The sequence below is a fragment of the Lutra lutra genome, chromosome 3 (assembly GCF_902655055.1).
Source record: "Lutra lutra chromosome 3, mLutLut1.2, whole genome shotgun sequence".
Lineage (NCBI taxonomy): Eukaryota > Metazoa > Chordata > Mammalia > Carnivora > Mustelidae > Lutra > Lutra lutra.
Window position 1 is genome coordinate 159,453,552 of NC_062280.1, and position 144,179 is coordinate 159,597,730.

Genomic DNA, 144,179 nt, shown 5'->3' on the forward strand with positions numbered 1-144,179 from the left:
TTATGTATCAGTTCCTCTGGTATAATGACACAATGGTAAATTTAAAAAATACATCATATCCATTTTATCATCCAATCATCAGTATTTGGAGAAGAACTAGTTCAAGAACATTTCTGCAGAGATAGAGGAACTAATAGTGATAAGCAAGTCAGGAACATTTGTGTTTTTCATAAAAACAAGAACAAAATTATATTTAAATCTAAATTGGAAAGAACTAATATATTTTGAATTTTGATTGTCCATAGTACATATTCAATTAAAAATGGGGTTAAAGAATAAATAAATTGATCAGTAGTTTTATTTTTATTTGAGAAAGAAACAAAAAAAAGTATGAATCACTCTGATTTATGTAAATGTGGAAATATCAACCAAACTAATTTAAAGTGGTTCTTTCAAAAATATAGATTCCAGGGGCACCTGGGTGGCTCAGTGGGTTAGGTCATGATGCCAGGGTCCTGGGATGGAGCCCCACATCAGGCTCTCTGCTCAGCAGGCAACCTGCTTCCCTTCCTCTCTCTCTGCCTGCCTCTCTGCCTACTTGTGATCTCTGTCAAATAAATAAATAAAATCTTTTAAAATGTATATATAGAGATTCCTTTAAACACTTTGAGTAAATATTTTGTTTGTGATTATAAACTCGAAATTGGATTATGCTCTTAAAATTTTGTTTAAAACAAGGGAGAGCACTGACGGGATAAACAAGGATACACACAAACACATGCACAGACACAGACACACACTAACCCCATCTTATTAAGTATGAAATCACATATTAAGTGTATTATAAGGAAAAAGCAAAATAATTAAAATCAGATGTATGTACCCACTTAATCCAAAGAGTTATTGATAGTATAATTACATATAAATTCCAAGATTTCTTCATGAAACTAGTAAGCACATTGAATGTGTGTTTTCTGTCTCCTTTATGTCATTTATCCTCATCACATACTGTAAGGTCACACAGTTACACATACTTTTATTATTTCCCCAATTCTTATAGATGCCAATTTACTCTCTTTGGGAGAAAACAAATGACTCTGAAGTATCATAATCATTTAATCAAAGTACTTTTCCTCAAAGGTATTGTGCTAAATTACGTTTAGCTTGTGCTTAATGTGCTGAGCCTGCACTTACTGAATAATCATCACGTAAGCATATGATAAACTTTATGATAGAGTAAGGAAATCATTTCCATTTGTCACCAGCTTTCCCCAAAAAGGAAGACAAAATATATACATGGACCCATGAAGGCATATTCACTGCAATCTCATTGCTTCATTAATTAGGGTTAGCAGCCACTGTTTTTAAGTTCGTTTTCTTATGGTTCACCATAATTCACTATTGTAAACTGGCTTAAATCTGAAAGAAAATTAATGTATTGCTACATAATTTGAGGATCCTTAATCTATTTAGTTTATAGCCTACTTTATTCTAGAAAAGATGTAAGGTTAATAATCAACGTCTTTCAATACAATGACCTAAATTTTTATATATATAAATATTAATAGTACATTTAGTGTTCTGAAATATCTTTTAAAATCTTGATTTAGACTATGCTGTCTTTTTGGAATTTTTTATGGTAATATGTGATGTTATAAATTAACCACATTGGTTGCACATTATATAACTTTTTAGTATTTATAGATATAAAAATTTTAATTTAATTTCCCTTTATTTGTTAGTTCTATGTCATATTTTGACCAACTCAATATCCTAATGAAGGAATCCAGGCAAGGATGAAGGGCAACTCGGTAGAGAAAATCTTCCAAAGAATATATAAGTGTTAGAATAATGATTCAAAAATGAAACTAAAATCAGGAAAATTTTCAAAAGTTAGTAGAATCTGACAGCTATATGCCAAATGGAAAGAGAGACACTATCTCTTTCAGACAGAAGCTTCAAAAAAAAAGTGGGGGTTCAGGTGGGAGGAATGTTCATTTGGCAAGAAAGATGAGGGGGATAAAGGCAGCATACTTTTTAGTTGTGCCCTGTGGGTCTGTCAAGTCCAGTGGCCTATATTTTATGTTCTGTTTCTCATTTTCTAACAACTTGAAGCTCAAAGGAGAGAAAGTCGAGGAGTTTAAGTTCAGGAAGAAAGATAGCAGAGCATTTAGGTTTCATTTTGGCTTTTTCACCTCTAATTTGCAATGCTCCGATACAGGGAAAGGGAGAATTGTGTATTTCACCGAGACCTTGGAATCCTGGTCTTAACAGGTTTATCGGTATAGGAAGGTTAAAATATGAAATGTATCACCATGATTTTATTTTTAAAAATTTTATATCAAACTATTTTATGTATTATAACCATGTAACTTCATTAAGTGTGTATGAACAAATAGATTTGCCAGTACATATCCTTTGTTGCGAATGGAAGTAGAAAAAACATTTCTGGGAGCTGTAAGACTTGATTAAAATTGATGGATGTTCCAGTCAATATTTAATTGCTTATCAAAGAAGGAATTTGGAGTACTCATCATAAATCTGTTACAGCCTATAAACTTTCACATGGAGTAACTGATCTTTCTTAATGCTTAGAATGGGTATAAATATATTTTTAAAGCGGCAATTAATAGTTATATATACATTAAAATATATTAATGTTTAAATTATATCATTTTTATTGAACATAGTGGGATATTATAGAGGACACAGCATGTTTTACGTAAGGAAAATCAAAACTTTATGTGTAGCAGCAGAATCTGAAGTTTAAGGTTTTGCAACTTCATTATGAGCAGACTGACACTACTTCAGAAAGGGAAAAAAAAGGTGAAAGTGATCTAATAGCAACACGAGGTACAATTTTATAGCAAAAATCATAGCTATCCAAGGAACGTTAATAACTCAGTGCCAATAAATACTTCAATAAATATTTGACATACTAATTTGAATCCATTACAAATGTTACTAAAAGAACTAAATTTGTACCCTCAGAAGAAAAAAAAAATTCTGTAAAAGAATTTGACACAGAGAAGGAGTTTGTACTCTGTTATGATAGCTGATTGAGTGTGTCCCTTAGTTTGATATTACCTTGAGTATAATGTAGTATGTCAGAAACTTTCTCATATTAAATTGTCAATATCAACTGAGAAATTCATTATTTAATCAATTTTTTTCCACAGAGGAACAAAGCATATAATCAAAAATGTGTACGCCCTTGATTTGTTTTCAGACAAGCAATAATCCCAACCACTCCTGCAAAATTCTGTTCACTGATTTTCTGTGACAATTTACATTTAAAATTGTAAACATTTAAATAATATGCAATTAATGGGGAAAATTTGTTTAAATAATTGCATGAGATTGGATTTTAAATGTGAATGTGTTACTGTTTTATATCCTTTCATGCATTTTATTCCTTCTCTTCGGAACACTCCATGCCACTATTCAAAAAGTAACTCCTTTTTCTCTTTTAGGACTGAACTATAATATTACTTTCTCAGAAGAACCTTCCTGAACCATTCAGTTTAAAACAATCCAACCCTGTTTAACACCTGGTTTACTAAGGCAGTTTTGTACCTTATGTGTTCTTAGTGGCTAGCTTATCATAGACACTCAATAAACATTTATTGAAGGATGAGTGATAAATCTGGATGTGGATATGAAGAAACTTTTTTTTCAGAAAGGCTATGCAGTAGGAGAAACCTTGATATCATATGAACTGCAAGCATTTCCTAAGTCAGGCAGTAGAGAATTTCTTATATAGGGAGGGGTAAATAAGGCAGTAAGTATTGGGGAGTTAGTTGAAAGGTGGCCTGGTAGCACAGTTGAATAGGAAATGTCTTTCCTTGAGATTACCAGATTCTCAGACTAGTTGCTCCATATTCAGATACTGGCACAGGCTGATGGTAGTTCAAAGTTCAGAGTCTTGGAATACAGAGGGAAAACTAAAATTGGTCAAGTCAAATAACAATTGGTCAGTTGGAACTAATAATTTATAAAGACACAGTGGAGTTTGGGAAGTCTGTATTTGACCTTGTTATAGGTAAATGATGGAGGCATTTGTAAATCATACCTGAGTTATATGGAAAAGGGTGATTCCTTGCCATAAGCCATTTCTTGGAATGTAAAATGTTGGGATGATTTCCTAACCATGGTTGCTTGCTTTCTTTCTTTCTATCTTTCTTTCTTTCTTTTAAGATTTTATTTATTTATTTGACAGAGAGAGACACACAGAGAGAGATGGAACAAAAGCAGCGGGAGTGGGAGAGGGAGAAGCAGAAGCAGGCTTCCCACCAAGCAGGGAGCCCAATGAGGGGCTGGATCCCAGGAGACTGGGATCATGACCTGAGCTGAAGGCAGACGCTGAACAACTGAGCCACCCAGACGCCCCCCACTGCTGCCTTCTAAGAGCACAGGCTTCATGTGAGATGTAATACCACCGGGGCACCTGGGTGGCTCAGTGAGTTAAAGCCTCTGCCTTCAACTCAGGTCGTGATCCTGGGATCCTGGGATTGAGCCCTGCATCGGGCTCTCTGCTCAGCGGGGATCCTGCCCCCCCGCCCCGCCTGCCTCTCTGCCTGCTTGTGATTTCCATCTGTCAAATAAATAAAATCTTGGAAGAAGAAAAAATAAGATATAACACCATCAAAAAGAATAATTGAATGCTTGTTTGTTATAGTATATTTAATGTGATATATATGACTATATAAAAATCTGCATATCTTACTATTTAGTTTAGTAATAAACTAAATACCATAATAAACTAATGCCATTAATTTTGGTATTGACATGGCTATTTATATGTATCTACTAAATATGAGCTGATCCGTGTTTCTTAATATGTCTAATTGTGTAAGACTAACTTATGTGTTTTTGAGTATTTATGATCCTTGGCTTATGACCACTATACACCTTGATGTTTATGACAAAAATACTGCCACCCATATGTTCGAATGCCCCTTTGTACAGCATTCTGATTCCTGCTGAGAATCACTGGGATGCAGATGTCATTGTGTTTATAAATCCCAAAGACTAATGCTACACTTTAATAATATTCTTTATTTTCACATGCATATGTGTTGTTAAGCTGCATTTGCTAAATATGTAAATACCAGAAAATACTTGCTGGATACCATATGATCCATAAATAATTCATCTAAGCCAGTAATGGGGCAAAAATTCTATTTATCTGCCAGTTATTAGCATTCTCTTGGCATGTTTGACCATAGGCAAGTCTTCTGAGAAGTTTTTGCAACTGGATTCCCTGCTTATCAATAAAGACAAATAAACAGATGATAATTTAGCTATGTCTGGACATTTTCAAAAGTGAATATAATATGTGCCCAAACTAGTTTACGGGAGATGTCATACTTTAAGGGATTCTACAAAAGAGTCAAAAACTCCGTTAAATCATTCTGGAGTTAGCCTTTTTCCTGAACCCATTTTCAGGCAAGTAAATTAACAGTTTATTTAAGCAAGTCTGAGTTAGTGATTTTCTTACTAGTAGTTGAAAGTGTCTTATGTGATATACAATATTAAATCTGAAATTCAATAAAATCCAAGAAATTATCTTTTCTACTATTTCTAAAAACTTTTAAACATGTTACAAGCCTCTTTCCTAAATTAAAAAATAAATATCTGTTAAGAATAATAATACAAGGACACCTGGCTGACTCAGTCAATTAAGCATCCAACCTTGGTTTCAGCTATGATTTCAGTGTCACGAGACTGAGCTCAGTGTCGGGCTCCACACTCAGCAGGGGTCTGCTTGAAATTCTCTCTCTCCTCCTCTCCCTCCATCACTTGCTCTCTCTTTCTAAAATAAATAAAGAAATCTTTTAAAAAAGAGAATAAGAATACAGATTTATAAATTTAAAAATAAAATTTGGTTTAGTAAAAAACATCCTTAATGAGGAAATTAAACATGTGTCTACTTGCTGATAGAGTTGATGAAAAGGTGCCTTTTGTAGCCGTGTTAGTAAATCAATCCCAGGTGCACATTGAATGAACATGGAAAAATTACAATGGAAAATGTTACATATAAACCATTTGTCGCTCCTTTGTGTTATGCCTAAATATGCTCTTACATAGCATGTATATGGAAAAATAAACAATCACGACTTCTTATTAAATATTTTCTCAAACTTGTGTATGAGGAAATATTAAGAGAATGGACCAAATAATATGCATTTGATGAGAGGGAGGAGGGGGGGATGATGAGAGGGAGGAGTGGGGATAAATGAAATAGGAGATGTAGTTACTGGCTGGCTGACAGTAATTGTATGTTGTTCAACTTTCTGATGAAAAAGTGAAACTTTGAAGGATGCTGGGGTGGCTCAGTCAGTTAAGCATCTGCCTTCAGCTGAGGTCATGATCCCTTCTTCTGGGATCAAGCCCTGCATGGCTCCCTGCACAGCTGGGAGCCTGGTTCTCCCTCTCCCTCTGTCTGCAGCTCCCCCTGCTTGTTCTCTCTATATATATCTCTGTCAAATCAATAAAATCTTAACTCTCTGTCAAATCAATAATATCTTTAAAAAAAAAAAGAAAAGAAAACATGAAACTTGTGTTCTGAAAAAGCTGGTGAGAACTAGAGAATTAGTTCCATGGGATCAGAGATACTGAGATGGATACACCAAATTATTCAATAGAGAAAATGTCCTGAAAACCTAATATGTTCCAAATATTCTGGGCCTATAATGATAAAAGAAAAAAAAATAGTTGTTACTTATTTTCTCATGGCATTTACATTCTGTGAAGGTAAAAAAAATCAATAAATGGCATGTTTTACATAGCAAATATTTCTACATGCTAATACAGGAGTAATGGTAGGTTAAGGATGATTATAAATAGAATGGTTAGGAGGAAAATATTATTTGAAAGATGATGGTTTTGTTGGAGTCTGAAAAATAAGCATAGCCTTGTCATGGAAATTTCTTGGGGATGCATGATGAAGGCTGAAGGAATCACAATTACATAGACCCTCAGGCTTAGACTGAGTTTCCCGTGGCAGCCCAAAACAACAAGGCCAATATGCCTAAGGCATTTTGAGCAGGTGAGTTTGTGGATCTAGATGGGAATGGAGATAAATATGGGAGTGTTACTGAAAAGCACTTTATAAAAGGAGTTTGGGTAACATTCAAATTGCAAAGGAAAAGCCACTAGAGAGTTATTAAAGGTAAAATGACATATTTTTAAAAGATCATGGTGCTTAACTGGGAATCATAAGAAAGACAATAGAAAAACTAAAGTAACCAGTTAAAAGATTATTGCTAAACAATAGCTAAAATCGGTTGGACTATAGAACAGAAAGGAAACAAATTCAAGATATATTTTGGAAGTGGATATCAAAACTGGATTTGGAGGAAGGGAATGGAAGTAACAAAAATGATTTTTTTTTCCCTCCTTGGGCAACTGGATGTGTGCAATTGTCACTTACTAAAATGGAAAACACACACACACATACACACACACACACACACACACACACACAAATCTGGGATACTAGAAGTATCATCATTACTCTTCATTTTGAGTTTATCGATTTCCACAAATATAGTATAGATGTATTTTCCTCTTTTCAGTAAAGTCTATGGTGAAGATAACTGATATAAAAGAAAAAAAAACTTTTACCACATTATAATCATAATCAACCCACTATTCCTACCATGAGGCAAAGTATCTCAATTATCCCTAACATCCATCTATTCTTTCTTCATCTTAGTAATAGAAGTCCCCAGATTATCTGGGCACATGGTTGCCTACCCAAAAGAGAGTTTATCATCCTCCTTTACAGACTTTACAAACTTCTGGTCATCACTTTGAAAATGAGTCTCATATCCTGGATAGCATTTTCCCCCATGCCTGCTGGTTAAGAGATGGCAACACTGCTACCTTGAACTCAGGGGAAAACAAAATGTTGGGGAAATCTGAGCATGTCATCTTGGTTCACTTGATGCACTTTGCTAATGTTCAGAAATCTTTCTTGTAGTTAATATTGTGAAAGAAAAGCAAACTCTGTTATTTAAATCACACATTTTTTGAGAATGTTAGTCTAGCTTGTACTCTTGTTCATTATTTCCTAGAAAATCATGCTTACGAAAAACATTTATGAAATTTTTAACAAGCACAGAGAGATGGACTATTGGGTAGTGTGTGTGTGTACGTGTGTGCATGAATCCAAGCACTGAAATACTGTGGGCCAAATAACTGAAGAATGGAGTAGAAAAATAATTTTATCTACCATTCCAAATGGGATAAATTGATACTAGTTGTCTATATTGCTGAACAGGAAGGAATGTGAAATAAAGTTCATGTTCTATAAGAACCATTGCCTTACCAAATGCTGCTTACAATAGAACTAGGATCGGAGACTGGTAAAATATATGTGGTGTTTTCAAATGTTTGAATTGGAAATAAATGTCATAGTAAATCAACTAGGAGATAAATGAGAACTTGGGAAAAAACTCAATTAGGTGTTGGCATTTCTCCTTATGCCGCAGAACTCACATAACTTTTTCAGAATTCTGTTGCCATATACTTAAGATGTATTATGCTTTCTAGTGACATTAGTAAAGATAGAAAGTTAGAATAACTTCATCCTGCAAGTCAGATATCCTGCCAGTATTTAAATCTTATATATAATTCTGAAAGTGGGCATTTTACTTGCTTTTGCACAGCAGACACATAGGAAGTGTGTTTGAATAAGCAAGTTAAAACGTGTATTCAGACTATATCCTTCCAAGAAAATGAATGAAGCAGATGCAATATGTCCTCCTTGTTTCACAAAAATAAATAGCAATCAACAAAACTTCCATCTCATATTTAAAAAGTTTAATCAAGGTCATAGTTTTCAACTTAATATCCAACACATATTATTCAATTAGTAAGAGATCAATGATTTATAAACACCCTGACAAAGATTAATGCAAAGAAGATCAATTTAGTTGAATAATGAGAAATGCAGCTTAAATACTTTATTTGTATTGTACTTCAGTTAAGCCTTAATATAATAAATGTACCATGGTCCTTTCTTGATGTGGAAATAAAAACTGACCACCAGGGGCACCTGGGTGTCTCAGTCGTTAAGCATCTGCCTTCGGCTCAGGTCATGATCCCGGGGTTCTGGGATCGAGCCCCGCATCGGGCTCCCGGCTTGGTGGGAAGCCTGCTTCTCCCTCTCTCACTCCCCCTGCTTGTGTTCCCTCTCTCGCTGTGTCTCTCTGTCAAATAAATAAATATTAAAAAAAAAAAAAAAACAAAAACTGACCACCAAAGATTTGGGTCTTCCTTCCTTAATGTAAAATTGTTTCTGAAAAGTGACTATTCAGTCAGTGTCTACATTTTCTAAGCCTTTGTCAGAAATGTTATAATTAATTACACAGGTAAATTAGTCAAGAGGAAGACAAAAAAGGAAGTAAACAATTTGAATCCTACAATACAAATTGTAGAATAGTAACATTTTAACTCATAGTTATAAATGATCATATGAACTTGTGCTTAGATTTTCTGATTCATTGTATATAATTTATAAAGAAAGAGGGATGAAAGGAGAGAAGGAGAGAGACAGAGGAAGAAGTAGAGAGAAAAGAAAGCAAGGAAAACTTCCCTTTGGAAATAGGAGAGTTGGGAATATTTTATCATCTGTAATTCCATTTTCTTCTTACTAGGAATTGGAATGATCAGGCTACATTGTTTCAGGTAAGAAATTTAGCTAGTTTGAGCTGATAGTTCTGTCTTGGGTGTTTAAGCTGTGGCTTTGAAATATCAAGGCTTATTTTAGAAGAAAAAGACTGGAATTGAGATCTTAATACTTTAACATTTCTTCTTACTCCACTCCCTAGACCACCAAACAATAACAACAACAACAACAACAACATCTTTTAAAATATTCTTCTTAATTTTCAAGTAAATCCTCAAACTTCCCCATATACCTTTGGTCAACTAGATCAAATGCAATCTATTACTTCATTTGTGCCCTGGCAGAGCAAACCCAGTGGCAGGTTTTTCTCCTTTGTGGGATGGGCAGAATCTTCAAGAACCAGTTTAGAGTACTCCAGTGAAGACCAACGATATAGCAGATTCTAGAGAAAATATGGGCCAAGAAATTTGTGAGTTCTACAGGAGGAGTGAACCTTGTAAGTTCTCATTCAACCTATACTACTTTTGGAAGAAAGGCAGTAATTAAAAATTAATAGAAAAAAAAAAAATTCCCTGAACTGCAGACCTTAGTTGGCAGACTAAGTATCCATAGAATTCCAGGTCAGAATCATAAGAAGAAAAGAAGTTGTCCATAAATATACTGGTAACACCAATTAAGGGGAAAATCTTACAAGCTTCCATGTAGAAAAAAACCAAAATGAAACATGGATCTGCAAGGGAAAATACACATACATACATATACACCCTCCAAAATAAAACCTTCTCTGATATTATGTTTTTCTTTTAGAGCATTAAAAGAAAAAAAAAAAGTATATGCACAGATTGCAAAGAAGTTGGCTGATTTTCTGAAATTAAGCTCTCTTTTGGAGGACAAACTTGAAAACATGAAAAACTTGGTATGAATCTCTAGTATAATAGGAACACTGGCTTCTGCTTTCAACATCATCTCATCTGATGACTTGTTTTAATTACCAGTAAAACCTAGCTTTGATCTTTCTTGACTTGGCCAATATTTCAGATTTCTGCCCTTACTTTGTAATCAGTATACAGATAGCAAACCTAATCTATTTTCTATATAAAAATTAGAATTTGAATAGCCCTATGTATAAACCTATTATTTTTTTTTCATTTCTCAAGCAATTTAATTCAGTATTAGGAGATGTTAGTTATAGATCTTATTATTAACACCACGGGTTTTTCATATTTATGCTTCTCTCAATTTGCAATCAATAAATGCAATTAAAAGTTTGCATTTTCTAGTATCTGAGATCTTAACCTCTTAAATGCAAGCATGTATATATATGCTTTTTCTTTTCTTTTTAGCATATTTACTCAATTTAAATTGAAAGCCACGATTGGAGTATAGAATTATATCTTCAGAGCTGATATAATTCATTTGTAATTGTGACCTTAAACCCTTTAAAGAATCACATAATTCAGTGAGAAGCCAAGGACGGACAGTTTTTAAACCAAAGGTATTTTAAAATATTTCATCTCGTCCATGAACGGTTTCTTGCCACTTACCCCACAATCTGCTGAGTGCTATTTTTCTTACTTTCATTTTCTGACAGTTTCTGTATATACCCAATGAAATTCAACAAGGTTGAGATAGGAAAAAAAATGTTATCATATTAGCTAGCAATTTTTCCAAGCAGAAAAAAAAAGACAGAATTGTGTTTTAAATGTCAACTAGTAATAAAACATGCTTGTTATACATATGTAAGACTCAAGAAACAGGACATCCTATGAGAGTTTTTAAAAAATCATTGCTAAACAAAAAATAAGTGAATTGAATAGATATAAAATAGCATTTTAAATATTACAAAGCTACCCTGTGCTCTGTATAGTTTTGAAATATGTGATTATATCATTACTCTTATGGCTATAACTTACTGCAGATAAAGCAATTATGATGGCATCTGTATATCTAGATAACTCTAAAGTGAAAGAGAAGCAATAGAAGTATTGGAGAAAAGAAAACAATTTTTGAAATAGCAATTTATTTTCTAGATGAAAAATATAAACTGCAACCCTATATTTGACATGAGTATATATCAAAATCTTTCCTCAAATGTGGACTGAAACCTGAGTTGTTACTTGCAGGCCTGATTATAGTGCAAGGAAAGCTCAATGAAACTTGTGACACTATACTTGTTATAGCTCTTTTCTCTAATATGTATTGATTTTAAAATATTGGTGAAGATTACAGCTTGTAAGTAAGAAACCATTGCTCCAAATATAGTATAAGTTTTTTTTTTTTTTTTTCTGAATGACTGTCAGCTTTAATTTGGTAAATTAATTTAACATGGTTAATGAAATTAGAAATAGCATTGATTCCTGATTATTGTTATACCTGACATATTAAAGATAGTTTAAAACATGGAGATAAATATTTTTATATGTGCTCAAAGAAAATGAACCTTGGCATATAAGTTTATTAAATCAAGTAAAATTTAAGAAACAAAACAGCTGAACATAGGGAAAGGAAAGGAAAAATAAAATAAGCTAAAAACAAGAGAGTGGCAAACCTAAGAGACTCTTTTTTTTTATAGTGAAATCAAGTACAGTTTTATTTAAGAATTGGAAAGAATATTCAGTATCTGTGAAAGAAAATCCAATTTAAAATATTTAAATAAACATTTATGAATGTAAAAAGAAGAGTAGAATAATTACTCCATTAAATTACTCTCCTAGCTACTGGACGACTTCCTCTAGAGCAAGCCCTTGGGACTCTTAACTATGGGGAACAGACTGAGGGTTGCTGGAGGGGAGGAGAGTTGGGGGATGGGGCATTAAGGAGGGCACTTGATGTAGTGAGCACTGGTGTTATATGCAACTGATGAATCACTAGACATTACCCTGAACCTAATAATATACTATATGTTTACCAACTTGAATTTAAATAAAAAGAAAAATCAAGGCAATTTGCATCACAAAGCATTGCACGTGCCTAGATCAATTCACAACATCGGGTCTCTATTTGTCAGTGTAATACTGTAATTGATAAAGGTGACTTTTCCTACTTTTTAGCTGCTTTATGCACAGAATATATTAAGAAGTCCAAAGAGGACATTAAATACAAAGAAGCATTCATTGTCAGTGTTGTAACGAAATGATTAAAGGAAAAATATTTTAGTAAGTAATGCACCTATTCTTTTTACAATCTTAAGTGATCTCTGTTGAATTGATATATTATATGTAGTTGACAAGTATGATATGAAAAAATTACTTTTTATATTACTGATAATTTTTTTTCTAAAAAATAAAGGAAAACATTTGTTTAAATGTAATGGATAAAGCACCAATCATTATGCATATGTGTCCCAAAACAGCAAATAAATTTACTGAGCTAAATATTCATTTATAGTTGAGAATTTAAAAAAATATGTGGTTTGAAGGAAAAAAGAATTAAAGACATCATGAGTAGACTGTGTAGATTTGGACATCTTGCTATAATTTTGCAGCTTCTTTTTTTTCTTGTTTTTAATCCATGCCCAAGACCAAATACTTAATCAATATATTAAATCATGTAAGTTAGCCAGCATTGTATGGTATGATATAGAACAGGTTAGCCCATCAAGAACACACTAGAATTTATATAACAATTAGAAAACATTCTGATGTTCAAAGTCATCAGACTGATATTGAAGAAATAGCAGTTCAAATGATAAATTAGTTATTCTGGAAATCAAGAAAAATATTTATAGATGAAGAAGACTAGCCTTGTTCCACATATAAGATATATAACATATATCGCTAATAAAGCGATTTTCCCCCATTTGTGACAACGAGCTTAACAAATATTTTGAGGTGGAAAGAAGCATTGAGTATGAAGTGGATTTATTCATCCATGTATTTATTTATCCAAATAATATTTACTAAGGACCAACAACTATTGGGAATAAAAGATGAATGTGATCTCCATCTGTCCTTAAGAAGAATATCCCATCTTTCATGTATCAAATGTTCACATGATACTGATTAATTGCATTATCCTTTTCATTTAAGTCTTAACTCAGTTTCAGAGTTCAGTGCCTTTTCTGACTCCCCTGAGATGAGTTTGTGGTCCTCCAAAATGATCAAAGAGCACAGTCTCTGCACACTCTTTGAATAATAATCATTGTTTTCTATTATTTTACTTAGTTCTACAGTTGGATTGAGTCAACACTTAACAGGCATGCCGTTAGTTTCCAGATTAGTATTCCACCATCTTAGTCCACTGTCAGTGCTTCTTAAATTTAGTAAGCATATAAATCATCTTGAGATCATATAAAAATGCAAATTCTGATAGAGTATTTCTGGGATGTGAACTGCAATTCTCCACTTCTATTATGTTGATACCACGGGTCTGTGGAACACAATTTTAGTAGCAAGGCAATAGGTGTTATTAAATTATTAATCACTGATTTATGAAGATAAGAGGTGAGGAATATTAATACCTAGTGAATAAATGGAAAAATGATTTAAAAGATATTAGATGGCCTGATAATGCCAAAGACCAATGACCACCAAGAACCAGCAGATGATCAGGGTGAGCCTGGGGGTGGATCTTAAGGAGGGCATGGATTGCATAGAGCACCGGGTGTGGAGCAGAAACAATGAATCTTGTAACACTGAAAAAATAAAATTAAATTTTAAAAAAATGACAAAAGTACAAAAAAAAAAAAAGAAAAAGAAAAAAATTAAGTTTATTTAGCTTGCTGCTTCAAAGGAAGATTCACACTAGAGGAACTATTTGGGAGATTTATAGGATTTGGGCAATTACTATGCAATTTTAAGGAGGAGTTAAAGAGGCAGATTATAAGATATGGATGGGATTCAATAAAAGTATAGCTCTATTTTTATAATTTGTGTAAATGTCCACACGGTGCATTATTTAGAAGGAAATCATAACAGATACAGCATAATCTTTCATCATTCACTCATTAAGCAAATATTTACTGAGATCTACTATATATAAAGATATGTCTAGACATGTTTTGAGCAAACCCAAAGAAATCCCTGCCCTTGTGGTTAAACAGTGGATGAAAACAAGGAAGTGAATATGTACTATGGTAGCAGGCAGTAATTAATTATATTAAAGAAAATTCAGCATGAAAACAAGAAAAAGTAAAGGAGTAGTCATTTTATAGAATAGGCTTTTCTTTATCAGGAATAGTAAGCAGCACCTGTATGATACAAGGAATTTTCTGCAAAAATCTGACATACAACTAACCGTTCCATGTTATACAAAGACCTTGGACTAGAAATAAATTTGATGTATTCTAATAACATCAAGAAAGTCAGTTTGAGTGGCATATTGTGAGCAAGTGGAGGGTATAAGTTGAAGACTTGCAGGGAATTTGTGGGACAGAAGTAAGAAGTTAGAATGTTATTATAGAAATAATGGGAATCCTTTGGATACATTTGAACAAAAAAATATCATGAATTGTTTTGTGTTAGAGACCGTTGTTTATTGTCTGACTGGAGACTCTGGGAAGAACAGAGTAAATTAAAGGGGGAGACCAGGAGTAGTCCAAATTATGTGTCAACAAACTACAGACAACTAGCCAAATCCAACCCACAGCTAATTTTTAAAAAGGCCATGAACAGAAAGTTGTTTTTATACTTCTAAATGTCTATTACAGAAGCACAGTCAATCCCCATTATTCACAGATTCTGTATTTGCAAATTTGTCTACTTGCCAAAACATATTTGTAACTCTGAATTAGTACTCAAGGCACGTGAACAGTCTTCGCACATGTGCACACATACAGAGCAACAGAAGATTTGAGTAAACTTGATAAACACATTCCCAGCTAAGTTGAAACAAGACCACAATCTACCTTCTTGAATCAGCTCTTCTTACATTGTCAACAAGTGTTTTTTTATATGTCTACTTAGTGCCACATTTTTCAGATTTTTGTGCATTTTTGTGTGTGTGTGTGTGTGTGATTTTACCATTTAAAATGGGCTCCAAAGTATTGCTAATGTGCTGTTTCACTTTCCAAAGTGCAGGAAGGCTATGACGCGTTAATGGAGAAAGCTCATGTTTCAGATTAGATCTGTTCAGGCATGAATTACAGTGTTGTTGGCTCTGAGTTTCATATTAATGAATCAACAGTATGTCTGATCAATGCAATCAATAAGGTGTTTTTAAATAGGAACACACAAAACAAGTAAGTATAGAATGATTGATAAAAATGTTATCAGGCTCACAGATGCCTAAACTTGTATTTCCCTTAGGAACATCGTTCAGTATTTGCTAACTTAGTGTTTGGAGAGACTGCATAGAACATAACTACTATAAATCACAAGAATTATCTGAACATACATAATAGTCTCAGTTGTGCCCCCTGAACAGCAAAGCCTAAAATATTTACTACTTCCCCCTTTATAAATAAGTTTGCCAAGTTCTTGGTATGGTGCAGCAGTAAAAAAAGATGCTGGCTTAAACTAGAGTGGTAGATGTGAAGATTGTGAGGAATTTTTATATGCATTATGTTTAAATTTAGAGTTAATAAAATATTGAAAAATTATATATGGTACACATGGATAAAAACCTAATAGATATTGGTATTACCAGCCACCTTTTCCTTTTTATTCCTGTTATCTAATTCATTAGATTTTGCTATGTTAATGGGTCTTAACAATAATTGTATTTCAGCCTAATTCTACCTACATCACTTATGCTGTGGCTAATTATTGGTTTTGAGGTCAGTTTATCAGCCATATAAATGTTCCCAATTATTATTGAAGAAACATAGTTTGCTGACTGCTTTACAGTTACAATAGTCATTTTGTCACAGGTAGAGGTTTAAAATTTGTACAATGTTCCTCTTGATTGCTGTTCTCTAACTGATCTTAGCTTGCTAGTACTCACTGTCTCTGGCAGGTAAAAAAAAAAAAAAAAATGTCCTTTGAAGATCAGTCAGTCACTTCTGCTTCAGAAGGAATCTATAGGCTGAGTCCAAGCACCAGATGATGGTGTGATGAATTAGAAGGTTAGTAGTGGTGATGATAGGCAGATAGAATAACATTTTTTTTTTATTTGACAGACAGAGATCACAGGTAGGCAGAGAGGTGGGCAGAGAGAGGAAGTGAAGCAGGCTCCCTGCTGAGCAGAGAGCCTGAGGCTGGGCTCCATCCCAGGACCCTGGGATCATGACCTGAGCCGAAGGCAGAGGCTTTAACCCACTGAGCCACCCAGGCGCCCCTAGAATAACATTTTTATGGGGCTTTATCATTGCATATGAGTTGCAGTAGGAGTAAAACATTAGAGATGACTTTTATTTTTCTGAAAGGAAAACCGAACATAAATGGAAATTGCTCTTCCCAAACTATGTAATCTTAAAGAAAGAAACTTATGTAAAGTTTTATACATATTTCTGTCTGATATAAGGTTAATATATTTGTCCAAGTTTAAGAGACTTGTTTAGGAACAAGATATTTAAAAGATATCAGAAATATATATATATATATATACATATATGTATATATATATATATATAAAACCATAGAGCTTTGGAACTATATAGGATCATCCAAAGAGTGTATGAGGAGAGAGAAGTTGGAGTCAAACACTATAAAACAATATTTAAGGACTATGCGAAAGAATATGTTTCCTACAAAGAGAATGGAGAAGCAGTCAGAATACAGAGGAAGAGATGATTTAGGATGCAGGTAGAAATTGATATATCTCTGAAAGATTTATGTGAATTAATAATACATATTTATTGTTGACTTTGGATAGGAACTTTTTTAATTGACAATTTTGTAAATAAAATAAACCCCAATATACTCACAAGTAAGTGGATGGTGAGAAGAGACATATTTGTTGCTTTGAGTCAACAGACTGGGAAGGAGGACTGGTTAAACACTACTGTCCTTATTCGTGTACCTAATAATGCAAGACCTACGTGGTACAGGTAGGCAGTTGACCCTACGTACTAATAGAGGCACGTGGAAGAAAGAATGGCAAATTAATTGTCCCAGAGAGAGACAAAACCATACTAAATATTAAACTATATTTAACCCAGTATGGAAGACATATTTGTCTCTGAAAGAGAAATAAGAGAGGATGATGGGTGTATGATTAACCATGGTAAAAATGTTTTAACATTCTTTAGTAAAGAATCTTACATTTGCCTTTGGCTACCCTACTACATCATCCAACCTTGATGCCTTATTTCCTCAGGGGTGTCCTGACCCATTCATATGTTTATAGAGCTGTCATTGTGTACTCACTCTAATGCCCAAGCAATGACCAGAGTGACCAGAGCGAGGAAAGCACAGCTGAAAAGATTTGTGGTCTCTCCCTTTGTGAATCAACTGAATCATTCAAAAGACTTGCTGCCTCCTTAGTTATCTAAGCCCCTCAAATGGAGAGTGATGATGGTAGGCACATCTGCCATGCTCCAATACAAGGTCTCAGAGAGTAATATCAGAAATAATACAGGCCAGACAGCTTTTGGTTTTCATCAATTGTAGCCACTAATTTTAGAATGCTGGTTTTTGTTTAAATCCACATGGTTCACAAAGTATAGGAAGAAGTGTATGACAGCCAAACTCATATCCTCTGTTTCCACAGTTCAATAGGGAACATCATTTGGGCAATTCTCAAAAGTGGCCTGATTTTTGTTGTTCCGCAACATTCACGCTCATCATTATTTTTAGCATATGTTGTTATCCTAGTCAGCAAACAGGATAATCAAACTGCTTTGCGTTGTTTGGTAAAAGATTCAGGACACCTTAGTGCTGCAAGTCTCAGAGACTGAGCAGGACAAATGCCTCCTGTGTTCTGTCATTGTCATTTTCTCTGCTCATTTTTTATCATGTCACATAATCTGACATCAATTCAGTCTTTCAAACCCTGACACACACGCCCAGGAGAAGGGTTTGATGAGACAGAGTGAGTGAATCTGAGACAAAGAAGTTGAGCTCAGATTGGGCTAGAAAGGAGGAAACGCGTTAGGGAAGCAACAACATTAAATTGATACTGAATGACAAATTTTTTTGTTATTCTAGATTAATGAGTAAACTTTCAAAAACTGCCTTTGTTCCTTGTAATATCTCTAGTTTTGTACTGAAATTTAGATCTATTATCCAGTAATTTCAATAATTACTTTCTAAGCATTTAGCAATTCATCAAAATGTTCTATGTGTTCCCTCCTAAATTCACTCATTATAAGTCTGATTTTGCTTAATTTATTCTCTAACATTTCATTAAAATAAATTAAATTACTATGTTCTCATTAAAATGAAATGAGAAATGTTATCATGAGATTTATAAAAGAACATTTGCTAATTTCTTCAACAGTTTTATTTATTAATATTTCCATGCCATTTTCCTTAATGCTATTATTTTTACTAAAAGTATGTATCTGTTTTTTTCATTACTTCATAATATCTTATATAGTTATAAAAATAGACTTACAATTACATTAAAAGTTTCACTTTTTTTCAATGTTTTTCATCAGAGACATTCAAATCTAAAAAATTCAAAATAGGCTCTTTGCTCAATAGAAAATAATAATACAATCTATCTTATATTTTATTGAAGAAACTCTCTCCTGGTTTAATTTGATCATATTAGATTCACATCCTAATTCATTCATTCTGAAATATTCGGAATAAGAAACATGTTCTGAAAACTAGAACTGAGGAAAAGTGTATCTCCTGTTAGGATTTTAAGGAGTCATAATCACTTCTAAGTATAAAAGAGTGGGGCGCCTCAGTGGCTCAGTGTATAAGCCTCTGCCTTTGGCTCAGGTCATGATCCCAGAGTCCTGGGATTGAGCCCTGCATCTGGCTCTCTGCTCAGCAGGGAGCCTGCTTCCTTCCCTCTCTCTGCCTGCCTCTCTGTCTACTTGTGATCTCCGTCAAATAAATAAATAAAATCTTTAAAAAAAAAGTATAAGAAAGTATTATGTGTGTATAGGTATGAGGTGACAAAACCTCAATGAAGTAAAAATGTTATATTTACAGACAGGAAGGGATTGAGAGGAGTTTTACCAATAAGGTAAAACTAGTATGATTTATGTTAGAAATTTCAGTTATAAGCAAAAAGAAAAAACATTCTATTTTACAGAAATACAACCATCTCAGACTAACCATCATTACCTTGTTTCATCTCTTATGTAAAAAGGAGAATTGGGGATGGATTTAGGGAATAGTAAGAGAAGATATACCATTGAAAACTGAATCAGAAATAAATGTAAACTTTTTTAGATAAGGAAGAATGATAACATATATAATTTCATTCTATACTTCCTCTTGGTTAATGAGGAAAATTTACTTATGAGAATTTTAGAGATAATAATTTTTTGACTAATTTTAATGTCCAGTGTATTCAGATAATTTTTGCATAGCATTTTTATGGAAAATATTTAAAAATAATCTGTGCAGGCTCTCTCATAAGTGATGTTACTTTTTAAAATACTGTCATGGTTGAGGGTATTCTTTGAATTCCATGAACTATACTCTTTAATATATTTTGATAAAAGGTCACTTGACAAGTTTTTAGAATATCTTTTTGAGTATTTCTGATTTTAATTTATCAATCTTACACTGGGATATTTACTTAATGTATTTGGATAGCTGATAGTTTTATCATAGATTACGTTATTGACAAACTTCATATTTTGCCAGTTGCTTTTCAATCGCAATATTCATTTGTCATGGGAATTGGTATAAATTTGTATACTGCTACACTGATTCATTGTCTCTGACTAATCTTAGCAAGTTTATTAGTCCTCATGCCATCTATTTCAGGGGAGAACAATGCTGTTTCAAGATCAATCATTTCCGGTTTAGAAATTACTTGTTTTGACTAAATGATTAGTCAATTCTAGATTCAAATTCAGTTGGTCTAACATTAAACTTCCAGTTAGGATGTTCTGTCACCTTTTCCTCTACTTTTACTTATGTTCATAGGCAGTCTAAACTTGAAGAATGTCTTCTTGATACATTATCTGGCTTTTTGCTGAGTTTATTTTTTATCTAAGTGTTGTCTATAATGTTTATTCTCAGTTTTCTGTAATTTTCTTTATTCTTTATTTTATTTATTCTACTTTATTGAAAGCCACCTTACCCAACTTCTTTTGTTATCTACTTTACTATATATAAAAATTGTTATGTATCAACAGATGACCATAAATATAAAATATATCAAATCACAGTAATATTAAATCTCTTTGTGGCTTACCATTGTACCAAAAAACAAAACAAAAACAACTACAAAAAAAACCAAAAAACCTTACTTTGGTCTGCAAAGTCATTTAATGAAATGTCCCTGCTTTTATCAAATATTCTACCTTTCTCCCTTTTTAGTTATACTGGTTTTCTTTAAAATCTGTAAACAGATCCCAATCCTTGCGTTTCCAGACATTATTTCTTTTCATATGTACTTTCACCTGAAGTTTAACAATACTCTCCCTTTAAACCTCAGATTAAATATCAATTCTTCAGAACAGTGTCCCTGACAGCTTATCTGTACTATGCATTTTCCCATTATTCTCTTCATATTCCCATTTCTTATTATGTTAAAATAAGTTATTACAACCAGTACTTATTTTACTCATGGTCCATGTATTTGTCACCTTCAAGATGTTTTCTAGAATGTATGCTGAGTGAGGAACTATTTATTAGTCTGTTTCCATTAACTCTAATGTATATAGCATTCATTAGGAATTAAATAATTATTTGTTGAATGAAAGAAAATAGTTTATAGTCCATGAACAGATTTACAAGAAAATCTCAGCAGCTGAAAATAAGGATACGAAGGGATTGGCAGCTATTAGAAAAGTTGTAAAGTTAGAAAAATGGTTAAGGATGGTATGGCACAATGTTCTTACACATTAAAATAATGTCCTATTTAATAAGAAATGAGATGATGTAGAGAATAAGTTAAAAATTTTAGGGTATTGAGGTTTGAGAGTGGTATATTTGCAAAAGACATTAGGAAGCACTGTGGTTATTTTCATTAAGCAATTTGTAGATGTGTTGTTTTTGTCTCTAGTGGATGGATGTAGAATAAACAATCATATGAAATAATCTTCCATCAATAATAAGAAAGTTAAGTAATAGATGTATTTATTCATTCTATCAAAATGTTCTCAGTACTTGTTATGAACCAAGTCTTCTGCTAGGTTTTAGAGAAACTGAAACAAAGTAAACAAAGATGTCCCCTATAGAAATTTCAAGTATATTAGGGGAAACTTTGTCCCAAAAGCATTTTACAGTTGTCTATGTCCATGTCCCCCAATAAATTAACTTAGAAAATTATGGTAGACACATTTGGTTGCCCACCCAGTAGTCATTTCTACCTGCTTCCTTAGTAACAGAACTCAAGATTGGTTCATGCTTGTTTCTCCAAGGGAATGCCATTTCTCCCATCCCACAGCTTATTCTTCTTTGATAGAAATAAATTTAATGGCATGTGTATGATGCAAACCTAGAAATTACACAGGAAGATGATGCTGCGGGAGCTCCAGAAAAGGAGTTTTAACTATAAAATAAAGAGAGGGACAGATAAGGAAAAAGAATCATTTTTTGCTGTCTTTGTTTGGGGCCATACAAAGTTGAAGCTGTGGCAGCCATTTTAAATTCAGAGAAAGAAATTTGATAAAAGTAAAGAGTCTGAGAATAGAACAGTGGACTGCTAAAAAGTTGCCTAATTTAAAAAGATTTTAATAAATATCTATTGTATTCATTACCCAAGCTACAGGTAATTTTTTTTTAAGATTTTATTTATTTATTTGACAGAGAGAGATCACAAGTAGGCAGAGAGGCAAGCAGAGAGAGAGGAGGAAGCAGGCTCCTTGCTGAGCAGAGAGCCCGATATGGGACTCGATCCCAGGACCCTGAGATCATGACCTGAGCAGAAGGCAGAGGCTTAACCTACTGAGCCACCCAGGCGACCCTAAGCTCTAGGTATTTAAGTGTTAGTTATTTGTAGACAAAATATCTTGACTCGTAGGTATATTGCTCAAGCATATTTTCTCCTCCAAAATGTTAATACCATTAGGTATTCTTCCAATTCTACCAGTTCTATCAATAACTCTGGGATTTAGAAACATTAAGATAGTAACTTGTTTTTCAGAGACATTTTCAATGCTTAGTTCAAGCACCAGTTGACCAACATAATGGGTAAATTATACCCTATGGAACCTTTGATTCAAAATAATTATAGTTTTCTGGGTCAAATGAGAGGTAATCATTACCTCTCATTTCCCCCAAATTTAATTGGAAATATGAACACTTAATGCTGTTAATTATAATGACTGGGTTAAAATTCTCCAGTTTATATTAACATCTTTTAGCCTAAAATTTGACCTTTTATTCATTTCTACTTTCTCTCATGGACTAAATATATGGAATTCATACAATTTTTAGAATGTTTAAATGTTTTAAGCCATGTTTTAAAAAATATGTTAACATGAATGCACATTTTCAGTTTTAAATTCAAAATGATAACGTGCAGCTCACTATAATCTACCCAGTGATATTATAAGTAGACTTGTGTATGATCAAGAGTAATTTTCAACTTGATATCACAAAAATGCTTTCATCTAAAAATTACCTGTACTGTAAGTCCCATTCTCTTTTTTTGTTCTGTGTACTTGTGAATAACCTACTTGCCCAGTCACCAGCTCCAAAAAAGTAAAAGCCAATCCAAATATGACTTACTCTCTCAATCACAAACCCCCTACCACTTGGTCAAGTTCAACAGGTCATCATTTCTCTCTCCCATCCTTTCTCCCTTTCTCCCCTGAGAAGTACATATTATTGTAATAGCTTCCTAAATTATCTCCCTACTTCCAATTTATTTTTTCTCAAGCCTAAATCCTAAATAATGCTGTGTGGTCCTTTGAAAATGTTAATTTGATCATCAATCTTTTTTGCTTAAAATATACTAATAATTTTAAGAATAAGTTTTGGATACATTAACTTGCAACTAATGTTTTCCACACTCTGGTCCTTAGCTACATTTTACCCCATTCCTCCACTGCACTCCAGTGATAGGTAACTGCTGAATCCCTAACCTTCAGCAGGATATATTTTATATTATCAAGAATTTGTACATTCTGTTCTCTTGCTCTGAATGATTTTCTATTCTATATATATAGCTGTCTCCTTCTGATACTTCATGCCTGAGTTCCAGAAAAATGTTTCTGTGAACTTTTCTCTGACCTCTCAATAGGGTAGCATATTTGTTTTATGTTACCATAACAACTTGTGTGCATAATTCCTTACATTATTCAACTTTTTTGCCTGCTGTCCAGCACACTACTCAGAATATAGAAGGCACAAAATAAATGCATGTTGAATACATAACAAAAGGGATGGATAGTTTACTTCTTGATTTATTCTTATCTTTTGTGTGTGTCATAGATGCTGCTATTTTAAAAAGCAATTTACAGCTACTGCTTTCATACACCTGTCGTTCAAATTTATTCATATGGGAAAATATTTGCCAATCTGTGTTGAAGGTAAATACAGAATAAAACAAATGATGCTGCAAGTATGAAAAAACACATTTTACAATCTTGACTACTATCAGACATACTACATAGCTTTCCTTTTCTGTTTTAAAAATTATTTCTATCTATGTACAATGTCAAAAAGTTTATTGTTTCTAAAAGCATAGTACATCTTCCTAAGCAACTTATTCTCTACTGTTCACATACTTAAAACCAGTTCCAAATGTGTAAAGGAAATGGTTGTGCTGAAACACTAGTTTTAAGAATATATTCATATTTCATATTTAGTATCAGAGACCAATAAGGTAAATTTTATTAACTAAGCTGTGATTATGTATCTCTGGTCTTAACTTAAGATAAATGAGGTAAAAAGGAAATAAATATTTTTCTCTTGTACTGTCAATTACTAGTCTTGATCTAAAATGTAAGTTATAAAGAGAAAGCTTACATTTTGATGGCTTGGATTTCTCCTCTAAATATTAATATGACACTTTACTCATTACATCAGATGAACAAATTAATCAAATAACCATAAAACTATCATAAGGAAAACATAATTTTAATATCTATGAGACTAATCTACATGATATTTTTATCAATTTAGTATATGTTCCATTTTCAATGTTAAAATGAATCACACAATTAATACATCTTTACACTGAAGGAATCTATATATACATTTTCTTATTAATAATCAGTGTCTTCATATTTCTTAACGGTAAGCATATATTCTCAAATTTGCATATGGTTGAAAATAAAGTTGATTAGAATCTGCATCAGAAAATGAAATTTCATACTTATAAGATAAATTTCATGAGCAAAAGTACTTAAGTCAGTATGCAATTTCAGCATGACAAGTGAAAATTGATAGAATTCAGGAGCAAAATATAATTTATGCATGACATGAAAAAAATAGAGAGGTCAAAGTAGAATACCAATTTACTTGAAACATAAGTAAAGAAAAAATGTAATATTGTGGAAGAAGATTATCATTTTGTAGTCATGAAAAAAAATGACCTTCATGACATTTCAAAGATTTGACACTAATCTTCTTGAATCATTCTTCATTAGTCAAAAATCATACAAATGTGCTGCATCTGGGTTTTACAAAAAAAAGCACTTGAGTATATGGACACCAAAAAGTTTAAAACAGTAGTCAAAAAATTGTAAAGAATGAGAAATACAAGTTAGCATAGAATAAAAAACAAACAAAATTAAAATATTCTGTGGTTCATTTATATTTCTAAATATGAGCATTCACCATAGCTACTGCCCATTTTAATGTAAGTGGAAGTAGAGAATTAAAGAGGGAAATATTTTGGACATCATTCAGATTGCTATTTTCATTTTTGCATTATAAAAATGTTATAAAAGGAGAAGAGAAGTCATAAAAGATCTGTTTCTGGTAATCAGGAGGGAAAATATAGACATTTCTTTTAGATGACCTTCCTATATTAAAAGAGAGGCTTATATCTTTCATTTACAACAAAAAACATACTAATTAATTTTCGGTTATGTGTTGACAATTCTCTTAGCCTATAGAAATAAATGAAAAGGCATGGCTTCTGATGTTAAGATGATTATAATTTGTTGAAATATTACAGTATAGACTAATAATTGGTTTAATGATTGTATGTCTAAAAGTATCATGAGAGGAGCATCTGGGTGGCTCCGTCAGTTGAGCCCCTGACTTTTTGTTTCCACTCAGGTTGTTATCTGAGGGTTGTGGGATCAAGCCCAAATAGAGCACGTAGCCTGCTTGTGATCCTCTCTTCCCCTCTTCCTGGTCCTTGGCTGAAACTCAGGCCATTAACTCCACCTGCTGGTGCTCTCTCATTCTCTCAAACAAATAAATAAAATCTTTAAAAAAAAATAAAAAAATAAAAGTATCATAAAAGAACAGAGGAAACCTCTAAATCTCATTGAACTCTTTAGAAAATGAGTTGAAGCTTCAGCTGACTTTAAAGAAGCACTGAAATTATCTACGAGAGAGGAGGTCATTATAGAGCAAGTGACTAATACATGCAAAATTAAGTTTGGGCATGTTTAAAGATTATGGCAGTTTATTATGATGACACTTAGAATGCAAATGGCTGGTAATAATAAGAAAAGAGGGTGTAAAACTTGAATTGGACCACATCTGGAATAGGCAATTACATAAGTCAGGAGAGTTTGGATTTTATCCAGTCATGTTCAGGAGCCATCAGGTTGTTTTAGATCATGATAATACATGGAAGTTTTTGCATTTCAGAAATATAATTTTGGGATACATGGAATGTATCCCAATTTTCCCAAGAAATATAACTGGGATATATGGAATGAAAAGGATTAAGGGGGCCAGAGCAATGAATAAGCCCACGGCAGCAAAATTGGTGAGGGAAGTAATTGATGGTTGAATCGAAAACACAGGGTCAAGGATGAAAAAAGAGGAGGGGTCTGGAGAAAATTAAGAAGTATGTTTTACCATTTTACTAGTGTTTTTAAAACATTTTCAGAAAGAAGACCAATTATATTACTAAATGATAAAAGTTACATTAAAAAACTATAATATAGAGATTATAAATTATATTACCTTTAGTGTATAGATTACATACTCTAATTGGAATAGGGACTGTGATTGAGAAGCATGGAAAACTGGGGTGACAATGTTAAACTTCCTGTGAGCTCTGAGCTTCTTTTTTTTTTTTTTTTTTAAATATTTATTTGACAGAGAGAGATCACAAGTAGGCAAAGAGGCAGGCAGAGAGACAGGGGGAAGCAGGCTCCCCGCTGAGCAGAGAGCCCGATGTGGGGTTCGATCCCAGGACTCCAGGATCATGACCCGAGCTGAAGGCAGAGGCCTTAACCCACTGAGCCACCCAGGTGCCCCAAGCTCTGAGCTTCTATTATATAATGACTGTTAAATTCACCAGCCCTTTTGTGTTCTGGAAATGGCTGCAAAGAACCACCATTTTGTCTGTCATTTATGTAAGACTAATGGATGCCCCCTGCCCTTCCCTTATTTACTTATGAAAGGCCAGACACAATCCCTTCAAATTTCCATTCTTTGCCCTATAAATTGTTGACTGAACTGTTTGTCCTCACTAAATTGTCCACTAATATGATTTGACCAAACTTTTCTTCTTCCAGGCCCCTGAACTTTGGCTCACCCTGAGTCTGAACAAGCAGCAAAGGTAGAACAACTCTTCTTTCATGACCGCTCCCTAGAATAGGCAGACACAGAGAAAGAGATCTCCTGATCTTTTGTCTGATCCCTGTTCTTGCCTTGCTTACCTCGTTTACTGCTCGCTATAAAAGAAGAATCCTTTCCTCCCTGTAGATAATTGTAGATCTCAAGGTCAGATTGCATAGCCTCACTCCCCTTTTTGCAATAATCCTTTCAAATAAAGTCTCTCTTTATCTGAGTCTGGATTTTATTTATTTATTTTTTGTACATAGGAAAAACAAAACATTCTTCTTTGGGACTTTATATCTATAAATTAACTTTATGTATAAGTTCTTCTCTATTAGGAATATCATTGTTGGGTGCCTGGGTGGCTCAGTTTGTTAAGTGACTATCTTTCGCTCAGGTCAACATCCTGGAGTCCTAGGATCAAGTCCCACATGGAATCTGCTTCTCCCTCTGATGTTACCCCCTCTCATGCTCTCTCATTCTCTCTCTCTTAAATACATAAATAAAAATATTTTTAAAAAAGGGAGTGTCATTGTTAACAACTTAACATTATGGGGAGAGGGAAAGGAAAGAAAAACTCATCTATAAATATGGTTTTAATTCATTGTACTATATTATTTTTTAAAGATATTATTTATTTATTTGAGAGAGAGAGCATGAGAAAGGGGAGGATCAGAGGGAGAAGCAGACTCCCCTTAGAGCAAGGAGCCTGACCGTAGACTTGATACCCAGACTCCAGGATCATGACCTGAGCTGAAAGCAGTCACTTAACTGACTGAGCCACCCAGGTGCCCCTAATTGTACTATATTAAATACAATTGAATATATAGTTGCTCATTTTAAATTCCAGTGTAAATATATATGGGAAAAGACCTAATTAGTTATTTTGTGGGCATTCCCAGTTGTTTCTGAGTAGTTCCCTGAATTAGATTCAGATTCAAAAGTGGAAACAGATTCATCAAGGTGATAACTCTCTTTTCTTCCCTGGGGCAAAATCCATTTAACCTGGCCCTACCTAACAAGGTGTGAATCTTCACTGAGGTGCAAATTCATTTCTGTATAGTAGAATGGCTACCAAGTCACCCCTGGGTAAGCAGCAACTGATCAAGAGTCAACTATTTGAATTCAGTTTTTAAAATACATAATTTAAAATTTTTCAGATTCAAAGAAATATTGCTGGCATAACCTGCAGGTTATGTTACCTATGGAAAACATACATTTTATCATGATTTCCCGGGAAAAAGTATGGCTATGCAATATGGAGGTACTTGAAGATTGTGGTCTGTCAGACTCATGCCCCTCAGTTACAATGAAATCCTCTAGAATATCACAGCTGAAGCAGCTTCACTGCTCCATTACAGAGTTTGCCCTTTAAATTGTTACCTTCCTAGGGATTACTTTCATGCGAACTGATTGCAAAGGAGTATTTCATTATTGAACAGTATATATATTTTGACACTTCAAATGGTTTTCACTGGCTTCTAAGGGGCCTATTGCCATAAAACCTGTCTTGTTTGGAGTGATAAGCATCTGTGAACTCTATGTCATTGTTTGCTATACTACTTTATTGCACATAATTGTCAACATATATGATGAAGTACTCTTGAAAGTACAGAGGTCCATCATGTTTCATTGTGCAGTACAAGAATGTGGCAGCTGTAATACAGATGTAGGGGCAGGTCACTAGTATCTTTTAAAATAGATTCATCAAGTGGATAATTATTAAAATTATTTACTATGATAGAATTCATAATAGTTTTTGTTTAAGAGCCCTGATGACTGAAAATACAAGGATTAAAACTGCTTATGTGACTCATATTCTGAATGACTCTGTATTCTAGAATATTTCTCATGGTTAAGTAAAAAGTATTTTTCTACTAAAACGAATTCCAGATTTTCACCTGAACTCATGTTAATGAAATGACTTTGAATTCAGCATCTATTAAAAGATTAGCTTAGAAAATTGTCTGAAAGTTCAATATAGATATTGTTCCTTTAAAATGAAGCCGGTAAGAAAAAAGAACTTCCAGTAGTTATATAGTCATGGGCTTTTTATCTTTTCATTGAACATGCAGTTAGTTTCCTTTAATAATTGTACCAAATCTCATCAGCAACATCATATAATTGGTGACATAATGATAATTAATCCTTTTAAAGTTATCTGTATTAGGAAATGTACTACACAGCTGCATGAGAAATAATTTCAGCAGAGAATATTCTCCAGTTTATGTGGGAAATAAAGCAGTTAAAAGCTAAAAACTTGATCTGCTTAAGGTGGATATTAAAAGATGAAATAGTGAAATAATAGCAGAAAGAATAGGAACCTAGGACTAACTCCAATTCACAGGATCTAACAGTTTTTTTCTGGCTTAAAGGGTTACAGATATCCATTTTTGGCACTTGGATCAGTGTTTATGAAAATCTTTCTCATAAAGATAGAACTTATAGTTACCTATTATGAGCTATATTTGATAAAAATGCTAATAACTATATAATAAAAGACATTAACAAAGGCATAAGATGTTATGGCAGTCTTGAAAGTGATAGTCTTAAATTCTCAAAGGATCACATTAGATAAAATATTAATATTTCTTGCATTTTGCAGATGAAGAATCAAGACTCAAATAGGTTAAACAAATTTTCCAAGATAATAAGCTAGTAAATATGGGAACTATTAATCTTAAAAGTAAAATTGTGAGTTATTTTACCAGCAAGGAGGGGTTTACTTGTTTACTTGGAGTATCACTAAATTGCATCCAAGATATCCAAGTTCCAGCAAAAACCATAGGCAAATCTGCAGAACAAATCTGTATAAAAAATAAATAAATAAATAAATAAATAAATAAATAAATAAATAAAATAAAATAAAATAAAAGTCCATTGGCGTAAACTGGGAGCTCCTAGTATAGTGGCTTCTTACTGGCTGAGTTCTGACTATCTCTCATTGACTAGGCTATTGCTAAGGAAGGAGGAAACCTGTTCTTTCTCCTGCTGGAGTGGTAAAGTCATATATATACAGAAGGCCCATCTCTTCCTGTTGGATATAGAGTTGCTAGTGAGTGGCTCGACAGTGAGAGATCTGCCTGTTGAAACTTCTGACTTCCATTTTAGTGATGGTTAATTTTCGCAGAACCAAGTTTGAACAGAGTTATGATGACTATTAATCTGAACTCCTAACAATTACACTGTGGCTTCTTTTGCTGGAGCTTAGAAATCTAATACCCAGGGAACCCCCATGTCACCTCTACTTCCACACATACCTCTGTTGTTCATGAAAACATGATGGAATTTGGAAGCGACCAAGCTGTCCTTTAGTAGGTGGCTGTGCATGGAGAAAACTTAAATATGTAATGCTAAATTAAAGAAGTCAATCTGAATAGGCTAAATATTGTATGATTCCAATCATAGTATCCTCTGGAAAAGGCAAAATGATAGACACAATGTAAAAGATTAGTGATTGTCAGAGGTTGAGTTCTGGGGCATGGATGAATAAGCAAAAATACAGGACTTTCAGGATAGTGAAGATATGCTATGCAGAACTATAATGTTGAACACATGCCATTATATAACTGTCAAAACACATAGACTGTATTACACTAAGAGTGAACTCTAAAGTAAATTATGGACTTTGGTGATAATGATATGTCAATATAAGTTCATCAGTTGTAACAAATGTACCACCCCAGAGGAATATTGATAATGGGAGATCTCTGTGTGTGTGGAAACAGGGAGTGTTTGGGAAATCTCTGTATTTTCCTCTGAATTTTGCTATGAATCTAAAACTGTTCTAAAAATAAGAGTCTTAAAAAGAAAATGATGGCCTTGGTAGCAAACATCATTTCTTGATTCCTCTTTCATTTGGCATGTATAAATACTCCATAACTCATATTATCAATTTTTTAATTAAATGAACCACCTGAAGGGATTCCTCCATTTCAATCAGTTTAAGAATCATCTGGACAGCCTGTTAAAATGCAGAGTATGATTAACTAGTTTTAGAATTGGGCTCATGAATATGCATATCAAAATGATAAAAGGTAATTGTGAAGCAGGTGATCTATGGCTGATACCATAAGAAACACGGCCACCATAATGATTTTTAAAAAATCATTAGAGATTTCCTATTTTCACAGCTGAAGTTTAACAGTCTTTAACTTAGAACTTTGCCTTTATAAAATATCAAAAGAGAAAGATAAAATTGACACTAGAATCTTTACTTCCTTTATAATGTTGAATTTTAAGACCCTGTATTTACTCTTCTAAGACATTACTGGGAGGGACAAAATAAAGCATTCAAAAGATTTCTTGTCTCGACCATTTTAAAATATGATAATACATTATTTACTTTTACTAACTGTCAATCTTTTACAGTAATTATACAGTGTTCTATGCTGAATGGTGATATTTCACATGGTAAGCCCTGCATGAGCTTAAGTCCTTCAAGGAAAACCTCTGTAAAACAATGTATAAGAAATAAAGCACTTAGAGACAGGTTTTGTTGCTGTTGTTGTTACTATATTACAACTCAGCCTTCCCTGACACTGAAGTATACACTTCTCTCATCTCTCCAAATGATTGTAAAGGACATTTATTATATTTTGACTATCAATCAATCAAATCCCCAGACCCTTGCTATACCACCCTTTATTCTATTTGAATGGAATGGTATTTTTAGGAGAAGAGCATTGCCTTGCACTATAGAAATGCTTAGGGATGATTAATGCTTTTCCTGCCCTGGCACAGCCTGGAAGATCGATGAATGTTTAAGTCTCAAACAATTAGGAACAGTTCTGGAAATTTTGGATTTTGAGTTATGGTGAATTAAGCTGTTTTATAGGTGACTGTTTGTAATAGCAGCTGCTTATGAAAAGCTTCAGAATCCTTTTTTCCCCCACCATATGTTTTAGATCTTGAGTTTTCTGAAGATTGTGTTGGCTCCCAAGAGCTTTCTTATAAACAATTGTTGTAATAATTATTATATGTACTTTTGTTGTTGTTGTTGTTGTTGTTAAATGCATCCAGAACAAGGTTTCTTGCACTCAAGAACTTTGACTGAGACTGCTTATTTTAAGAATTCTTTTTAATTGGGCACCTGGGTGGCTCAGTTGGTTAAACACCTGCCTTTAGCTCAGGTCATGATTCCAGGGTCCTGTGATAGAGCTCTACATGGGGCTCCCTGCTCAGAAAGGAATCTCCTTCTCCCCTTGCCCTTCACCTCTCTCATACTCTCTCTTACTCTCTCAAATAAATAAAGTCTATTTAAAAAAAAAACTCTTTTTATTTGAGACATACCTTAAGAATTAGTCTATTTTAACTATTCATTTTTACTTTGTCTTCTACAGGAAAAAAAAAAAGTTTTGCTATTCTTTTCAAATTTTGTGTTGCTATTTGGAAACTTAGTAAACTGAAATTGTCACTCCTTGGGAAAAGATGTGGCATTTGGAGTTATATAACATCACCTATTACTTTACAAGTCATACACTGTCATGTTTTTAAACACCTGCTTCAGGTATCTCCAAGCTTCTTTTGCATATTTTATCAAATATTTTTGTAGCCACTGTCTAATTTCCAAATATATCTCCCTTTTAGCTATTTTGTTCTTCTTTTTCTTAACGCTTCAGCTATTTGAAATTGAGAAAGAAAATATTTAATTCATACATAGAAGTCTAGTGTTGTTGGGGGTTTGATGTTGGATAGTTTTCAATGGCATTAGACCCATAAGTTGTCTTCAGTGTAAATAATTAAATATTTGGAATATGTTACAATATGGAGGCAATGATTGGAGAACTTTATTCTTGTTGTTGTTGTTTTGTGTGTCCTGTAAGTAAATCTTATTTAAAGTGGTTGGCTGTATTTTTTTTTTTAATTACATCTTTTTCTTTCCCCTGTTGCTCTTTCTTATTCTCTCTTTCTGTTTTTTCCTGACCTCTAAACAATGGCCATCTCTTGGGCTGTGCTTGCTCTAGTCTGTATCCAACACCACTGCCTGTCAGATATAGGCAAAGCCCATGGCTTTAAGTCTCCTCCTGAATTCCAGACTAGTATATCCAGCAGTCTACTTATCATTGTCACTTGAGTGTCAAATAGATAAATCAAACTTCTCTGTTTTTGTAAGCACCACATTACTTTCTTTCGACCTCCTACCAAATATATTTCCAGGTTTTTCTCACCATTTATTTATTTGTTTGAAACCAAAATTCTAGACTTTTAGTGCAGCCAGCCAGTCTTTTGTTCACAACTCTTAGTCTAATTCCTCATCTTGCCCTATTGAAGAATGTCTCACAATCTCAGGAGATATGCTGGCCGATGCACCATTATCTCTTGTTGAGATTACTCAAAAAGCCTTGTAAATTGGTCTCTTGTTTCTATTTCTATATAATTAAGAGAGCAGTTACCAGAAAATTGCAATAAAATTGTAAAAATAAAAATCTAATCAATTTCTTATCTGTTCAAAACCTCCCAAAGGTTTCTAACCAATTAAAATCTACATGAAATGGCTACCTGATTTGGCTTTTGCCTGTCTTATTCTTTCTGTATAGTTCCTCAGTTACTACTTCTTACTCCCAAAGGCCTTCCTGTTGCTCTACAGACACTAAAGACACTGAAGATATTCAGTTCATTCCTACCTGGAGTATTTGTATTCACCCTCTGTCGATATTGCATATCTTTTTCTATTCAAGTTGTTAGTTCAAATTCCACCACTCCAGAGAGATATTTTTTAACATTTCTATCAGTTAAGAATATGTTTGATTTCAAATTAAAACAGAAATATAACAACTCAATTATCAGAAAGGGCAAGGAGGAATTTTTTCACGTAAAGTGAATTCTTTTTTTTTTTTTAAGATTTTATTTATTTATTTGACACAGAGAGAGAGAGAGAGAGAGAGACAGCAAGAGAGGGAATACAAGAGGTGGGGAGGGGGAATGGGAGAGGAGGAAGCAGGCTCCCTGCTGAGCAGGGAGTTAGATACAATATGGGGCCTGACCCAGGATGCTTGGATCAGGACCTGAGCCAAAGGCAGATGCTTAACAACTGAGCCACCCAAGCACCCCAAGAGAATTCTGACAGTTCTTCTCCTCTGTTCTCATCATTTTGACTTTAATTATCATGATTGTCCACTTTATATGGAGAAAATACCTACTCTTTAAGAAATTTTTGAGTGAAATTTTCTATTTGTCAACGTTAAAAACTGGTTTGGAACTGGTGTACCACTGAGAAGTTTTGTGGGTATGATAAAGTTATTATAAAGTTTGATGCACAAATTATTTTGAAAAATAAAAATGAGGACTTTCCTACAAGATAGCTGAGGTAAGTGATATACTGTGGTACTACTTTATCCTAGAAATTGGTCCCATAGATTAAGCAATAGAGTGCTGGAAGATCCTGGAAATGACCTATATAGAGTTGAATTTTTTTGAAAGCTGTTTTGCCAATGTATATCAAAACTTGAACATGAGTTTGATCTCAAAACACCCTTCAGAAATATACAAGTAGGCAAATAAATGACTATAACTGTACATTACAGTATTTTCAAGAGAAATAAATTACAGGCTTTTTAAATGTCTGCCATCTGAGGAATCCTTAAATCATAATAAGACCAGGCTATGGGAAATATTCAGTGTTTATCAAGCACAAAATAGATATGTATATTCTAAAATAGGAAAAGTGTTCATGATATATTTTAAGTGAAAATATAATTATAGCATTCAATGTTGTGTCTTTTTTTTTTCTTTAATTTTTTAGAGAGGTAGGGGGAAGGGCAGAGGGAGAGGGAGAGAGAAAATCTTAAGCAGTCTCCACATGGGACTCAGTCTCACAATCTTGAGATCAGGACCTAAGCCAAAATAGTTAGATGCTTAACAGACTGAGCCACTCATGTGCCCCATCATTCAGTGTAGTGTCTTTTAATTAACTGTGTCTCCATTTATACTTTAGATGCATTGCAAAAGGTCCAAAAAATTAGTGCTAAATTGTCAACAGTGTTTATTTTGAGGTCCTGGGATGTAATATTAGTCAGGAGAGGGAAACCCTATTACTTTATGCATGTCAATAATTTTTATTTTTTTAAGAATGTATTATTTTAAAATAACTCAAATTAAAACAAAAGCTATTAATATTTTCTGCATCTTGTATTCCTGATGACTTTTTAAATCAAAACTCTATTATTCCCTGCATATTCTCAGATCACAATGTTTTGAACCTGGAGCTCAACCACAAGGAAAAGTTTGGAAGGAATTCAAACACCTGGAAGCTAAAGACCACCTTGCTTAAGAATGCTTGGATCAACCAAGAAATCAAAGAAGAACTTAAACAGATTATGGAAACCAATGAGAATGAAGACACTTCAGTCCAAAACCTATGGGATACAGCAAAGGTGGTCCTAAGGAGGAAACACATAGCCATCCAAGCCCCCCTCAAAAAAATTGAAAAATCCAGAATATACCAGCTGTCTTTATACCTTAAAGAACTGGAGAATCAACAACAAATTAAGTCAACTCCACACAAGAAGGGAAATAATCAAGATTAGGGCAGAGATCAATGAGATAGAAACTAGAGTTATAGTAGAATACATCAATGAGACTAGAAGCTGGTTTTTTGAAAGAGTCAATAAGATTGATAAACCATTGGCCAAACTAATCCAAAAGAAAAGAGAGAAGGCCCAAATTAATAAAATTATGAATGAAAAGGGAGAGATCAGAGATCACAACTAACACCAAGGAAATAGAAACAATCATCAGAAATTATTATCAACAGTTATATGCCAATAAGTTAAGCAACCTAGATGAAATGGATGCATTCCTGGAAAACTATAACCTTCGAAAACTGAACCAGGAAGAAATTGACAACCTGAATAGACCAATAACTAGTAATGAGATTGAAGCAGTGATCAAAAACCTCCCAAAAAACAAGAGCCCAGGACCTGACAGATTCCCTGGGGAATTCTACCAAACTTTTAAAGAAGAAATAATACATATCCTCCTGGAGCTGTTTCAAAAATTGAAGTAGAAGGAAAACTTCCAGACTCTTTTATGAAGCCAGCATTACCCTGATCCCCAAACCAGGCAAAGACCCCACCAAAAAGGATAATTTCAGACCAATATTGCTGATGAATATGGATGCTAAGATTCTCAACAAGATCCTAGCTAATAGGATGCAACAACACATTAAAAAGATTATCCACCATGACCAGGTGGGATTCATCCCTGGGTCGCAAGAATGGTTCAACATTCACAAATCGATCACTGTGATCAATCAATAAAATCAATAAAAGAAGAGAGAAGAACCACATGGTCCTCTCAATTGATGCAGAAAAAAAGCATTTGACAAAATCCAGCATCCTTTCCTGATTAAAACGCTTCAAAGTGTAGGGCTATAGGAACATTCCTCAATTTCATAAAATCTATCTATGAAAAACCCACAGTGAATATCATCCTCAATGAGAAAAAGCTGACAACCTTCCCTTTGAGATCAGGAACACGACAAGGATGCCTACTCTCACCACGCTTCTTCAACATAGTATTAGAAGTCCTAGCAACAGCAATCAGACCACAGAGAGAAATAAAAGGTATCCAAATTGGCAATGAAGAAGTCAAACTCACTCTCCTTGCAGATGACATGATACTTTATATGGAAAACCCAAAAGACTCCACCCCCAAACTACTAGAACTCATACAGCAATTCAGTAATGGGGCAGGATACAAAGTCAATGTACAGAAATCAGTTGCTTTCTTATACACTAACAATGAAAATACAGAAAGGGAAATGAAAGAATCCATCCCACTTACTATAGCATCAAGAACCATAAGATACCTGGGAATAAAACTAACCAAGGAGGTAAAGGACCTGTACTTGAGGAACTACAGAACACTCATGAAAGAAACTGAAGAAGACACAAAAAGATGGAAGACCATTTCATGCTCATGGATCAGAAGAATAAACATTGTTAAAATGTCTATAGTGCCTAGAGCAATCTATACTTTCAATGCCATTCTGATCAAAATTGCACCGGAATTTTTCAAAGAGCGGGAGCAAATAATGCTAAAATTTACATGCAATCAGAAGAGACCCCGAATTGCTGAGGAAATGTTAATAAGAAAAACAAAACTGGGGGCATCACATTGCCTGATTTCAAGCTTAACTACAAAATGTGATCACCAAGACAGCATGGTACTGGTGTAAAAACAGACACATAGACCAGTGGAACAGAGTAGAGAGTCCAGATATGGACCCTCAACTCTGTGGTCAAATAATCTTTGACAAAGCAGGAAAAAATATACAGTGGAAAAAAGAGTCTCTTCAATAAATGATGCTGGGAAAATCGGACAACTACATGTAGAAGAATGAAACTCGACCATTCTTTTACACCATACACAAATATAAACTCAAAATGGATAAAAGACATCAATGTGAGGCAGGAATCCATCAGAATCAAAGAGGAGAACACAGACAGTAACCTCTTCAATATCGGCCACAGCAACTTCTTTCAATATATGTCTCCAAAGCCACAGGAAACAAAAGTGAAAATGAATTTTTGGGACTTCATCAAGATCAAAATCTTCTCCACAGCAAAGGAAGCAGTCAACAAAACAAAGAGGCAACCCATGGAATGGGAGAAGATATTCGCAAATGACAATCCAGACAAAGGGCTGATATCCAGGATTTATAAAGAACTCCTCAAACTCACACAAAACAGATCATCATGTCAAAAAAATGGGCTGAAGACATGAACAGAAGCAATGAAGACATCCAGATGGCTAACAGACACATGAAAAAATGTTCACCATCCCTAGCCATCAGGGAGATTCAAATCAAAACCACACTGAGTCACCACCTTACACCAGTTAGAATGGCCAAAATTAATAAGACAAGAAACAACAAGTGTTGGAGAAGATATGGAGAAAGGAGAACCCTCTTACACTGTTGGTGGGAATGCAAGTTGGTGCAGCCACTTTGGAGAACAGTATGGAGATTCCTTACAAAATTAAAAATAGAGCTTCCCTATGACCCTGAAATTTCACTACTGGGTATTTACCCCAAAGACACAGAGGTAGTGAAAGAAGGGCCACCTGTATTCCAATGTTCACAGCAGCAATGGCCACAGTCATCCAACTGTGGAAAGAGCCAAGATGCTCTTCAATGGACAAATGGATAAAGAAGATGTGTTCCCTATATACTATGGAGTGTTATGCCTCCATCAGAAAGGATGAATACCCAACTTTTGTATCAACATGGACAGGACTGGAAGACATTATGCTGAGTGAAATAAGTCAAGCAGAGAGAGTCAATTATCATATGGTTTCACTTATTTGTGGAGCGCAAGAAATAACACAGAGGACATCGGGAGATGGAGAGGAGAAGGGAATTGGGGGAAACTGGAGGGGGAGATGAATGATGAGAGACTATGGACTCTGAAAAACAATCTATGGGTTTTGAAGGGGCGGTGGGTAGGAGGTTGGGTGAGCCTGGTGGTGGGTATTATGGAGGGCACGTATTGCATGGAACACTGGGTGTGGTACATAAACAATGAATTCTGGTACACTGAAAAGAAATTTAAAAAATTAAAAAAAAAACAACAACTGTATTTTTCTTCCTTCACATTATCCCTTTCAGCATCCAGGAAAATATTTAGCATATCATTGGGAATGTAAAGAATTCTAAGTAAATGTTCTTTGAACTCTCTAACAGTGATCACCTTGCAGCTTATGCATGTTTCATGACACTTTACAATGATACTATTTTATCACCATTTACCCTCTTTCCTTTTATAAAATAAAGGAGGGCAATGGAACTATTTGTTGTTGAAGAAGTCAACATTTGTAGTACTCAGTGTACATTTATTGTTTCTACACTTTTAAAAACTTCTCTCTATGGATTCAGATAAGTTGTTATTATGCCTCATATTATAGTGTATAAACCCTTGTATTTTAATGACTAACAAAAATTAGCATATCTATATTTAAATATGTATACATAAATAGATGGATAGGTAATTAATACTCATTAACTCTGCTTCCACAGCAATATGTAAAATCAATGTCCTTACTTTATAGCCATACTTCTTAAACTATCATGAAGAGTTTGAGTATAGAATCTATTTATACTTCATTTATTACAGAATTATTTATATAGTTAATTATTTATATAGTTAATAATATGCCTAAAATGTCATCTCCTACTCAACTCACAAAAAATAATTACCTTTTTCTTGTTGTGGTGTAGAAACTTTCATTTCAACATTGTATTGTGGATTTTTTTCTGTTTTTCATATCATAACAAGATCACAGCTGAAGATGTATTAACATAAAATAAACCTAAAGAAAAGATATATATATATATATATATATATATATATTTCTATATATATATAAAAGATATATATGTATATATATATATATACACACACACATACACACACACATAAAATCTTGGGATAATTACTAATGACTACTTAGTATGCAAATAGCTATTGTTACTTCAAAATTTATAGAATATAAGAATAATATACTTTGAAGAAAACATTCTCCTATGTTCAGAAAGTGCCATTATTTAAACCTCTGAAGTGAAGTTTCAGACAGAGAGAGAGAGATTATATGTTCCTTTTATTAGTTTAAGTTAGGTGGTGCTGTTATTATTATCAAACTCATATCTTAGCAATATAACATACTAGAGATTTATTTCTTAGCTAAGGCAATTGAGGTGAGCTATACACTGCTCATTCATCTCAAATCTATGCCATCTGGAACCCATGGTCTTCAGGTTTTCAGTCAGGGGAGAGGTATTGAGTAGACAAATAAACTATTAACTGCCTCTGACCAGAATATGGAACATATCATAATGGCTCAGAGTTCACTGATCATCATCAGTCACATGATCTCAGTCTTATTCCAAAACAGGCTACAATTATAAACACCTGGATATTTGGTTAGCTTTAACTGTGTTTGCCATATCATGGTATAAATGAGGAAACTGTGATAAAGAACATTAATGTCTAAATTATGAACAAAGGTTGCCAAATGGTTACATAAATTAGAAAACAAAACAAAACACAGACAGCCCCTGTGTTAATAGAAGTTATAATTCTGTGGGCCAGATGGACTATTAGTTAAATAAGTGCCATAAAGGTGAGGTGCAAGTCATCATAAGAGAAAAACAACTTTATAGAATCTTAGTTAGCCTTTCCATTGGTCTTCCAGTGTCCTGTCTTTCTAAGCTTCTGTCTGTGTTCTCTTTCCTTTTGTTAGAAAAACTCTCTCTCATCTTTCTAATGTAAATGATAGATCTTTAGGTTTTATTTATTTTGCAAGTATTTTAATTTCAACCTCATTTTTCATAAGCGCTGTGACTGGGTAGAGAATTCTTTTCCAAAAATTTTTCTTTTACATCTTTATGTAATTACTTTTATCATCTTCTAGTTTTCCTTGACTGTTGAAATGTTGGTTTTAAGTCTTACTGTTGTTCCTTTGAAAATAATGTTTCTTTCTTTTTTCCCTGGTTGCTTTCAGGCTTTTTGTTATCTTTGTTTTCAGCGGTTTTACTATAGGATGCATAGGTGCACCTGTTCCTTACCCCCTCTCTCCTCTTTATTTTTTTTTTTGTTCCTTTAAAAAAAAAAAAAAGCATACTGTATGGAGTAACAGAGTTCTTGAAATCTATGGGTGAACCTGGTGGTGGGTATTAAGGAGGGCATGTATTACATGGAGCACTGGGTGTTGTATGCAAACAATGAATCTTAGAGCACTACATCAAAAATTAATGATGTATTCTAAACACAATAAAAAAAAGAAATCTATGGATTGGTATCTTTTGTCATGGAATATTATAAACAGTTATTACTTGTAACATTACTTCTGCCTCATCTCTCATTTCTCCTTTGGAGATTCAAATTACATATAGGCTAGACTTTTGTGCTGGGTAATTTTTTTTTTAAATAATCTGTTCCCTATTTTCAGTTTTCTTTTCTTTTTTTTAGTCTCCATATTTTCTATTTAACCTTATCCTTGCTTATCATTCCTCTTTTTTCTATGCATAATCTGCGGTTAAATCTATCAGTTGGCTTATCAAATTCAGTTGTGTATTTATTCAGAATAATCTGTAAAAAGAATGAAATGGATGGTCTAAGACTAGTCTTGGATGGTCTAAGACTAGACCATCATTCTTTTTACAGATTATTCTGATTAAAATCTCAACCCTTTCATTTGTTATCTATCTTTTCTTGTTATTTCCTTGATCACATTCATCATATTTTTAAAAATCCTATTAATCAATTAAATGCTTGATTTTCATGTATTTGATCATGATTCTTCACATTCCTGCAGATTTTTTATTGTATTATAGGAAACTGAAAAAACTTAGAGGCCCTTGATTTCACAGTTTTTGTAGACAGTTTATTCTGTTTTTGCTTAAGTAGTTAAGGTGGCAGATAACCATCTTAATCCAATCAGAGTCTGGAATGATTAGTGTTTTGACACTTCTGATACCAGTTTGTACTTGTCTGAGGGCTTTTCTCTCCAAAAGTAGTAACTGAAGTGACAACTTTTGTGTGTTCTTCTAGGCATTTGAAAACCAAGTAGAATTTTTGAATCTTCTTCCCTAATGATCTCAGAATTTGGGAAATGTATCAGTGGCAGTGTTGGTTTCTCTAACACTTTTTCTCACCAAGAATTTGCCATTCTTGTTATCTGTTTATTTACCTACCTACTTACTTACCTACCTATCTAGTTACCCAACTATTTATCATCTATCATTAGCACTATGAGACCACCAAAACCTTATTTGGTTTATCTACACTATGGGGTTGCTCATCTGCCTGACTTTACCTAAGCCTTCACATTTTTGCCTCTTATTCAAAACCAACAAATAGCCAAAGGAAAACAAATAATACACTATTTGTCTTTCTCTGAATTATTTCACTTGGTATAGTGCCCTCAAGTTCTGTCCATGTTGTTGCAAATGGAAGGATATCATTCTTTCTCATGGCTGAATAATCTTCTATAAGTGAATGTATGTATGTGTGTGTGTGTGTCTGTCTATCTGTCTATATAGTCTATACCTATCACATCTTTTTTAGTCTATTCATACATTGGTGAGCACTTACGTGTTTTTGTATCTTGGCTATTGTAAATAATGTTGCAATAAACATAGGCATGCAGATATATTTTCAATATCCTGTTTTCATTTACTTCAGATATATGCCCAGAGGAGAGATTGCTGGATCATATGGCAGTTCTATTTTTATTTTTTGGAGGAACCCTCTACTGTTTTCTTTTTTTTTTTTTTTAAAGATTTTATCTATTTTATTTGACAGATAGAGATCACAAGCAGGCAGAGAGGCAGGCAGAGAGAGAGGGAAGAGGAAGCAGGCTCCCTGCCGAGCAGAGAGCCCGATGCGGGGCTCGATCCCAGGACCCTGGGACCATGATCTGAGCCGAAGGCAGAGGCCCCAACCCACTGAGCCACCCAGGCACCCCCCTCTACTGTTTTCTATAGTGGCTGTATCAATTTATGTTCTCACCAGCAGTGCATAAGTGTTTTGTTTTCTCTACATTCTTGCCAAAATTTCTCTTGTCTTCTTGATGTTAGCCATTCTAACAGGTGTGAAGTGATACCTCATTGTGCTTTTGATTTGTATTTCCCTGGTGATTAGTGGTGTTGAACATCTTTTCATGTACTTGGCCATTTGTATGTCTTTTTTTGAAAAATATCTATTTAGTTCCTTTGACCAATTTTTAATTAGATTTTTTGCTTGTTTGTCACTGGGTTGTATGAATTCTTTATATATTTTGGATATTAACCTCTTATCAGATGTATGGTTTGCAAATATTTTCTTCCATTGTGTAGGTTGCCTGCCTTTGTTCAATTTTTTTGACTCTTTCTTGTGCTATGCAGAAGCTTTTTAGTTTGATGTAGTCCCATTTGTTTATTTTTTGCCTTTGTTGGTTGTGCTTTTGGTGTCATACTCATTGGCCAAGGTCAATGCCATTGTGGTTTCTTTCATGTTTTCTTCTAGAAGTGTTATGATTTTAGACAGTTTTCCATGTTATTAACATTTCAACAACTTAATCAGTGAGGAACTGGTTAGCTAATTTGTAACCCATCTATTTGATAGAGGACTTATGTGACAGTTTCCACAAGTTATTAATAAGTCATGATATCATTTTCTAACTCTATACAATTAGATTCAATTTTTGAAAAGATTAAATGTATTGGCAGGTGCATGAAATTTTTGAAAGATTCTATATGCATATTCTTAAACCATAATGACTTTAAGAATGTGCCTGGGAACATATAGGCACATGAGAAAATCAAGGAATATGTTGTTATTGAAATGTCTATAAGTTATACAAGGCTTAGAGTTATAGTTTGTCAAAAATACTTTTCATCACAAAATGACCAGGAAGTTATTAATTTTTATATGTATATATCACATAAAATAACTGTTTGATTATGAAACAGTTTATTTAAAACTACTATTATCATTAATATGCATTTGTTGAATTATCATCCATAAGCTGAATAGCTCTCAAACATGTAAGAAGGATGGCATAGATACTTCAGTAAGTCCCAAAGTAGTTTGTTGAAAAATGTGAACAAAACAGTTTGCTTTTTGGCAAAAATGTTAGTCCACGTTCAAAGATAAGTATCAGTTTCAGTAAATTAATAGGATAAGGAATGAAGACTTTATTAAATGTTGCCACCAGATTTACATGAAACATTCATTTTAAATGCTACTTAATTTGTTGGAGAGGATGTGGAGAAAGGGGAACACTCTTACACTGTTAGTGGGAATGCAAGTTGGTGCAGCCACTTTGGAAAACAGTGTGGAGATTCCTTAAGAAATTAAAAATAGAACTTCCCTAGAACCCTGCAATTGCATTATTGGGTATTTACCCCAAAGATACTGTAGTGAAAAGAAGGGCTGTCTGTACCCCAATGTTCATAGCAGCAATGGCCACAGTCACCAAACTGTGGAAAAAGCTAGGATGCCCTTCAATGGACAAATGAATAAAGAAGATATGGTCCATATATGCAATGGAGTGTTATGCCTCCATTAGAAAGGATGAATACCCAACTTTCATATCAACATAGATGGGACTGGAAGAGATTATGCTAAATGAAATAAGTCAAGCACAGAGAGTCAAGTATCATATGGTTTCACTTACTTGTGGAGCATAAGGAATAACACAGAGGACATGGGGAGATGGAGAGGAGAAGGGAGTTGGAGGAAATCAGAGGGGGAGACAAACCATGGGAGACTGTGGACTCTGAGAAACAAACTGAGAGTTTTGGAGGAGAGGGCAGTGGGGGGTTGGGTGAGACCAGTGGTGGGTATTATGGAAGACACGTATTGCATGGAGCAATGAGTGTGGTGCATAAACAATGAATACTGGAATACTGCAAAGAAATAAAATAAAATAAAATGAAAAAAAAAATGCTACCCTAATTTCAAATATTTTAAAAAATCATTTACACTAAGTTTAGGGGTTAAGAAATTCAATCCTGATGGACTGCAACAACTATTTATGAAGTATTTTGGACCCTGCTTGCAGTGGCTCCCAGAGCAATTGTATCTCTTTCCAATATCATATTTACTAATGACTCATTGGTAGCTTAAAATCAATGAAGGTGAAGGGATATACACAACTAGGACATTCTGGAAATGAGGGCTCTCCCCTACGCTCCTTGAGAAGTTTGTTAAATATTTACCTTCTTACAACTGATTAAAACTGTGATCAAACATAGAATTTGGAGTCACACTATAGTTTGGGTATGAGTTTTGCTACTTACAACATGGTTGTCTTTGCTAGATCAAAGTCTCCATTTCCTTAACAGGAAAAGAGGAGTATAACATTAAATGCTTTGGCTAGTTCAAGAATTCAGTATGTAATATATGTAATATGCTTATGTTAGTCTGTGTTACACAGTCAGTTATGAATTAAATTTAACTATTTTACTCTTATATCTCTCTTTTCTCACAATTAGTTAGGCTCCCTTATTCTTTTTTTTTTCCTATTAGGCTAATGCATGGAAACCACATAGACCAACAATGTGGAGAAGTAGAGAGACTAGCATACTAATTATCTAATATTAATACTCATATTAACGCTGAAAATGTCTCCTTTTACATCACCAAAGGCATCTTACTTCTTTGCAGATGATCATTGCAAGGAGGGGAAAGGATACATCAATTCCTTTTGGTTCGTGTTAGCCCTGATAGTCATAAATTACAGTAATTTGGAATGAGCTGTTCCTATGTAATTTTTAACATGAGAAAAGATTATTCATGTAGAATTGCTTGTCCACTTTATTTACTGGTATCCTGGAGAGGGCTGGCATGATAGCTTTGGCAAAGAATTGGGAGTACTGAATCCAAGAAACATGACATTAGAAGAAATAGCGAGATTTAAAAAAAATTGAGTACCAAGTAAGGCATCATCATATTAGTCAGAAATGTATATTTAAATTACTATGTTAAATTGTTTTGTGATATAAATACATTCAATCATTTAGACCTCAAAATTATAACCGATTTTAGAAAAAAAAGATGCTTGGTTTATTCTTTGAATAACTTGTTTTAAGTTTTTAAATGTGATGGTCTTTTTTCCATCATTTCTTGGCCTTGAGAAGCTGGTTGTAATTAAAATAATATCTGATTACATTTTGATGATGTCAGAAAAGTATGTCTTTGAACTGATTTGTTTATATGTTCTATGTAAAAATTGGAATTTTCCTTTCAATACAAAAGTCCTTAATTTATACATAATATAAATTATGAAATACCTCTGTCCCCCTTATTTAACAAGATAGAAAATAAAATTACTAAACTCTGGCAATATTTTTATAGAAAAGAATTAATGCAGTTCATATTTTTTCCCTACACTTCCCTCTCCTTTATGTGCCACTACAGAGCCAGCAGCTGAGCCATACAAAGGAGATGTTTGATAGATAAAGTACACAGATGCTAAGGTCTGGAATACATTTTTTAGCATTAACATCTGTGTCTGTGTTAAGCTCTTGGCTGCATTCTTCATTTGATGCTTGGATGGGACTCTTAGGTCTGTTGATTTCCCTGCTAAATGTGCTCATATCTGGGTAGCAGGCTCTAATGACCTTGGAAGAAATCAACTATTGATAAACTAGTTGAAAATTGTTGATCCTGGGAACTTGATAGTTTTGTTCCCCTAAGTGATTTATGTCCCCAGGAACTTGACTCCATTTAATGAAAAGCATCTTAAATAAAAATCATCCACAATTTCCATGTAGAGATAGAAGTCTATAAAGCTCTCTTAAGTAAGAGTCTCAAATCAATTCTATGTGACTTTGGATGATGTTTTTTACATGGTTTCAAAAATAAGTTGCTATAAACCATTTTTTTTTTCAGTATTAGGAGATTAATTTTTAAACCCTTAATTGGTAATAAAATGCCAAGCGACTATGTTCTGGAGGGATTTATTTTCACTATTATTAGAAAATCATACATATAACTTTTGGAGCTACAGGAAGTATATCCCAAAATTTTCAACAAATCTCAAACATTGATTCAACTCACTTGATCATATTGTATCAAATCCAAGTGATTCTCATTACAGTAAAAACAAAACAAAACAAAACAAAACAAAAAAAAACACCTATGTTCAAATGCACTTATAAAAAGAGATACAGATATTTCTATCCATATTTTTATTAGAATGTCTAAGTTTAGTAAATATTGCAATGAAAAAAATATTTTTAATAAAATTAGAAACTTTCCAAGTTACATACAATAGTGCAATATGTATCAAAAAGTTTCAGCGCTAAATAAGGTGACAAATTGAGGGTCAGTATTAGAGTCACAGTTCAGGAGAAATAATTTATTCTTAAATATTTAAATGTTACCTGGTTTTGTATTTAAAACAAATAAAAACCTTACTTGATGTTTCTGTTCAGGCCCATATTTTCTTGTGTGCTGCATTTCTTTTGCATTTTCTATTTTCTTACTTTAAAATAGTGAATTTAGTTTTACTGATTTTATTAGGTTTTTGGAATAATGATCATAAAATAAAAACAATACAAAACATAAAACACACAGACACACACACACACACACACACACATGCTTGTGTGGAGCAATTTTTCAGTGAAGCTATCTGTTTTTGTTATATCCCAAAAGTATAACAGACTTGGAAAATTATTTTATGTATTTTAAAGATTGGTATTAACATGCACTTGGTTCTTCTGAACACACATCCTTACAGTAATTTCATTTGAAGTGGATGTAAAATGTTCCTGTTATTTTTCAAATCTAAACACACACACACAGTAATGTGTGTTTCATACACCTTAATCTAGTCTCCAAAGACTAATTATGCTTTAGGCTTTAGTGCTATTCAAATGGGGTTTTGTGTGCTTAGGTTGTTTGAAAATATTGTCTTCCAAAATGTAGAGGAATCATTTGGATGACATTGTAAGCTCCTGATGCCAAGCTGGGAAATTTTCTTCCAAAGACAGCATCTGGTTCTTTGGCAAATCTATTGGTGGTTTTTCTGCACCTCTAGGTCTGTTATATGGCTGGCTGCTTTTGAGGACTGTCTTCTACTTTACTGAAATGAAGGACTGTATAAATCACTGAAACATTCTGTGAGGTTGATTTAGGTACTAGCTTAGAAACTAAGGCTCCATATATGAGATAAGTGTAACATTGATGTCTGTATGCTGATATACTCCCAGGAACATCTGTTTCTGCAAATGCCTGAGACGGCCTACAAGTGCAAGATGAATAAGCATATTATGTGTTCAATAGAAAAATATATCTGAAAATCATTGATACTGTTTGAAAATTTATTCTTCACACATTCTAAAATCAATTAATTGAGAAGTACCAAACAGAAGGGAGTTGTTGAGAATTTGCTATTTCTATTCTATTTCTATTTGCTATTCTATTATCTAATTAATCTATTGATTGAAGGGAGTAGAAAACTTTCCTGTGATGTGAGGTAATACTAACACTTAAGCATATTTTTGCATTTTCCAAAAATACCATACGTGAATAATGATTCTTTAGAATACAAGAATTTATAATCAACTGAGCAGTTATTAGGCAAGATTATTTTTCTCTCTGGGTAATTGTAAGTAATATAATTCACTAATTTCTGACATAATGATAAATTAGAGGGTGTACAAAGTAAAAGTTCATTTATTACTATTCCTCCCTCTTTTTTTTTCTGTTTTGTTAGTTAACTCTTGCTGAGAAAAAAAAAAAGAAAACCCCTTGACTTTCCTTATTAATTCATATTATTTGAGTTTTATACTTATCATCAATTATTTTAATAAGTTCTGGGGATACACACTCAAATACCATGATGGCACCAAGTTAAAGGAACTTATATTTTGCAACACTGAGACAGAGCTTTGGAAATGAAAGAACTTCTAGAGAGGAAAGCTGCAAACAAGTTACATAACATGTAAGCAAAAAGATAAGAAGATACAATTTGATTGTTATAGGATCACAGATGATCAGCTTACACTCTTCCTTAATAAATCAGGGAAATTTTTTTGTGAGGAAGCTCTATTTGACCTGAGTCTAAATAACAAATCAGAGGTTTTTAAGAAAAATAAATAAATAAAAAAGAAGTATTGATAGAACATTCCAGGAAGTTGGAAAGGCAAGTAATAAAAAAATGAATAGTGAAAGCTTATGGTATTTTTAGAGAAGCTCAGTTTTCATATGTGTGAGTATGTGTGTGTGTGTGTGTGTGTGTCCCTCCCTGCATGGGAAGATTGGTAATTGCCAGTGAAAAAGAGGCTAAATTTGAACTTAACATAGAGAAAGTCATAAGCCAGAGCCTTACCATTGGGAAAGATAAAAAATATATATATATATAATTTAATATCAAATATCCTGTGGGAAACCAACTGGATATCTTACTCAGTTTCCTTGTTATCACTTGCTGCCTTGCCCAAACATAAGAATATATAGTTCTTACATGGACTGTTCTTTGAAAGGGGTTATTTTTCTTAAGGAACTAAGAAGCAATGCTAAAAGGTGCATTCTTAGTAACAATGTAATCTTGGCTAAGCCTTTGAAATTCTCTAGCTATTTTTTCCTTATTTAGGAAGTCAGAGTAATAATAGTAGTCCATGGGTATATTATGAGAGATATATTAATAGATATGCATAAGAACACTTTTAACATAGCACATGCCTAATAAGCATTATTTATTATACTATTTTTCTTGTCATCTGAAATCTATGTCTGAGTTCCTAATCCATTAAACAACAAATTTTGGATTACGTTTCTTCTATTTCCTTACATGATCCACTGGGTTGATCCAGCCTGTCATCCTGGATTTTCTTATCATGGATTTTTGTCTTGAATCAAGCTCAGGTTCACTTTGTACTGTACAGAGACTTATATCCTTATCTTCCTAATCCATTACCCAGGCATCTTCCAATTTACTCACAGCTTCCCACATTGGCCATTCCAGTGCTTTGATAGCTTAATAGCAAGAAACTATACTTTTCAAATTTAAGTCATTTATAAAATTAAATAGAGCCTTTAAAAAAATAATAAAATGAACATTAGTGAGAGAAATAATACGACTTTAGTAGCAACAACAATGGCAACAGTGAGTGAGAGAGAGAGGAAGGGAACGAGAGAGGGAGAGAGAGGGAAAGGGAAAGAAATAACCAGGAACTTAAAATGTGTTGTTTCTCTTTGGAGAACATCATAAAACTATAGAAAGGAAAGAAAGATATCTTAAATGAATAAGTATTTCAATTGTGGTCTTGACTAAAAAGGAAAATTCAATAATATGAAGATAAGAATTCACATATAAAATTAATCTAACCTTTGCAACTACATGGATTAGAGCAGGAGTCCATGTGCTAAGCAAAATAAGTCACTCAGAGAAAGATAAATACCATATGATTTTACTCACATGTGGAATTTAAGAAACAAAATAGATCAACATAGGGGAAAAAAAAAAGAGAGACCCAACATATAAAATGGACTCTTAATTGTAGAGAATAAAATAAGGGTTTCGGGAGAGAAGGTGGGTGGGTGATGGGCTAAATGGGTAATAGGTTATTAAGGAGGGTACTTGTGATGAGCACTCTGTTACATGTAAGTGATAAATCACTAATTCTATTCGTGAAACCAGTATTACACTATATTTTAACTAGAATTTAAATAAAAACTTAAAAATAATAATAAAATAAATGTAACCTTCAACAATATTCAACCAGGTTTTGTGTGAGTATATGATTTGACCAAAGGACTTTGTAGTTATTCTGGAAACATTTACAAGAAGCTTTTGAAAAATAAGAGCACTCCTCATTATATATATACACACACACATATATATGTATATATACATAATTAATATATAATATACAATATTATCTATATCTATATATCTATACATATACAGATTTATTTACTTCCAAATCCACATTTGCATTTGGAAGAGCTATTGCTTACTGTCCCCAGTTCTTTGCTGCTCCCTATATCCCTGTCCTTTATCAGTGTGGCATTGGGCTTAGCCATAAATTCCTTTGTTCTTAAAAGATGTAGGAAAGTAAAGATTCAAATAAGACAATTCTTATTAACTATAAAAAGTTATAGTTAATAAGGAATAAGTTGTGTTTTTATTTGAATTTTTATACATCTGAAATTACCAAGGGACCATGGCTGGTCTAGACTGCTAGTGGATGAGGGACATGGGGAGACAAACTAAGTAGCCAAATTTCTTCCAGCTAAAGTCAACCTAAACCAGTCAGTAGTGAGGCTCACTAATCATATAAGTCAGCACAGCTGAGATGATGAAAATCTACTCGGCAGATCTGCCAAGATTGATGACCAGCACATTCACAAGCTAAATAAGTGTGCTTTATATTGATCCACTCTTATCTGCCATACTCAGCATCATGTTAATATAGATATTTCTACCAGAGATTGGATGCTGTAACAATAAAACATAAAATTTATAAATATGGGGGGTGAGTATCAAAGGGCTGCAGATGAAGGGGATATTATTGTTCAGAGATGGAAAGCATTAAAGAAAATACTATGAAAGTTTGGAGAAAGAGCTAGAAAACTGGTATTTAATGATAGGAAATTAGTGACTCATGTTATGCACTAACAAAATTTTTGGTAAATTGATAGAAGGTAGACATGGACATAAGCAAAGGGATTTTCAGAAAGAATATACCTCCTTCGTGCAAATCTGCTTCCTGGGAACAATGACTCATGTCATTGGCTAAATTTATAATAGTAAATAAACATGCTATGATATTATGAAATATTAGAATAAATGTCAAAATGATTATTCATTTTTAGTAAATGATCATATATGTTTTGTGAAGAGAAAATAGAGATTATAAAATTCTTATGTTATAGTATTTCATTTTGGTGGATAAATACTATTTGATGAAGGAAGAGAATTATAGGCAGAGAAATAATCTTGGCATGCATTTCCACGAACTGACTGTCCTATTCATGCCCAACAGGTACTCATACCATTCCTTGCTCTCATGGACAGTCTTCTGGATTCTTCAGATTATAGACTATTCACATTAGATACTTGGATGTATTTTTAAGTTTGACTGAACTGGGTACCTCACAAAAGAACTAGGAAAAAACTGATAAGATTTATTTATTTTTATTGGATTTTTCTATCTTGCTTAATTTTATCTTATCCATAGATTTAGTTGAAGGAGTTAAGGCTCTGAAATTTAAATAACTGAGTTTAAATTGTAAATCTGCCCTTACAGTGTGAAATCTGGGTATATTAAACATTCAAGCTTTCTTCATAGATGAAATGGGCATTATAATGCCTATTATTTTAAGATGCTGCAAAGATTAATTCAGAAATATATAACCTTTTCTTTGGTATGTGTTAATATTCCTACAGATGTTAGCATGGATACATAGATAGGAAAAGGATAAATGGATCATAGACAGACATAAACATAGCTCCCTATAGAAAAAGAGTAAAAAAAAAAAAATGAAGTCACTACACATTAAGTAGCTGATCTCGCTTTTCTAATCTATTACCTGTGAATAATTTTCACTTCAGATAAGAAAAACCCATCACTAAGGGCTGGGTGGCTCAGTCTTTAAGTGTCTGACTCTTGATTTCTGCTCAGGTCATGATCTCAAGTTTGTGGGATCAAGTCCCACATTGGGCTCCATGGTCAGGTGAGAGTCTGCTTAAGATTCTCTCTCACTTCTTCTCCCTCTGCTCCTTTCACTGGCTGTGCTTTTCCACTTTCTAAAATAAGTAAATAAAACTTAAAAAAAAGAGAGAGAGAGAGAGAGAGAGAGAAATAGCCATCAGTTTTCCTTTAGTTTAAGCACCAGACTTATTATAGTTAATAAGGATTGTCTTAGCAGTAACTAATTTTGTGCTGAAGTTTCACAAAATCTTCATAATTCAGAAGATGAAAATTATGGATGAGATAAACAAAATGCAAGTATGCTAACACTATTCTAGTCATCATTTCCCACATGACTTGAAATAATATGGTTTGTCTTGATTGTGAGATCAATGCCTAGAGGTTTGTCTTGATTGTGAGATCAATGCAGAGAGATTTGTATGGATAATTATAGGTATCAATTCATTTGGATTAATAAATTTTATCTGGAAAGAAGCTTCAGTGAAAGAAGAACCTATCAGGTCTCATGACAATATTTGGCATTTGTTTAGGGGAAAAACAATGTTTAAATATGACAGGAAAAAGATGCATTAAATAGTATAACTTTATTTAGAAAATAATAAGTGTGATCTACTAATATGTATTTTCAAATGTCCTTCGTCATTACATGCCTTCTTTTTAAATGCTAATATGTATATAATCCTTTTAGTTTTTGTGTAGAGCAACTTCAAGGATTAAAGTGATCTATTGTCTTATTTCAGAAAATTATTGGATGAAATTATGAGTAAAATATATAATTTTATTTTTGCTTAGCAAAATGAGTGCATTAGTTTCTAAGGCATTTCATAAAAGTCTTTAATTTAATAAAATTACATCCCCTTGAGAAATATGAAAATATTGAACATAAGATTGTTTAAAACATCAAATTCAAGATGACATACTTTTGCAGTGTCTTCTAGTAGCATCTGTATTAGAGACCATTGTGTTATTAAATCTATTCAACCTATACTATTTTTAAACATATATGAGTTGACCATAGAGTCGAGAGTCTATTTCTGGGCTCTCTATTCTGTTCCATTGATCTATGTGTCTGTTTTTGTGCCAGTACCATGCTGTCTTGATGATGACAGCTTTGTAATAGAGCTTGAAGTCCGGAATTGTGATGCCACCAACTTTGGCTTTCTTTTTCAATATTGCTTTGGCTATTCAAGGTCTTTTCTGGTTCCATATAAATTTTAGGATTATTTGTTCCATTTCTTTGAAAAAAATGGATGGCACTTTGATAGGAATTGCATTAAATGTGTAGATTGCTTTAGGTAGCATAGACATTTTCACAATATTTATTCTTCCAATCCAGGAGCATGGAACATTTTTCCATTTCTTTGTGTCTTCCTCAATTTCTTTCATGAGTACTTTATAGTTTTCTGTGTATAGATTCTTAGTCTCTTTGGTTAGGTTTATTCCTAGGTATCTTATAGTTTTGGGTGCAATTGTAAATGGGATGGACTCCTTAATTTCTCTTTCTTCTGTCTTGTTGTTGGTGTAGAGAAATGCAACTGATTTCTGTGCATTGATTTTCTATCCTGACGCTTTACTGAATTCCTGTACAAGTTCTAGCAGTTTTGGAGTGGAGTCTTTTGGGTTTTCCACATATAGTATCATATTATCTGCAAAGAGTGATAGTTTGAATTCTTCTTTGCCAATTTGGATGCTTTAATTTCCTTTTGTTGTCTGATTGCTGAGGCTAGGACTTCTAGTACTATGTTGAATAGCAGTGGTGATAATGGACATCCCTGCCGTGTTCCTGACCTTAGCGGAAAAGCTTTCAGTTTTTCTCCATTGAGAATGATATTTGCGGTGGGTTTGTCATAGATGGCTTTGATAATATTGAGGTATGTGCCCTCTATCCCTACACTTTGAAGAGTTTTGATCAGGAAGGGATGCTGTACTTTGTCAAATGCTTTTTTAGCATCTATGGAGAGTATCATATGGTTCTTGTTGTTTCTTTTATTAATGTGTTGTATCACATTGATTGATTTGCGGATGTTGAACCAAAGTTGCAGCCCTGGAATAAATCCCACTTGGTCGTGGTGAATAATCCTTTTAATGTACTGTTGAATGCTATTGGCTAGTATTTTGGCGAGAATTTTTGCATCTGTGTTCATCAAGGATATTGGTCTGTAGTTCTCTTTTTTGATGGGATCCTTGTCTGGTTTTGGGATCAAGGTGATGCTGGCCTCATAAAATGAGTTTGGAAGTTTTCCTTCCATTTCTATTTTTTGGAACAGTTTCAGGAGAACAGGAATTAGTTCTTCTTTAAATGTTTGGTAGAATTCCCCCGGGAAGCCATCTGGCCCTGGGCTTTTGTTTGTTTGGAGATTTTTGATGACTGTTTCAATCTCCTTACTGGTTATGGGTCTGTTCAGACTTTCTATTACTTCCTGGTTCAGTTGTGGTAGTTTATTGTCTCTAAGAATGCATCCATTTCTTCCAGATTGTCAAATTTGTTGGCATAGAGTTGCTCATAGTATGTTCTTATAATTGTCTGTATTTCTTTGGTGTTCGTTGTGATCTCTCCTCTTTCATTCATGATTTTATTTATTTGGGTCCTTTCTCTTTTCTTTTTGATAAGTCTGGCCAGGGGTTTATCAAACTTATTAATTCTTTCAAAGAACCAGATCCTAGTTTCATTGATTTGTTCTATTGTTTTTTGGGTTTCTATTTCATTGATTTCTGCTCTGATCTTTATGATTTCTCTTCTCCTGCTGGGTTTAGGGTTTCTTTCTCGTTTTTTCTCCAGCTCCTTTAGGTGTAGGGTTAGGTTGTGTACCTGAGACCTTTCTTGTTTCTTGAGAAAGGCTTTACCGCTATATATTTTCCTCTCAGGACTGCCTTTGTTGTGTCCCACAGATTCTGAACCGTTGCATTTTCATTATCATTTGTTTCCATGAATTTTTTCAATTCTTCTTTAATTTCCTGGTTGACCCATTCATTCTTTAGAAGGATGCTGTTTAGTCTCCATGTATTTGGGTTCTTTCCAAATTTCCTCTTGTAATTGATTTCTAGCTTCAGAGTATTATGGTCTGAAAATATGCAGGGAATGATCCCAATCTTTTGATACTGGTTGAGACCTGATTTAGGACCAAGAATGTGATCTATTCTGGAGAATGTTCCATGTGCACTAGAGAAGAATGTGTATTCTGTTGCTTTGGGATGAAATGTTCTGAATATATCTGTGATGTCCATCTGGTCCAGTGTGTCATTTAAAGCCTTTATTTCCTTGTTGATCTTTTGCTTAGATGATCTGTCCATTTCAGTGAGGGGAGTGTTAAAGTCCCCTACTATTATTGTATTATTGTTGATGTGTTTCTTTGATTTTGTTATTAATTGGTTTATATAGTTGGCTGCTCCCATAGAGATATTAGGGGCATAGATATTTAAAATTGTTAGATCTTCTTGTTGGACAGTTCCTTTGAGTATGATATAGTGTCCTTCCTCATCTCTTATTATAGTCTTTGGCTTAAAATCTAATTGATGTGATATAAGGATTGCCACTCCTGCTTTCTTCTGATGTTCATTAGCATGGTAAATTCTTTTCCACCCCCTCACTTTAAATCTGGAGGTGTCTTCGGGTTTAAGATGAGTTTCTTGTAGGCAAAATATAGATGGGTTTTGTTTTTTTATCCATTCTGATACCCTGTGCCTTTTGATTGGGGCATTTAGCCCATTAACATTCAGGGTAACTATTGAGAGATATGAATTTAGTGCCATTGTATTGCCTGTAAGGTGACTGTTATTGTATATTTTCTCTGTTTCTTTCTGGTCTACTGCTTTTAGGGTCTCTCTTTGCTTAGAGGACCCCTTTCAATATTTCCTGTAGAGCTGGTTTGGTATTTGCAAATTCTTTCAGTTTTTGTTTGTCCTGGAAGCTTTTAATCTCTCCTTCTATTTTCATTGATAGCCTAGCTGGATATAGTATTCTTGGCTGCATGTTTTTCTCGTTTAGTACTCTGAATATATCATGCCAGCTCTTTCTGGCCTGCCAGGTCTCCCTGGATAAGTCTGCTGCCAATCTAATATTTTTACCATTGTATGTTACAGACTTCTTTTCCCTGGCTGCTTTCAGGATCTTCTCTTTGTCACTAAGACTTGTAAATTTTACTATTAGGTGACGGGGTGTGGACCTATTCTTATTGATTTTGAGGGGGGTTCTCTGAACCTCCTGGATTTTGATGCTTGTTCCCTTTGCCATATTGGGGAAATTCTCTCCAATAATTCTCTCCAATATACCTTCTGCTCCCCTCTCTGTTTCCTCTTCTTCTGGAATCCCAATTATTCTAATGTTGTTTCGTCTTATGGTGTCACTTATCTCTTGAATTCTGCCCTCGTGGTCCAGTAGCTGTTTGTCCCTCTTTTGCTCAGCTTCTTTATTCTCTGTCATTTGGTCTTCTATATCGCTAATTCTTTTTTCTGCTTCGTTTATCCTAGCAGTGAGAACCTCCATTTTTTATTGCACCTCATTAGTAGCTTTTTTGATTTCAACTTGGTTAGATTTTAGTTCTTTTATTTCTCCAGAAAGGGCTTTTATATCTCCCGAGAGGGTTTCTCTAATATCTTCCATGCCTTTTTTGAGCCCGGCTAGAACCTTGAGAATCGTCATTCTGAACTCTAGATCTGACATATTACTAATGTCTGTATTGATTAGGTTCCTAGCCTTTGGTACTGCCTCTTGTTCTTTTTTTTTGTGGTGAATTTTTCTGCCTTGTCATTTTGTCCAGATCAGAGTATATGAAGGAGCAAGTAAAATACTAAAAAGGTGGCAACAATCCCAGGAAAATATGCCTTAGCCAAATCAGAAGAGATCCCAAATCGTGAAGGGAGAGAAAGGGCATGAAAAGAGGTTCAGAAAAAAAAAAAAAAGAAAGAAAGAAACAATTAAAAAAAGAAAACCAATAAAGAAAAAATATAAAAAGGAAAAAAATATATATATATATATATTAGATAAACTAGTCAAAAAACGTTAAAAAAGAAAAGGGTAAAAGTTAAAAAAATTTAGCAGGAGAAAAAAAAATTGAAAAAAAATTAAATTAACTGCAAGGCTAAAGAATCATGGGGAGAAAGCCATGAGTTCTGTGCTTTGCTTTCTCCTCCTCTGGAATTCCGCTGCTCTCCTTGGTATTGAAACTGCACTCCTTGGTAGTTGAACTTGGTCCTGGCTGGGTTTCTTATTGATCTTCTGGGGGAGGGGCCTGTTGTAGTGATTTCAAGTGTCTTTGCCCCAGGCAGAGTTGCACCGCCCTTACCCGGCCAGGCTGAGTAATCCAATCGGGTTTGCTTTCTGGAGCTTTTGTTCCCTGAGCACTTTCAGTAGAGTTCCAGAGGGCAGGAATGAAGATGGTGGCCTCCCGATCTCCGGCCCGGAAGAGCTGAGAGCCCGGGGCCCCACTCCTCAGTGCACCCTCAGAGAACAGCGCCCAATTACTCCCATCACCCTGGCCTCCGGCCGCGCTCCGAGCTGACCGAGCCTGCAACCGTTTCAAGGTAACCCTAAGTTTAGAGCTCACTCCTCGGCTCTGTCTCTGTAGCTGGCTTCCCCATTCTAATACCTGTAAGCTCTGTGACACTCAGAAACCCCCAATCCTTCTGTGACCCTGTGGGACCTGAGGCCACGCTGACTCTGTGTGGGCTTCACCCCAGTTAAGCCTCTGGAGCGACGTCCCTCAGCGGGATAGACTTTTAAAAGTCCTGATTTTGTGCTCCGTTGCTCCGCCGCTTGCCGGGAGCCGGCCCCTCCCCCCGCGGTCTATCTTCCCGTCGCTTTGGATTCACTTCTCTACCAGTCCTACCTTTCAGAAAGTGGTTGATTTCTTGTTTCTAGAGTTGCTGTTCTTCTTCTCTTCGATCTCCCGTTGGATTTGTAGGTGTTTGCAATCTTTAGATAAGCTATCTAGCTGATCTCCCGCTACCTGAAGTAGTCTCAGCCTGCTACTTCTCCGCCATCTTGACTCCTCCCTCGCCATACTGGTTTTTAAAAGAAAAACTCAGCTCATCAAGAAAGAGATTTAAATGTGTAAAGGCATAAAACCTTAATGATTAGTTCATAAATCTCAAGAATTTTTCATGGTGAATAATGCTGGATTCATGGATATGGTGCTGCTCATGTCTTTGCAAGTGGGACATTGCAATAGAGACCCAAGCTTTCATTAAGACCATGCTCTCATATCTATGAATAAATACAAAATGACACTATTCTTTCCAGAAATGTAAGATAAAATCAGACCCTTTGTTTCATGGTTAAATGTGTAAGAAAATTACAGTCCTAGTTATCCTACTTTTTCCTAAGGAAGATTAACGAAGTTTCTAATGTTTCACTGAAAGATGTGTTAGATATTTAGTCAGCATATTTTAACCATTATTGATATGACTTATCTATACAAATAAAGCAGGTGATGACAATGAAGACAAAGCAGTTGGTGATAGAAATTGAGAAATTAAGAAAAGCATTAGTTTAATAGAAATAATATAATTTAAGAGGTAAAACATCCAGAGCTTAAACCCTATTCCAGAATTTGCTATCTAGATGAGTTTAAGCAATTTCTTTCACTATCTATGAGAATAACAAAATTTGACTGAGACAAATGTCAGTGGTTTGGGTGAAGATAAAGAAATCCCTAATTACAGTGCCAAATAATTACAATTAGAATTTAAAGAAAAGTAATGATAACCAGAAGACTGGTATAGTTCTGGATTACCTACTATGAAGATGCCAATAGAAGAGGATTAGCAACTATTTCTTAGAAAGCACACATGCCAAATGCCCTCGTAGTTCAAATCACAAGGTTTCTTAGAAAACCATAAATACCCCAAATGCCTATTAAAAACAAAAACTCACTGGACCACAGTCTATATTTTTGTTTTCTTGTATAAAGTTTTCCTTGTCTTTCACTCCTGTTAGGTTACAGTCAACCCATATATGATTAATCTCATTCACAGGCAAGTAAATCTCAGCTCTATTTTTTCCTACTCTAATATGTTTGTGTTAGTTGTTTCTGGAGCTTTCACTGGAGAAGTCTGCTCTCATGAGTCTCTCTCCATTAAAATTACAGACATGAAAAAAAATTACAGATATGGTATACTTCCTCCACACTACTTTCGTAAAATGTCTTCCTTTGGCCCTGCTATTGGGCCTATGCTTGTTCAATAAAGGACTCCTGTTTTCATGTTCTGAATCTGGTTATGTCATGTCTGCTTTTTATAAATCTAACATTTACTGTCCCATTGGAGTCAACAAAGATAGTAAGTTAGCTTTGATTATTTGACCATCTGGTATCTGTCAGGTAAAATAGAACAGAAAACAAATTTTCTTTACAGGGCCAATCAATTCAGTATGTGGTTTTATATATTTGTCACTTTTGATTGTCTTTTTGTCTTGAGAATTCTTGGAATTGAGTTACCAATTGCCAGGCTACTGGGTTACAGGACAATAGTTTAGTTGGACTGTTAGCCATTGTCAGAAATGGTGTTGGGAATTTGCCCATATAAATTTCAGAGACAATCAATTTTTTGACTTCTTTGATTTATTTGACTTTTGATGTTATTCTAAAGGAAAATAAATTAGCATATCCAATTCCACATTTATAATCATGGTCCTTTCATCTCTGGGTATAGCTCTTTTAATGCTTCTGAAAATAATAAATCATAAAAATTTGTCAAATTTTTGACACACTATAAGTGTTATATAATTCAGATGATTTTTTTGTTGAAGGGAAATTAATGGAATTTTCCAAAATTTAAAATTATTTTGTAAAACGGAACAAGAACTTTATTACTGTAACAAATGTGCACATGAAACTATATATCATATGGACATAAGCAACTATATATCATATGGACATAAGCAATAACACCAGGACCATAGGGGAAGGGAGGAAAATCTGAAGAGGGAGAAATCAGAGAGTGAAATGAACCATGAGCGACTATGGACACTGGGAAACAAACTGAGGATTTCAGAGGGGAGGGGCATGGGGAGATGGGGTAACAAGGTGATGGATATGAAGGAGGGCATGTATTGTGATGAGCATTGGGTGTTATATGCAACTAACGAATCACTAAGTCCTATATCAAAAACTAATAACATACTATACATTGGCTAACTGAACATAATAAAGAAAAGTAGCAAGGTGTTTGGCAAGGGAAGAAGTCAATTTTTTTTTTTATTCTTGGCAAATTTCCTGTTTGTAAAAGAAACTGAAAAAATGGATGGGAATGTTGTAAAGGGCAATTTTGTGTGCATAGAAGAAAGTTTAAGTCATGTTTTAGATTGAAATTTATAGTTTTTGCTTTTTTCCCCATTCTCTCCAATAGGTCTTATTCCACTACTGGGGATCGATGTGTGGGAGCATGCTTACTACCTTCAGTATAAAAATGTCAGACCGGATTACCTAAAAGCTATTTGGAATGTAATCAACTGGGAGAATGTAACGGAGAGATACATGACTTGCAAAAAGTAAAACATGATCATTACATTGAGCAAAATAAGCTTTTCACGACTATTTTTGTAGTAGTGCAGAGTACTGTAGTATGCCAATAAGCTGCTCTTTTGCAGCATTTCTTTTTTTTTTTTACATTTTTTTTAATTTATTTTCAGCATAACAGTATTCATTGTTTTTGTACCACACCCAGTGCTCCATGCAATCCGTGCCCTCTCTAATACCCACCACCTGGTTCCCCCAACCTCCCACCCCCCCAACCTCTTCAAACCCTTCAGATTGTTTTTCAGAGTCCATAGTCTCTCATTGTTCACCTCCCCTTCCAATTTCCCCCAAATGCCTTCTCCTAACTCCCCATGTCCTCCATGCTATTTGTTATGCTCCACAAATAAGTGAAACCATATGATAATTGACTCTCTCTGCTTGACTTATTTCACTCAGCATAATCTCTTCCAGTCCCATCCATGTTGCTACAAAAGTTGGGTATTCATCCTTTCTGATGGAGGCATAATACTCCATAGTGTATATGAACCACATCTTCCTTATCCATTCGTCCGTTGAAGGGCATCTTGGTTCTTTCCACAGTTTGGCAACCATGGCGATTGCTGCTATAAACATTGGGGTACAGATGGCCCTTCTTTTCACTACATCTGTATCTTTGAGGTAAATACCCAGTAGTGCAATTGCAGGGTCATAAGGAAGTTCTATTTTTAATTTCTTGAGGAATCTCCACACTGTTCTCCAAAGGGGCTGCACCAACTTGCATTCCCACCAACAGTGTAAAAGGATTTCCCTTTCTCCACATCCCCTCCAACACATGTTGTTTCCTGTCTTGCTAATTTTGGCCATTCTAACTGGTGTAAGGTGATATCTCAATGTGGTTTTAATTTGAATCTTCCTGAGGGCTAGTGATGATGAACATTTTTTCATGTGTCTGATAGCCATTTGTATGTCTTCATTGGAGAAGTGTCTGTTCATATCTTCTGCCCATTTTTTGATATGATTATCTGTTTTGTGTGTGTTGAGTTGAGGAGTTTTTTATAGATCCTGGATATCAATCTTTTGTCTGTACTGTCATTTGCAAATATCTTCTTCCATTCCGTGGGTTGCCTCTTTGTTTTCTTGACTGTTTTCTTTGCTGTGCAGAAGCTTTTGATTTTGATAAAGTTCCAAAAGTTTATTTTGGCTTTTGTTTCCTTTGCCTTTGGAGACATATCTTGAAAGAAGTTGCTGTGGCTGATATGGAAGAGATTACTGCCTATGTTCTCCTCTAGGATTCTGATGGATTCCTGTCTCACGTTGAGGTCTATTTAATAATAATTTATTTAATAATACTCTGGAAAAAAAAGAAACTATATATATATGTTCAAATGAGAATACAGGTGGAATAGAAGAGATTGTTTTTGACTTGACCCAAGTTTCTTTTTTTAATAAGTTTATTGAGAAATAATCAATATACCATACAATTCAGCCATTTATAATATAAAAGTTAACGTCTTCTAGTGTATTATTAGAGTTTGCATTTATTATCTTAATCAATTTTAGAACATTTTAATTTCCCCCAAAATGAACCTCAGATCTCTTAGCTCTTACTGTTCAGGTCCCCTCATCTTTCCAGTCATAAGTAATTACAATCTACTTTCTGTATATATGATCTGCTAATTCTGGACATTTCATTTAATGGAATTATAAAACATATGGACCTTTGTGATTGGCTTCTTTCATTTAGCATAATGTTTTCAAGGTTCATCCATGCTGTAGTTTTCCTTTTTTATTGCCAAATATTTTACTGTATGAATGTAACACATTTTATTAGTGCATTAATCAGTTGATGGGAATTTGAGTTGTTTCTATGTTTGGTTATTATAGAAAGGCTGCTATGCACATTAATCTACAAGTTTTTCATGGACATATGTTTTCATTTCTTCTGGGTAGATACCTAGGTGGAGATGTTGGGTCCTACAGCAACCCTTTTTTTAACCATTTGAGGAACTACCAGACTATTTTACAAAGTGTCTGCACTGTTTTCCATTTCTATCAGCAGCATTTGAAATTTCAATTTCTTTACCTCCTTGACAACTTTTGTTATTATTTGTCCTTTTGATTATAGCCATCTTAGTGTGTATAAAGTGGTGACTTTCTGTCAACTCATTGTAGACTGGAGACTCTTGACATCTCAAAAAACCAGAACAGTTCCAAATACAGGTCTTGTTTTGTTTTTGTCTTCTTCCTCCTTTTAGGAAAAGAGAAAAACAAAACAAAGCAAAAAGGGAAGTCTTATAGAGATATACTCAAATTGGCTTAGTCAATAAGAGAAGGAAAGTTTTGTTTAACAGCAACCTGGTGTTAGCAAACCTTTAACTTCAGCCATTGACTGTAACCACAACGAGATGAGATGAGTATTATAAAAAAAAATAGCATACAGTGTAAACACTGTAAAATCACACATAGGTCTTAACTTGTGTGAGAGTTTTATACATTTCTCTGCTTTGTGAACATAAAATATTTTCCAAACAAACAAAATAATAGTTTTATATCTCTCCATGTCCAGATAGGCATCCTAACTCTAAAATAATTCCTATTCTGAATGGGAAATAAAGCATATATACATGCATAAATATATATACTATATGAAATTATTATAGCAAGGTATAGTATTTCCAGAGTCAAAAAAGATTAACGCTTTGCTTTGAAAAATGCTAACACTTTTTAAGAAAAAAGCTTCAAACCATTGTTGAAGCTCTAATACACAAACACACACACACACACGTTAATGTATATGGCTGTGGATTAAATGGCCTTGGTTGCTAAGCTACCAGATAAGAAGCAGAAAAAAATATGAAGTCAGGCAAATAAATAGTAGGAGAAGCTGAGAAGACTTTTTTCTTTTTTTCCCTGCCCTGTCTCTCTCTTGGAACCACACAGTGGTGGGAAAATACAAACCCACAGAAAAATGATTATAACAACATAATAATGATGGAAAGATAATAGTAAGCAGTGAATGATGCAGTAATCATGAAGTATGTGCTACTTGTCATAGAAATTGTATGGTTACATTACAGCTTTATGTATACTTAGAGCTTTAAAGAGTGGTTATTTTAAACTATATCAAGAGCAGTGACTTTATATTTTCAGTGTTTACACTCAGAACTCCCTATACCATCACTGATAAATTAGTATAAATAAATGAGTAAAGAATTCATAGAAATTATATTGTGCCCATTATTTTAAAAAATGGATGGAAAAAACAAAGTTGCACCCCCTCTATACCCATACACACATCATGAAGCAAGGGTTCTATAGTCAAATTATTTTTACTGCATAAATTACCTGATTTGGTTTTCATGGATAATTGTTCCAGGATTTTTTTTTTCTTATGGCAGATTTGTTCTTGAAAAATTATGCCTGTTGTAGAAAATTTGGAAAGAATCCTAGAACACCCAATTATGCAAGACTTATAGCTCATATAAGGGACACCTACTGTTTTAAAGGGGAACATGGGATTTATAAATTTTCCACAAAGGAAGTTCTGTCTGAAAGATTTAATGGGACTGGGATTCAAACAAAAGGTATTTGTTCTGTTTTTTTGTTTTCTGACACCCATTTTGTCAACACCAATTAATTATTAAGTGCCACAGTGGTTTGGAATCCCAGCATAAACATTTTACTCACATCTTACGAATCCACCTGATGTGCAGCTTAGGTAGAAATGTGTGAAGCATTGGGCATTTTGCCGGATGTTTATCTATGCCTGTCAATTTTTAAAACTTGGAGAAGTTGCACAATTTTGTAAAATAGTTTTTCCCATATAGAAAATCTATTTCCTGTTTTTCAAGAGTAAGTTAATTTTAGAAGTTTCTGACATATTATAGCATATTCTTCCTAAGAATTGTTTATTTTGTTTTTATTTGCATAGAAGAATTATATTAAATGCACCAAAGGATGATATTCATCTTTGCTAAATAATATATCTATGTCCCAAAAGTAATACAATGTATAATTGGAAAGCCCTTGGCATTATTTTACAGTACATGGTCAGCATAATTGGCTGAATTAGATTAAAAGCTGTTGAATAGTTTAGAATCAAGTTACAATTAACCACAAATTTATACCTTGTTGAGACTATTTAATTGTGTATATAATGAACATACCAAAAGACTGAAATCATTTATTCCTTTAAAATTTGTTTTTTTAAAGGAAATTCTCAGATCTCTAAAAGCATAACATGTTTCCAGAAGTAGCTCACTACTTAATTGTCTTTTAAGATTACTTGCTGCTTTTGTTGTGTAGTAATATTTTTGGAATTGGTACTCTATACTAAGGGTAAGATTACTTATAGCATAAGAGCTATTTATTAAGCATGGGCATAATGTTATATATGTTTTATATGTTTTGTTCTCAGTTCTCCACTACCATGCAAAGCATCTTCTCTTTACAAACCTTATTCATTGAGGTTTGGAAAGATTAGGTAAAAAGACCAATAACACTGACTAGTAAGAGTAAGTTAGTGAACTATAATAGATTATTCCAAAGCTCATGTTTGTTCCACTAAAACATGTTGCTTCCAACTATTGTCACTATTTGTTTATAAAGGTGTCTGTTTCAGAAAAAGAGATTTTTGTATCATTTTACCATCAGAAAGTTGGATGTAAACATAATTTAAAATAGTTAAGTCTTTTGGGGGCAGTGACAGAGTGTGTTTTGGAGGCACCCCTGGAGCCAGAGCTGTCTTTTCTCCTCCTCTTTCACTCCCCTTGGCAAACAATAAAGGATGTTCATATTGGGAAACAACAACAACAACAACAACAACAACAAAACACACACACACACACAAAGCAATAAAAATATGGTATCCACAAGGAAGAACAAATAAGTTGTGATTTCAAGTAAAAACAGTAAGAGCAGTAGTATCCTGGGAAGAAGGAGAAAGAGAGAAGGAAAAAGTGGAGGAGGAGGAGGGGAGGACAAGGATGAGAACAAATAAGAAATGAAATAATGGAAAAGAAAAAAACACAAGTAAAAGACAGTTAAAATATAATAAAATCTGGTTTCTTGCAACCATAAATCCATATTTAACGATATTGCTTTAGATATAAAATGTGACAACACATAATGTTTTCAATGAAGATATCTGAACTTAAAACTCCCCAGTTGCTTTTCAGTCATTATTTCAAATTTACCAGAGTATTCCTTTTACTTTTTTTTTTCCTTTATAAATACTAATTCTTTTTCCTGAATACACTGCAATCCCCTAAACCTCAGAAGTCTTGGGACTAATGATTTTTCTACAATAGAAATATAAATATATCAAGGCCAATAGTTGAAAGATTGTCTTGTATCTCTTCTCTGCTGCATCCAGTTATTTTCCTTAATACAGATGGAAATAATCCTCTTATTTGAAATGTATTCTATTTGGTGATTCCACCATTGGACCTCTAAGAAAATTCCTATTACACTTGACCATTTAAGAATTTAAGAAATCATACTTCCTTGCTTGTTAGTTGATGACTGATCTTCCTTATTCTTTCTTTCCTTTTCTTGTTTTCCACACTCTTTCTTGTACTTTTTCTTTTCTCCTTTGGATGTTAAGTCTGCCATCCTGCATGATGTCTCCAATGAAGGTAAATATAGCACATCATTCCTGTTGGTCCTTTGACACTTATATGTTCATTTCATTTCTCTCATAGGCTTTCTGGTATCTCTGAAACATTCAAATTCATTTCCAATCCTAAATTTAAACATTGTATTCCAAACCCTTTATTGTTCCAGCTCTTATTATATAAATATTCTAATGTAACCTATCAAGTAATTACTGCAAATTGATAATCAAAAGAAATAAAATGTAGATGTAACTGTTACATAAACATGGATGTAGACATGTGCATCATTTAAATACAAGTTAGGGGAATTTGGAGTAATCGTGGATCAAGCCAGATATTTCTTTTTCACCTCAAATAGTTTTGCTGTCCAGGGTTAGTGAAATAGTTCTACTCTATGATGTCCTTGGTCTATAGAACAGAGAACAGAATAATGAAGAAGGAAACAATCAATCACTTAATCCTTGTCACGGTAAAGTTTATGTTAACTAGACATGAGGTGCTCAGACTAATCGTTTCTGGGTGTGTCTGTAATAATATTTCTGGATAAAATTAGACATTTGAAGCAGTAGATCAGTAAAGTTGATTTCCTTCCCACTGTGCAAGGACATCATTCAAACTTGAGCCCGAATAGAACAAATATGGAGAAATTAGGAATTCATGACTTTTCTCCCGCCTCATTGCTTGAACTGAACCATCTCATGTCATCTCTGCTGTCTTTGGACTGGGATCTACACCATCAACTCCTCTGGTTCTCAGCACTTCAGACTTGGAATAAATTACATCACTAATTCTTCATGGTCTCTAGCTCGTGGACAGTTAATCATGGGACTTCTCAGCCTCCATAATCATCCGGGCTAATTGCCTAATAAATCTCTTTCTCCTTTATACGTGCATATATAATACATATAATCTACATATGATCTATATAAGTATATATAATCTTTATACTCCACAGAAATGGGATAGATAGATCTATATAAATATATAAAGATTATATATACTTAGTAATCATATGTAACAGATACAGACAACAGAATTCCAGATCAAGTGGTTGAAGGAAAATCAGCAAAATTTATAGCATGCATGAGAATGTGTGACATTTTATCTGATAGCTTACAATCCACAGACTTCATGAGAGAAATATTAAAAGCTTTACTTTCTCAATAAGAAAAGGTAAACAGAGGCAGGACGTGTGATGAAAGAACAAATGATAACCAAATATGTTGTAAAACATTTCAACACTGGTGATAAAAATTACATGGATTACTTCAAAACATTTAAATAACATTGAGGCTAAAATTTTCCATAACTGAGTTTTCCATTGATGCCTTAACAAATTATACAAATTTAAGTCACTTAATTCATTACTTTATGGCTCTGTGGGTCAGACATTCTGTACATGTTACTCTGTAGTAGCAAAGTGCAGGTGGATCTGTGATCTTTTCTAGAGGTTTTAAGGGAAATTGTGTTTCCTGATCACTTGGGTTATTGCCACCATTTAATTCCCTAAGGCTGTAGGACCTACATCTCCATTTTTAAACTGGCTGTCTCTGAGGGTCATTTATTTCTAAGAGTAAGACCATTTTTTTTTTTTTTTTTTTTTTGCTTGTGCTCTCTTTCCTGGATCCTTAAAGCCACCAGTAGCTTGTTCTTTCCACATCGCATCACTCTGACCTGCTCCATTGTCCATCCCCCTCCAACTTACTCTTCCTTGTTTTTAAGATTTCAAGTGATTAGGGCCTCCTGGGTGGCTCAGTGTGTTAAGCCTCTGCCTCTGCTCAGGTCTTGGTCTCAGGGTCCTGGAATCAAGACCCGTGTTGGACTCTGCTCAGCAGGGAGTCTGCTTCCCCTTGTCTCTCTGGCTGACGCTCTGCCTACTTGTCATCTCTCTCTCTCTCTCTGTCAAATAAATAAGTAAAATCTTTAAAAAAAAAAAAGATTTCATGTGATTATATGGAATCCATTCAGATAATCTAAAGTAATCTCCCTGTTGTAAGGAGGTGATAAGCAACATTGATTCCAGCTGCAACTCCCAATTCCTCTTTGCCAATAATGTAACATATTGACATTTGAAAAAGCTTGACATATATGCAGATTTCCCATTTGCCTCTTTTCCACATACACAGTAGTAGAAAGTCCTGAATTCACAAAAAAAAAAAAAAAAAAGTCAAATTTCCTCAGACTTGTGGTATGCTGGCATTGACTTTGATCCAAGAAAGTCAACCATAAAATTTTTAGGAATCAGAGTCAGTTATTAAACATCGCCATTATTATGAAGTAAATTATAGGACTTAAAATTAAATGAATGTTAAAAAAAAGATAAATAATGAATATATCAATTCCTAATTATTTAACCATTTTCTATGCTCTTGAAGTTATTTGCAGGGTAGAAATATTATATAATGGCCTTCTAAGGAACTTTTGTCTTACTCTTTAATGTAAATGAAAATACCAAACAATGTTCATGTTGCGACTTTACTCATTCATAAATTGCAATCACACTTTAAGGATGCAAACATTTGGCAAAAATTAATCGAAGCCTTCTATGAGAGGCAGTTAACAGAATTTACAATATAAACTACTGCATTTTACTATCATATTGAAACTGTGGGCTGCCTATTGTTTATATAAGAAAATATGTAACATTTTAAAAATATATAGCATAGCTTTTTATTTTATTTTATTTATTTATTTATTTGTCAGAGAGAGAGAGAGAGGGAGAGAGAGCGAGTGAGTGAGAACAGGCAGACAGGGTGGCAGGCAGAGGCGGAGGGAGAAGCAGGCTCTCTGCCGAGCAAGGAGCCCGATGTGGGACTCGATCCCAAGACGCTAGGATCATGACCTAGCCGAAGGCAGCCGCTTAACCAACTGAGCCACCCGGGCATCCCATATAGCATAGCTTTTTGAATAGCCAGTTTTTAAAATTTCTCTAGCATGCTGATTCTGAGGCATTCAAATTGGTTTTATTATAATTCTCACAATAGAAAAAAAGAAAAGTTCTGATATAAAGAAATTTCCTTCTTGGAACATGTTGGACTAATTTGGTGAGTGTGTGCATATGTGTGTGTTAGCTATTATTTTTTTTCACATGTACATTACCATTGTATCATGTACTTTGAGTTTCTGGTAAATAGTATCCATTCATCCTGATTTTTTTTTTTTTTAAGATTTTATTTATTTATTTGACAGACAGAGATCACAAGCAGGCAGAGAGGCAGGCAGAGAGAGAGAGGAGGAAACAGGCTCCCTGCTGAGCAGAGAGCCCGATGCGGGGCTCGATTCCAGGACCCTGAGATCATGACCTGAGCCGAAGGCAGCGGCTTAACCCACTGAGCCACCCAGGCGTCCCTCATCCTGATTTTTTAAACAACAAAATTATTTAGCACAAGAAGCACATCTGCCAAATTGTATACTCCAGACATTTCTGTTGATCTTTTCAGATACTTAGTGATGCCCTCTTTTTAATGTAAAAGCAGAAACAGGCTGCCACCTGAAGCTTCCTTTGTCAAAAATGCATTAAGGTGACACACAGTGGAAGGTTTTCTTTCAATGTTTGTGTAAAGCTGGAGGATTAAAAATGAAGGTAATTTTGTGGCTGTTGTTGAAAAGCAATGATAAAGAGTTTTTCTAAAAATTATGTAACCAGATATGTATTTCAAATATGGTGTCATTTTGTAATAAAGGTATTTCAACTCTAACCTATTAGGAGAATACAGGGAATATATAATCACATGGGAGAATAACCCAGCTCTATGTAACTTTTATAACTATACATTAGGGTCTGTGTGGCTAAGTTAAGACATAGCTTCCCCTCAGATTTGACAGTCGTACTTTCAGGAGACTTTAAAACAGTAAATAAGCCATCCTTTTTGAGCTGAATGTAAAATGAGAGTTACATACATTTAAAGGATATGCTTTCATTGCTCTAAGTATCATATTTTTTTATTCAAAATTGTAATCATTCTGTAGTAGGCTTCTTCTGTCAAAACCATATTATGGTGCATTTTGATTCTTCAAAACTAAAAATGTCAGGGCTTGCTACTAAAAAAGTCCCAGAGATATAATGTATACCAAGGCAACTATAGTTAGTAACACTGTATTGCCTATTTGAAAGTGGCTAAGAGATTAAATCTTAAATAATTTTCATCACAAGGAAAAGAAATTCTGTAACTATATGTATGGTGACAAATGTTAACTAGACTGACTGTGGTGGTCATTTCAAAATATATTCAAATGTCCAACCATGTCATATACCTGAAAACTAATATAATGTTGTATGTCAGTTATTCATCAACAAAAAAATCTTTAAAAACAATCTGAAATTTGTCCTGCAGAGAAAAAGAATATATATAAAATATATTTTATAAATATATATTATATATTTTCTGAAGGAAAATCAGTGACCAAAATTACTTTACGTTCAATTTTCATGTTTTGTTATTTGTATGCTCTTTGCTATCTTGTAGATCTCTTACCCTTAAATCCTCAGAGGTTTTAAAAATGATCTTCCAGATCAGCTGTAAGACATCAACATGATAATTGAAACATTTCATTACTAATTACACCCTATTTTATTTTAGTCACCCACCATTGTTTTACTCAAACCCTTCACAGTAGGCACTCTTTATTTTTAGTTTCTTATGGTTAAACCTAGCTGGCTTTCCTCAACAATTTTCACTCTGAATCCTTAGGGTAGTCTGAAGTAGAGTCATTAAATCCTGTACTCCAAAATGTCTCTTCTCTTCCTTCTTAATTTATGGAGAAGTTTATCACCCTGTAGAATAATCATGTCGCTCTAGCTTCAAAACCTCTCTCTTCTACATTTTTTTTCCTCATTCTTTAGTCCATCAGGGAGTGGTGTTTTGTTTTTGTTTTTTTGTTGTTGTTGTTTTTTTTCTAATTGATGGCTTCTATTCCAGACTCCACTTAAGTGCAAGGACTTAACATGCCAGTGTTGTGGGAGTAAATGTCATAGAAAAGAGAGTATCAGCTTTGCTTGGTGAGAAGATGCTTCAAACGATGGTGGAAGTGTATCTTCCTGGCAGAAGGGCAAGAGGTATTCGGGAGAGAGGAGAAACAGATGGTGACCCTGAAAAAAAAGGACATGATGATGTCCCATCTTCATAAAATAAGCCCGAGTTGAGCATGAACATAGCATGGTGAGCAATAAATGTGGTAGGTCAACTCAAGTGATGCACACGGTAAATATGAACCAAGCTCTTGATTGCAGAAGTGTGGAAAGTACAGACCTTAACCGAAGTTACCTTTGTTAGTGAAGTTAGTCACAAATAACGGTGTGCTTTCAGTGCCTAAAAGGAGAGATGAGTCACAGCTCATTTCAATAAAGCAAAGCAATAAAAATTTAAAAAAAAAATTAAGGATTTGATATAAGGAGAAACAAGTAAAGTTTAAATTTATGATCATAAAATGTTGATATATATTGTTTTCAGCTCCTTAGTATGTAATACTGTAGCAAGGATGTTTCTGTAACATAAAATATACCCTGCAAGAATAAAATAAAAAATATATATACATATATGTGCATATATGTGTGTGTGTGTGTATATACATATATATATATATTTACCAAATTGTCATTTTGAGAAGCAATTTTTGATATAACTTTAGGTTGAATGCTTATACTTCAATGTACTATCAATTTTGCATCATGTCTGTTTTTCCCCAGTAAGAAAAATGAGTACTCAGTGTTCTTATGCTATTCTCAATTTTATTTCTTCTCTACCCATTTCAGTATTTTAGAGCAAATAACATTTTTTTCCTATTCATTATATTTCAGTCTTACAATGTTATTATTAGCCCCTACTTGGACTTCTGTCAACATCTGAAAGTATCTATTAATTGTGAAGGGAGAGAATTGTGACAGTATCAATTCATTGTGAAAGGAGAATATTAATGCTCCTGTTTCTACTCAGATGGCTTTCCCCAGTCCCACATCCCAAACTTTTCATCTATTAATTTAATTTTACATTTTGCACTACAATCTTATTCAGACATTTATTTAATACTAGCTACTGGTGGGTCCTGTATGTTGAAATAAAAATAAAAGTCTTCACAGTGGGGGTGCCTTGGGTGGCTCAATGGGTTAAGTGTCTTCGTTTGGCTAAGGTCATTATCTCAGGGTCCTGAGATGGAACCCGGTTTTGGGCTCACTTCTCTGCAGGGGAGCCCACCTCTCCCTCTCCCTTCCCTGAACTCCTCTTTCTCAAATAAATAAATGAAATCTTTAACAAACAGTTTTACAGTGTACCAGTTATGTAAAGACTTGTCAAGGCAGTGTAAATACCACATTTCCTGTGTTATTTGTGAGAATATAGCCAGAGTCGAAGTCTAATGAACTTTTCTCTATTCTCTATTAATAAGTAAAATCTGTGATATTTGAGTTGATTTCGTATTTTGATCACATAGATTATAAAACAACATATAGTTTTTCTGATGTATTGTCTGCCTTTTCTATTAGATTTTCTATTAGATTTCTATTAGATTTTTCTATTTTCTATTAGATTTTCTATTAGATAATGATTTGCCTACATAATACCTTCTCATGGATCATGTATGTTGCTTTATTCTCTTTATCCCAGAGAGCTTTATCCAAGAGAGAATGCTTACTTGTTACCTTTATTATACAATTTATAACACTACTGTCTGAAGTCCACTCATATAGCTTTTCAATTCTAACTCTTGTTTTTCTGCAACTATTTTTTTTCCGAAGTACATACCTAAGTTTACTCAGAAAAAGATTGGTTTCACTGTTTCTACTTCTTGCATACCTGAAATCGTCTTTAGTTTACCCTCAGATTTTGTCAGAGTTATGATGCCTAAATTCAAAATAATTTTATCTATGTACAATGAAGATTTTTCACTTGTTCTTTATATCACACAGCAATTTCCATCAATAGGCTGTGACAAATGGATTCCACTCCCTTTATGGATTCCCTAGCAGTGTGAGATTTTTCTTTTTTTTCTCCAAACTTATAATTCATCTGATGTTCTGAGGTTTCTGGGTTGGCATCTACATTTACCTTGATCAGAACAGAATATAGTTCGTTTCTTTCTAAAACTTTATTTTCCTCAGGTTTTTTTACTTCTGTGATATTTTGTTCCTACCCATACCTTCACTTTTTTTTTTCTTCTTCTTCTTGTTAGATCTTCTTTCTAGGACCTCTATTTGAATATTGGTCCTCCTCCCTTTCTTCTGCTTATATTGTGTATTCTTCCATATGCTTGCTTCAATCTTCTTAATTTAGGTTTATATTTTGCCCCTTCTTGTAGCCTTTATTTATCATTGTAGAGATCATAATTTTTATTGCTAATAAATGTTTCTTCTTCTCACCCACTTCTTCTCCTATTCCCTCTTCCTATTTCCTGTTTGTTTTTAAAGAATGACTTCCAAAATCTCTCTGCGTATGATATCTTAATCCTCTTTTTCTTGTACTTAATGGTCTTCTAATAAGTTGTTATTTCATCTTGATTTCTATCCTCCATGCTTTCAGTTTTTCTTGTATGGCTGGTGACTATTGATGTTTAAATTTAAATTTTAAAAAGATAATTATTTTAGGTTGATATTATTGACTTATTTTGTCCTTTCATGAAAATTGGATCTTCAGTAGATCTCCCCACTTTTACTTTGAAAATAATCTTTCATGTCTCACAATAAATGCTATTATTTTAGTTTCTTTAATATTAGTTATCTGCTACAATACAGGATCCACCAGTATCTCACTTTAAAATATAGGCCTCAAAAGCATTCTATTACTGCTTCTTTCATTTAGTAACAAGTTGAAAAATCCAGATTTTACTTCTCCTCTTTGTAGGTTGTTATTAAATATGTATCTTGCTTTGAACTTTGAATAGATTTCAATAGCCACCTCTAAGCTCCATGAAACAAGACCAAGACATGAGTGATCACATGAATTTTTATGAAAATTTTATGCAGTGAACTATGAGATAAAATTTATCATCACTGAGGCAAAGCAGATGACATAAAATGTAGGATATTGAAGTAGACAGATAGCAGAGTAAAATTTCTGTAAGCTGTCTAGAGGAGGAATGTATCATGAAAAGGTACCAAAAAGAGCTTGCCTGTGATTAGAATAATCTGTGGTACTATATACATTCTTCTGATACAAATAATTCCATGGAATATTTACTTTGTTATAGAGTTTAAATTTCTTTAAATACTATGTGAAGTATAATTTTTAGGTAATAAACAGTTGAAAATATTAAAAAATGAAGACTTACTGATGATTTCATCTTGCCCATAAAATTATGATATATTATTCTTTCAGTATTATACAGAGATGATGTCATTGCAAATAAGCAGGTGAAAATAATTATAGGAAAAACATGCCTGTTACTGAATCAGTGTAGCAGAGAGGTGTGTCATGTAATGTGTATTTTATTGTGGGTTTAACAAGAAAGCAGAGCATTTATTTGAGTAATAACTGATTTTTAACAATTAAAGATTTCCTGCAAGGGAATCTATCCAAGTAATCTATTATGAGATATTTTGTCATTAAATATTAAAATAAAATCATAAACATAAGACATTGTGAGGTCAACTAGTATTGGTTTTAAATTTATTTATAATAATTCAAAGCAAGATTTTTTTCTTCAAAATGCTCCAATGAAATTTTACTATGAATTTTATAAAACTCATAGTTAATTTCATTTACACATGGTAAATTACATTTTCCTTATTGGTTGTTGAAAGAGGAGATAGGGGGCCCCTCGGTGGCTTAGTTGTTAAGTGTCTGCCTTTGGTTCAGGTCATGATCCCAGGGTCCTGGGATCCAGCCTGGCATCAGGCTTCCTGGCATCAGGCTCCCTGCTCAGCAGGGAGTCTGCTTCTCCCTCTCCCATTCCCCCTAGTTATGTTCTCTCTCTGTAAAATAAATAAATAAAATCTTAAAAAAAAAAGAAACAGGAGATAGGACATAATATAATAATATATGTAATTTAAAATGATGTATATATTAATACATAATATGCATGTATATAAAATATAATAATATAATTAGAAAGGGTCTTAAAAGTCTTCTATGTCTGCTACTCAATAAAATTATGATACATGTGATGATACATAAGTATTAGGAGGCTTAGAACACTACAGAAAAAAATTGTTAGGATATCTATAGTTTTTATTGTCTTCTTGCTATTTTGCCAATAATATTTTATTGATATTAACTAGTAAATTGTGTGCTATAATTGGAATTGTAGGTATCATTTACTTTGGTTAATTTATAGATATGAATGAGACCATTGCTTTGTTTTGGGCAACATACTACTGATAGTAACCTGAAGATGTCATAGATGATCCATCCATTATTTCAGGAAATATTTATTGAGTACCCATTATATAGCCTGCACCTTATAAATTGTATTTGAAAATAAAGTGTGAATTACTAATGTGTCTGAATCATATTAGAGAAACATTAGAGATACCATCTGTGCTAAAATTATCTGAGCTTATTTATGACTTACTGGAGGAGAAAAAATTGAAGTAGATTCTCTGTTAAATGACATCCAGCATAAAATTACTAACAGTAATTAATATTCTATTACAAGTAATGTTGGAAGATATATTTGTAGTGATTTACATCCATATGACACAGCATAAAAAAATGCCGATGTGTCTTTCCACATTCAGTTTCTGATCTTCACTTTTTTATGGATTTTTATACTAAAACCCATTCATATGTTTTTAACCCCATCTGGAAACCCTAAACATTTTGACATTTAAACTTAAGTAAGATATTTGTCAAGCGATAATTTGATTAGGATAACATTTTTGCTGCTCTATTACCAGATAAAGTTCCAGGCATCTTTGAAAATATGCTTGGTTTTGCTGCTTCAGTGACGAAGTTCCACATACCAGTGATTCATTGTATCACTTTTGGGCAAACATTGTCATTAGAAACTTCTTTAAAATATCAAAATAAGTTTTTTTTTTCTTGTTCTTTAATATATGCTACCTTAATAAGATCCACGGAATTGATTCAACACATTTTCAAGTAGCTGTGTCAAGAGATTGAAGAAAAAATATGTAAAGTTTTTTTTTTAATATGTTGGACAAGTCATGAAGTAGGAGTGTGCCGAGATGAGGATGTTTGGTATACAACACTGCTTATACTGGGCTTTTTGAGCATTTTTTTTTTCCTACCAACGTATAAAAGGAATTTTCTAAAAATTTTTTTTTTTAATTTTTGCTTATTTAAGTTCAGTCTTGCTGCCAGTTTGAGAAAAGACTAGACTAGAGACAAGTGAGGAGTCAGATACTCTAACTAGGGAAATGAAATAATAATCTAGTCCAGAAAAGATGGAGGTTTGCATTAAGATGGAGGTCTTAATTTACAGGTAAATGGACTAATTTGAGCTATATTATGTGGGTAGGATCAATTTGTATTTAGTTTCTGGACTTAGTAACTTGTAAAAATTGGCACTACTCACAGAACTACAATACCTAGAAATGTGAGTACGTGTGTGTGTGTCTTATATCTGTGTGTGCTTGCATGTGTACACATGAGGGGTGGAAAATCCATTGTACCTTAATGAAGTTTTTATTCAAATAGATCTATGAGATATCCAAGAGGGTATGTCAGTAATGTAGTTGGAAATATGATTCTAAACTCAAAACAAGTATTTGAACTGGAGAGAAAAAATCACAATTTTCAAGGATAAGATGATATAAAAGCAATAAAAATAATAGTACCTCTTAGGGAGAGTGGTTAAAACAAAAAGAAGTTTGAGGTCTAACCCATGAAGAGGTCTAACATTTAGAGTAGTGTAGAAAAAGAGATAGAAAGAATATGAATTGCCATAAGAGATAAAAGAGAAACAGTAGAATATGATATTAAAGAACCAAGAGAAGACAACTAATTAAGATAACAAAAAAATTCCATCATGAATTTATTATAGGAGGGGCAGTGGTGGCCTAGGAAAGTGCAGGATCAGAAGCATGTTAGAAAAATAAGTAAATTTACAGTGTTCAGAGGGGTAAGAGTTGTGAAAGCAGAGGCAGTTTGTCTTTTCAATAGAAAGGAAAAGGAACTTTGTGGTACATGAAACTGAGGAGATAGCCAAGGGAGAGACATCCTCACAGAGAAGAGAGAAAATGGGAGTGTCTAAGGCAAAAATGAAGCATGCATTTTGAATGTTAAATAGAAACATTGCTGTAATTGTATTCTTGGTTACAAGAAGGATAGATCTCAATCTGATAAAATATCTTTGGGTCAATGTGACTATATAGATATACCATGTGTAAATTATGATTTTTTTTTTAAAAGTACGTGAAAAAAAAGATAGGGCACAAAGTTGTCATTTCAGAAAAAAAAAAAAAAGCTAATGAGCCATCTAGGAAATGTAACAGCAGAGTTATCGGTAGTTTGTTTTCTGTTTAACAACATGTGAAGCAGGTGTGTGCAGGTAGGCTCAACTGGCATTGAAAATTTTCTAGGCAAGACATTTAGAAAGTGCGGAGTGGTGGTGGGGAGGGGTTGGGGGGTGAAGCTGAGACGAAAGGAGAGTAGTGAAGAGAGGGACAGATAGACTGTAGAGAAGGGAAGAGTGGGAGATACATGAGTTTTGGACGTTTGAGAGTGAAATGTTACAAATAAACCATTCTATGTGTATGCCGGATAAGAAGGATAAAGACCTCCACTATGAATTCAACAATTTTAAGAACATTCCATTACAGTGTTTGCAAAGGTTATGTAGCAGTGGTACACAAAGTACATGACTGAAAGACTGGAATTGGGAGCATATTCTCATAGCAGAATGTGGAAAACAAGATGTTAGAGATTAAGTAGTTTTTGGCTAGCAGCAAAGACCAGATTGTTGAGATTAAAATCCTAATAAATATGGATGCTTTGACTCACCATAACTCCATCAGAGTAGAAAACAATTTTTATTTTATTTGTTTTTATTTTATTTTATTTGTCATAGAAAGAGAGAGAGAGAGAGAAAGCAGGGGGAGCAGTAGGCAGAGGGAGAAGCAGGGACTTGATCCCAGGCACAACTGAGCCATCCAGACATCCCACCATTTTTTTAATGAGTAATATGTGTGTGTGTGTGTGTGTGTGTGTGTGTGTGTACCACATCTTCTTTATTCATTCATCAGTTGATGAACATTTGGACTCTTTCCATAATCTGGCTATTGTTGATAGTGCTTCTATAAACATTGGGGTGTTTGTATCCCTTCAAATCAGCATTTTTGTATACTTTGGGTAAATGTTTAGTAGTTCAGTTACTGGGTTGGAAGGTCATTTTATTTTTAACTGTTTGAGGAAACTCCATACTGTTTTCCAGGGTGGCTGCACTAGTGTGCATTCCCACCAATCCCAACAACACTGCAAAAGGGCTCCTTTTTCTCTGCACCCCCTCTAACACCTACTGTTTCCTGAGCTGTTAATTTTAGCCATTCTGACAGGTATGAGGTGGTATCTCATTGTGATTTTGATTTATATTTCCTTGATGATGAGTGATGATAAGCATCTTTTTGTGTGTCTGTTAGCCATCTGGGTGCCTCTGAAAACATGTGTATTCATGTCTTCTGACCATTTCTTAACTGGATCATTCGTTTTCTGGGTGTTGAGTTTGGAAAGTTCTTTATATATTTTGGATATTAACCCTTTATCCTATATGTCATTTCCAAATATCTTCTCCCATTCCATTAATTGCCTTTTAGTTTTGTTGATTGTAGAGAAGCTTGTTATCTTGATGAGGCTCCAAAACTTCATTTTTGCTTTTGTGTCCTGAAATTTTTCGCATTTGAAATCAATAGGACTTTGATCTTAGTAGAAAGTTCCTGTATTCTGGGGCACCTGGGTGGCTCAGTGGGGGACCCTGCCTTCGGCTCGGGTCATGGTCCCAGGGTCCTGGGATCGAGCCCCGCATGGGGCTCTCTGCTCAGCAGGGAGCCTGCTTCCTCCTCTCTCTCTCTGCCTGCCTCTCTGCCTACTTGTGATCTCTGTCTGTAAAATGAATAAATAAAAAATCTAAAAAAAAAAAAAAGAAAGTTCCTGTATTCTATGCACAATTGGTGAAAAGAGCCTTTATCCTTTGTAACATATCGTTTTTATTATATTTCTTACAAATTTCTATCAAAATTTAAGTTATTGAAATAAGAATTTACCATGTCTCTAACTAAAAATATGTGTGTGTGGGGGGGAATCCAATCTCACTTAATAATCATACAGTTGCAAGCTGAGAGTCTCTTAAAACTGCTTAAAAAGGAAACTCAGTGCAATATAACAAAATTACCCACATGGACCAATCAAATTGAGTGATAATTACCAGGTGCTTTTTAAGAAAGAACGAGATGGGGAAGGGTGGGAGAAAAGAAAGAAAAAAATATAGAAGGAAGGCAAGGAGGAAAACAAAACTGAAAAAAAAAAAAACCCTCTTAATTTGTGCAGTGAATTATAAAGGATTTCAAGAGCTGACTTCATGTAAACACTTACAGTCACAATCCTCTGAATTCAGAAGTGACTACTGACCTTTGACCATGACTTGAGTTTTCTGAGTACTTGCTAAGGCATTTGGCCAGGGAATATGATGGGAATTCAGGACATCATCCAATCAAAAAGATACATGTCAACTACGTTCATTATACCACATCCTCAGAAATCTTACTGTTAGTTGTTCATTGTATATACCATGTTGGAAGCTTATTTCTCATTGTCCTGTTTTTCCCTCAAATCTGCTCAGAAAAGTCATGAAAATGACTACTGGGAAGATATTGATTTATGCCACCTTTGACATATCTATTTGTATCAAGAATTAAGTTTTCTTCTAGTTCATATTCAAAGTTTTCTATGTATTATTTAGAAATAATAATCTCTAAATTACTCACACAGATAAATAGTCAGTAGTCAAAAGCACACTTCACCACCCTTTCTTTTCCAATCACCACCCATCAAGGATAACCTTGTCAGTATCACAGTGATATGATGAGTATCATTACCTCTGACACTGTAGGTCATTTTTTGTCTTCTTTTTGGACTTGATTTAAATGTAATCATCAGTAGGTACTCATTTGCATCTGGCTTCTTCCACTCATATTATTACATGAAGTTTCAGTTTTTCCTTTCTCATTATTTGTTATTCCATTATGCACATATAACAAAATTTATTTTTTATTGTACTTGTTATGTACATTTTGGTAGTTTCTAGTTTGGGTTATTACACATCATACTACCATTAACATTCTTATTCTAATTATTATAAGAACATACGTGTGTAGTTCTTTTGTATCTTCAGCTGCCTTTCATTCCCTTAATGGTATATTTTATTGAATAACCAAAAATAATTCTTTAAAAATACAAATTAAATAGTAGTACCCTGCTTGAGCCCCTTCAAAGATTTCCTATTTCATTAAAATTTAGATTCAAGGGGCGCCTGTGTGGCTCAGTGGGTTAAGCCGCTGCCTTCGGCTCAGGTCATGATCCCAGGGTCCTGGGATCGAGTCCCGCATCAGGCTAGCTGCTCGGCAGGAAGCCTGCTTCCCTTCCTCTCTCTCTGCCTGCCTCTCTGCCTACTTGTGATCTCTCTCTGTCAAATAAATAAATAAAATCTTAAAAAAAAAAAAAACTTTAAAAAAAAATTTAGATTCAAATCCATACCAGGTTTTTATATCGTCTAGCTCCTGCGTTTTTCCAAAACCTCATGCCATTTTCTCTCACTCACTATGCTATAATCAGTCTAGTCTGTTGCTGCCTAGAATACAACTAGATTTTAACCTTGAGAGAATTAATTATCTTATAATCTCTTGCTGAAATTGTTTTTCTTTTATTCCACATATATCTGACTTTTTTAGGTAACCACCTTAGAAAGTCATTTCTTGACAGCTATAACCAGAGTAAGTCAACTCCTGTTGTTTTCTATTAGTACACTATTATGACCCTTCATAAATCTTGTAAAAAATTGTCTCATCATTTTTAGTGAATAAAAATAAATTATATCTGTGTCTTCTCTCCATGACTATTTTGTTTATTCCTCTATAGATAGTACATAGTAGAAGATATAATACATAAAATGGCCCAAATGTGCCTTTACAAAATTCATATATTAAAACTTTAATATGATGTTATTTGGAGGTGGGGACTTTGGGAGGTGATTAGGTCATAAGGGTGGAGCCCTGATGAATAGGATTAGTGCTCATAGAAGAAGAGGTCAGAGAGCTAGCTAGCTCTCCACCATGTGAAGATACACTGAGAGGTCTGTCACTTGGAAGAGGGCCCTTACCCAACCGTTATGGCACACTAACCTCAGACTTTCAGCCTCCAGCCTCCAGAGCTGTAAGAAATGTATTTCTGTGTTTATAAGCACCCAGTCTATGATACATTGTTATAGCAACTCAAATAGGGACAGTGTGTGTGTGTGTGTGTGTGTGTGTGTGTGTGTGTGTGTGTGTGCATATTTTTTCATAATAATAACTATTTATATTTTCCTTTTTATATTAGATCTACATTTCTGATTCTTCCTTCTAACACTTCTGGACCTCTCTGGATCCTAATAACAATGCACAGCCTCCTTGCTTTAATTCAGTTAAATCAAATCAGTGGTATTTTTGTAGTTCTGGATGTTTCTATAGTGGTTATACACACACACACACACACACACACACATATACACAAACATGACAAGAACCTTCAAACACAGTCAAGAGTCATATAGACAAGCTGTCAGATGATTACAGTGCAAATGCTATAGTGTGAATATGAATTAAGTGTTATATTAACAACTAACTCATTAGAGCAGATAAGTAGAAGAGTTAAAAAACTAGGCAAAAATAAATATTTTGGGATGAAAATTTAAAAATTGATTTTACCTACTGCTTTTCTGATATAGAAGTTTATAAAGTAATAAAACATAGAATTTGTCTAAACTTGTGTCCCCCTCAATTGTGCCCTTTCCTGATATGAAATGTCTCCTATAATATTTTACTTTTCATTGGTTCATGAAGCAGCTATTTACTGAGGTTATATTCTAGGCTCCAGAGAAGAAGAGACAGAAAGAGGGAAAGAGGGCAAGAAAAATTAACATTATAAAATTAGCATGCTAGATATAAAAAAGATAAAAAAGTACTGGGGATTTTTATCCCATATTTTTGCTTCTGTTTTATTTCTCCAGTTTTAAAATTCATCATTTTCATACAAAGTACAATCCAGAATCATCATTTATTTCTCATATTTATCTCCTCTATGGAAATCTAATCAAAATATGCCATATTTTTCTTTTTTTCTAAGTTGTTCTTTATTTAGTGGGAGAAGATTAGAAGCAGAAAAAGTTTACTATTTGGGCAATCATTATTTCAGATCCACAAAAATATTTTCCATGAAACTGCCTTTGATGAAGTAAATAATGATAATGCCACTATCTTTATATATTGGAAGTTGGTATATTTGTTCCTTTTAATATCAATTTTATACTCTAAATCCTAGAAGACAGACTTCGTATCTCTAATGTGCTCTAATCCATGCACTGTGCAGATGGGTACTTCCCTTTAGATTGAGAGATAGATATAGGAGTTGTCATCTTGGAGACTTTATAAATGAAAAAGGTTATTTTTCTACTCTGTAATAACTCAGGAACAACTGGAAAAATGTTCTTTAACTATAACAAAAGTCAACATGCAGGCTAAGTCTAAGCATAAAAATCTCATCCTAAATGAAATCTATAAAAAAAAAGTTTTGATTGACTGGAAACAGTGGCCTGTAATGAGAGATGTCTCAGAAACCTCACTTACATTTCCTACCACAAAGAATGAAATACACACCACATGTTTAGGTCACATTTCTGAAGAATATGATAGAGTTTGCAATATAATATTATTGACATTGATTTATTAATATTGATTTCTAAGCTGTGCAACATAGTTGAAGCTATTTTCTTTTGCTTTCTTTCTTAAGCAGATCAAAGTAAAAATAGTGAATTATGAATTGCGAGCTGTCTTGATTTTTTATAAAATTCAACAGATGACTTTTCAATGTCATATTTCATCAACTATAATTAATGGCTTTAAAGTGTGCATTCCAATAAAACTTATTTAGTCATCCTACATTTAAAATGGTTATATTTAGAAGAAATAAGGACTGAAATTGAAAATTGCATAAAATAATTTTGGTAAGGAATTTACATATAGCATAATTACAATAGTGTTTTACATCTTCATAGGGCCCCTACTGTAATTTTAAGCCAATCTAAAACATGTCATTTTTTCCCAATGAATTTTTTTTGTTTTTAATGAAAAGTAGAGTTTTTACATGTTGTCTGTTGTTTAACGTTTCAAGAGTGAAAGTAATATGAATATTGCTGCCTCTTCAAAAATCCTGCAAAGTATAAAGTATATAAAGTATAAATGTAAATATTTATATAATATATATTTTATATATTATTTTATTTATATAAATTGTATATTATTTATAAATAAATAATATACAATTATTTATAATATATATTATATAAATATTTACATAAATATAAAATATATAAAGTATAAAATATAATACCTACCAATCATTATGTAAATAAATTTATCCTTATATATAATATTGCTCTTAAAATGACTGGGAACAATAAAAATATAAATTTTGTGAATTTTTGAGTATCTGTTAGTAATGTAGTATATAAATTTAAAGAAAGTTATAAAATATTGCATCCCAATAATAATTTAATAATTATGATTATAGTTTTTTCATAGGGACAGTATTTATCCTAGCTAGAAATGTGTTGCTATTATTGTCCATTGTCTCCTTAAATCATTTTGGTAGTTTCCTTCTCTGGAATGCATGGACTAGAGCACATTGACTCCATCTAAGTTTTCATTTGTTTTTTCCATCAAGACCTATTTCCTGTGTTATCCTGCTGTATCCTGGTTGCCTAGTGTGCTACCCAATCTACCTTTACGGTTTGGACTTAAAGCTTTATTAGTCTTTAACTTCTCTTCCTCAAATTAAAAATATTTTCTCTTTCAAAGGACCATCTTGTTAAGGACTTAAATTCTTCTGGTGAAAAATCGCTAACCTCATTATCTATTCTCTCACGTTAATGCGGGTCAGTGCTATAGTCTGCTAGATTGTAAACTACTTAAGGGGGGTAACTTAATATATATTTATGTCACTAGTGTCTAGAGTAGTGAGTTCTTCATAGGCATCTCCCTCCAAATATGTAATATTATTAAAATAATATTTGATATCTTTCTAAGTATTTTAAATTTTGACAGTTTTGCCTAAAACTTTACTGTTTGCCTATCAATACAACAAAAATGTCAGCTTATACAAATTTGTCCCATGGAGTTTGAAGTCTCTACTATCCATGGTTTCCATTGCATCAACCAATACAGTTTTCATACAATTGCTATTTTCATCAGCAAATGTGAATATGGGTCAGTATATCTAAAAAAGCATAGTAAATATACCACTACATAACTAAAATTAGTTTTATATAAAGGTGATTGCAAGGAGCTAACATATAAATATGTCTGCAAATAAGACAAAATATTTTCTGTAAATATTCCTTGAAATAAATTGCTCTATATTATTTGAGATAACTATGTAGTTGACTAGATTGACTCTTTGAAAATCTATCACCAAGAAATTAATTGGATGTTGCATAGTTACTCATAGTTGTTCTACTTATGTCATTAAGTCAACCAAAGTTACTGGACCACAAAATGAACATTCTAATTATTTGGGCAGACTCATCTGAATGGAAATGATTATGCATTGATCAAATCAAGTTCTCTAGGGTTTAGTTGTTATGGAACTAAAATGCTTGAACTCACCACAGTTTTTGTTGATTTGTTAATTATCTGTCTACCTAGTTTCTGGCTAATACAGAATTCACAGACTGAAAATCACTGTAAGAAGCAATACTTGTCCATTTTAGTTTGTTTCATTCAACTTTACACTGAAAACTTGAAGATCCGAATATAGTATTACAGGCTGAAGAAAAAGCAGAAATTATAGCACCATATACAATGGTATTTTTTGAATATTCAAACTCAAAATAAGATGATTGATAATGTGTCTATTTTCAATGTGAATCATTTAAATAATCTGGTTTATTATATATTTCAATGAATAAAAAAATCACACATTGAATATGTGTGCATATGTGTGTTTATTTTCATTTGTAATGTCTTTTTTATTTATTGTTAGCAGTTATAAATTACATGAGTTTCCGGAGAGCTGAATGTATCAAACCTTATTTAAACCACTTGGAACTGGCTATTTTTCTAAGTAACTCTTTTGGACAAATTAAAGATAGACATCAAATACCTTTAACATGTATTTACATAAGAATATGTTATCTTGGGGCACCTGGGTGGCTCAGATGGTTAACCATCTGCCTTCGGCTCAAGTCATGATCCCAGGGTCCTGGGATCGAGCCCCACATCAGGCTCCCTGCTGGGTGGGAAACCTGCTTCTCCCTCTCCCACTCCCCCGCTTGTGTTCCTGCTCTTGCTGTCTCTCTCTGTCAAATAAATAAATAAAGTCTTTAAAAAATATGTTATCTTAATTTTTTAAAAGACTTAATTTATTTATTTGACAGAGAAAGATCACAAGTAAGCAGAGAGGTAGGTAGGGAGAGGGGGGAAGCCGGCTTCCCACTGAGCAGAGAGCCCCAAGCAGGGCTTGATCCCAGGACGCTGAGATCATGACCCCACCCGAAGGCAGAGACTTAACCCACTGAGCCATCCAGGCGCCCCTGTTGTCTTAATTTTAATGCCATTTATTATTTTTCAAAGTAGTAATACTATTAGCTCATTTTGAAAGATTTGCATATATAACTTTTTGAAATTTACTTATTCCTTATTATGACAATTAAAAAAGTTGGGCGCCTGGGTGGCTCAGTGGGTTAAGCCGCTGCCTTCGGCTCAGGTCATGATCTCAGGGTCCTGGGATCGAGGCCTGCATCGGGCTCTCTGCTCAGCAGGGAGCCTGCTTCCCTCTCTCTCTCTCTCTGCCTGCCTCTCCATCTACTTGTGATCTCTCTCTGTCAAATAAATAAATAAAATGTTTAAAAAAAAAAAAAAAGTCTACACAAGGGGCGCCTGGGTGGCTCAGTGGGTTAAAGCCTCTGCCTTCCGCTCAGGTCATGATCACAGGGTCCTGGGATCGAGCCTCACATTGGGCTTTCTACTTGGTGGGAAGTCTCCTTGCCCCCACTGCCGCCTGCCTCTCCACCTACTTGTGATCTCTCTCTCTCTGTCAAAAAAAAAAAAAAAAAAAAAATCTACACCATATTTAATATTTAGTTTTACCAGAAGTCGTCATTTATATTAAGGCTGGAATAGAACCATGTGGTTTACAGAATAATTTTGATAATTCCATTAACAAGCAAAACAAAGAATAGAAAAATTTTTAAATAAGCATAATTTGACACATATCTACAAAACTCCTAGACACACATGTTTTCCTTTAATTGCCTTATTTTATTTTTTCTAAATTAATTATATCCTGTCTCATTCAAGAAAGGATATAAGATAAATATCCAAATAATATTATATTGTAAAAAAAAAAGTACAAAATAAATTTAATGTTATAATTTCCCAGAGGAAAAAATTTCAGAAGGGAAAAATTTCTGTTGAGAAAAAAAAAGAAAAAAGCTCAGGACAAGTAAAAATATGAAGTTATATATGGAATGTTATTGTGGTTAAAAGAGTTGAACTTTATTCTTGGGATGGAGCTTTGTAGGTGCCAAACAAAAGAAAAACTCAATTAAAATTAATTTGAATTTCAAGATTCAAATTATAAATAAAATAAAAAGAAACAATTGTCAATTTTTTCAATATTCAGATAGAACATAATTGAGATATTTTATAAAGCATATATCCCTGATAAAATGATCTCTGTAATAAAGTTAAACAAAATGTAAGAAAATTTTCCAGGTTTTTGTTATTGTTGCTATTGTTGTCATTGTTTTTTTTTTAAAGATTTTATTTATTTATTTGACAGAGAGAGATCACAAGTAGGCAGAGAGACGGCAGAGAGAGAAGAGGAAGCAGGCTCCCTGCTGAGCAGAGAGCCTGATGTGAGGCTTGATCCCGAAAGCAGAGGCTTTAACCCTCTGAGCCACCCAGGCGCCCCTTGTTGTCATTGTTTAAGTAGTAAGAGCTTTCCAGTATTCCTGATTTAGCAAATGTTCCAAAAGTTTATGGGCTATATGAATGAATCCACAATTTTCATATAAAAATCCAGCAGCAAGTTGAACAATTTAGTAATATTAATTCCACCAAGAGCTATGGCATACAGTTCAGATATAGATTTTCTTTTTTTTTTTTTTTTAAGATTTTATCTGGGTTTTTTTTTTTTTTTTGTCAGAGAAAGAGAGAGAGAGAGCACGTGCACAAGCAGGAGGAAGAGAAAGGCATCAGGAAAAAGAGGCTTTTGCTGAGCAAGGTGCCTGATCTGGTACTCCATCCTAGGATCTTGGGATCATGACCTGAACCAAAGGCAGACACTTAACCAGCCCCCAAGTGTCCCCAGTTCCTGTATCTTAATGTTTAACTATAATGGGGGCACTTGGATGGCTCAATCATTAAGCATATGCCTTAAACTCAGGTCATGATCCCAGCGTCCTGGGATCCAGCCAGCATCCGGCTCCCTGATCAGTGGGGAGCCTACTTCTCCCGCTCCTACTCCCCTTGCTTGTGTTCCCTCTCTTGCTGTGTCTCTCTCTGTCAAATAAATAAAAATCTTAAAAAAAAATCTAACTATAAAATTTAAAATATCTAACTGATTTAACCATAATATTTATACCAGAGTGAGAAAAGGAAAGAACATAATTTAAGTGTATAATGAAGATAGTAAATTCCAGTTCTTTTCTTTTGGGAAATCTAAAGTTGGGGGAATCTTTAAAATAAGAAGTCTAAAGAAAATACCAATTATACCCCCAAAATATCAGAGATTGGATCTCTAAAATATTTTCAGTTCATTTCTTGATATCCTAAAAATCCTTCCAAAGGTCATATTTTCTAGGATATGAGTTTATTGTTTTAGGAAAAGTCTGGATAATTTGGCCAGAGATGAGAAAAAACCATAATGCAATATGGTTTCTAAATTTGTGAAATAATTAGTGTTGGTAAGAAGTAACTAGAAAAACCAAGTCAGTGAACTTAGCATGTTCACACATACTGCCTGGACAAAGAACAAAAGACTGACAGAAATGAAGCAAAAATTTTATATGTGACTTTGGACAACTTATTGTTGCTTTCTGTCCAGTTTTGTCAATCTCAGCTGCCAATATCCATAGTTTAGTAGAACATCAGGTCATATTTAAACTTTAGAAGTTGATTTCTCCGTGGGGCCAATTTTTATTGTTTTAAAAGTAGCTATTAAAAAAACAGACAATAATGCCATCCATCCTGGTCTTCATCAGTCAATGTTTAAAATATAAGTCCCCGAGTTTCATTATAATTTTTTTAAGGTAAGTGTCTATCCATATATTTACAGGTAGATTTACAATTGTTCTAACACCATTTACTGAAAAGGTAAACATTTCCTCATTTTGTTTTCTTCTTTGTCAAAGACCAATTAGCTCTATTTCTATGGGACTATTTCTATACTTTATTTTCTGTTTCATTGTTCTTTAGCCAATAGACAATGTCTTTATTACTGTAGTTTTATGTTGTCTTTAAGTTGGTTGGTTTCATTTCTCCAACTTTGTTTTTCAAAATTGTGTTGGCTCTTCTGGGTTTTTTGGCTTTCCAGTGAACTTGAGAATTTGTTGATACAACTTGCTGGCAATTTGATTGGGATTGCATTGAGAGTATATACCAAGTTGGTAAGCTCTGACATCTTAACAATATTGAGGTTTTCTACCTGTGGGTATAGAATATCTCTCCATTTATTTGTATATTCAATTTCTTTCATCACAATTCTGCAGTTTTTCTTAAGGAGATGTTGTACGTATTTTGTTAGATTTAAACTAAGTATCATTTGGGAGGTTACAAGTATCACTGGTGTTTGTTTTTAACTCAAATTCCAATTGTTCAGTGACAATATACAGGAAAGCAATCACCTTTTCTTTATTAACTTTTCACCTTAGAACCTTAGGTTATTAGTTGCAGAGAGTTCTGTTATTTTTTTTTTTTTAATTTTCTGAGGACTTTCTACATAAATCATCATGTTATCTATGAACAAAGATGCTTTTATTTCCTGCTTGCCAATTATATATTTTGTTTTCTTGTCTTACTGAATTAGTTATGGCTTGTGGTTTAAAATGACATTTTTCTCTCATTCCTGATCTTAGGTTAAGGCTTCTAGTATGTCACCATTGAGCATGATGTTAGCTGAAAGTTTTTGTAGATATTATCAAATTGAGAAAGTCCCTTTCTTTCTATTTTTCTGAAGCTTTTGTCATAAATGGAAATGAGATTTTGCTAAATGCTTTTATTACATGAAAAGATATGACCTTATGATTATTCTTCTTAGCTGATTTATGCAATTAGTAACATTTAATCTTGAAATGTTAAACCAGCCTTTTATACCTGAAATAAATCTCAATTGATCCTGCTGTATAATTCTTTCTGTGCATGGTTGGATTCAATTTGCTAATATTTTGTTAAGAATTTTTTCATCTGTGTTCAAAAAGAACATGTCTGTGGTTTTCCTTTCTTATAATATCTGCATCTAGTTTTAGGTAATGCTTGATGCTCATGAAACAAGTTAAATATTCCCCATTCCTCTATTTTTGGAAGAGATTATAGAATATCAGTATAATTTCTTCTGTAAATGTTTGGTAGAATTCACCAATGAAACCAACTGTGCCTAGGTGGTTTCTATTTTGGAATTTTATTATTATTATTATTTTTACTTTTACTTTTATTTTTTACTTTATTTTATTTTACTTTTATATATATATATGCCAATTCAAATTACTTATTTCTTCTTGTATGCATTTTGGTAGGCTGTATCTTTCAAAGAACTGATACATTTCATCTAAATTATCAGAGCTAGGTATACAGTGCTTTGTAATGTTCCATTATTTTCTATTTATGTCCATGAGGTCTGTGGTAATGGTCCCTCTTTCATTTCTGATATTATTAACTTATGTTTTCTCTTTTTCTTAGCCTGGTTAGAGGTTTAGATGAATATGATTATTCTTTTCAAGGAACAAACTTTTGGTGTGATTTTTCCTTACTGATTTCTTGATTCTAATTTCATTTACTTCTGCTCTAATTTTTTATTATATGTTTGTTCTGTTACTTGGATTTAAACTATTCTTTTTCCAGTTTCCAAAGGTGGATGCTTAAGTCATTGATGTTAGATCCTTCTTTTTTTTCTTTTCTTTTTTTTACAACCAATGAATTTATTTTATTTTATTTTTTAAAATTATGTTATGTTAGTACCTTCTTCTTTTCTATATGTGTATTCAGTGCTATAAAATTTCCACCAGTGTTTTTGCTCAAGTCACAAATTATTTTTAAGACACAAATTTTGATGTTGTATTTTCATTTTTATTTATTTATTTTTTTTTAATTTCTCTTGAGACTTCTTTGACCCATGTGTTATTTAGGAGTATGTGGTTTAATCTCCAAGTGTTTGAGTATTTTAAAGCTATCTTTTTGTTTATTGATTCCTAGCTTAATTCCATTTTGGTCTAAGAATATGCTTTGTACTGGGCGCCTGGGTGGCTCAGTGGGTTAAGCCGCTGCCTTCAGCTCAGGTCATGATCCCAGGTCCTGGGTTCGAGCCCCACATCGGGCTCTCTGCTCAGCAGGGAACCTGCTTCCTCCTCTCTCTCTGCCTGCCTCTCTGCCTACTTGTGATTTCTCTCTGTCAAATAAATAAATAAAAAATCTTAAAAAAAAAAAAAAGAATATGCTTTGTACTATTTCTATTCTTTTAAATTTATTAAGGTATGTTTTATGACCCAGAATGTGCTCTACTTTAGTAAGTGTTCGATTTAGCTTGAGAAATATCCATTCTGCTACTGTTGTAAGAAGTGTTCTGTAAATGTCAATTAGAACAAGTTGATTGATGGTTCTGTTAGTTCAACAATATGATTTTTTGCCTGCTAGATCTGTCAGTTTTAGACAGAAGGGTATTGAAATCTCCATTTTTAAAAGAGTATTTGTCAATTCCTCACTGAAATTCTTTCATTTTTTGCTACAAATATTTTGATGATCTGTTATTAGGCATATACATATTAAGGATTGTTATGTCTTTTATTTTTTTCACAATTTACTTCATCATCATTTAATACTCATTTTATCCCTGAGAATGTCCTTGTTCTGAAATCTATTTGTTTATAATTATTATGAGTGGCCCAGCTTTCATTCAATTTGTGTTTGCATAATCTATTTTCCTCCACTTCTTTACTGATAACTATGTATTTATATGTAAAGTGGGTTTTTTGTAAACAACATGATTGTAAAAACTTTTTTTTTTTGTCCCCTCTTACACACCTTGTCTTTTAGGGTTCATTTAGACAACATTGAAAATGATTATTGGTATCATTTGTTTAAAATATACCATATCTGTAATTGTTTTCTATTTATTGCCCTTGTCTTGTGTTATTTTTTTTCTTTGTTTATGTTTGCTCTTTTTTTTTTACTGTTTTTTCCTTGTTTTGTTTTTGTTTTATTGTTTATTTTATTTTTTCATTTTTTTTTTAAGTAGGCTCCACACCCAACACAGAGCCCAAAGTGGGGCTTGAAGTCAAAATGTGACATCAAGACACAAGCTGAGATCAAGAGTCAGACGCTTAACTGACTGAGCCACCGAGACACCACTGCCTTTTCTAGTTTTAATTGAGCATTTTATATGATTAGAACTTCTTTTAACATTTCTTAGCAGAACCATTGGCAGTTTATTCATTTTTTGTTCAAGAAAGTCTTTTTCTTTACTTTTAAAACATAGTGGAAAAATGTTTATAATGAAAGTTACCATGCTAACCATTTTTAAGTGTGTAATTCAGTATATTAAGTACATTCACACTGGTTTGCAACCATAAACACTATCCGTCTTTACAATGTTTTCATCATCTCAAACTGAAACTTTATACCCATTAAAAAATAAATCCCCATTACTTTACCCCCACTCCTAATATAGTGATAACTACTCTTCTACTTCCTGTCCTTATGAATTTGACTATTCTAAGTAATCATATCAGTGGAACCATGCAATATTTGTTCTTTTAGATCTGCCCTGTTTCACTTAGCATATTTACAAGGTTTATTCATGCTATAGAATGTATCTGAATTTTAATCCCTTTTAAGGTACTCTGTTGTATGTATAGAGTATATTTTGTTTACCCATTCATTTTTTATGAACATTTAGATTGTTCCACTTTTTGGATATTGTTCCACACTTTTGGATATTGTGAATAATGCTCCTATAAACATTGATAAACATTGATAAACAAATATGCATTCAATTCCTGCTTTCATTTCTTTTGGGTATATGCTCATAAGTGGAATTCTAGATCCCAAGTGGTAATTCTGTGTTGTTGTTGTTTTTTTTCACCATACTGTTTTCAACAGAAGCTGAACCATTTTATGTTCTGACCAGCAGTGCATGAGGTTTGCTATTTCCCCACATCCTTGCCAACACTTACAAATGATATGTATCTTTCCTATTATTATTTTTAAAATTATTTATTTTTACATAGTATTTTAAATGTTTTAAATACATTTTCTATTATCATTATTTTATTTGTGCATTTTAGTATTTTTTTAAAACAACCATTTTAATAGGTTTAACTTCAGATCCATTGTGGTTTTGATTTTTGTTTTCCAAATGACAAGTGATCTTGACCACCTTTTCATATTCTATTTGTATATCTTTTAAAATACGTGTCTATTCAAGTTATTTTCCCATTTTTTAATGGAATTGTTTGATTTTTGGTGACTTTTGAGTATAAGAATTCTGCCATGTATAATAAATGTGCAATAAATACCTTATCAGTTATGTGATTTTCCTGTACTTTCTCTTATTCTGTGGGTAGCATTTCATTTTCTTGATAGTGTTATTTGATCCACAGAAGTTTTTAATTATAAAATATAATTTAATTATGTTTTCTTTTCTTTTCTCTAATTTTTAGGTCATATCCAAGAAATCATTACCAAATCAAATGTCCTAAGAAATTTTTCCTATATTCTCATTTAAGAGTTTTAAAGTTTTACCTCTTAAGTCTTTAGGTCTTTGATCCATTTTTAGTTAATTTTTGTATGTGGTGAAAGTAAGGGTCCAACTTCATTTTTTCACTGTGGATATTCAGGGTTTCCCAACATCAATTTTTGAAAAGACTGTCTTTTCCCCATAAAATGGTCTTAGCACTCTTGTTGAAAATCACTTGATTACAAATGTTAGGATTTACTTCTGGGTAGTCTATTCTATTCTACTGTTTTATGTCTGTTTTTTTAATGCCAGTGCCACATTGTTTTGATTACTACAGTTTTGCAATAACTTTAAAATCAGAAAGTATGAGATCTTCTACTTGATCATCCTTCACAATTGTTTTTGCTGTTTGGGATCCTTTGAAATTCCATATAAACTGTAGGGTGGGTTTTTCTATTTTTGTAAAAGTGATCTAAGAATTGGTATTAGTTAAATGTTTGGTAGAACTCTTGAGTGAACCCATCTGCACCAGGGCTTTTCTTGATTAGAAGGCTTGTTTGGATTTTTGATTCAGCACCCTTAGTAATTATAAATCTCTTCAAATTTTCTATTTATGATTCTGTATTATGTGTTTCTAAGAATTTGTCCATTTCATCTATAATATCCAATTTGTTGGCATTTCACTGTTCATAGTTCTCTATTATAGTAGTTTCATTTCTGTGAATCAGTAGATATTGTTCCCACTTTGATTTCTGATTCTAGTAATTCAAATGCTTTTCCCCACCCCAAAGGGAAGCTAGCTAAATATTTAACAATTTTGTTGGTCTTTTCAGAAAACCAAATTTTATTGCATAGATTTTTATCTTCCTTCCAATAGCTTTGAGTTTAGTTTGATCTACGTTTTTCTAGTTTTAATAGTCAACTTAGAGGTATAACACAAATGACAGAGAACATTAAAAACATCTATTTACATGTAGGATAATTCACTTTGAAAAGTATAGTGATGGATAGTATGACATAAAAGGAGATATATATTTGGTCTTTGTCTCTGGTTTCTGATAGAAACCTTCTTTAAGAGATCTTGTAATTTCCTGAGTGATAGAGTATTTAAAACTTCTTTTATTCTAATACTTGTTCATTGACTCTGGTTTCTCACAGAGCTCCTAAAATTCTAATTTTGTGAATGATGAGTAGCAAGAACATCTTAAATGGAGCCCTTAAATCCCTTGAGGTTTCCTGGGCATACGAGTGTCTTTTGTTAAAATGGACAGATTCTTGGTGGTCTCCTGAATAGCTTCAGGATGGGGACCAATCATCAGAATGCTCAAGCTATGATTAGAAGGTTAGAACTTTCTTTCAGCCCACCTTCAACCTTCAGACAGGAGAAACCTAGAGATTAAATTAATTTGATCATGTCTATGTGAGGAAGGCTCCATAAAAATCCCTAAACATGGAGGTTTGGAGAGCTTCCAGGTTGGTGAACACTTCAAGGTACTGGGAGATGCCATGTGCAGAGAAGGCATGGAAGCTCTGCAACCAGCCCCATATCTTGCCCTCTGTATCTCTTTCATTTGGCCATCCCCGAGTTGTATCCTTTATCCAATAAATGTAAGTAAAGTGCTTTCCTGAATTCTGTGAGCCACTCTAAAAAACAAAACAAAACAAAAAAAAAACAAACAAAATGAGGAGGGGCCTGTGGAGATTATAGCTGCCTGGTAAGAAGCATGGGAGGCTAGACTTGTAATTGGTGTATGAAGGTAGGGGTAATCTTGTGGGACTGAGTCCTTATCCTGTGGGATCTAATGCTAACTCCAGGTGGATAGTGCCAGTATTGAATTGAATTGTTGGACCCCACTTGATAGCTGCAGAGAAATGGAAAATTACTTGTTCTTGAAAACCCACACATTTGGAGTCAGAAGTATTACAAGTAGAAAACTAGCTTTCCTTAGATGGAATTTACTGTATGATAAAAATGTTACAAATGTCATTTAGTTATCATCAGTAAGAAATGTACTTGTTAGGGCAGCTGGGTGTCTCAGTATGCTAAGCATCTGACTTGATTTTGGCTCAGATCATGATATCAGTGTTGTGAGATTGAGCCTGCATCTGGCTCTGTGCTGAGTGTGGAGCCTGCTTTAAAGTCTCTCTCTCCCTCTGCCCCTTTACCCTGTTCGTGTGCACTTATTTTCTCTCTTTCTCAAAAATAAAAACAATAAATAAATAAAAATAAATTAAATTAAATTAAAAAGAAATGTACTTGTTTAAAAAAAAATCCTGCAGTGTCTAATGTTGGCATTGTCCAGGAAAATTAATGGCTTTATTTATAATTATTATATATTTTAAGTGATAAAACTTGTTCACAGAAGCATTTTGACTTATATTACAATTTTACATCCTCGCATTTATATTAAAAATTCACACACAGGGGCGCCTGGGTGGCTCAGTGGGTTAAGCCTCTGCCTTTGGCTCAGGTCATGGTCTCAGAGTCCTGGGATCGAGCCCCATGTGGGGCTCTCTGCTCAGCAGGGAGCCTGCTTCCCCCGTCTCTCTGCCTGCCTCTCTGCCTACTTGTGATCTCTCTCTGTCAAATAAATAAATAAAACCTTTGAAAAAAATAAATAAATAAATAAAAATTCACACACAAGTGAGAATAGAAAAATTGCTATTATCTCATTTCTATCCCCTACTTTGTCACCTGGAATCATATATTTTGGTACTTTTTAATGGGCCTTTTAATTTTTTCTTTGAAACCAGTTATGATGTAATAGATAAAAGGAACTGAGGTAAATAAGCCCTTTATATGAGGTTTTATGTTTATCTGGCTGGGAGTTAGGCTGTATTTACAGTGTGCTGTGACCTTATGTGTGAAGGGCTGGAATTTCTTTTGGTGTTCTGTCCCTGTTTTCATCTCTACCATTGTTTTGAGGTTTTCTAGAGACTCCTTCTTAAATAGGGTTTGAGTCTTAACTATTCTTTTAGCTGCAGTGGATTTATGAGAGCTTGTTTGATGAGCTGGTAAGGTATGGGGGGGGAGCAAATGTTCTAAAATTGCATGCTTATGTCATAGTGTTTTAGTGAACCTGTCTCTGAGCTATAACCTTTGTGAATGCTTTTCAGCTTTTCCCTACCTTAGGATAGACAAGAAGGCTAGAGGTATGGTTTTTCCCTTCCCCTAGATCAGTTAGTTTTTTGGAAAATCCCTAGTTTGTTAGGCTAAAATAAGAGTTTCTTTCAAATGCAGTCTTTATTTAAAGAGACCATAATGTTCTAGATATATTTCAAAACCATTACTTTGCTTCTCCCCTTATTGAAAGTAGCTGAGAACCCTGAGAACTTGGTGGAACTCCCAGTGGTAAAATAACATGGAAGTGTGGGCACTCCTGTCCTCAATATTAGACTCCCAGTGTTTTTATATCTCATGCTACTCCACACTGAGCCTCTCAGTGTTCGTCATTTTTGTTCCTACCAGGCCTGTCCCCAACAAGTAACGCCTGTTCCTGGGCTGATAAAGCTATCTAAATGTCTCTGCTAGAAACCTGATAGACTCAGTTGGCAGAAGATCCAGCTTTTGATCTCAGGGTCATTGGGTGTGGAGCCTACTTAAAATAAATAATTTCTTTTAAAAAATTCTCTCTTTGAATTATCTCTTCTTTTTTTTTCCCCTAAGTTTCTCTTCCAGTAGCAATACAAAACTGTTTTATTAACTGTAATTATTAGTACATTTTATATAATCAAGGGAATTCACTTTTAATTATTCTTCCTTTCAAAAAACCTTAACTAACTCTCTGGGTGTATTTTCTCTTTCAAATAAACTATGGAACGTGTCAAATTACATTAAAAATACTGCTGGGATGCTAACTGAAATTGCATTAAATTTATAAATTAAGCTATAATATTACAAAAAAATAGATTAAGACTCCTCACACAATAACACTGTATGCATACATATATATTTCACATATATCTTTTTTCTTCAATAATGTACTATATTTTCTTTTAATCAAGTTGCCTTTTTGTTTGAAACTTTATTAAAAGTATTTTCAAAATATATTTTTTGTTATTGTGAATGGAACCTTTTTCATTATTTTTAATAGCTTATGGTGTTGTGCAGAAAAAAATATGTATTGATTTTCATTTGATGACATAGTATCTGGTTCCCTTGTGGAACTCCCATGTTATAACTAATCACTTTCCAGTTGGTTGCCTTAGATCTTCTAGTTAGAAAATTTGAACTTCTGGGGGTGCCTGGGTGGCTCAGTGGGTTAAGCCTCTGCCTTCGGCTCAGGTCATGATCCCAGGGTCCTGGAATGGAGCCCCACGTTGAGCTTTCTGCTCAGCGGGGAGCCTGCTTCCCCCTTTCTCTCTGCCTGCCTCTCTGCCTCCTTGCGATCTATCTCTCAGTCAAATAAATAATTTTTTAAAAAATTTTAAAAAAATATATGGAATACTATACTGGAAGTGAAAATAGAATGGTTGTACAGGTGCAGAATGATTGTTAAGTATATTGGTTGTTTACCTTGGTGATTGTGTGGCTGACTGAGAGTTGCAGCTTGCTGTCACTGCCCAACATCATGAGAGATATTATTATACCACATCATACTGCATCTCACTAGCTCAGGAAAAGATCAAAATTCAAAATTCAAGGTACAGTTTCTATTGAATGCATGTCATTTTCATGCGATTAAGAAGTTAAGATCATAAATTAAACTATCATAATTTGGGGACCATCTCTAGTCTGAAATTGAAATTTTGTTTCTAAAAATGTGGATAAGGCTTTATTCTGGAAAATAAGTGGTTTTCAATTATTTTTTATATTAGAAAAATAACTTATAAATGTGGAAATTGAACAGGGAATATAAAGTAATGAAAGCAAGGGGAATGTTTGTAGAACTATAGCACCAGGCTTAGAAATATCAAGAAAAAATTAGAAAGAATAACCTAGAACAGTCAGCCATGATCACAAATTTAGATGTTTCTAGGAGGTATGATGGACCTTACTATTCTTCTTTTTTTTTGAGATTTTATTTATTCATTGAGAGAGAGTGAGAAAGAGAGAGAGAGAGCAGGAGCAGGGGAGAAGTAGGCTCCCCACTGAGCAGGGAGCCCAACATGGGGTTCTCTCCCAAGATCCTGGGATCATGACTAGACCTGAAGGCAGACTCTCAAAACCACTGAACCACCCAGATGCTCTAAGCCTTTCTATTCTGCCTCTTGCTATAATGAGAAGCTAAAAGACTATTTATATTCTTTTTTTTTTAAGACTTTATTTATTTATTTGACAGACAGAAATCACAAGTAGGCAGAGAGGCAGGCAGAGAGAGAGGAGGAAGCAGGCTTCCTGCTTCGCAGAGAGCCCGATGTGGGACTCAATCCCAGGACCCTGAGATCATGACCTGAGCTGAAGGCAGAGGCTTAACCCACTAAGCCACCCAGGTGCCCCTAAAAGACTACTTATACTCTTAATTTTCCTTTTGCTCAGAAGTTTTTCATAAACTCATTGCATTTTTTTTAACTTACTACTTTTTAATATGCCAACTTCTACCATGCTGGTTTCTTATTTAGATCTCTATAATCCCCTCCTATGAGAATTTTCTGCTTTCCCTTTTGCCTCCAATTCTCTAACCATCAATCACAATGATCCTTTCAAAAAGAAAATGAAGTTGTCTATTTTCCTGCTCAGAACCCACCAATAGCTAACCCATGATAATAAAATAATATCTCAAATGCACATTGTTGTTTACAGAAATTTGTATCCTATTTAAAAATACAATTCCTCCCATCCTCTATACCATTAATTCATTTTACTTTTTCTTAAAAACATTCATCATTGCCTGACAATACATTAAGTGTGGTCTTTTTTCACTAAATTAAAAGCTTCAGAGCTTCAGAAGGACTTGGCTCAATCTGTAAAATCAACATCCTAGCCCCAGCTTTTGGACTGGCACCTGCAATATGAAAATGTCAGTAATTAAAGGTTGAATGAATAAATGGATAAACCGTTGCGTCTTGTATCCATAGCAAAACAAGGACTGAACCTGTGAGATTCTCTTGTAAATTTTAACCTGATAAAGCTAATCAGTGTAGGAAATATTAAGGAATGAGATCCTAATGTGAAAGTAGAAATAAGTAATGAATGATTCAGGGATAGATGGAGAAAATGGACAGAAGAGAAAAGTAAATACAGACTCTGCCTGATTAGAGTGCATACTAATTTAGAGAAACAGAGAATACAGAGACTATATAGGGAAAGTGATGGGGCTTTTGTTGTTGTATTTTTTGGTCTTTATTGTTTTTAATTGTTTTAATCAAGGCCATTTTATTTCTAAAAATTTTTTAAGTGATTTATTTATTTATTTATTTAATGAGAGAGAGAGAGAATGTGGGCAGGGGGAGGGGGAGACGGATGGCCTGGGAGAGAGAATCTTCAAGCAAACTCCCTGCTGAGCATGGAGCTTTACATGGGGCTCAATCCTAGGACTCTGAGATCCTGACCTGAGCTGAAATCGAGAGTCAACCACTAACCGACTGAGACACTCAGGTGTCCCAAAGCCATTTTAAATGGATCTCAGAGGATACATTATATCTACACATTGACTCTTAAATTCCATATAGCTCCATGAATATCATATAAACTGTGATTCCCAGTTATTGGTGATCTTAGTCCAGTTGCAGAAGTGAAAAGTGAAATAGCAAATAATTTTGTAGTTATAAAAATGCCAAATTGTAACATGAAGAAATAATTAAAAAATATTTAAAATAACCAAAAACATGTAAGTAATTTTATGCTTAGTAGATTAAGCTTGGTCATGTCCATTTTCAGATTACTTTCTTTACTTAATGACTCATTTATTTAGGTAGCTAAGCTAAGTAAATACTTTGTGCAAAGAATTCTGATTAAAATCCTTAAATCATTTCTGGTCCAACACACTTGATAACTAGTTTTGCAATTTAGTGTCTGTCTTGGTTATGTTCCCAGCAGGTTATTAACAATTAATTAGCAATACTTCTCAAATGCTATCTGTGTTAGGCTACTAATTGCATAGCAGGAAAATAGAATTTCCCTTTGTAAACAAATTGCAATCATGATCATTTGCTTTAGATAAGGCAATACAAATTTCCTTATATTTTTGTTGTTACTTAGATTTACAGCCAGAAGGCATAAGTTGTATTTATGAGTGTTGGATGAAGCTGTTTATAAGCTCTACAGCAGATATTAAAATAATTTAGTTTTGGACAGCACTGCCTCATTTTTACGCCTGTTTTCATCCTATTCCTTAGAGAAAGGACCGTGTGTGTGTGTGTGTGTGTGTGTGTGTGTGTTTAAACTGATAACTCACAAGAGATTCTTGGCGGAATTTGTTTAGATTAGCAATGATAACTTCAGCATAAAGCATAATTTTCACATTTTCTATTGAATATCTTAAGGGTCTCTTTTTAAAAATCAATTTGCTCATGTTTAAAAGATTCTAACTTAAAATTGTAGTCAATAATTATATATATTTGAGTATTTAGAGTCTTCAAGAATTTCTTTGGTACTTGCTGTGCTTGACTCATTATATTCCTAGCTATGGCCATGTCTTACTATGCTTTTTCATACTACTTATATTCATAGAACGGTTCAATTGGCATTAATCTTTGGTGTTTTTTAGTCCAACCACCTAATTTTATAGTTGAGAAAGCTTAGGATCAGGAGAAGATAATTTGAATTTTGAAAGGTCACTATAGCAGATACAATAGATTGACTTGCTCACATATATATTCTAATCTCTTTCTAGTGTGCCTTCCTGTAGTGCAGAGGCTGCAAAGCTGGAAAAAAAAAAAAAAAAAGTATCACCTTTACTTGAGAAATGTATATGCTAATATTCATCCAGGCGAGACTCTTACATTCAGATCTGAGGAAGTACAGGATGACTTATGCACAAATCACATGCTATAATAGTTGAGTAGCAGGTATGGCAAGTGCTACACCACTTGTAATGAAAATCATAGTGGTAGGTAGTTGGACCTACATTATAGATGTGAACATTTCATTCTGGAGTGAGAAGTTGAGGCAGAAGTGGCAGATGCCTTTCTGGGTCAAGTCTTTGGTATTGATCAGAGTGATTTCTGGACACCTCCCCCCACTACTATCTGTTTATGCAGAACCTTCAATAACTTTGAAACAGAAAATTGTTCTGCATTAAATTTTGTTCTGCTTAAACTAGTTAGGATAGTTTGTTATCTGAAATAGAATTCTGACTAATATAGTAATGTGGAAAATAACATGGAGAATAGCTTCTATAATTACATGTTTTGGAATAGAGCCAAGAACTCCTAAAGTATCCATGATCACTAAAGAGTGGGAGGGATGGGGAATGTAAATTCATAGAGGAATAAAAAAAGAGTTCAGTTAGACACCTGAGCAGAAATAATTAGTATATATGTTGTCATGTAGGGAAAGCTAACTGTTTCTCATTTCTTCCTTATCAGGAAGACAAAGCTGATAAATAGACAAAATAGACACATGGAGCCTACATGTTGTATTGAGACATGGTCTATAGTTAAAATTAAGGCTGCCTGGGTGGCTAAGTCAGTTAAGCATCTGCCTTCAGCTCAGATTATGATCCCAGGGTCATGGGATGGAGGCCTGCATCAGGCTCCCCACTAAATGGGAAGCCTATTTCTCCTCCCTCTGCCTTTCTCTCCCCCTGCTTATGTTCTCTCTCTCTCTCTCTGTCAAACAAATAAATAGAATCTTAAAAAAATAATTAAATAAATAAAGTTAAAAATAATAAAATGAATGCCATAAGTGATACATATTAAGGAAAGTTTGAATTTCAAACTTCATATTATAGTCATTCTTTTGCATACATCATTAACACGATTGGGATAGATAATTTTAGTCATAAACTTATTGTGTCAGTTAAATGATATAAACCTCAAGAAGCTCTTAGATTTGAGCCAATACATAGGATACATTAAATAAATAGGAATTAAATTACTATAGATTTAATCTAATTCCCTCAGATGTGTCTTAAGAAATGTTTATTTGTAATTAGCTGCTGACAAAAGTATTGCTTTTGAGTGGATTTCGTCTTTATTTTTTGAGATTATTAAAAAAATTTGAGACTGCCTTTTGCTTTTATAATAATTGGTGGCATTGCTTGTTTTATGATTTAGTATGAATGATTTAGAGTATAATTCTTAGTATTCAGTTTAAAATACCATTTTAAAAATAAGGAACAGGTCTTGAAACAATCATCTTGTGAGGTATTTTCTATATTAGCAGAAACTGTTTTTTTCTGTTATCAAAAGTAAAGATCAGGGAAGGTATCAGCATCATTTTTATAGATATAGATAGATATAAATATGAGTGTGCCTATTAGATATATAGAAGCAGATTTTTTTATGTTCATCTTTATTTGAGCATAATATATAACAAAAATGAAAATCTTTCAAAATATATGTTAAAATGCTAACAAATTGAGTTAAATTATTAGTTTTAACTGAAATTAAGTATTTTTACAAAATTACAGAAAAACCTTCAAAAGTTACCCTACATAGTAAATGTTTATAGCTTACTTAGAAATATTATTAATTAAGTTGTTCAACATATATTTTTCTATCCAAATTGTGGTGATCTAATCTCCCAAAATTTTCATTCAAATATTGAATTTTGTTCATAAAAATCCTTAATTTGGTATAAATTAAACTCTGTGTGCAGTTATAGATTATTATGTGCTAAATATTTATGCAAATTCAAGTTATATTATATACACCCAAATGTATATTTTTTGCACTATTTATCTTACCAGTAAGTTCTAAGTTTAGTTATTTAGGAAAACAATATAAATAAGTTCATTAAAAAACATTTCAATTACCAGTTTTCAGTAAAATCTTTATGATCTACCACTATCAACTTTAAATTATGGCATACTAAAGCCATATCACCAGTAGCTTTTTAAAGATAATTTTTGAGAATAATTTCCAAATTAACATTACTTTATTAATTACTTTAAAGTTTTACTGAACAATTTCTAGCTTCTCATAAAGAGCAAATACTTAGTAATTGCACCTTTAAAAAGACACTGAAAAGACATACAAAAAGTTTATCTAACCAAAAGTGTTAAAATAATGAGGTTAAAAAAATTAAGATCATCATTTACCATTACTTCAAGCCCTCAAATTTAGACTTTGTCTTTTAATAACGCAAAGTCCTGCACTTTTTTGCCTAGTAAAGAGAAGACAAAATTATAATGTAAAGAGATAAATTTAAAAAAATCATCTTTGAAGATATTTAAGAGAATTCCTGCATACACTCCCTGTGAATATATGTTTGTATATATGTGCTGTTAGAAAATTTACTCTGGGGGCGCCTGGGTGGCTCAGTGGATTAAGCCTCTGCCTTCAGCTCGGGTCATGGTCTCAGTGTCTCGGGATCGAGCCCCGCGTCGGGCTCTCTGCTTGGCGGTGAGCCTGCTTCCTCCTCTCTCTGCCTGCCTCTCTGCCTACTTGTGATCTCTCTCTCTCTCTGTCAAATAAATAAATAAAAATCTTTAAAAAAAAAATTTACTCTGATTTTTCTGAAAAGATCAAAGCAAGTATAATAAAGAGCATGAAATTTAAAATTTAATAAGTAATTAAAATGTAGAAACTTTAATCTATGTTTGCTTTAGGAGGTTAGAAAACTAAGCTATTATATTATTATAATAATTGAATATGCATATGTATACACACACACTCCAACAAGAGTTTAGTCAAAACAAAAACAAAAAAAAGTGAATGTGTCACAATCTCTTATGGTATGTATTATTTTATGCTTTTTATAATCTTTTAAATTATCTTGCCAATAATTTAAAAGGTATGTTATTATCTGCATAATGTCCTTTGTCTACTCACAACAGTATTGTAAGTTACCAGTCTCAGACGTTACCAGTTTAGTATTTTATAAGTTGGTTTTCTTTGTTGTTGTTGTTTTAATTTATTCTTTTCTATGTCTTTATTACCTTGTGTTGAGTAAACATTGAGTAAATAGTGAATAATAATATTTTGGTCTTTTTTAAAAAAATAAATGTGTAGAATCTCATTGGTTTTTTAATTTACTTTTCTCTGATTATAAATAATGTGAAGAATATTTCTTTTGCTATTTATCTATATATTTTTCATGAAGTTTAAATCATTTTTGAACTCTTAACTAACTGTTTACTTCTCTATTATTGAGTTGTAAGAGTTCTTTAAACAATTGGAATATAAATCATTTCTTTTTTTTTAAGATTTTTATTTATTTATTTGACAGAGAGAAACATCACAAGTAGGCAGAGAGGCAGGCAGAGAGAGGGGGAAGAAGGCTCGCTGCCAAGCAGAGAGCCCCATGTTGGGGCTCAGTTCCAGGATCCTGAGATCATGATCTGAGCCGTAGGCAGAGGCTTAACCCACTGAGCCACCCAGGTGCCCCTCTAAATCATTTCTCATATAGATGTATTATAAACCTGTCTCCCCAAGGCTTTACCTATGTTATTTTCATAATAGTGATTCTTTTATGAAAAAATATTTACTGATTAGTTGATTGATTGATTGGATTCTGTGCTGTTGGTGATAAATCACTGGGAAATAGTCTTCAGTAATTTCTATCTCTCTCAATCAACCACAGCTAAGCTCCTTGCATCTTCTCATCCCTCCCAACTACAATGGTTCAAGATAATAATAGGTATAGTATCTAACTATAGTATCTAACTATCACCATAATAAGTTTACATTTAAATATACTACACATATTTACATTAAATAACTGTAGAATAAGTTAATCTTCAATCAAAAAATATAATTCATACTGAATTCATATGAAATTCTCATAAAATTCCAACTTTCAAAACAAATCAAGATTTTATACTTTAATCTAAATATCATCATGAGTATTTAATTTTTTCAGAATGGAAATTGAGATGGTTTTAAAAATTATGGTATATTTGTACAACATCCAAGAACATATGAGGAAAATAATTAAATGTTTGATAGTAGGTCTTCAATTTTTTTAAAAGCAGAAACACAAAATTGTGTGAAAAGTACAATCTCATCAAGTCTTAAAACATATCTCAGAGGTGAGCTAAATTGACCTAGCCATGGTATGACACCAAGAAATAATAAAACAAACAAACAAAAAAAATCAGAGACAAATATTTTGAGTAAAATGTATTTTGTTGCTGGTGTCATTTTCAGACCATGAGGTATATCTTATTTTCTTTACTCTTATGGCTGTTGTTGGATGTTGGGTTTGGACCCTTTCAGATTGGCATAGTAATTATGCTTTGGAAAACTCTGAATAAATCAGGGATGAACTAAACAAATTATAACTTACTCTCAACAAGGAGCACTGTTGTCACTTGGACAACTACTTAAATTTGCAAGAAAATCCTCAGAGCAGTAGACAAGTGTCATCTATTGAACTGCCTAGGAACAGTTTTCATCATATGACAGTGCTCATGCATTGCAGGAGCAGAATGAGTGCAGTAGACTACCAAAATAAGTTATTTCTCTTCTTGTATTTTGTATGTAGTCTTCTCTCACTGATTGCAAAAGTACTGACATTCTTACCCAAATCAGAAAAAGCAGAAAGAGAAATTTTATGGCTTTGAAAGTAGGTCAAGATTATTTAGTTAGTAGTTCCCCCTAAGCACCTGGCAGAAGCAAATACAAATCCTCCTTTGAGATAGATCACAACATAATGGGCATCAAATGATTCCTACCAGCAATTGTCCAAACATATTTGGAGAAATATCTAAGGTAACTCTTTATACAAGGAAGTGAAATATCATGACAGAATAAACAGAGAAAACAAACAAAAAAACACAGAAAACTACAGTATTCTAAGTTTTGGAAAAAAATAAGACAACATTGCAAATGTAAATGATTTAAATATATCAGCTGAATGTGAATATTGTTAGAGTATATAAAAATGTAAGATGAAACTATATGCTGTCTATGAAAACAATTTTTTTAAATATCTAGGCACAGAGTTTTAAAATTAGGAAGGATGAGGGCACCTGGGTGGCTCAGTGGGTTAAACCTCTTCCTTCAGCTCAGGTCATGATCTCAGGTTCCTGGGATCAAGTCCCTCATCAGGCTCTCTGCTCAGCAGGGAACCTGCTTCCCCCTCTCTCCCTGCCTGCCTCTCTGCCTACTTATGATATCTCTCTGTGACAAATACATAAATAAAATATTTTAAAATTAAAATAAATAAATAAATGAATAAATAAAAAATAAAATTAGGAAGGATGAGAAAAGATATGCTAAGCAAACACTAATCAAAAGGACACTTGGGATGCCATGTTGGTAATAAGCAAATTATATATTAGGGAAAAGAACATTATTCTTGATGAGGAAAGGAAGAGATGAAGAAATATATTTTATAATGGACAGATATGAACTTATGAAGAGGATATCAAGAGGACATATCACTGCTAAAAGTGAATACATTTTAACAATCAAAATGCATGAAGAAAAAGGTGATGTAAACAGAAATAAAATTGATTAAATTAAAATCATGATTAAATATTTAAATATATTTTCCTTAGTACTTGTTAGAATATATGGACAGAAAATCAGTAAGGATATGGAAGTTTTAAATAACACTATATAATTTTGACCCAAGTAACTTTTTTTTAAAAGATTTTATTTATTTATTTATTTATTTATTTATTTATTTATTTATTTGATAGAGATTACAAGTAGGCAGAGAGGCAGACAGAGAGAGAGGAAGGGAAGCAGGCTCCCCAGTGAGAAGGGAGCTCGATGAGGGGCTCAATCCCAGGACCCTGAGATCATGACCTGAGCTGAAGGCAGAGACTTTGACCCACTGAGCCACCCAGACACCCCAATCCAGACAGCCCGACATTTATAGAACATTCCTTTTCAAGAAATTAAGATCCATATTCTTTCTCTCATGCATAGAATGTAGAATATTTGTCATGCCAGACTATATTCTGGAACAAATCTAAATAAATTTAAGGGAACTGAAATTACACAATGTATTTTTTCTTACCAAATAGGGAACTAAATTAGAAGTCATTAACTGAAAGATATTTGAAAATTCCCCAATATTTCAAAATAAATAACTTCTGGGTCAATGGATAAAGCAAAATGGATATGAGAAAACATATTAAAATAAAATGAGTAAACATACAACATGTCAAAATGTATAGTTCACAGCTAAAGGGAAATTTATAGTAGCAATGCTTATATCACAAATGGAGTAAAGTTTTGAATCAACAAGTATGGAATTCAAAGAGAAAGGCAAAGGTAGAGAGAACTTTATAGATTCTGTATTTATAGAAAATGCTTATTGGTAATTCAACTTACTTAATGTAAGCAAATATAATTAAAATAAATTTATTTTTTAAAGATTTTATTTATTTATTTGACAGAGAGAGAGATCACAAGTAGGCAGAGAGACAGTCAGAGAGAGAGGGGGGAAGCAGGTTCCCTGCCCAGCAGAGAGCCGGATGTTGGGCTTTGATCCCAGGACCCTGAGATCATGACCTGAGCCGAAGGCAGAGGCTTAACCCGGTGGGCCACCCAGGTGCCCCATAATTAAAATAAGTTTAGAAGAACATATACATAGATGACAGGAAATTAAAAAGGATATATCTTGTAGTTTTTTTTTCTTTACTAAATTTATAAGCATTGTTTTTTTTTTTTCATTATATTCAGTTGGCTAACATATAGTATATCATAGATTTTTGTTGTAGTGTTCAATCATTCATTAGTTGCATATAATACCCAGTGCTCATCCCAACGTGTGCTCTTCTTAATATCCATTACCCGGTTACCCCATCCCCCAATCCCTTCCCTTCTGTAACCCACAGTTTGTTTCCTGGAAGTCAGAGTCTCTCATGGTTTGTTTCCCTCTCTAATTTCTTTGCATTCAGTTTTCCCTCCCTTTCCCTATAATCCTCTGCTTTATTCCTTATGTTTCACATATGAGTGAAACCATATGATAATTACTTTCTCTCTTGTCTTATTTCACTTAGCATAATCCCCTCCAATCCCATCCGTGCTGATGCAAATGGTGGGCATTCATCCTTTCTGCTGGCTAAGTAATATTCCATTGTATATATGTACTGCACCTTCTTTATCCATTCATCTATTGAAAGGCGTCTCTGCTCCTTTCATAGTTTGGACATATTGTGGACATTGTGCTATGAACATTGGGGTGCATGTGCCCCTTCTTTTTACTACATCTGTATCTTTGGGGTAAATACCTAGTAGCACAATTGCTGGGTCATAGGGTAGCCCCATTTTTAACATCTTGAGGAAATCCACACTGTTTTCCAGTGGCTTTACCAGCCTTGCATTCTCACCAAGAATGCAAAAGGGTTCCCCTTCTTCCACATCCTCTCCAACACTTGTTTCCTATCTTGTTAATTTTGACTCTTCTGTCTGGTCTTAATGTAGTATCTCATTGTGGTTTTGATTTGCATTTCCCTGATTGCTAGTGATGTGGAACATTTTTTCATGTCTGTTAGCAAAAGGATATATCTTGTTATTGAAAACAAAATGATATTTCAGTTTTACACAAATAATGGATCTCATTTTTTCCTAATAGACTATTGGTTGTGTGTAACATAGGAAGAGAAAACTATGTATGCTGCATGTATTAACTACTTTGAAATCAGTGTAAACTTTATGTTCCCCAAAACAGGAAATTATATGTATAATAATTGCAGTATTTACCTCTGAGCACTCAGCCCATTTATGACAAACAATGTAAGTAATTTCCAGATTTTCTTCTACTCATCCCAGTAATTTCTGAGCCACTTTCTTTTTAAATTTTTATAAGTCACCCTCATTCTGAGGGTGAGTTGTTCTTATTCCAAGTCCTACTTGCACACATTTGTTGTTGATATAATGACTGTTCAGAATGAGCATGAAAGGAGCAGTTGGCTTCTCTGTCTCATCTGCTTCATGGGATAGACAAACCCCCAGCTAGGACTCCCTGCTCTGAGGATCAGTGATTGAATTCAAATGCAGCTCTCTGGAGTTTAGGATCCATCATATATCTGTTTTCACCCATCTAGGGTTCTGTCTATAGAACATTATTTTGTTTGTTTGTTTTAATTTTCTGTTTTGGTTTTGTATTATAAAAACAAGGAAGTTGGGTAGGAAGGAAATGGAAGCATGATCAGAATTGCCACAAAATAAAATTCCTATTTCACAGATTAGAAAAATGAGCAAGAAGAGATTTAGTGCCTTAATCAATAAAGACAAACTTTGCAAGGTGATTTCCTCAATCAACCCAAAATACATAAGATACTAAATTTTAATCATCACCTAGAATCTTATTTCAATTTTTTTTTGAAACTTTGTACCTTTTCTCTCAAGGTAAGTAAATTACAGATATTTTAATGCAAATTTTTAAATACTACAATGCAGAAATATGTAAGGAAAATATCCCATTCTTGTTTGTATTTTTAGAAAGATTCCCCAATATTAAATATGTAATATTCTGTTTGCTCTTGAACTATCTTCTTCATTTTGTTGGTAAGATTTGAAAACACAACAGATTGGGCTCTCAGCTAGTATTTGTGAATGCCTCAGTACCCTATGTGACATTTAGTAATCTTTATATCACTCAGGAATCAGAAGAAACTCAGGGGTGACCTTTAGTTTTCAAAATAGTGTATATTACTTCTGTTGCTCTATGAGTGATGACATTGATTAATGATAAGCACAAAAAGGAGAAGAGAAAAACCAAGAAACATTCCCATGTTGAGAACATGATGCAAGACCTTTTGATTCAAGTACATGAGGTGTATTTTCTTTGAGTTATTTTTCTTACAACGGGAGTTGATATTTTAGCCATGAATCAGAGGAAAAGAGCCCTCCAAAACTTATCTTCAGTCATAGTTAGAAGCATCATTGAGAGAAAGTGTGCCAGAACAAAAGAACCTAATTTACATGTTTTTTTCACATTTTGTCAGCCACCCTTCAAAATGTGTTTAGGAGCTAAAAATGAGACAACTCTACAGAGCAGACATAGAGTAGCATGTCAAATAATAACAAAATATCCAACACACATTAATATAGAGTCATTGAATCTGAGAACAATTTGTAAAATGGCGTAAAGACAAAACACATCTTAAGCTGGAAATAAAGACAGAAATGGAATGCCTAAAACTCCAAAAGAGCAGTTTGACCTTGACCTATTATAAAAAAAAAATAATAAGTTTTCATTTTATAAAAGGCCAAAAGTCAAAATTAATTAAATTGTAGCACAGTGTACTCAGATTAAATGTATCCAAAGAAATACAGTGAAATTTCATATCATGAAAACATTGCTGGAAAGATAGATAGAATATTCTATAGCAGACAAAGCATATTTTATTATACTTATCACACTTATTTAAATTAAATAGATCATAGACTTTTATTTATTCTTACAATGTTTTGATAAATCATGACCAGTTTTTTCATTAACATTAGTTTTTATTAATTTTTAGTACACAAAGAATATGTGGCTTCATTATCTATTATTTTCCCCATTGTGTTACATCCTTTAAGATTTTCTTCTTGCTGTATTACATTCTTGGTTTTTCCTTTTAAAGAGACTGTGTAGCTGATAAAATTTCTGAGTCTTTCTATGTCTTAGAATTTCTGAATTTAGTTCTTTATAGACGTGTCAGTCAAATATTTTTCTTTAAAGCCCTTTTCTCAGTTTTCTGAAATTGTCAGTGCCAGAAAACATCTAGTGTCAATCTGATTATTCCTTCTTTGTGGGAAATTTGACATTTTTTAGTCTTTTAGATCTGCTCTTTAAACAAAATATTGAAGTATTTACTATTGTGTATTTAGGTATAGTCTTTAAAACAATAGTGCTTGGCAATTATGTCAGGCTTTTATTTTAAGAATGCTTTTAAAATCTTTGCTATGGGAAATATTGGACTATTTTTCCTTCAAATTTTGTGTCTCTTCTTGTTTCTTTATTAGGTCTTTGTGTTTTGCTCACTTTTTTTTTTTTCCTATACTATGTCTTACATGGTTTTATAATTTATGAAGCTATTCCCAACATGGTTTTTTTTTTAAGATTTTATTTACATGAGAGAGAGACAGAGATAGTGAGAGAGAGCATGAGCAGGGAGAAGAGGGAGAAGCAGGCTCACAACTGAGCAGAGAGTCTGACATGGAGCTTGATCCCAGCACCCTGAGATCATGATCTGAGCTGAAGGTAGACTCAACTGACTGAGCCACACAGGAGTCCCATATTCTCAACATCTTTTAAATCTTCTTTTAAATTTTAGCTGCATTCTGGAGGAATTGTTAGTTCAATTTCCACTTATTAACTTACTGTTCAGTTGTTTGCATGATTTTGTTCAGTCCAAATATTATTGATTTCAGTAACTGTATGTATTTCTTTAATCTGCAGATTCTCAGGGTATGTCCTTTACATAACCATCTTGTGTGGATCTTTCCTATTCCTAATACATATTGGCATCACTGCTGTGTATCTTAATGTAAATTCTCAAAATCTCCATGTCCACCTGGAGGCAGACTCTAGGGTTGCTATTAATTATCCGAGGAGACAAGACTTTGAAGCACCTGCTGCTTCCATAATCATCCTGCTTTTTGTTGATGTTGTTCCTTTGGTTCCTAACTTCCACCAACTGTAGGTTCAGAGAATTAGTCTTTAACCTATTTTGTTAAGTCTCTGGAGGTGTGGCTACCTTCTCAGATTTAGAGAATCCTCAGGACCTCCAGAGGTAAAAGAATTGCATATCTTACTTTTTAGAATTACATAATTTTTACGACTTTAATTTTTGATAAGATGTTTATACTGTTTTCTATTAAATTTGATGTGAGGACAGAAAGAAGGTAGGATGTGTGTAGGCCACACACTTGAAAATGAGCATTTAGTTGGCTAATAGAAACATGAAAAGATGCTCAACATCATTCATAATCAGGGAAATACAAATCAAAACTACAATGAGATATCACCTCACACTGAGGAGAATGGCCAAAATTAACAAGGGAAACAACAGGTGTTGGTGAGGATGTGGAGAAAGGGGAACTCTCATATTCTCTCAGTCTGAATGCAAACTGGTGCCGTCAATCTGGAAAACAGTATGATGGTTCCTCAGAAGGTTAAAAATAAAACCACCCTATGATCCAGCAATTGCACTACTCAGAATTTACCCAAAGGATACCAAAATACTGATTTGAAGGGATACATGTGGAGTGCATGTGATGTGATGAGCCCTGGGTGTTATACAAAAATAATGAATTACTAGACTCTGCATCTGAAACTAATGATGTACTGTATGTTAGCTAATTTAATTTAAGTTTTTAAAAATCAAGTGGTACATGTACCCCAATGTTTATAGTAGCATTATTAGCAATAACCAAATTATGGAAAGAGCCCAAATGTCCATCAACTAATGAATTGATAAAGATGATGTGGGATATATATATATACATATAAAATTTACTCAGCCATCAAAAATAATGAAGTCTTGCCATTTGCAAAGATGTGGATGGAGCTAGAGAGTATTATACTACATGAAATAAATCAGTCACTCAGAGAAAAACAAATCCTATCTGATGTCACTCACATGCACAGTTTAAGAAACAAAACAGATAAACACAGGGGAACAAAAAAAAAAGAGAGAGAGAGAGAGAGAGGCAAACCAGATACAGACTATTAACTATAGAGAATAAACAGGGTTGCTAGCTGGGAGGTAGGCCAGGAAATGGAGAAAATGGGTAATGGTTATTAAGGAACGCACTTGTTGTGATTAGCAAGTGTTGTATGTAGGTGTTGAATCACTAAATTCTACACCTGAAACTAAAATTGCACTGTGTGTTAACTAATTTAAATAAAAATTGAAAAGAAAAAAGAAAAAAAGAAAAGAAAATCAGCATTTGGCAAAAATTCCTTTCATTATAGATTTCATCCTTTTTTTTTTTTTTTTACTCACCATACACTTCTCTTTTTACAACAAAATTATACCTTATATTAGAAAGTAAATACACTGACATAATTACAAAAGACATTCTCATATATTTATGTGGGTGTTTTAAATCTTTGTGTCTTGGTTTCCTCTCTCATTTCACTTGAAAACAATGCTCCAGGAAATGAATAAAAAATATTATGTATCAGGATGTAATTTTTGGTTGTAACAAGGAAAAGTAAAGAGAAAAATAAATAAATTACTGCAAATGTCAGTACTGGTTTTAGTAAATGAATAGTGAAACCTAAAAATGTCATTTAATAGAATCATCAACATATAATGCAGCTATTTATTCTTTCAAAGGCTTACTTAAATGTAGTATTAAAAACCTTCAGAATGGAATTGTGTTGCTTATGAAACTGAAGTCTGTCGAAGACTGCAGTCTCAGGCTGTAATGGAATATATGATGAATAAAAACCATTTCTTTTGGATGAAATTTTGAACAACTCCAAAATAGGATAATTTTTGAAAACATGTAAAATGCATTTTTTAATTAAGTATTTGTGTTGAAGTGACCATGTGTAATGTATGAAACTTACCTTTAATTGCTCAAAATATTTTGCAACATAATAGTAACAAATTCAATATATTTATTTCTAAACTCAAAAATGCTGTGTTATTTTCCATTACATTGCCCCATTTTCTTAAAAAGCTTTTTTTCTAAAATGTTTTATATGAAGGATATGGCCAAATAATTTCTTTGGAGTTATTTGTCTTTAGATTTTCATTAGACTGATTATAGGGCTTTAATGTCAACTTTTCTACATGACCTTAAAATTTTCATTAAACCTATGCAGCAGTCAGATTTTCAAAGTAAAATTAAGAATAAATTTTAGGCTATGTTGAAGACAGAGTTACTCAAACTGGTGTGCTCATTTGGACACATAACTCAAAAATGGGAGAACAAGCATCTAACCGAAACACTAGCATATAGATACACTGTACTTAAAGAAATGACTATATTAGAGGTGTCTGGGTAGCTCCATCCAGCTCCATGCTCAGTGGGGAGTCTGCTTGGGATTGTCTCCTGCTCCTCCACTGCTTGCATGCTCTCTCTCAAATAAATAAATAAATAAATAAATAAATAAATAAATAAATAATAAAATCTTTATAAAAAGAAGTAAATATATTTTTGAGAAGTAGAATTGAGAAATGTTTTAGTTTTATTACTGAATTGCATTTTTAATTTATACACCAAATTGTGAAACATTTGGAAGTTAAAAAAAAATGTTTAAACTAAGACAAAAATAGCATACCTAGTGAGAAATTATATTTCTGCAGTTGTCTCCCAATATAATTTCTATTAATTATTTTCACACTTAAGATTATGCTTACAATGAATATATGACCTGTTTACATTTGCTAAATTATGTGTATGCTACAATATAATTCTGAAAATTATTACACATATGTACATACACATATATTCCTAAGTCATTTAACACAACAGAAAGTAATTTTAATATAAATAGTAAATTATGTGGATATAATATGGTATGCTTAATCATTTAAAAATATTTAAATAGATAGCTGATCAACAATTTGTTTCTCTTCCAGTATAATTGTTTAAAGTTATAAATTTACCTATAAGCATATATGAAAAGTGTTTTATTCTATCACACAATTTAATGACTGGCTAATGACCTTGAATCTGTGCCATTATTTATTGTTTTGTTAGGGCGAGGTGAATGAAGCTACTTTAAATTGTTGGTATTAAAACTCCCTTGGTTCTTCTGTGGTAGGCTGTTGCAGAAGCCTCTATTCAGTTCATTAAGGTTTCTGGTTGCTGGTTTCCACACCACTCCTAGAATTCGGTGTTGCACTGTTTCAGCAATCCTTTTCTGATTAGTAGTAACCCTTCGTATTGTTTTGCCTCTTTGTCTCTGCTACTTGTTATATTTCTTATTTATTAGAACTGTATTGTTTGAGAAATTAGTATTTCCATTTAATGGATAATGTAAGATACTTTTGGTCATGTAACTCCATTTATCCTCTCCTGTCCTTACCCTATTTTTTCATTATAGTTCTGTCACTTAAATCTAATGTGTCTACTTATAGTTTTATTTGTTTATTTTTTAATTTAATTTTATTTTTCAGTGTTCCAAGATTCATTGTTTATGGACCACATCCAGTGTTCCATGCAATAGGCGCCCCCTTTTTTTTTAAGATCTTATTTATTTGACAAACAGAGATCACAAGTAGGCAGAGAGAGAGAGGAGGAAGCAGGCTCTCCGTGGAACAGAGAGCCCAATGTGGGGCTCGATCCTAGGACCTTGGGATCATGAGCTGAAGGCAGAGGCTTTAACCCACTGAGCCACCCAGGCACCCAATAGGTGCCCTTCCTAATACCCACCACCAGGCTTACCCATACTCCCACCCTCCTCTCTTCCAAAACTCTCATTTTGTTTCTTAAGAGTCCACAGTCTCTGGTGGTTTGTCACCACCTCCAATTTCCCCCAATTCACTTTCCCTTTCCTTCTCCTAATGTCTTCCATGTTATTCCTTATGCTCCACAAGTAAGTGAAACCATATGATACTTGACTTTCTCTGCTTGAGTTACTTCACTCAGCATAATTTCCTCCAGTCCCATCCATGTTGATGCAAAAGTTGGGTATTCATCCTTTCTGATGGAGGCATAATATTCCATTGTGTAAATGGACAATATCCTCTTTATCCATTCATCTGTTGAAGGGCATCTTGGCTCTTTCCATAGTTGGGTTATTGTGGCCATTGCTGCTATGAACATTGGGGTACAGATGGCCCTTCTTTTCACTGCATCTGTATCTTTGGGGTAAATACCCAGTAGTGCAATTGCAGGCTCATAGAGTAGCTCTATTTTTAATTTTTAAAGGAATCTCCACACTGTTTTCCGAAGTGGCTACACCAACTTGCATTTCCACCAACAGTGTAAGAGGGTTCCCCTTTCTCCACAATCTCTCTAACACTTGTTGTTTCTTATCTGGTTAATTTTTGCCATTCTAACTGGTGTAAGGACTAGTATCTCAATGTGGTTTTGATTTGAATTTCCCTGATGGCTAATGATGATGATCATTTTTTTCATGTGTCTGTTAGCCATTTGTATGTCTTCTTTGGAGAAGTGTCTGTTCATGTCTTCTCCCCATTTTTTGAAGTGATTATCTGTTTTGTGTGTGTTGAGTTTGAGGAGTTCTTTATAGATCTTGGATATCAGCCCTTTGTAGTGTCATTTGTGAACATCTTCTCCCATTCCGTGGGTTGCCTCTTTGTTTTGTTGACTGTTTCCTTGGCTGTGCAGAAGCTTTTGATCTTGATGAACTCCCAAAAGTTCATTTTCACTTGTGTTTCCTGTCCCTTTGGAGACGTCTTTTTTTTTTTTTTTAAGATTTTTTTTTTTTTAATTTATTTGTCAGAGAGAGAGGGAGAGAGAGCGAGCACAGGCAGACAGAATGGCAGGCAGAGGCAGAGGGAGAAGCAGGCTCCCCGCCAAGCAAGGAGCCCGATGTGGGACTCGATCCCAGGACGCTGGGATCATGACCTGAGCCGACGGCAGCTGCTTAACCAACTGAGCCACCCAGGCGTCCCTGGAGACATGTCTTGAAAGAAGTTGTTGTAGCCAATGTCAAAGATGTTATCTTTAAATCACTATTAATTTCAACATCAGAGAAACTTGTGTGTGTTTTATTTTTTTTTTTCTACTTTATGGGTCACATTTTCACTGCTTCATTACATGTCTCATAATTTATATTCACAGTGGCCATTGCCACTGTTGTGTTGTATAGATCTGGATTTTTATCTTCCTTAATGAAATGTTGGATTTCATTAAGGCAGAGAGGTAAGTTACTAGCAGATGACCTGGATCTTGTGTGGGCTAATAATAGAGGTTTAGTGTAGTTGCCATTATGTCAAGGGAAGGACCTGCACCTTGGTCTCTAGTACTTACCTACTATGGTAGGACCTCTCTAGGGTTTCCATGAAAAGTTCAAGTTGTTTACCAAATTCTTCTGAATTGACAAATCTTGACTCTGTCTCCAGAGCAACTAGCTGCTGAAATTTCAACTCAGGTCTTTCAATCTTTCACCTACTGCTTTCCCTTAGGATGCTATTGTCTTTCCCTAAGTTGCCCAAATGATGAACCAGTGAAAGATTGGAGAGTTTAATTTTAGATGTAGGGGCTTGCTTCCTATCATGAGTCCTTTCTACCAATTTCAAGCTGTTCTGTAATCTTAAACCCTGACCTGTGATATTTCTACTCAGACTAACTTCTACTTAGCAAATGCTCTGTGTCTTAAGTAAACTAGATAGTGCCCATATGGAAAAGTCTATTAAATGAAAATATCACTCAGTGGGTTTTCCTTTTCTCTAGGGTCATATATACTCTAGTTTTAGTCTGAATTCCACACTTTTGGAGTGTCTTTTAAAAAAGTTAATTGTCGGGGCACCGGGGTGGCTCAGTGGGTTAAAGCCTCTGCCTTCAGCTCAGGTCATGATTCCAGGGTCCTGGGATCGAGACCCACATTGGGCTCTCTGCTCAGCGGGGAACCTGCTTCCCTTCCTCTCTTTCTGCCTGCCTCTCTGCCTACTTTTGATCCCTGTCTGTCAAAAAAAAAAAAAAATCTTAAAAAAAAAGTTAATTGTCATTGGCAAGAGGATTTGTCTGATAAAATCTACTCAGCAGTTAATAGAAACAGGAAGACTCTGCTAAGTATATGCATTTTAATTGTACATATATTTCTCTTGATGTCCAGAAAATTTCTAAGACTACTTGTCCATCAGCAGTTTAGGGCTATTCTTCCTAAATCCCTAAAAACAAAAAACATAGAGTTTCTTAAGTTTTGACAGTCATATATAAAGCATAAAGTAAGATGTGTTTGCAACTTTAATTCATATTTTTTGTCTACTAATCTATCTAAATATTTCTTCATCTGTATGCCTGATATTTTATTTTATTTGATATTTGATATTTGATACTGTGCTTTTACTTATTCAGATCACTTTTCTATTTTCTAATGAATTACTTGTGATTTCCTTGTTAATCTGTGAGATCTCTTTTTACTACTACTATACTATGATTTTTACCATCAGAATTTGCATGGGCGCCTGGGTGGCTCAGTGGGTTAAGCCGCTGCCTTCGGCTCAGGTCATGATCTCAGGGTCCTGGGATCAAGTCCTGCATCGGGCTCTCTGCTCAGCGGGGAGCCTGCTTCCCTCTCTCTCTGCCTGCCTCTCCATCTACTTGTGATCTCTCTCTGTCAAATAAATAAATAAAATCTTTAAAAAATAATAATAATAATTTGCTGCACAGTTTTTTGTATTCAAAACAATGTTTATTTAATTTTAGTATTAAAAATTGTGTTTAATTTTAGTATTAATAAATATTACAGAAAGAACATACATAATGTCATTTAATAAGGAAAATATATACATTAAGTAAATAGCTAATAATTCCACGTTGCTTGCACTGTGCTAGATGGACATTGTGCTAAAAATTTTAAATGTATTTATATATTTTTATCCCCTAGCAACCCTAAGAAAAATACTATTGTTATTCCCATAATAATTAAAAAAAAAAATAAGGCACACTGTTAGTGTTTGTGCCCAAGGACACAACTACAAGTAAGTGGTTAATGTTGCTGACCTCAGGGTTCGTTGGTTCTCAGTGATAATAGAAATTGACAAGAGGTCAAGAAATGATTCAGGCAGTGGTTTACTGGGGGCTTATGCTCCAGCATAAGGAAGGCAGCCCCAGAAGAAAATGTCCCATCTGGCTTTTGGAACAAAGGCCAAGGAAAGTTTTAAAGGGGCTGAGTAAGGAAAGGGGTAATATGAAAAACTGTAGGGGCAAGGAGATAGAGGAAGTTGGGTGGGCAGGCACAGTGGACAGATATGTACATGCACACCATGTGTCTCATTAATATATTAAATCCCCACCCTTGGATGTGATCTTTAATATTAGAATGAGGGAAAGAGTAGGTGAATGATCAGTTCTGGAGTCCCCTTGGCACAGGATGGTTTATTCCAGCTTCTTCTGAGGAATACTTCTTTCCGATAAAATACTTTCTGATAATTCTACTTCCACATTCCTGTGAGATATACTGCTCAAAAACATAGACTTTCCTTTTAAGGTGATAAGCATAAAGCATCAGCTTTGTGGTTAGGGTTGGGATTTGGTTCTGAACACAGTCTCTTTTCTATCTCAGCAATGTCAAATTCTGTATGTGAGCAAACTTGCTCCAGATCCTGTGTTCTTAGGCACTACATACTACTACTTCATATATGTGTGTGTGTGTGTGTGTATTGAGAGAGAGATGCTTAATTGAGAAACTTTTTAACTATTTCCTGAAACAAATTACTGTTTCTCTTGAAAAAGCCATGTTTAGTTTAAGGTTAAGCCTAATTATCTATTATCTTCATTATTATAAATAATTATATCAAAATAAAGCTGTTTAATTTGCTGTTTTTCTGACATTTGGAACACAATATTTGATTTTTGAAAGAAAATATAATATGAAAAAGTTCCTCTTTATCCATTAATCATTTTAAGGTTTAAATTTTGTAGAAACAATGACAGTTTTAATTAATTAACTTCCTTATTTTCCAGATTTATTGATGTGATTTTTTAATTTAAATTCAATTAGCCAATTTATAGTACATTATTAGTTTCATATGTAGTGTTCAGTAATTCATCAGTTGTGTATAACACTCAGTACTCATCACATCATGTGCCTTCCTTCATGCCCATCACCCAATTACCCCTTCCCACCACTCTACTCCCCTCCAACAACCCTCAGTGTGTTTCCTACATTTAAGAATCTCTCATGGTTTTTCTCCTTCTCTCATGATTTCCCATTTTGTTTTCCCTCCCTTCCTCTCCAGTCCTCTGCTCTGTATCTTATATTTAATGTATGAGTGAAGCCATATGATAATTACCTTTCACTGATTTACTTATTTCACTCAGCATAATACTCTCCAGTTCCATCCATGGTGATATAAATGGTAAGTACTCATCCTTTCTGATGGCTGGGTAATATTTTGTTGTATATGTATCCCTTATCTTCTTTATCCATCCATCTGTCAGTGGTCATCTCAGCTTTTTCCAGTTTGTCTATTGTGACATTGATGCTATGAACACTGGAGGGCATGTACCCTTTTGTATCACTACATTTGTATCTTTGGGGTAAATACCTTTAGTATGATTGGTGGGTTGTAGGGTAGCTCTATTTTTAACTTCCTGGGTAACATTCATATTGTTTTCCAGACTGGCTGTAGCAGCTTGCATTCCCAACAACAGTTTAGGAGGGTTTCCCTTTCTCCACATCCTTGCCAAATTTTGTTGTTTCTGTCTTCTTAATTTTAGCCATTCTAAGTGGTGTGATCTGTATCTCATTGTGGTTTTGATTTGTATTTCCTTGATGGACAGGTGATGTGGAGCATTTTTTTTTCCCATGGGTCTAATGGCCATTTGTATGGCCTCTTTGGAGAAATGTCTATTCATGTCTTCTTTTCTTAACTGGATCATTTTTTTGGGTGTTGAGTTTGATAACTTCTTTATAGACTTGAATACCAGCCCTTTATCTGATATGTTATTTGCAAATACCTTCTCCCATTCTGTACACTGCCTTTTAGTTTTGTTGACCATTTCCTTTGCTGTGCAGAAGTTTTTATCTTGATGAAGTCCCAGTAGTTCATGTTTGCTTTTGTTTCCCTTGCCTTTGGAGATGTGTCTAGCAAGAAGCTGCTGTAACCAAGGTTGAAGAGGTTTCTGCTTATGTTCTTCTCTAAGATTTTGATAGATTCCTATCTCACATTTAGGTCCATTATCCATTTTGAGTTTATCTTTGTGTATGGTGTAAGAAAATGGTCCAGTTTCATTCTTCTGCATATGGCTGTCCAATTTTCCCAACACCATTTATTAAAGAGATTACCCTTTTTCTGTTGGATATTCTTTCCTGTTTTGTTGAAGATTAGTTGACTATAGAGTTGAGGGTCCATTTCTGGGTTTTCTATTCTGTTCCATTGAACCATGTGTCTGTTTTTGTACCAGTACCATACTGTCTTGATGATTGCAGTTTTATAATATTGCTTGAAGTCTGGCATTGTGATGCCCCAGGCTTGGTTTTCTTTTTCAACATTATCCTGGCAATTCAGGGTCTTTTCTGGTTCCATACAAATTTTAGGATTATATGTTCCAGCTCTGTGAAAAATGTTGATGGTAATTTGATAAGGATTGCATTGAATGTGTTGATTGCTCTGGGTAGCATAGACATTGTAATAATATTTATTCTTCCAATCCAGGAGCATGGAATTTTTTTTCAATTTCTTTGTGTCTTCCTCAATTCCTTTGTGTCTTCTTCATTACTTTGTTACATGTTCTACAGTTTTTATAGTACAAATCCTTTACCTCTTTGGTTAAGTTTATTCTTAGGTATCTCATAGTTTTAGTACAATTGTAAATGGGATAAACTTAATTTCTCTTTCTTCTGTCTCATTGTTAGTGTATAGTAATGTAACTAATTTCTGTGCATTGATTTTATATCCTGCCACATTGTTGAATTTCTGTATGAGTTCTAATAATTTTGGCATGGAATCTTTTGAGTTTTTCATATAAAGTATCATATCATCTGCAAAGATTGAGAGTTTGACTTCTTCTTTGCCAATTTAAATGCCTTTTATTTCTTTTTGTTGTCTGATTTCTGAGGCTAGGACTTCTAGTACTATGTTGAACAACATTGGTGAGAGTGGGCAACCTGACCTTAGGGGAAAAGCTCTCATTAACAATGATATTCACTGTGGGAGTTTCGTAGATAGCTTTTATGATATTGAGGTATTTTTCCTCTATCCCTATACTGTGGAGAGTTTTAATCAAGAAAAGATACTATACTTTGTCAAATGCTTTTTCTGCATTAATTGGGAGAATCATATGGTTCATGTCCTTTCTTTTATTAATGTGAAGTATCAGGTTGATTGTTTTGCAGATGTTGAACGACCCTTGTAGCTGAGGAATAAATCTCATTTGGTCGTGGTGAATAAATTCTTTTAATATATTGTTGTTTCCTCACCAAGTAACTTGGTGAGAATTTTGGCATCCACTTTTATCAGGGATATTGGTCTGTAATTCTCCTTTTTGATCTTTTTGTTGGGGTCTTTTTCTGGTTGGGGATCAAGGTAATGTTGGCCTCATAGAATGAGTTTGGAAGTTTTCCTTCCATTTCTATTTTTTTAAAAAAAGGGTCAGAAGACCAGGTATTAGTTCTTCCTTAAATGTTTAGTAGAATTCCCCTAGGAAGTCATTTGGCCCTGGACTCTTGCTTGTTGGGAGATTTTTGATTACTTCTTCAATTTCCTTGCTAAGTAAGGGTTTGTTCAGGTTTTCTATCTCTTCCTGTTTCAGTTTTGGTAGTTTATATGTCTTTACAAATGCATCCATTTTTTTCAGATTGCTTAATTTGTTGGCTTATAGTTGTTAATAATATGTTCTTATTTTTTGTATTTCTTTGTGTTGGTCATGATCTCTTTTTCATTCATAGTTTTATTAACTTGGGTCTTTCCTCTTTCTTTTTGATAAGTCTGGCTCCCTAGGGGTTTATCAATCTTACTGATTCTTTCAAAGAACCAGCTCCTAGTTTCATTGCTTTGTTCTACTGTTCTGGTTTCTATTTCACTAGTGTCTGCTTTAATCTTTATTATTTTTATTATCCTTCTTGGTTTAGGCTATATTTGCTATTCTTTCTCCAGCTCCTTTACATGGAAATTGAGCTTGTGTATTTGAGACATCTCTAATATTTTGAGAAAGGCTTGTATTGCTATTACTTCTCTCTTAAGACTGCCTTTGCTGTATCCCAAAGGTTTTAAACAGTTGTGTTTTCATTTTCATTCATTTCCATCAATTCTTAAAATTCTTCTTTAGTGTCCTGGTTGACCCATTCATTCTTTAGTAGAACACTCTTTAGCTTCCAATTGCTTGACTTCCTTCGAAATTTCCTCCTGTGATTGAGGTCAAGTTTCAAAGTATTGAGGACTGAAAGTAAGTGGAGAATAATCCCAATCTTTTGGTATTGGTTGAGACCGGATTTTGGACCCAATATGTGATCTATTCTGGAGAATGTTCTGCGTGCATTTGAGAAGAATGTATATTTCTGTTGCTCTAAGATGGAATGCTCTGTATATATCTGTGAAGTCCATCTGGTCCAGTGGGTCATTCAAAGCCCTTATTTCCTTACTGATCTTCTGCTTAGATGGTCTGTCCATTGCTGTGAGTGGGGTGTTGAAGTCCTTTACTATTATTGTATTATTATCAATGTCTTTCTTTAATTTGGTTTTTAATTGGTTGATATAATTGGCTGCTTCTATGTTGGGGGCATAAGTATTTATAATTGTTAGATCTTCTTGATGGATAGACCCTTTAAGCATGATATAGTGTTCCTCTTCATCCCTTATTACAGTTTTTGGTTTAAAATCGAATTTGTCTGATATGAAGCTTGCTACCTCAGCTTTATTTTTATGTCCAGTAGCATAATAAATGGTTATGAACCTCCTCACTTTAAATCTAGATGTGTCTTTAGGTCTAAAACGAGTCTTACAGATAGCATACGGATGGGTCCTGTATTTTGTTATTGTTGTTGTTGTTATTGTTTTTTAACAATAACAACAAAATTTTTAACAAAATCTGATACCCTGTGGCTTTTTTTTTTTAAAGATTTTATTGATTTATTTGTCAGATAGAGAGCGAGTCAGATAGAGAGCATGCATGCACAAGCAGGCAGAGGCAGAGAGAGAATCAGGCTCCCCACTGAGCAAGGACCCCTATGTGGGACTTGATCCCAGGACCCTGGGATCATGACCTGAGCCAAAGGCAGCAGCCTAATGGACCGAGCCACCCAGACATCCCTACCCTGTGGCTTTTGATTGAAGCATTCAATCCATTTACCAGTCAGATAAAATATTCAAAGATATGAATTTAGTGTCATTGTGTTAGCTGTAAGGTCCCTGTTTCTGTAGATTGTCTCCATTTCTTTTTGGTTTATGTTATTTTTGGACTCTCTCTTTGCTTATGGGATCCCCTTTAATATTTATTGCAGGACTGGTTTAGTGGTCATATATTCTTTTAGTTTCCATTTGTCCTGGAAGCTCTTTATCTCTCCTTCCATTCTGAATGACAGCCTTGTTGGATAAAGTATTCTTGGCTATATGTTTTTCTCATTTAGTACCCTGAATATATCATGCCAGCCCTTTTTGGCCTCTAGGTCTCCATGGATAAGTCTGCTGCCAGATTAATGTTTCTACCTCTGAAGTTTAAGAATATCTTGTCTCCATCTACTGTCAGAATTTTCTCTTTATTTCTGAAATTTGTAAGCTTCACTACTACATGTAGGGGTGTTGATCTATTTGTATTGATTTTGAGAGGGGTCCTCTATACCTCTTGGATTTGTATGCCTGTTTCCTTCTCCAGATTAGGGAAGTTCTCAGGTATGGTTTGCTCAAATATACGTTCCGTCCCTCTCTCACTTTTTTTTTCTTTGAGGACCCCAATAATTCCAATATTGTTTTACTTGATGTTATCTGATTTCTCAAAGCCTCCCCTCATGGTCCATTAGTTATTTTTTCTCTCTTTTCCTCAGCTTCCTTTCTTCCCATCAACTTTCTTTCTATGTCACTTATTCTGCCTTCTGCTTCTTTTAACCTAGCTTTTAAGCATCCAATTTAGACCTCATTTAAGTTAAAACATTTTAAATTTTGGCCTGATTAGATTTTATTTCTACACTAAGAGATCCTCTAGTGTCTTTTATGCTTTTTTCAAGCCTAGGTAGTAACTTCATAATGGTTATCCTGAATTCCAGCTCTGACATTTTACTTATATCTGTATCAAGGAGATCTGTGACAGAGAGTATTGCCCCTCATTCTTTCTTTGGTTGTGAGAGAATGTAATCTCCCAGGTGGACAAAATAGGGAGATCCACTTGGTCCTGGGTGTATTTTGATCTGTTTGTTAGAAGGCACTAAATCCCAAAATTGTAAAGGAAATATAACATACATATATACAAAAATAGAACTGAATACAGTGAAAGGAAGCCCAAAATGAAGAATACATCTATAACATATAAATGTAGAACATGAAAATTAAGAAAAGGGCTTAAAAACAAGGAGTTGAGGGGCGCCAGGGTGGCTCAGTGGGTTAAAGCCTCTGCCTTCAGCTCAGGTCATGATCCCAGCATCCTGGAATCGAGCCCCGCATCAGGCTCTCTGTCTGCCTACCTGCCTGCTGTGATCTCTCTCTCTGTCAAATAAATAAATAAAATCTTTAAAAACAAAACAAAACAAAACAAAACAAGGAGTTGATAAAATAAAAAGCTAGTTGAAAAAGGAAAAATAAATAAAAGAAAAATTTTAAACTGAAGAGAAAAGAACCATGAGAAAAAAAAACATCAAATTCTCTATACTATTTTACCCTAGCACTAGAATTTTGGGGTCCTGTATGCTCATACAGTTGGTGTCTACCTGTTCTTCCAGCTGATCATCTGGAGAAGGGGCCTGCTGCACTGATTCTCAGATGCCTTTTCCTGGGTGGAGTTGCACTACCCCTTGTCAGGTGGCTGGGCTCAGTGTATACTGCTTCTGGTTGCTTATGATGTGGCTTTGTTTCCTGAAGGCTTTCCATGCCTCTTTATTTTTTTTTTATTTTTTTTTAAAGATTTTATTTATTTATTTGACAGAGAGAGATCACAAGTAGACAGAGAGGCAGGCAGAGAGAGAGAGAGAGAGAGAGGGAAGCAGGCTCCCTGCCGAGCAGAGAGCCCAATGCGGGACTCGATCCCAGGACCCTGAGATCATGACCTGAGCCAAAGGCAGCGGCTTAACCCACCCAGGTGCCCCTCCATGCCTCTTTAAAGGATGAAAATAAAAATGCCCACACCCAGATCTCCAGCCCTGGGGCTGAAAGATTTTGGTCCTCTCTCTTCAATAAACTCTTAGGAATAAGTGATCTCCTCTCTTGGGTGTGCCAAACTCTGCAGTCTCCTGCAGTGCATGCCAACATCAATCCTCCAGGGGGAAGGCAGAGAGTCACTGCTTTTCTGTCCTTTGCAGTGTTCCTGCAGAGAGCTGTCATCCGACCAAGCCATGGTTTATGGTTATGGCAAACCAAGCTGAGAGAAGACCCCTCCTGGGCTCATTGACCCTTATCAGTTTCTCTGCTCCAATGCTTGGGAACTCTACTGACTCAGGCACCCTTGCTCTTTCTGTGATCCCAGGATCTTGAGATGACCCTGTCCAACCTAGGATTCTGCTCTGATTCACCACCTGAGCACCTTTTAGGCAGTGATGTCTCTCACTGGAGCAGATTTCTAAAGGTTCAGATTTTGTGCTCCAGGACTATTTCACTTTCTCGCAGCTGGTTTCTGGAGGTTCTCCCTCCAGACACACACCCCCACTAATTAACTTCCAGTATATTCCCTCAGATTCACTTCTCTGCACCTCCTACGTTGCAAAGAGTGGTTGCTTTTCTATTTGTAGAGTTCCAGCAATCCTTTGTTTATATCTTAGGTTGAATTCATAGGTGTTCAGAGTGATTTGAGCAGAGAACCCGATGTAGGGCTGGATCCCAGGACCCTGAGATCATGACCTGAGCTGAGGGCAGAGGTTTTAACCCTCTGAGCCACCCAGGAACCCCACCAAAAAATATTTTAACAATGATCATAAAGTATCAGTAAGTGTTAGATTCATCACTGATGCAGGAAAAAAACGTGAAAATGAGTCAAATTTAAATGGAGCTGGGGTAAGTCATTCATAAATTGTCTCTTACCACCTATAAAAGGAGCAAAAGGATTGTGAGTAAAGAAGGAGTAATGGTTAAAATGAATAATAAAGTCATAATGAGGATAATAATATATATCTGAAAATAATTTGAAATATGTAATTATTTTTATCTCAATGAAGGTAGTATCTTACATTTACTTAGTAAAATCTCCGCTTAGTTATATCAAAGCAAAAAATAACAACAGCAAAATGTAAATGGAAGGTTTTGGGGTGAGAATAGTAAGTTATATTTTTTTCCACAAAATGTATGTGAGACATAAAAAATGTACAATGAGAGAAAATATGTTGCTAAATATTGTACATAGGGTATTCATCCTGAAATTTAACCAAAGTAAATATATCATGTTTCTATTAAAGTTATAAGTATTTTCAAAGTAATATTTTATAGAATTATTATGGAGAGCTGGAAATCTTTTCATATTGTTAAAATAATCTCTATAAATAGAGATATATAATTTTTTTCTCTATTTTGGAAATATTCCCTCTCAGTATGTCTGAAAACAGAAAGAGATGATAAATATGTTTCAAATTAGTAAAGTAAAAGAATGAGTAAGACAATTCTCCTTAAGAAATTTTTATTATATTTTTTTATGGTTGGAAAAGATATATTGATTTATTTTATTATCTTTATCAATGATATGCAAACTTCCCTGTAAATAGCCAAATAGCAAATATTTTAGGTTTTGTGGGCCATGAGGTCTCTATTGCAAACACTCTATTGTAGCAAGAATGCAAACAGACATACAGTTTACTTAATGATAGGTGACCTTGTACTGAAATAAATTTCTACAGATAAGAATTATGAGGTCTGGGAAAAAAACACATAAAATACATATTTGGAGACACTGGGAATAATTATAAACAGACAGAAACTTCTGGGAACTTAATCTTTTTTTTTTTTTTGAAGATTTTATTTATTTATTTGACAGACAGAGATCCCAAGTAGGCAGAGAGGCAGGCAGAGAGAGGGGGGAAGCAGGCTCCTTGCTGAGCAGAGAGCCTGACACCGGGCTTGATCCCAGGACCCTGAGATCATGACCTGAGCCGAAGGTAGAGGCTTAACCCACTGAGACGCACAGGTACCCCAAGGGAATTTAATCTTTGAAAGAATGAAAGCACACTGCATAAGATCCACATTGATAGTCCCTTTCCCCTGAGGACATGCCCCAATTCACTTGTTACCATGAAGAAAGAATTTATGCTGAAATCTCCAGTTTTATTGGGTTGAGGTAGCAGAGGCAAAGTTTAGGGTTACTACAGGGACTGGACATTGTGTAGGTAAATCCTGGAAAGAAAGAAATCATCAATGGTAAAGCCTGCTATTTCCATAAAATTCCTGGTATGTTCTTAGTGGTGGACATCTGTGATGTGCATGTGTGGGAGAGAATCAGTGTGCCAGATAAGATAGAACATAAATAAAAGCAAAACAAACAAATCAATTGGAATGTTGAAAAACTTAGAGATTTTAACTGGTGTTTGCCAAAATGGATGTGGAGGAGTTTAAATCTCACTAAGTTAGAAAGACTTCATAAATGTCTCAGATTTTCTAAATATCACACTCTTAAAAAGCATAAAATAAGCCTACACAATGTAAGGTTATCAGTCCATAATATAATTGCCTAATTGAATAAAACCAAATCTATTCGGAGAAGAATAATCAAATCCAAAATATCTACAATGTGCTTTTACTATATCCAGTATACAATTAAAGACATGCAAAGAATCAGGAAAATATACCTATTATTTGTAAATACATAGGTAATAGAGACAGAACCCAAGATGATTAATGGTAAAGTTAGCAGCCAAGTACTTGGAAGCCACTCCAATAAATGTATTCAAAGACTTAAAGTAAGTGATGGCCATTATAAATGAATGGATGGGAAATGTCAGCATAAATAGGGAAACAAATCTAAAATAATGGAAATTCTAGAACTCAAAAATATAATTTCTGGCAAAAGATTCCATTTCATGGATTTAAACAAATTGGATATTATAAGAAAATAATTAGAAATCAATAAAAAACCATATTTCCAAATTTCCTAAATGTGTGGAGATTAAAGAAATCATTTCTAAGCTTAATTGTTAATCAAAATAAAATTCAGCATTCTTTTAACAACATTACTCAATACACTTATAAAAGAGCTTAGAAGACTAACATTTTCAAACATTCCTTTCCTAATTAGATACCATTGTTCTTTAGTTTTAATAGTCTGTTCCCAAAATACCCAAGTTAAATATTATATTTTATTTTCTATGGAGTTTTGTTTATATTTACACTATTTTCTTTTTTCATTATGCTTTTTTTGTCAGAACTTTTTTTTGGTATCATTTTCATTCTTCCATATGATCTAGGAGTTCTTTTAAGAAAGATTGATAGTAAGGATATATTTTTTCTAAAAATAAAAGAAAAAAATCATCTCTTAATATGTAGTTACAGGTTACCATTTATTTTTTCTCCGAACTTTCTTTCATCATCATTTTCTGTCTTCCACTATATTAATGGTGGGAAGTTGATTTTTACTGTTATCTCTTTGCCTATAAGTGATCCTTTCTCTGTGATTGGTGTTTTTAGATGAATTATGAGTTCACATTTTTTAGAATGTATTTTCCTGAAAGAATTGGGTCCTGGGTTAAATGTGTATAACAACAGAGAGGAATACCATTTGTTTCTACATGGAAGCTGGAGGTTCAAAACCACCGGATGTAACTCAGGGAATAAATTCAAGGAAGATTTTGTCCTTTTGCCAAGAGTAAAGGTAGGGATTATGTATTTCCTTATTTCTCTATATAAGAGTAGCCTCTTTCAAGTTTATCTACAATGGATATGGTGAAGAGCTACACAGGGTTTTTAAGGAAATTCTGGACAGAAACTAGTTGGTCCTTGTTTTTATCTTTGTTCTGTGGGTTTTTTGTTTGTTTGCTTGTTTGTTTTTGTCCGCTTTGTTTATTTTTGGTATTTTTTTCCTCTCTGTTCCCCATCAGGAACCTCTAGAATAACAGATTAGCCTGTCCTCCTAGGGAAGCCACTTATATTTGCTTACTTCTCTGGAGTTTGGCTCCATTATACATTTTAGTCTCTGAAATTTTTACTTTATTTCTAAACAGCTAAGTTATGCATTATATGCACATATGCACATATTTTCTATATTTATTTATTTTATATATATATTTATAATATAGATACAGCTTTTATTTAAATTCATAATTTTTAGGTTTTTAACATAAGAGATTTTTTTTTTTTTTAAGATTTTATTTATTTGACAGACAGAGATCACAAGTAGGCAGAGAGGAAGGCAGAGAGAGAGAGGATGAAGCAGGCTCCCCGCTGAGCAGAGAGCCCGATGCGGGACTCAATCCCAGGACACTGGGATCATGACCTGAGCCGAAGGCAGAGGCTTTAACCCGCTGAGCCACCCAGGCGCCCAACATAAGAGATTTTTAAACTATTTTTTTTTAATTTATTTATTTATTTGACAGAGAGATCACAAGCAGGCAGAGAGGCAGGCAGAGAGAGAGGAGGAAGCAGGCTCCCTGCCGAGCAGAGAGCCCGATGCGGGGCTCGATCCCAGGACTCTGAGATCATGACCTGAGCCGAAGGCAGCGGCCTAACCCACTGAGCCACCCAGGCGCCCCAGAGATTTTTAATGTATTTAGATTGCCTTGTAACTCTAATATCTTACTTCTTTTGGCGTTCTTCCTCTGTACTTCCTGTGTTGTAACACGACAGTTATTATTTTTAAGGGTCAAATATTTGTTTATGCATTTATCTCCAAAACTAATATATATGTTATATAGAGATATAGATATAGATTTAATATATATAAAATGTATAACATATTTAATATCTTATACATGTTTATATATTATTTTTATATATTATATATTATATATCATATTTATATTATATATTATATTTATATATTATACCTATGTTATATTTTATATTTATATTATATTTATTTATATTTTATATTATATATTGTATTTATATATTATATTTTATTTATATACATTATATATTATATTTATATATTATTTTATATATTATATTTCTATATTATTTTATATATAATATATAATACATATTGTATATATACAATATATATATCTAAGCAAGAAGTATGATTTATTTATATTCTCTCTCCCAAGGTGAGAAAGAATAATGTAGTATTTGACTTATAAGTGATGGTTGTCCTTGTAAATTAATGTATAAAATTTGGTTTACAAGAATGATGATTAACTAAAATATTTCTATGTCAACTGTTATTTTAAAGATTTTATTTATTTATTTGACAGACAGAGATCACAAGTAGGCAGAGAGTCAGGCAGAGAGAGAGGAGGAAGCAGGCTCCCTGCTGAGCACAGAGCCTGATGTGGGGCTCGATTCTAGGACCCTGGGATCATGACCTGAGCTGAAGGCAGAGGCTTTAACCCACTGAGCCATCCAGGTGCCCCTCAACTGTTATTTTAAAAAAATATGTTCTATAATCTGTAGCTTTACTTTTCAGATAAAGGTTTCTTAGTATATATCTGTTAAATTGAATCATGCTCTCCACCACAAGGGAATAAAAAAACAAATGAGGAACACAAACGGCTCTCTTGAAAAGAACTTTGTTGATTTTGATAATGCAAGATGTAGTGATACTTTAATAAAATTAAGCAATATAAAAGTGTCCCTAAATATGCTAATTATATATTGTCTGTTATCTCATTGGACCATACGTGAGTAAATCTGGAATAAAATTGATTAAAGAAATTGGACTACAGGATCTCATAAAAGGTGGACCCACAGAGAATGCTCAAAGGGAACTTATTGGCCAAAAATAAGGTTTTAGGTAATTACATAATTGTATAGTTAGTGTTTATCACTCAACTTGGCTTCTATGGCATTTAGTTCTATACTAAATGTTTCCTCTAAACCATTGTGCTTCTGAGGTATCTAGTTCAAACAGAAATGACATCTATCCCTCTAAAGAAGTAATCATCGTATCTTCTGTCCCATCCTTCCATTCTACAAACTGACACTGTGAGCATCTTCACACATTGCAGTTATTTTTTAGCAACAGAAAAAAGAAAAAAAAAAGGCGCATGCTTTTAACAGAAATATTTTTATTTTGTTTTACATGTCAAAGGCAAATTGATCATAACATTATAAGGAACTCAGAATAGGCATGATACATACCTCAAAAGAATGGAATTAAGCCTGGTCTAAGAACGTGCTGCTTGTACTATGTTACTGGCTATTAATTTCCATCACTGCCAGAAGCCATTCTCTTCTATTCTGAGAATCTAGAGGCAGCTCTGAGGATTCCCTAGAGAACCAAATTTTCCTGAAGTTGGCCTTGATCAAAATCAACCACAGAGGTTTGATTTTGGTTATGAGTGAAAAATATCTCTTCAAAAGTAATCTAGCTACCACACATAAAGATAAACCAACTATTACTATATATATTTATTTTAGGTTCAGACTTCAGCAAAGGTTAACTTCCAGAATACAAGCTAAAACTTGATTTAATAATCAATGTTAAGCCTTTTGCTTAACATTAATAACTAACATAAGCCCAGACATTTTCAAATTAAGCATTAATTCATACATTTGTTATTTATTGAGAACCTAATATTCCAAGGCCTGTAGTAAAACTTATATCATGTTCTGATTATACCAATTTATCTATAATCTCAGGTCATGACCCATTAGAAACAACTGAAAAGAGGAGTGTAATAGTAGTCACTGATATAGAAATGGTGGAAATCACAACACTATACAGAAAGAAAATTATGAAACAAAATGAATATATTTAAATATCACATAAATCGCACTGAGTTGAATATATTCTGCATTCTCTCTTTAAAAAAGAAGGAAATATTTGCTTACACTTTATGTAATATATACATATAATGAACATATATACTTATATATATATATATCCATGTTATAAATCTTATATACTGCATGTGTATATATATCTTTCTATTTAAAAAGAGTATACTTTTGAAACATGTAGATGTTTAATACTATAATCATATTTCCATGTCAAATTCTTTTAAAATAACCTCCATTCCTGACATTATGGAATTAGGGTTTGTTTAGAAAAGCTACACTTCTGTGTATTTCCTTTACTTTCACACCACTACTACTCTTACAACATTTCTGACATGAGATATGTGGTAGTTCTTCTCACACAAAACAATTCTGTGATAAGCAGACCAGCAAGGTGTCTAATGATTTAATTGAATTCTGCAACTATCCACCCAGCAATAGCATCAGATCCCACATGTGAAGGACTACTGACTGTGTATACATTGAAGTTCCCACAACTCCTTCCTTGGGTTCAATGAATTTGCTAGGGTGGCTCACTTAAGTCAGGAAAACAATTAACTTACTGTTTAATGGTAATTATAAAAGGATATGATAAAGAATGCAGAGGAAATCCAGATGGAAGAGTTGTGTAGGACCAAGTATGTGGGGAAAAGCTTGGAGCTGCCATGCTCTCTCAGCTACCAATCTCCTTGCACCTGCAGGCTTTCACCAAACCAGAAGGTCTCCAAACCCTATATATTTTTTGTTGTTGTTGTGGTTGTTTTGTTTTATTTAATGGAGGCTTCATTGCACAGGCATGATCAATCATTAAGTCTATTTTCAACCTCTCTCTGCTTTCTGGACAATGGGAAATGAGGCTAAAAATTCCAAGTTTTTTATCATGGCTTAGCCTTTCTGGTGACCTCCCCCCATCCAAGAGCCCACCAAGAGTCAACTTATTAGAACAAAAGACCCTGCCATCACTCAGGAATTTTTAAAGGATTTAGGAACTTGGTGTCAGAAGCCAGGGTCACAGACCAAATATTAAAACAAAAGATGTTCCTAGTGTTCTTATCACTAATGGTAGCACAAGGGTTTTAGGAGCTGTGTGCCAGGAACCAGGGACAGAGACCAGTATTTACCTAGATATGTTCCTTCCTATTATCTCACAATATTATTATAGAAAAACATAAAGGGGTAAGTATGCAAGTACAAATAGAACAATTAAGTAGAATATTTGTTTTTTGTTTTTTTTTCTTAAGTACCTTATATATTATCTGTGGTATTCTGTTAGGTGCATATGCATGAAGCATAAGCAATATTTAAGCTTAAACCAACTTAGATTTGAACCCTACACTTATATTTATTGGTAGGAGAATGTTTTTAAATTCTCATTTTTAAATATTATTAAACATTAATATTATTACTGACATTTTTCTGTATTTAAACTAAATAGATTAAAGTATGCATAGACATATAAAAAGGAAGTCGATAACCATCTTCTGTTACCTTTTGAGAAGTGTACTAAGACCAGTTACTCAACTATTTACTATTTCCATATTTGTGATATCTCCAAGAGGACATAATGTTTATATATTTGTTAAAATGCTATCGAACTGAGGATAGGGTAGTTTAAGTCAGTTAAAATAAATTTATTATATCTGAATGTAATGTGAATGAAATAATGGCTTTAGCTAAGATGATTTTGCAGTAACCACTAACATACTTCGTGAAAAAAGCATGGATAGAAGTATTATTGCTGTGAGATCTTTGATTAATGATTCCCCATAGTAAAGATAATTTACTTACAACTATTTTAATCTTAATTTGAGAGGTATCCATGGTAAACTTCCCCAGTTCTGAAGTTAGAGGATTTGTTTTTACTTGATACATTTATCATTAGGTTTCTTTCTCTAAGAATTAACAGTCAGAGAGTTCTAATCAAGCAAACTCCTTCCATTAAACAATGCAAATGAATACCAGATTTTATCATTTGAACTGTGTTTGAGCTAGATAAGCCACAAATACAGTCAGTTTTCAACTAACATTTTGGTCCCAGAGCCTCTTAAAAATCAAAACAAACAAGAAGTTCTTTTTCAATTTATGAGGCTGTACATGTATTACTTGAGTTAAAATATATATATATATTTATATATATATATATATATATACATTTTACACATATATATGTAAATATAAAAAAAATACATGATTTATGTAACTTTATTAATTTTTATGAAAAATTACCCAAACTTTAGAAATGAGGCAAAACATTAACAGCAATCCTTTCAATATCTCTCGATATGTTTGAGGCATCAGGCATCAGAGGCCCACCTCTCTCTAAGGCTCATGTAACTCTGACACTACTCACAATTAAACAGGATCCAGATATTTTAACGTTTTATAGTTCTGGAAAGTTACATAAAATGAATAGCAACTTGAAAAGATGAAAAGAATTTTTAGGCTTTTAAAGGTGTAACTAATTTCTGTCTAGAAGATAAGGCAATGGAAAAAATGATGGTTTTATTATAGTAAGGACCCTAGCCAGATTGTATCTAATTTAGCAATCTTCAGGCTTTCTTTCTTTTGCATCCTCTTTTGAACTGATGAAGTTCTAGAACATGCGTGAGGTTCAGTGGGGTGACTTCCGGAGCCGATGACCAAGAAAGAATTCTTGAGACATCTTTGGTGCAAAATGGTGGTTTATTAAAGCATGGGGACAGGACCCATGGGCAGGAAGAGTTGTGGCCCTGGGGCTGTGAGGAGTGATCTATTATATACTTGTAAGTTGGGAGAAGGTTAGGGATGGCCTGAGTCTCTAAAGAATTTTGGAAGCAAGGTTTCTAGGACCTTGAGGGGCTAGCTATTGTCTGGGGAAAAGGTTATTCATTACCAGTAATAAAACCTTCTCATGAGATCCTTTAGATGTATATCAGTGGGCCATATGCTTGGTAATGATTCTCAACACTATCTTGGAGGTTTAGAGATAAAGTTTCCTAAAGGAATTGTTAAAGTAGACTTACAGGATCCTGGTTGGGGGTAGGGGGTTGGTCAGACTAGGATTGTCCTTTGCCCTTAGCAAAGCTTTAAGGTGAACGTAGTTGAGTCCCTAGAGGAGGGTCACTCTGCCAGTTTCAAGGGCTTGTCAGTAGGTAAGAAAATGTAATAATTTTCTTCTGCCTCTGTTTCCCACATCAGAACCACATTATCATCCTGGCAGTCTCTTCATTTAGTTAAACTGAACTTCACCATGTGCTTATATGTATTTGAATGAGAATTATGTATTTAATATTTACAAAATTTTGTTTTGAAACAGTTAGAATAGGAACAATTGATCTTTCTTGAAACATAAAAAGATAGAAACTTGTACCTTAGGTGTGTTTTAAACCAGTTTCACAAATTTGACCAATGATAAGAATCACCTATAAAGCCTGATAGAGCCAAGAAAACTCTTTCTGTCTTAGATATTCAAAATTTCCAAGGAAGAGACCTGTTAATCTATGTTTTTAGAGTCTTGGATGACTATCACTAGCTAACTATGCAGAATACAGATCTAGGACACTGGTTCTAAAAATTGTAGTCCAGTTACCCCCAATGTTTTAGAACTTTGGGACTCGTTTAATTATTTCTTCCCTTTGACTTCTTTACTTAGGATAATCATGTATAACACAATAAGACCAGTCAATTTTATTAAACTATAAATAGTAAAGCTCCAAGTTGATAACAAAGATTTCAGACTAATATAACTCTTAAATTTTTATAATCTCGAAGGTCAAGTACACATAACAGAATAATCTTTGCATGCTTTATATATTCTGAACATTGAAAAATTATAAATTAGTGCACAAAAGGCAAATGTTAAACAAAATGTTACTTAAACAAATTCACTTTACCTATTATGTACTATGCTTCCAAATGGATTCTTACGAAGAAGAAAATCAAGAAAACTTTTATACACTGTATATATTGCATAGTAATATTGAAGTCATGAAATAGTATAAACAATAGCAAATAAATGTTATGCTTATAGAGTGCTAAGTCCTGTTCTAGGTACCTTACATATATTATTCTCCTTTCTTACAACTACTCTATACTCTATCTTCTATACAAATGCTAATTCTCTTAATTGTTACAGATTTTTAATTTAAGGGTTTTAGCTCTATTTACATATGAGAGGACCACAATTCAGAGTGTTCAATAACTTGCTTAATTCACATGGCTAATGAATGATGGAGTAGAGGATCTTGACCTGATCTGTCTCATGAGCTCATGCTTTTCCACACTTAACTAATCAGTTATCTCAAAGTAATCCTTTGTTAGAATCTAAAAAGTGGAATTTCAATCATATATCTGGATCTTAAATAGTTACAAATAGATGACGTACTACTAACTATACATCATAAATGCTACATTTCAATGTAACCCTTAATATTTTAGAACACCCCCTCTCTTCAGCTAAACTTAAGGAGATCTTTATGTTGAGCTAATATAGTATATGGAATAAATTGTTTTTTTCTTCCAAGTATCTGGTCTGCCAATGTTTCAGCCTTACACCTCTACTCATCCTGCCAAATCCATTTGAAATTGTTCTTCATAAAGAATTTTAAGTTTCTGAACTTTCTTCAAGCTGTCTTTTGAATATATTATGTCATATTTTCATTATTGTAATGTTGAAGTTAAAATAAAGTCCTCCCAATTTCATATTATCTTATAAAATTTTTCCTCACATTTCTATTCTCTTAACTTCTTTTCTTCACTTCATTGTCCTTATTAGCATTCCCCCTACCTTCCCTTTTAGCACCATCTGTGAGTTTCCTGACTTTGCATTTACTCTCTTTTAACAACAATTAGGATGTTAAATAAGACTAAGACAACACTAATCTTTGCTTTGTCCCCAGTAGGTTACTTCTAATTTTTTTTTTTTTTGCACTGTCTTATACTAATAAACCTTGTTTACAAGTTCTTGGACAATTTGTAGTATATATTCTTAGCTCAGTTACACTATTGGGCATGTTGTAAAAACATCTTGTAATTGAAAAATGTATAGCATAATTTTAAAAGCCCTTAAATCATTATGTGGCTTTACATATTTTTCCATCTCTGATTCACTATCAGTATCCAGTAAGTGAGACATGCAAACGTACTTTAATTATTCTTAAATACCTATTTTTCTAAGTTCATATTATTTGTCTGAAAAATGATTTGAATTGTTAAATAATATATTTAAAACCTGTATCATGAAGTATTAATGGAATCAAATCACACACCACACTTCATTAGATCAAGTAAATAATTATTTGTTGTTGGTTTTCATGCAGGGAATGGCAGAAATATGACAGGTCACAGAAACACAAGGTTTCTGTGTAAGGTATGGAAAAGTTTAACATTTAGTCCCAACAAGGGATCTTCTAAGTTTTCTATTTTCTCTTGCATAATTGTAAGCAGTTTATTCATAGTCTCCCAAGGACATGGTAGGACATTTGAGCAATATTTGTAGAATGAGAGAGCAGTCTGGGACATCAACATAATTGATCATTTCTAGTTTATTTCAGTCACCTCAAAATTAATCCAGTCTTTCAGATTTCTTTATTTTTGCCATTACTCTTTATATTCTTCTAATGTGATACCTGAATTTTGGAGAAACTATGAACATTTTGTGCTGGACACCAATCCCCTTGCCATATGTTGGTTCTCATTCCCTCCAAGGTGTGGATCTTATATTTTAAGTTCTTTGGTGTTTCAATTTCCATTGTTTCCACTGTTGATTTATATAAGTTTTCTTGGGCAATGCAACTTGAACACTTAGGGTGGATTTTCTTTTAAGCTTTAATGTCTCCAGTATCCAGTCAGTCTACTGAGAAATTACTTGTTTAGATTGTGCTAGCCTTCCAATCATGAAATCCAAAAGAAAATATCTGATTCTTATTTTGTTGACCTTAAATAATTTCAATAGGATGAGCATGTGAGCATTAAGTTGTGTTTTTAATAAAGTATTTCTAAAGTTCATTTTGTAATTCACTATATAATATAAAAGTAAATTAATCTACTACATACCATAAATAATGTGTTTTTCATATTTATTTTGGAAAATGTATTTCCATTAATTTAAAAAAATACATTTCCTGCATAGAACAACATGAATGTTAAGAAAACCAGCTGTCTGTATCTTTTCTTATTTGCTTTATAAGATTTATCTCTAAGATATATTTATAAGCTATATAGATATTTTAGATAAGCTTTACAAAATATATCTATAAGCTATATAATTAAAATATTTTAATTAAAAAGACAAAATCTTTCAATTTTTTTATGTTTTAATTTTATTTATTTGCTTAAGAGAGAGTGAATGTCCATGGGAGAGAGGCAGAGGAAAAGGGAGTCAGTGAGAGCAAGTGGGGGAAGAGGCAGAGAGAGAGAGAGAGAATATCAAGCAGACTCTCCACTGAGTGTGGAGCCTGACCTGGGGCTCAATCCCAGGGCCCTGAGATCTTGATTTGAGCAGAAATCAAGAATTAGACACTCAACTTCTTTAAGCTGAGACATTAGACATTTTATATATTATTATTAGACATTAGACATTATATATATATATATTAGATTTATATATTATTAGATTTACATATATTAGATTTATATTTCATATATATAATATATTTCATATGTATGTATATGTATATAGGGGTGTGTGTGTGTGTGTGTATCCTATTGGTTCTGTTATTCTGAGGAACCCAGACCAATATAAGCTGTAAGACAAATATATGCTATATTTTTGTATTTTTATCTTGGACACACAAGTGAAAGAAATGTAATTGTGGCTATTTTCATTTCTAGTGAAGTTTGTAGTGAACCAGTACTACTTACAAGGGGTTATTATTATTCAAGAGATGGAACATCAGATGGGCACATAATTCAGCAAAGATGGACACAAACCTAAAAAGAAAAAACAAACAAATGTTCAGTGTTCAGGTAAATTTGAGGGATTGAATATGTTTAGAATATAGTTTGCTACTCACCCACAATGTTAGCTTTGAGGTTCAACATTGTATTTGTCCACTTATAAATATTAGTGCAACATTCTGTATGCTGATTATGAATTCATATAATTATTGATTATGAATTTGTATAATTTCCAGAGAAAACTTTAAAATAAATTTTGGCAACAGCACACTTAATGATATTTTTCATTTAATAGATGTGTTTATGGTGAATGCCGTCTATTTAAATAACATGATGATACTTTGCCCACCGGGTGACTCTTTCTTTTAACTTGATTAGAGAGATACAGATTATCCATTATCTGTTACATGAAGAATACATATTCACCTATTCTACACATTGTGCTCCTTCCATTTTCTTTTTATGTTAGTTATTTAGTAAATTATCACATAGATGTATTCATAACCTCAATGGCTATAACATATATAAATCTAGTTTCGTTTTGTTTTTTAAAGCCCATACATAAGCATTAACATTTGCAGGAACTTTCAGGGATATATAATTTACATCTGAATTTCCTGCAAAATACACAAAAGTAGTATAAATTAACATACTAAAACCCACTGCATTGTTGAAAAATGCAATTATATGTCTTCATATTCAACCAAGAAAATATAATTGACAATTTAATGTGCTTCTAAACTTTAAACTTCCAGATTCAAGAAATAAAGTTGAAGTTATGACACTATCAGTACACACATACCCATTTATTTGTTTTTTTCTTAAGTTAAAATGCTGAAAATTATTATAATTTCTTGTTTTCATATCTGAAAGGGAATGCTTTTTCCATTATAAGAAAATCTTAATGTATAGCTTTTATTTTAAAATCTTTAAAATGGCATAATATATGCCATTTGCATATGATTTTTCAAATATACTTAATGGTGAGATCCAGAATTAACTTCATTTTATATGAAAATCACATTATTTTCTAAATGTTACAATTCAGCAAAGCATTAGAAAAAATGATTAAATATATATCCAATTCTTAATTATTCACACTAATGGAGAGGAAAAAAGGTGTATGTAGCATTAAAACAAAGGCAAACTCTTAACTCATTTTTACCTTTGGAGTATAATTCATCATATCCACACCTCTCTCTAGCAGCTCATACTTTGCGTCTTTCCATGGCAGTCCTAAGCTTTAATATCAGGGGATCAGAAAGCCTAACCAGAATCTTTTGGGATGTCAGGGTCCAAAGAATAAGTCAGAAAGGTGACATTTTATTAAATGTAAATTGATACTATATTAACAAAACACATTATTTATGAGACTCAATATTATTTTAATAGGTAGGAAACACACCTTGGGGTTATATTTATATTCATTCATTTATCACATATGTACTAGATGTATAATATCCTAAGCAATTTTCTATATGCTGAGAATATAGTGTTGAAGTAAACATAGTTCCTGCTTTGTAAACATTATATTCTAATAGTGGGGATTAGGCAATAAACACAAAATAGATACATATCTGTAGAGATAAGAGCTAAGAAAAATAAGTAAGAGTGATGGCATAGCTATTTTAGAAAGCATTATCTGAAAAGTATTTCTTATATGTCTTTTCATCAGAGGCATAAATGAAATGGATAGTGATACAAGGAAATAGCTAGGGAAAGAACATTAATTACAGAAGGAGTCACGAGTGCAAAGGTCCTGTGGTGACCATGTGCTTGCCATGTTTGAGTCCACATGATATCTAAAGATGAGTGAGGGGAGCAAATTATATAGGGGACTGTGGATCTAGGGTTTTATTCTGAATTACACAGGAAGATTTGGGAGATTCTGAGGAAGCTGATGTGATGTGACTTATATCTCATTAGAAGCCCTCATGTGGATATTAAACTGCAGGGAGAAGTGGATGGATGTGTGGTAATCAGTTAAGATGATGTGAAAACTAAGGTGTGGTGGAAGTGGAGAAATATTGTATTACAGACCAAGTAATAGTTGGTATTATTTTTATTTTCAGTGTTAGAAAGTTATTTTTAGACTTCTTTTAATCTACTATCCTGTAGATTTTGGTTATATTCTTTCAACCATTTCTTTTTAAAAATTACATGAAAAATGGTCAATGAATAATTGATTCACTCCTTAGAATCACAACCACTTTCTGCAACATCCCCTTTGTACTAAAATTGCTCTTCCTATGAACACTAATAATTCTGTTAAATCCAACTCATACCTGAGCCTATGTAATTTTTTTCTTAATATATTAAACTACTATTTTTATTTTAATTTAATATAATTTAACCTCTATATAGATCTCTTTTAGAGAGCATGCAAGTGGATAAAGCTTTGTTATGCAATCCAAGTCCCCTTTCTATACTAGAAATATCATTTCTTCATTGTACCATGCTCTCTCTCCTCATTGCCTTTAACCAATATGACCACTGGAACTTTAATACTTTCTTACTCTTCTTTTTTATTTTTTTTTTAAGATTTTATTTATTTATTTGACAGAGAAAGATCACAAGTAGGCAGAGAGGTAGGCAAAGAGAGGGGGGAAGCAGGCTCCCTGCTGAGCAGAGAACCCGATGCGGGACTCGATCTGAGGGCCCTGAGATCATGACCTGAGCTGAAGGCAGCGGCTTAACCCACTGAGCCACCCAGGCGCCCCAATACATTCTCACTCTTCTTAAAAAGTTCGAACCTGGGGCGCCTGGGTGGCTCAGTGGGTTAAGCCGCTGCCTTCGGCTCAGGTCATGATCTCAGGGTCCTGGGATCGAGTCCCGCATTGGGCTCTCTGCTCAGTGGGGAGCCTGCTTCCCTCTCTCTCTCTCTCTCTGCCTGCCTCTCTGTCTACTTGTGATCTCTTTCTGTCAAATAAATAAATAAAATCTTTAAAAAAAAAAAAGTTCGAACCTCAAATCAAATGCCATTTAGTCAAGAAAGCTCTCTCTCACTTGCTGGGTCATATCTCCTGTTATAGACTTTAACTAATAGCATTTGTCATGCTTACTATTTTATATTTTTTGTGTGACTATTTGATTTATGTCTGTCTCCTCTTATCTTTTTTGGTACTCAGGATTAACTCTCCAAGCACTGGACTTGCCCTAAATCGGTGGCCTGAAAATATTTTTTAATAAAAGATTGGAGAGTGTCACTGAATCTTTTTCATTCCAATTCTGCATTAGGGTTTTCCACAGAAACAGAGCCAATATGTTGTTAGATAGCTATAGGGGTAAGGAGAGGGAGAAGGAGACAGAGATGGAGGGGGAGAAGGATAGAGATAGAGATAGAGATAGAGATAGAGATGATAGAGATAGAGATAAAGATAGAGATAGAGATAGAGATAGAAGTGGAGATTTATTGTAAGAATTGGCTCATGCAGTCATGGAGGCCAAAAAGTACCACAATCTGCTGTCTATAAACTGAGAACCAGGAAATCTGGTGGTATAATTCAGTCTAAGTCTAAAGTTGTGGGAACTGGGGGAACTGAGAGTATGAATGCTAGAGTCTGATGGTCCCAGAAATAGGAGTTTTGATATGCCAGCTCAGAAAGAGAGAATAAGAATTTGTCCTTCCTCCACCTTTTTGTTCCACTTGGGCTCTCAGTGGATTGGATGATTCTATCTACGTTGGTGAAGGCTGACCTTGACTTCGTCTACTGATTTAAACACTCATCTCTTCAGAAACACCCTCACAGACACACTCAGAAGTTAGAAGTTTTATCAGGTATCTGGGCATTCCTTAGCATAGTCACATTGACACATAAAATGAGTCATCATAGATTCCATACTGTATTACCAATTCTTATTTCTTTTAGTTGAATTATTTGCATATTTTCTTGTATTGTTTTTCTAAGAATTTGAAGAAATTTTTTTGAACTTATTTCTATTAATCATTTTCTTTGAGTATTAAAATATTTTTAAACTTTATTTCTGTCTCATTTTCTTCCCTTGATTTGTTCTGTAATCTCTCCAACCTAGCAGAATGTGATTCTCCCATACCCCATTTCTCATTTCTTGTGACTGTCAATACTGTTACGATTGTTCTTTTAGTATAATTTGAAATTTATCAATACCTCATTTTAAGGATATTATTTTATTATGTGTTTTATTTTATAATAATAATT